This window comes from Podarcis pityusensis, assembly GCF_964106645.2.
Source record: "Podarcis pityusensis genome assembly, chromosome: 13".
Lineage (NCBI taxonomy): Eukaryota > Metazoa > Chordata > Lepidosauria > Squamata > Lacertidae > Podarcis > Podarcis pityusensis.
In genome coordinates this window covers 52,643,344-52,785,299 of record NC_138038.1, presented here as the reverse complement: position 1 = coordinate 52,785,299, position 141,956 = coordinate 52,643,344, and the positions used below count along the sequence as shown (strand labels likewise).

General features: G+C 50.2%; 3 protein-coding genes across 7 annotated transcripts in view; all 3 read right to left on the bottom strand.

The window, feature by feature from the left end:
* TMEM102 (transmembrane protein 102) overlaps positions 1–20,743 on the bottom strand; it is a 171,013-nt gene extending 150,270 nt beyond the window's left edge. The window contains exons 1-4 of one of the 4 annotated variants that reach the window (XM_080979847.1): positions 20,658–20,693; positions 19,737–19,827; positions 18,569–18,768; positions 12,527–16,372 (exon numbers count right to left, since the gene is read on the bottom strand). In XM_080979847.1, the coding sequence (XP_080835973.1) occupies positions 15,354–16,372; positions 18,569–18,768; positions 19,737–19,801 (1,284 nt within the window). In that variant the 5' untranslated portion in view covers positions 19,802–19,827; positions 20,658–20,693 and the 3' untranslated portion in view covers positions 12,527–15,353. The other 3 variants (XM_080979850.1, XM_080979848.1, XM_080979849.1) reach the window with 3 other exon arrangements.
* Positions 20,744–22,625: 1,882 nt separating this feature from the next.
* Positions 22,626–29,372, bottom strand: LOC308462300 (uncharacterized protein). Its single transcript, XM_080979928.1, has 3 exons — positions 29,117–29,372; positions 26,985–27,042; positions 22,626–23,585 (listed from the first exon to the last, which is right to left on the bottom strand). The coding sequence occupies exons 1-3, from the start codon at positions 29,240–29,242 to the stop codon at positions 22,741–22,743; spliced, it is 1,029 nt and encodes a 342-aa protein (XP_080836054.1). The 5' UTR covers positions 29,243–29,372; the 3' UTR covers positions 22,626–22,740.
* A 27,840-nt stretch (positions 29,373–57,212) lies between these two features.
* Positions 57,213–131,814, bottom strand: NLGN2 (neuroligin 2). Of its 2 annotated transcripts, XM_080979721.1 has the most exons (7): positions 131,703–131,814; positions 104,293–105,082; positions 93,596–93,652; positions 81,873–82,022; positions 72,784–72,969; positions 65,292–66,081; positions 57,213–64,262 (listed from the first exon to the last, which is right to left on the bottom strand). In XM_080979721.1, the coding sequence occupies exons 2-7, from the start codon at positions 104,756–104,758 to the stop codon at positions 63,443–63,445; spliced, it is 2,469 nt and encodes an 822-aa protein (XP_080835847.1). In that variant the 5' UTR covers positions 104,759–105,082; positions 131,703–131,814; the 3' UTR covers positions 57,213–63,442. The 2 variants fall into 2 exon arrangements, with proteins under 2 accessions (XP_080835847.1, XP_080835848.1); XM_080979722.1 differs by lacking the exon at positions 93,596–93,652.
* Between the last annotated feature and the right edge of the window lie 10,142 nt (positions 131,815–141,956).

Genomic DNA, 141,956 nt, shown 5'->3' with positions numbered 1-141,956 from the left:
GCAAGGTGATGTCTCTGTTTTTTAAGATGCTGTCTAGGTTTGCCATCACCTTTCTCCCAAGAAGCAGGCATCTTTTAATTTCATGGCTGCTGTCACCATCTGCAGTGATCATGGAGCCCAAGAAAGTAAAATGTCTCACTGCCTCCATTTCTTCCCCTTCTGTTTGCCAGGAGGTGATGGGCCCAGTGGCCATGATCTTAGTTTTTTTGATGTTGAGCTTCAGACCATATTTTGCGCTCTCCTCTTTCACCCTCATTAAAAGGTTCTTTAATTTCTGTCTCTCTGCTATTATTCATGACAAACTCTTCTTAGTTCAGACTGCCACGTTCCCAGCGCCTGGAGAAAGGATGCTCGGTTTGAGCACCAGCGCCTCTGAGCATGCGCAGAGTGCTTTTTCTCTGGGTGTGTGCGCGAAGGATTTTTTTGGTTGACGCCGTTTTCTAATGTGCACGAGAGGGGTGTTACGGCGATGGAGAAAAGTTCAAAGGCAAGAAGTGAAACTATAGGTTAGGAATGCAGAATGAGTACAGTTGCACAGGGGTCAAGAAGCAAAAGAATATCTGCGTTATAATAATAATAATAATTTTTATTTATACCCCGCCCTCCCCAGCCAAGGCTGGGCTCAGGGCGGCTAACAAGCAATAATAAAAACAAGTTGAATGAATACAACTAAAAAACAAGATTAAAATATTGAAACATTAAAATATTAAATAATATTATTATCTGGTTATCAAGGCGCCACTGAAATTCGAAATGCCTATGTCCTCCTCTGATTCCGCCTGGTCATCGGAAGAACCTTCCAATGTCAAGAATTTGGTGGCTTGCTCTTCGTCTCTCTCCTCTCCCCTCCTCGTTCCTTTTCCTTTTGTGCCGTGACCTTTTCAGACCGTCAGCCGAATCCTTTAATCTGCCGACCTGGAGATTCAAACCTCCTCTCTGCTACCTGGAGGTTTGGTCACCCAACCTGGAGACTTCAGATCTGACAACGCTAGAAGGCCCAAAGCCGAGCAGAGAACCCAGGAGTCCGAGTCCTTTCCAGAAGCGGAAGCGATTGAAGAGGCACTTAAAGCGGGAGAAGACGGCTCTCCGGAGAGCTGTAATTAATGGGTGCGCCTATCAAATTTTCATAAGTGTTTCTGTTCGCTGACAGCTCCCTGTCCGGTGGCCAAAGGCTATTGGCTCAGCCCCAGCCAAGACAGGGACCTGAAGGCGGCTACTGCCCCCTGATGGCCAAAGTGGGAACTGCGTGTATTGGGTGGGGCAGGACTTCTGGCTCTGGCGGACACCCGAACCCCGAACCCTGATGTGCAGAGCGGGTTGTAGACTGAACCCCGCTAAATGGAGCAGTTTCCATAGGTTCGGAGCCAGCTGACGACTGCAGCCGTTCTCAACGTAAGAACATAAGGCGAACCCTGCCAGATCAAGTCCTGTATCCTGTTCCCATGGGGTCCACATGCCCCATAGAACCTAAGAATCCAGATAGACTGCTCTTGGACCTGGAGGTTCCACAAGGAGACTGGAAGACCCTGCTCCTGGATCAGGCCAGGGGCCCATCTAGGCCAGCTTCCTCTTCTAGTGGCCAGGCAGCTGCCCCAAAGGAAACCGGCAATCAGGATTCGAACTCAAGATCCCTCTCCCTTCCTGTTGTTTCGAGCAACTGGGATTCAGAAGCATCGCTGTCTGGAGGTGGTTGGAGGATGGATGGCAGCTAACAGATTGAGGTTGAATCCTGACAAGACAGAAGTGTTGTTTTGGGGGGACAGGGGCGGGCAGGTGTGGGGGACTCCCTGGTCCTGAATGGGGCAACTGTGCCCCTGAAGGACCAGGTGCGCAGCCTGGGAGTCATTCTGGACTCACCACTGTCCATGGAGGTGGAGGTCAGCTCTGTGTCCAGGGCGGCTGTCTGCCAGCTCCATCTGCTGTGCAGGATGAGACCCTCCCTGCCCGCAGACTGTCTGGCCAGAGTGGCGCATGCTCTGGTTATCTCCCGCTTGGACTACTGCAATGTGCTCTATGTGGGGCTACCTTTGAAGGTGACCCGGAAACTACAACTAATCCAGAATGCAGCAGACAGACTGGTGACTGGGAGCGGCCGCCGAGACCACATAACACCAGTCTTGAAAGACCTACATTGGATCCCAGTACGTTTCCAAGCACAATTCAAAGTGTTGGTGCTGACCTTGAAATCCCTAAACAGCCTCGGTCCTGTATATCTGAAGGAGCGTCTCCACCCCCATCATTCTGCCCGGACACTGAGGTCCAGCTCCGAGGGCCTTCTGACGGTTCCTTCTCTGCGAGAAGCCAAGTTACAGGGAAGCAGGCAGAGGGCCTTCTCGGTGGTGGCACGGTGCTCAGAAACATCCTGGGAGCCAATGAAGGTCTTTCCAGACCGGTGTTATGTGGTCTTGGTGGCCACTCCCAGTCCCCAGTCTGGCTGCCGCATACTGGATTAATTGCAGTTACCAGGTCACCTTCAAAGGTAGCCCCATGTAGAGCGCATTGCAGTAGTCCAAGCGAGAGATAACCAGAGCATGCGCCACTCTGGCCAGACAGTCCGCGGGCAGGGAGGGTCTTATCCTGCGTACCAGCCTCTCTTCACCCCCTCTTTGGCCTGAAATCCTACATTTGCAGAGGCCTCCGAGTCTCAGATGCTGGGGGAGCCAGTGGAGAACCCTGCTTGTGAGCTGTCCACCGTCAGAAACAGTATACTGGGTTTCACTGTCCTTTACTGCGATCCATCGGGTCTGTGTTCCAGACCGAGTGGTTTATAAACACCCCCTGCAAGAAAAAAACCCTCACACCATTTCCTCTCCACCCACCCACCTAGCCAGAGCCAATTTCATGATCGATAGGTGGGGAGGGGTCCTTATTTCCCTCCCGCACTTATCCCGAAACACCCCCTTCCACGCCAGAGGCCTTTCCAGAGGTTCCCGGGACCTGTTATGCAAAGAGCTCCGTGCGAGGCAATGAAATCCATTAGCAGAATAATGGACCACATTCAACGTTTACGTTCCTGCTATAAAACCCTCATTTTCTCTCTCCCTCTCCCGCTCTCCGATAATAAATAATAAAGATTTCTTAAAAAAAAAAAAAAAAAAAAAAGCTTTTCGCAGCTCTGGCCTCTTCCAAGGCAATTTGCTAATTGCCTAGACAGAACTCCCTGGCTTGGCTCAGCAATATCTCAGCCTGCCAGGGGGGTCAGGGCCTGTGGGGAGAGCTATAATTTAGGGAAAAAACTGCACCCACCAGACAAGGAATCCCCAAATGTGGTGGGTTCAGGGGTCCTGTTGCAAGCAACTTGCATTTCTGCAGGGCCCTGGTCTCATGAAACAGAGCGTTCCACCAGGCCGGGGCCAGTGTTGAGAAGGCCCTGGCTCTGGTTGAAGCTAATCCAACTTCCTTAGGGCCTGGGACCTCTAGGGTGTTGCTATTTATGGACCTTAAGGTCCTCTGCGGGGCAGACCAGGAGAGGTGGTCCCGTAGGTACGAGGGTCCTAGGCCGTGAAGGGCTTTAAAGGTCAAAACCAGCACCTTAAATCTGACCCCGTACTCCACCGGGAGCCAGTGCAGCTGGAAAAGCACTGGGTGAATATGCTCCCATGGCAGAGACCCCGTGAGGAGCCTCGCTGCAGCATTCTGCACCCGCTGGAGTTTCTGGGACAGCTTCAAGGGCAGCCCCGCGTGGAGCGAATTACAGTAGTCAAGCCTAGAGGTGACCGTCGCATGGATCACTGTGGCCAGGTCGGGGCAGGAAAGGTAAGGGACCAACTGCTTGATGCGGCGAAGGTGGAAAAATGTTGCCTTGGCTGTTGCTGTAACCTGCGCCTCCATGGAAAGGGAGGCGTCAAGGATTACACCCAAACTCCTAATGGAAGGCAATGGCACTAATTGGGCCCCCGCAAGAGAAGGGAGTTGGTCCCTCATCCCCATGCCATCCCGACCCAGCCAGAGGACCTCTGGATTTAGTTTCAATCGGCTCCCACGAAACCATCCAGCCACAGCTTCCAAGCATCTGGTCCGTGTGTCCGGGGCCGAGTCGGTGTGGCCATCCATCAGCAGATAGAGCTGAGTGTCACCAGCATATTGGCGACAGCCCAGCTTAGAAACGAACATGAAAATAGCGTGCAAAATTCATTATATGTGCGGGGTGGGCAAAGGTTGCATTGGTGAAACTGTGTATTTTCAGCAAAATTGCGTGCAGGAAAACTGCGTATATTCAGGAGAAACCGCACGCTTAAATTCGGACGATTTTCACGGTGACTCTTTAAAAACACAACCTGTGTAAGAAAACAAGAAGGACCTGCTGGATCAGAGTTTCTAGTTCAGCAACTTGTTCTCACAGTGGCCAACCAGATGTCCATTATGGGAAACCAGCGAACAGGATTCGAACACAGGATTCGAGCCCTCTGCTCTCCTTCAGCTTCTAGCAACTGGTATTCAGAAGCATTGCTTCCTCCAGCTGTGGTGGCGGAGCGTGGCCGTCCTGGCTAGAAGCCATCGATGATAATAATAATAATAATAATAATAATAATAATAATAAAATTTATTTATACCCTGCCCTCCCCAGCCAGAGCCGGGCTCAGGGCGGCTAACACCAATAAAATAAAATCACAGTAAAAACATAATAGGGGGGAAAGGGGGGGGGGACACAATTGAAAATACAGGTTAAAATGCAATTTAAAATGCAGCCTCATTTTAAAGTAGCTGATAAATCAAGACCATAAGGGGAGGGAAACATAAGGGTCAGACTGAGTCCAAGCCAAAGGCCAGGCGGAACAGCTCTGTCTTGCAGGCCCTGCGGAAAGATGTCAAGTCCCGCAGGGCCCTAGTCTCTTGGGACAGAGCGTTCCACCAAGTCGGGGCCAGTACTGAAAAGGCCCTGTCCCTAGTTGAGACCAATCTAACCACCTTGTGACTTGGGACCTCCAAAATGTTGTCATTTGTGGACCTCTCCGCGGGGCATACCAGGAGAGGCGGTCCTGTAGGTACGAGGGTCCTAGGCCACATAGGGTTTTAAAGGTCAAAACCAGCACCTTCAACCTGACCCTGTACTCCACCGGGAGCCAGTGCAGTTGGTAAAGCACTGGATGAATGTGATCCCACGGCAAGGACCCCGTAAGAAGCCTCGCCGCGGCATTCTGCACCCACTGGAGTTTCTGGGTCAGCTTCACCTCCTTGAATTTGCCCAACCCTCTTGCAAAGCCATCCAAGTGAGTGGCCATTGCTGCCTCCTGTGGCAGGGAGTTCCGCCGTTGAACCCTGTGCCGCACAGCAGAGAAATTCCTTTTCTGGCTTCCGAGCCTTCCGGCGTCCGGTTCCTTTGCGTATCCCCACGTTCTGTTGTTACGGGAGATGGAGGAACGCTTCTTCAATGCCAGGCGCGATTTCGTCAACCCGGATCGTGTCGCCTCTTCTTCCTCCCCTTTCCTCCAAATTAAAAAAAGTACCTCCCTTTGGAACGTCTGGGTGGCTGTTTCCTGAACTTGGAGGAGCCTGGGAAAAGGAAAAATCAGATTTTCACATCTCTAGGTGTGTGTGTTAGCGGAAGGCCAGGTTTGGGAATCGCTTTTCCCAGCCTGCCCTTCATTAATTCCGATTCCCAGCTCTAATATTTATTTTCTGCAGCGGTTGCTGAATCAGGGACTTGCGAAACGCGGGAAAGAGATGCAATAAATTTCAAGCGGCCGGTGTCTTTGATCTTGTGGCTTCCCTCTCTCTCCCCCGCCCCCTTATGATGCAGCTAATTTTTGGGGGGGAGGAGGGCAGGTGGAGGTTAACCTCTCCGCGTTTCTCTATTAAGCTGCTTCCCCCTGCTGGCGATGATGTTGAAGCGAGGCCTAATATTCATTATTCCAGGGCAGGCCCCCGAATAAATCCCTTGTTATTCTAGACCATGTCCGAATTTGCTCAGAATTTAAGCTTATCTGATCATCCTTCTGCCGCCTCGATTGATTTGGGGGGTTGGGGTGGGGAGGAAGACGCTCTTCCGTCATGCTAAAACTCAGGCATCACCCGTCGCACTTGACAGACAGGGCGGTCAAAAGGAAGCTCTTAATCACGCCGCTAATTGGCTTATTAATTAATTAGAGAGCTGCGTGGCCGGTCACCGGCTTAAGTAGCGTTGGCAAATGAGATTAGGCGAATTATTGGAAGGGGAAATTCTCTGCAAGCGCCAATCGCGCCATCGTGCAGTTTAAAAGCGAGCAACTTGCTCCCAAGAATCCTGGGAATTATAGCTTGCCCCCCCCCCGCACCGAGCTAGAATTCCCGGCGCCCTAACAAAACTACGGGTCCCAGGATGCTTTGCGGCAAGCCGTGTGCCTTTGAATTGATTGGTGTTTTAGCTTTGAAGCAAAGGCGCCTATGGATCTTAAACTAGGATATACAACAGAAAATGTTATTTGGAATTATTGGACTCTTACATTTATGTAGGAAAGGACTGCACTGCACTGCAGGGGGTTGGAGACAGGAATAAGGATAATGCTTATCTGAAACACGTGTTTTTTACAGTGTCCTAGGCTTACTAAGTTTTGGGAGAAAGTATTGGATTGTATAAACATGGCTGTGCAGAAAAAAAGTTAAATTTTTCAAAGGAAAATATTCTTTTGAATTACGTGCCTTCTATACAGAATTTGACAATTGGACACTGTAAATGGATTTTTCATGCTGAAAGACTGATATCGATGCACTGGAAGGATACACCTGTTAGTCAATGGATATATGACAAGACTTGCGATTTGTGAATGGATTGCTTACAGACACAGACTTTGTATGGACAAGTAGAACAATATTTGGAACATATTTATAAAAAGCATAGGAGTTTATAAATAAACCATGAAGGTATTTAGATAATAACAGTTGTGTACCTAGATACTAGGCAAGCATGCGTGGAATTGTAGAGTGCATATATAGTGATGTAATATACAGTGGTACCTTGGTTCTCAAACTTAATCCGTTCCAAAACCAAAGCGTTCCAAAACCAAGGCACGCTTTTCCATAGAAAGTAATGCAAAATGGATTAATCCGCTCTAGACATTTAAAAACCCTTTAAACAGCAATTTAACATGAATTTTACTATCTAATGAGGCCATTGATCCGTAAAACCCAGCCAGATGGGAGGGGTATAAATAATAGGTTGTTGCTGTTGTTCCCTGTAGCTTTGCTTCTCACAGGGAGGGAACCGCCAGAAGGCCCTCAGTGCTGGACCTCAATGTCCGGGCAGAACGATGGGGGTGGAGACGCTCCTTCAGGTCTACTGGGCCTTTGAGGCCGTTTAGGGCTTTAAAGGTCAGCACCAACACTTGTGAATTGCGCTCAGAAACGTACTGGGAGCCAATGCAGATCTCTCAGGACCGGTGTTCTGTGGTCCTGGCGGCCACTCCCAGTTACCAGTCTAGCTGCCACATTCTGGATTAGTTGTAGTTTCCGGGTCACCTTCAAAGGTACCCCCACGTAGAGCGCATGGCAGTAGTCCATGCAGGAGATAACCAGAGCATGCGCCACTCTGGTGAGACAGTCCACAGGCAGGGAGGGTCTCATCCTGCGTACCAGGTGGAGCTGATAAACAGCTGCCCTGGGCACAGAACTAACCTGCGCCTCCATGGACAGCGGTGAGTCCAAAATGACTCCCAGGCTGCGCACCTGGTCCTTCAGGGACACAGTTGCCCCATTCAGGACCAGGGAGTCCCCCATACCCTCCCGCCCCCTGTCCCCCCAAAACAGTACTTCTGTTTTGTCAGGATTCAACCTCAAATACAAAAACAACACTGGATACCAGTCGCCCGAAGCCACAGGATTCCCATGGGGGTGTGTGTGTGTGGAATCCGGTTGGCCCCCGTGAAAACAGAATGCAGGACTCTTTGGCCTGATCCGGCCGGCTATGTTCTTAAATCCTAGCGAGAAACAAACAGCCAAAGCTATCGGCACATGCAAATCTTGTGTCCTCTTTTTCCTGGCTTAATAAGGACTCCCTTTGCCTCTGCCACCATCTGTCTGGACCCAGTCAATTTCATAAGCAGCTCCGTTAAGCCGCAACGGGTTGTTGTGTTTTAATTTCCCACTTTTCCCTCTTCCGAAAGCCAGGACATCTCGGCTCGCCCGGATTTCGAGCGGCCTCCCGGGGTCAAAACTCTCTCTTTTTTCGGGAAGGGTGCCAGAAAGGGGGCTTTAAAGATTAGCGCTGACATGAGGGATTTGAGAGTCGCCCGGAAGACGGAGGCAAGGCCAGAAGGGCGAGCAAGGCAGGGCCTACAACTCCCCCTCTCTCTCACCCACGTTTTGCAGCTGGGGAGAGTGGACAGAGGCAAGACTTTGCAGGAGGGGGAATTTCCGCCTGCAGCAGATTCTCCCCTGGGGAGGGACAAACTGCGCCCTGAAATAAATAAATTAAGGTCTTATGTATATAATACATATAATACGCCGGAGTGGTACCTATTTATCTACTTGCACATTGACGTGCTCTTGAACTGCTAGGTTGGCAGGAGCAGGGACCGAGCAACGGGAGCTCACCCCGTCATTGCGGGGATTCGAACCACCAACCTTCCGATCGTCCTAGGCTCTGTGGTTTAATCCACAGCGCCACCCACATCCCATTATGTGTATAATAAAGATTCATAAATGTACCAGGCAAAAACACGTACATAGATATATAGGCCACATGTCTGAAGCTGCACAGGAGAGCAGCCATGGAGCCATTTTGACTCCCAGGCTGACCAGGTGTTTCCTCTGCAAGGTCAAAGTGGAAAAGCCTCCCCCTTGTCTTTTCCTTCACAAATCCTGTCTTGAGGGTATGTCTGTGTTTGAATAGGGTGTGAGCCTGTGACATGGCCCAGGAACTAAGTATTTATCACTACAAAGGAATGGCCAGGCTCCCCAGGGTATCCAATCAAGTAAGCATTAACAGGTAACCTGCCAGACAGGAGGTAAACAACGCACTCAGATTTCTGCTGTAGACCACCCCTTCTGTGATGTAGGTATGATGTTTCTGGGGGTGGTCTTGATCTACAGGGTGGCAATTTCAAAAGTCTTTATAAGGCCTTGTGCGCCATTGTTCGAGGTCCTCCTCCTTTCCTGCGTGTGAGGGGAGCAGCCTGTTGCAACTGATCAATAAAGATCAGGCTTACGAGCTGCTTTGCTTCTCAATATTCTCTGGTTGGCCTCCGCTATTTTCTCCGACCGATGGAGAACCTGCAAAGGACTCTATGAGGGCTCTTGTGTTCCCCATAGGGAAACAAGGACAGATTTTTGTTTATAACAGCCTGCAAACAGATCCTTGCTTGACCTCTGGGTGCCCCGTAGGGAATCATTTTTCGAGGTGGATGCACAGGGATGAGATTAAAGCCCTGAGATTTTTGCTCCAACCTGCTTTCTTTGATAGGGAAAGAGACCCTGTTTGCATGATTTCTCCATTTGCATATGCAAATAGGGCTTTGCTCTTTCCTGCCCACCCCCCTTCCCATTTTGGAAAGGAAGGACTTTCTGACAGAGGATTGCATTTTCATAATTCAGGCAGGCTCCCGGCAGCTTCCAAAACTCCCAGCTTTGCACCTGCCTCATCGTAAGCCTCTGAAGGCTTAGAAAGTTTCATTCTGGTTCCGCCAGACGGGCTAGATTTGAAATGAGCAGCTCAAGAGCCAAACCATCTTCTTCGGCGATCCCTCGTAGCCGAGTAAGATTGTCTTCCATAAACGCGGTTTTAACAGTGAGTCCGTAAGTGACTGGGGAGGCCAATTCTGGACCCACACGTCCTTCCACAGTGGGGACATTGGTTTCCGGGCGGGAGTCCATCACCGTGTGGATTTGCCAAGCGTGCCTTCCTCTTAGCCTATTTCTCCCTTGCGTCCTGAGTTCGAGTGTCTTCAAAGCCCTCAACGCCTTTGGTAAAGGCTGTTCTCCAACTGGAGCGCCCACAGGCCAGTGTTTCCCAATTGCCGGCATTTAAAGCTATGGTTTTCCCAGTACAGTGGTACCTCAGGTTACATACGCTTCAGGTTACATACGCTTCAGGTTACACACTCCGCTAACCCAGAAATAGTACCTCGGGTTAAGAACTTTGCTTCAGGATAAGAACAGAAATCGTGCTCCGGCGGTGTGGCAGCAGCGGGAGGCCCCATTAGCTAAAGTGGTGCTTCAGGTTAAGAACAGTTTCAGGTTAAGAACAGACCTCCGGAACAAATTAAATACTTAACCTGAGGTATCACTGTAGTGATGTATGGAAGTGAGAGCTGGACCATAAAGAAGGCTGATCGCCGAAGAATGGATGCTTTTGAATTCTGGTGCTGGAGGAGACTTGAGAGTCCCATGGACTGCAAGAAGATCAAACCTCTCCATTCTGAAGGAAATCAGCCCTGAGTGCTCACTGGAAGGACAGATCCTGAAGCTGAGGCTCCAAGACTTTGGCCATCTCATGAGAAGAGAAGACTCCCTGGAAAAGACCCTGATGTTGGGAAAGATGGAGGGCGCAAGGAGAAGGGGACGATGGAGGACGAGATGGTGGGACAGTGTTCTGGAAGCGACCAGCATGAGTCTGACCAAACTGCGGGAGGCAGTGGAAGACAGAAGTGCCTGGCGTGCTCTGGTCCAGGGGGTCACGAAGAGGTGGACACGACTAAACGACTAAACAACAACAACAACATGTTTTTACTGTAATTTTACTGGTGTTAACTTCCCTGAGCCGGGGTATAAATAAAAATTATTATTATTATTATTATTAGGCAGCTCTTATCTCCTCTCCACCACTGCCCTCCTTGCAAGAATAATTTGATATTTCACAAGGATGATTGGAAAAAATGGGTTTATAAAAGCAATCATCTGGCGCCCTCTGCAGGCAAGCCTAGAAAACACACCAGCAAACCCTGATTGGATGCTAAGGGCAGCCTTCTGCAACATGGACCTGGGCGCTGGACTACAAGTCCCATGAGCGCCTGCCAGCATGCCAGGACATTTGGACAATCTGCCCTAGGGGGTTGCAGTGTGTGCACGCAGCCGTTTTCAGTTACCTGGAGACAAAAATGTGGAGGGGGTCATTCCACGCCAAATCAGCTGATTTTAATACTGGACCGTGCTCTCACAACTCAGATTTTCTTTTTTTAAAAAAATTATATGCAGATACTTATGAGATAACCTCAAATTAATTTTTTAAGATTTTTTGGTCCAAAATCGGGTGCAGGAGAATTTTTTTAAAATTCTGATTTTCGGGCAATTTAGGCTAACTCCAATTTCTGCGTCAGTTTAGGGGGGAAAGCCCTGTTTCACTTATTTTTCAACCATTTGGGCTTATTTGGGTATCAAAATAAAGCTAATTGTGGTCTCTTTCAAAATAAGGTATGCAAATGGTATTAAGTGCCGCAGAAAAGCGTCATCAACCATTCAAAGCGATTTTTTGTCATTTTATTTCCGGTAGGTTCGATAAGCCATAATGCACAAACCACAACTATCACATGTATCATAGATTTTTATTTGTAGAATGGGCTAACCGTGTACTTGTTATGTTTTAAAAATAAGGAGGGTGTTTTTGGTGGTTATAAAATAAATTGATTTTGAAGTAATTTTTTTTTTTTACAAATTTTTATTATTATTATTTGTACAGGTTTAAGGTCCCACTGAGCCTGAAATAATTCACACATTCGTGAGAATAGTTAAAATTGTACCTTCTTATGTTACAATGTCATCTGATATATTCTAAAAAGTTTTATTGATTATTTAATTTAAAAAAACAAAGCACACGGCGCCAGGTGATTTGGCGTGGAATGACCCGGAGGAGAGAGAGGAGAGGGTTTTTTTGGCTCAGGGCGGCCAACTTTCCAGCTAGCATCTGTCACTATACTTGCAAAGCGCAGTGGGATCCGCACAGGTTAGCCCAGCAATCACGCCCTTTTCCTCATCCAGAGAAAACATTAGCTGCTCATATCTCCCCATTGGACTGCTGCCGAAAGCACAGGAGCAGTCACAGCCATGGTCAGTTGGCAACCCCTCTTTTGTAAATCAAGGATTCGGTAGGGAGAAGAGCAGAAAGTTCAAACCCCTCTGTGTATATTGAAGACTTGGCTGTCCAAAAATAAAAATTAAAAAAGGATCTCAACCTGGAGTCCTCCAGCTGTTTGGGTCTGAAGGAATGGGTTTCCCAAACCCCAAAATCTGACTGTGCAGTCAGTCTGAAACGGGCCCCCAAATCCCCATTTTTCCTTCTCCAAGGGTGCATTAGCTAAAAACCATTAACTTGAGCTCTTGAGCAAATGTATAACAGGAACCCAGCTGTATAAACAAAGCTCTCTCCTTTATCAGTCCGTGACGCCTAATGAATGGCCTTGTCAGTTCCAAAGTGGAGCAGGGATGGCACATCTGGGTCTTATCTTACATCCTGACCACACTGACGCACAGACCTTGTCAGCCCCCCGGGAACGGTGCCAGGAATGCTCTTAGAGTTGTGACCTTCTTACCCCAAGATAAGGAATACAGGAACAGGAACACCCCTTTATGGTCAAGAGTACCGGAACAGGAACATCTGTTTATGGTCATGGATGTCAACTTACGTGTATAAGCTGACGTGGCTGGATTCCTGGGGAGGGGGCAAGGGGACCAGAAAGGGTATATAATCTGTGTGTAACCGCTCTTTAAGTGCTCTTGCTGTGAACTGACCACGCAAGTGCCTTCTGCTATCCGGAGAGCAGAATAAACTCTTTCTCTGAACCAAACCTCGGTGTCATTTGACTTCCTTCCTCCCATCCGGGAGCAACGCTCACCCAACCAATCGGTAAAGTCTAATAAGGCTACAGGTCTACAACTCCCATCTGGCTGGGTGGAGATGGTGGGAATTGTAGTGCCAAACAGGTTGGCGGAAGCTAATATAGCCATTTCTACCCGACACAGATCAGCCTCTTTTGCCCTGCTCGAATGGCAACGTTAGTCGTCCTTTATTGCATATTATTCACCTCGTGTACAAAGATCGCCGCTGAATATAAGACACAATTTCTCCCAAGGCCTACGAAGTGGATTCAACTTTTTACGAAAAATCTCATTATCCTCCTTCGATATCGATTTTAGATCCACGATTTCAAGATGTCGGCGCCAAATCTGACCGAAAAGTTTGGCCTACAAATACCCGTGTTTGGCATATCCGTTAAACAGGGTTGTTCAGTTGTTTTACTCAAGAGTAGATTCTCTGGAGTTAGTAAACATAGCTAATAAATTGACCACCTGCAAACGACCCTTCTCCAAAAATGCAATTTCCGCAAGGATAGCGACGTGATTCCTGAGCTCCTAACTCGCACTCGCCTTGACCAGCATGCCCAACGGTCAGCGATTATGAGAGTTATAGGGCAGCCTTGGCCAGACGGGTGCAAATCAATCTGTTTTGGACTACGGTTCCCATAAGCCACCAGACCAGCCTCCTGTGCCTGCGGAGGCTGATGGGAATTGTAGTCCAAAGCAGATCAATTTGCACCAGGCTGGCCAGGGCTGCCCTATAACTCTCATAGTCCCTGACCGCTGGACATGCTGGTCAAGGCGGGTGCAAGCCCATGCACCACGTCGCTATCCCTGCGGCAATCACATTTTGGACTACGGTTCCCATAAGCCACCAGCCCCATCCTCCTGCGCCAGCGGAGGCTGATGGGAATTGTAGTCCAAAGCACACCCAGAGGTCGCCAGGCTGTGGGGCAGGGAGGCTGTTTGATGGAAATCCTCGACGGTTTGGGTCTCTGACCCAAGGCTTTACCCAACCCCAAAGAAACGGGAGTTGATTTGTTAATTTTTTTAGTGCTTAGGCAGAGGTTGGGGGCGTCAACAGTCGAATGGCAGCGCCCCCCTCCATCCCATATAAGAAATCCATCTAAAAATCTGTCTAAAATTTTTTTAGACAGCCCCACTGAGTCGCCCTGTGGCCTCTCTCTTTGGCAAGACGCTACACCGGTAGAACAGCAGCCTGAAGTTGCATACCCAAAAGCAAGAGGAGCGCCCCAGGTGCACCGCATCACTTTTTGACATCGGTTTAAGGCACAATTGAAGGTTGTGGGGTGCAAAGTCCCGTCTCCCCGATCCTATGGCTCTGCCCCATTAGATTTGCGTCCCCCTTTCCTGCCCCCCATTGCAATGGTTTGCACCCTTCCTCTTAATCTGTGGGACCTTTAGCACACCAGGCATACGGCTCCCGTCATCCCCGGCCACTGGGCGTGCTTGCCAGGGCTGGGAGGGTGTGGGAGTTGTAGTTCAGGACCCCACAGATGTGGGGAAAGGGTGGGCAGGAGAGGTTGCAATAATTCAGTTGCCCAGTTTCGTATAGGGCCCCGTCTGTGCCGTTGTCTTCCAAGCTCTCTTATACCACCTTAACCGTCCTGGCTCCGACCACCTCCAAGAAGAATCCTGGGAGTTGTAGTTTGTTAAGGGGGCCAAGAGTTGTAAGAGACCCCTGTATTCCCGTCACAGAGTTATAAGTCCCGGAGTTCCCCGGAAGAGGTATTGATTGTTAAACATCCGAGAGGAATTAGAGAGGAATCTTCAGACAACACTCAGCAAATTTAGCATACTATAGTTCCCGGGATTGTTCGGCGGGGGAGCCATGGCTGTTTAAAGAGGTATGATCCTGTATTAAAGGTATGGTGCAATGAGGCCATGGAAAGAGAATTCAGGAACCTCTCCTTGGCCACATTGAAACTGCCGTGGTTTTGGGAATTCTGGGAGCTGAAGTTTGTTATGGACAATGCTTTTTTCTGGGGGTAAGCATACCCCTAAACATTTTGTGAATATAATGGGAGAAGAAACTATTTTTTAAGAAAAAAATAGTTTCTTCTCCAGCACGGTGAACCGCCAGTTCCATTGCTGTCCTCTGATGGCAGCCTTTTGTCCATTTACTGTATTTATTTCCCCCGATTTGAACGATAAAATGGTGGTTTTCTGGAGTCAAAAGGAGGGGACCCCTAAACATTTTTTTTAAAGAAAAAAGCACTGGTTACGGGTTTTCAAGAGTTACTTGGAGACCCCTGTATTCCCACCCCGGAGCTACGATTCCCAAAGAAGGGAGACGGTTTGTTGAACCCCTCTGGCATTTGTAGCTCTATGAGGGGAATGGGGGTCCCCTCTGAACCCTCAACACCGTTAATAGCGGACAGCTCCCAGAATCCTTTGGGGCAGCGGTTCACAGCCTGTGGGTCCCCTGTGGACTACAACTCCCATCATCCCTGAGCTCTGGCCTTGCTAGCTAGGGATGATGGGAGTTGTAGTCCAACAACCTCTGGGGACCACAGGTTGAGAAAGGCTGCTTTGGGGGGAAGCCATGATTGCTTCACCAATGGCCGAAGGCGGCCATCGTTGGCACCATTTTTCTACCTGAAGCCAAAGTGCCCGTTCCGTGGAAGGGGTCACGGCGCCGCGGGGGACGCAACCTGCTCCCTGAAGGCCTTGGCCAACCGTTTGGCTTCCTTGGCGCCCTCCACAGCTCGCCGGAGGAACCGACATGGGTCGGCCCTCACCCAGGCGACCTCCCGGGCCAGGCCTTCAAGGGCCGGCCGAGCGAGCCCTTCCAGAAGGTTCCACTGCAGCAGGAAGTAGCTGGGGAGGCGCCGGTGCGCCAAGCCGGCGGAGAGGTCGTCCAAGAGGCCCAGCAAGGCGTGCGCCGCGTTCTCGTCCCGGCCGAGGTAGCTGGACGGCAGCCGCTCGCACGACCACAACGCCAAGGTGAAGAGGTGGTAGGGCCCCAGGCCTCCGCGCAGGTCGCAACCCAGCATGGCCATGGCGGCCCGGAGGGCGCGGAGAAGGGGCGGGGACAGGATCCGGCGGAGGTGCAGCTCGCTGGCCGAAAAGGCCAGGCGCCAGGCGCCGCAGGACACGGATGGTATGAGGTAAAAGCTGCCGGCCGCTTCTTCGTCCGTCATTTTGCCGTCCCAGAAATGGGCTTGCGCCAACCACGACTGGGCAACTTCCGGCCAGCCCTTGAAGGCCACAACCGGGAGGATGTCGTAGAGGACGCGGCGAAGCCCGACGCGGACAATCAGGGAGGTGACAGAGCCGCGCCGCACGACACGGACGTCCTCGTCGGCAGGGAAGGAGCACGAGAGCCACTCACAAACCAGCTCGGCCGACAGGTGGGCCTCGTCGCCCGAGCAACAGTCCGCCCAGCGGGTCAGTGTCTCGGGGCCGAAGGGTTGGAGGCTGATCTGCGCGTGGCCCGGGGGGCTCTGCTTCATGTCCAAGGTGACGGGGACCCCGGCGGCGCTCAGGACGGGCACCAGGAGGGTGAAGTCGGCGTCGTAGTCGCCCCCGGCGGAAAGAGGGCACAGGGTGCCAGGATCGACGTGGACGGTGCCCCGCTGGGCTCCGCCGGACAGGATCAAGTAGCGGTTGATGGGAGGAAGCTTCCCCTCGGATTTCTGGACCTGACCTGGCGGGAGGGAAAAAAAATAGGAGACTTGAGACCCCTGTTTGACTCCCTAATTTTGGGGGGCTGGTTTGACCAGCCCTCCCTTAGCAAATGGTTCTTCCTCTGCCTGGAAAGACCCCCCACAGATACAATATGATAATCTTTATTGTCATTGTCCCGTACAGAACAACGAACTTGAAAAATCTACAGTGGTGCCTCGCAAGACGAAATTAATTCGTTCCGCGAGTTTTGTCGTCTTGCGATTTTTTTTCGTCTTGCGAAGCACGGTGTCGGGAAAGTTTTGGAAAAGCTTCAAAAATCACCAAAGTCTTCAAAAACCTCAAAAAAGGCTACCACACCGCGTGCTATGAGTTGCTCCTCGAAGTCAAGTCGCAACTGTATTAACGGTGTTAAGAAAAAGGAAACAAACTTGCAAGACGTTTCCGTCTTGTGAAGCAAGCCCATAGGGAAAATCGTCTTGCGAAGCAGCTCAAAAAACAAAAAACCCTTTCGTTTTGCGAGTTGTCCGTCTTGCGAGGCATTCGTCTTGCGAGGTACCACTGTATATCAGACATTCAAAAACCAACAAGCCTGCTATCCCAGCCTGGTTAGCCCCCTAAAAACTCTGATACCCCATTTTTAAATACAATATACTCCCACAGAGACTACCTTACACTGCATTTAAAACCAATCACATTCGATAGAAACTGTTTCTCAGGCGGCTAGTCCTAAGTCTTTATAACCCTGGACCTTCTTCCAGAAGGCAGAAGCTGAAAGAGATCATTTCCAGGGTGCGCACTATCCTGCGCTATCTCTGCAGCTTTCTTATGGCACTGCCTGGAAGCGTAGATTTGATCCAAGGTGGGAAGAGTGCACCCAGTTATTCTCTCCGCAGTCTTTACAACCCTGGACAGCATTGTTTTTCCCCTGGCCGTGCAGCTCCCATACCACACACAGACCATAAGTTAATACATTCTCAAGAGTGAAATGGTAAAATGCCATCAACAGGTCCTTTGAGAGATTATTTTTCCGGAGGATTCTCAGAAAATATAAGCTCTGCTGTGCTCTCTTCATCAGGTCTTTGCTGTTTTCTCCCCAGGTTGGGTCATCTCTCAACTCCATTCCCAGAAATTGAAACAAAGAGGTTCTGTCCAAGATGGTTCTGGTCAGCTGTTGCTGTTGGCCTCCATCTGTCTTGAGAGACAATGGAGTGTGCCTCTGGGGGTGAAGTCAAACTGCTGGGGCACAAGTCTAGACAGTGGGGGGGGGCGGTCCAGGGCTGCCCAAATGACATGAACCCCCTCTCGGTCTCACTGATATGGTCCAAAGGAAAGCAGAACAAAATGTTTGGCACGAGTTGCCGGAAGGAGATGTACAAGGCCTCATCCAACCATCCCAGGGACTCCACTCTACTACCAGCTCCATCTGGTACGCAGGATGAAACCCTCCCTGCCCACAGACTGTCTGGCCAAAGTGGAGCATGCTCTGGTTATCTCCTGCTTGGACTACTGCCATGCGCTCTACGTGGGGCTACCTTTGAAGGTGACCCGGAAACTACAATTAATCCAGAATGCGGCAGCTAGACTGGGGACTGGAATACCATATAACACCAGTCCTGAAAGACCTACATTGGCTCCCAGGACGTTTCTGAGCACAATTCAAAGTGTTGGTGCTGACCTTGAAAGCCCTAAACGGCCTCAAAGGCCCTGTAGACCTGAAGGAGCATCTCCACCCCCATCGTCCAGCCTGGACACTGAGGTCCAGCGCCAAGGGCCTTCTGGCGGTTCCCTCATTGCGAGAAGTGAGGTTGCAGGGAAATAGGCAGAGGGCCTTCTCAGTTGTGACGCCCACCCTGTGGAACACCCTCCCTTCAGATGTGAAGGAAATAAGCAGCTATCCTCTCTTTAAAAGACATCTGAAGGCAGCCCTGTTCAGGGAAGTTTTTAATATTTAATGCTGTACTGTTTTTAACACTTGATTGGGAGCCGCCCAGAGTGGCTGGGGAAACTCAGCCAGATGGGCGGGGTATAAATAATAAATTATTATTATTATTATTATTATTATTATTATTATTATTATTAGTGTAGGGTTTACACAAGGCAGTAGAAGTTTAGGATCAGATTTTTCCTACACGGGCTCCCTTCCCAGGCTGACCGTCTCCCTCTGTCCCCCTCTCCCAAAACACCTTCCCCCCCTTTCCAGGGTCGAGCCACTCACCCAGCAGGGAGAAAACCTTATCCTTTGCACGGTGCAGTTCCGGGGCGTCCCGGACGCCTGGGTCCCTGGCCTCATATTCTTGGATGAGCTGGTTGATCTCTTCGATGCGTGCCCCGGAACGGAAATCCAGGTCTGTGAGAGGCTTGGCAGGGGCTGGCTTGGGGTTGGGGGGGTCCCCGAAAAGGGATGCCATCCCCCCGCTTTCCAGCAGGACGAACAGAGAGAGGGAGAGAGAAAGAAAAGAGGGGGGATGATCTCCTCACGACCTTCATTGGAAGAGAAAAATGACTTGATAAGGAGGTAGGATCCTGCTACTGCAGCCAGTGCTCCCATTGAGACTGGCGGGGGGGGGGAGGCGGAAAGACCCCCAGCTCATTCTAGGTATATTTAAAGCATGCACACGCTGCAAAAAGTGGGCAGTGCTGTGTAGTGGTTAGAGCGTTGGACTAGGACCTGGGGGAGAGACCCGGGTTCCAATCCCTACTCACTGGGAGACTCACTGGGAGACTCACTGTGGTGGCTGTTTCTGACCAATATTAAGAAATAAATTCACGGCTGGCAAAATCCCAACATTTGACTTTGATTGGCACAGACTAGTTTTTTTTTTTTAATGTTTAAAATTTTATTTTTTACCAACAACCAAACACAAACATTGAAACCTCCCCCAGGCGGCTGATATATTGGGTAAAGGTAAAGGGACCCCTGACCATTAGGTCCAGATGTGACCGACTCTGGGGTTGCGGCGCTCATCTCGCTTTATTGGCCGTGGGAGCTGGCGTACAGCTTCCGGGTCATGTGGCCAGCATGACTAAGCCGCTTCTGGCGAACCAGAGCAGTGCACGGAAACGCCGTTTACCTTCCTGTCGGAGTGGTACCTATTTATCTACTTGCACTTTGATGTGCTTTCGAACTGCTAGGTTGGCAGGAGCAGGGACTGAGTAACGGGAGCTCACCCCGTTGCGGGGATTCGAACCACTGACCTTCTGATCGGCAAGTTCTAGGCTCTGTGGTTTAACCCACAGCGCCACCCGCGTCGATACATTGGGTATACATAATAAAAAATAACATATTCAAATAACCATATGTACAATTTTATATACGTTAACACTCCTCCCTCCACAAGATTTAACTTTTAACATTTTAATTGCCCCAAATTGTTCAAACCTACCCAAATAATTCCAATATCTTCTCAAATCGATCCTCCTCTTTCTCACTGACCTTAAACCCTTTCATTCTGTGGATCTTCACAGCTAGATATTCTAAAAATATAATATTATTCAGTTTTTTCCTCCGCTGGTTCACCCCTAGCTCCTCTGCATTTTTCCAATTACTCGCTATAAACTGTTTGGCTGCATCAATTTTACCCACTTACATTCCTCTTTTGTTTTTAACTCGGATTAGAAGAACCATTAATTTAGATATTCCCACCTTCCTGCCCACAATTCCCAATTTTTCTATACCTGATTGGTACCGACTAGTAGACCTCTTTGTTATTTTCTGGCTCGACTTCAAACTGAACCTCTTCCTCCCTGTTCCGACATCGCGCAAAACGTTTTTGATTACTTTGCCAAGAGAGAACCCCGGGAGCTGCGCTTTATCCAGGCTGCTCGGAACTGTAGCCGGGGTAAAACTACAATTCGCAGCACTTGGTTAAACTACAATTCCCACGGATCGTTTTGGGCGGTGATGGAGGAGAGGGGAAATGTACTTTTCCGCGTCTGGTGAGACGCAGGTGTAGGAGGAGGAGGGTGCTGGCGGGCGGTGCCACCCCTGGGCTGCTTGCCAGCAAAAAGACAGGCAGGTAGGTGGGTAAGTAGGTAGGTGGGTGGGTGGGAGCTAGCCGAGGGCCGGCTCAGGTGGGTGCGCTCGCCCTCGGGGGCCAGACTCCGCTGGAAATATCTCGGATCTGGACGCGCAATGGCGGGGAATAGCTCTGCCGGCGCACCTGGGCGCGCGATGGAGACCATCGCCCAGGTAAAATGCAGGTGCAACGACCCCTGCTCCTTCCTCCTCCCTCTCTCCTCCTTCCTCCTTCCTCCTTTTCTTTCCCTCTCCTCCCCTTCCCTCCCTCTCCCCCTCCGGCTGCTACCTGCTCCGCCGAGGAAATCCAGGAAGCCCCATCCCGCTCACCTGCAACTTACCTGTCCAAGCGGAGGGCGCGCCCACAGTCAGGGAATCTCAGCTCCTAAGCACCCTGGGAAATGTAGTTTCTCCCCACTGACTCCCGCTTCCAGGCGTGTCCCAAAGCATGCTGGGAAACGTAGTCTTTCCTCCCCACCTTTTTCTTTTTAAAGCGCTCTCAAAAGGTCCTCCAAAGCACCTTGGCTAGTTTTGTCCCAAACGAGACCTTTTCCTAGGGGAGAAGCGAAGTCTTGGCTCTATTTTCTACATCCAGGGCTAATTCAGTGCAGTCCTAACAGCCCTGGGACGTCTATTTTTTCTCTCTTGGTCCCTCCAGCTGCAGTTGTAGTTTTTAATGTGGGTTTCCAAAATGCCTGCCTTGTGACTCCCGCCCGCTTGGCCCTTGGGTCCTTTCCAACTCTGCAATTCTGTGATTCTATGGAAGCAAATACCTGCATCCCCAGGTGAGGTTACTTGGCTGCCTGAAAACTGCCTTGTAGCTACAGCAGTACTACAGTAGTACCTTGGTTTTCGAACATAATCTGTTCCAGAAGACCGTTTGCGTTCTGATACGTTCAGAAACCAAGGAGCAAAGGGTGGTCTGCAAATTTAATAGAGAAAATTGAGAAAAATAACATATACACTCAGCGGAAACTGTTCGACTTCCGAGGCACGTTCAAAACTGGAAGTATTTGCTTCCGGGTATACAGCGTTTGAAAACTGAAATGTTCGTCAACGAAGACTTTCGAAAACCAATGTACCACTGTACTTTAAACCTTTCCCCACTCAAACCCCACATACAGTGGTACCTCGGGTTAAGTACTTAATTCATTCTGGAGGTCCGTACTTAACCTGAAACTGTTCTTAACCTGAAGCACCACTTTAGCTAATGGGGCCAACTGCTGCTGCCGCACCGCCGGAGCACGATTTCTGTTCTCATCCTGAAGCAAAGTTCTTAACCTGAAGCACTATTTCTGGGTTAGCGGAGTCTGTAACCTGAAGTGTATGTAACCCGAGGTACCACTGTACTGAGATATATACCCTCTCCCATGTTAAAGGAATTTTAAGGTCTCAAAAATTGAACAAATGTAGATCATTGCACAAGGAAAACACACATACATAAATATATTGTAATAAAAAATTAAAGGTCATATATATATATATATATGGACCACATGTCTGGAGCAGCACAGGAAGACCGCCCTGAAACCATTTTGACTCCCAAACTGACCAAATCTTTTCTCTGCAAGGAGGGAGGGGGTGAGGGAACCTTCCCATCGTCTCAGGAATTGGAAAATCGCCATCTCAAAGGAATGGCCAGACCACCAGGAAAGGCAATCACATAGGGCATTATCAGATAACCTGGCAGACAGGAGATAAACAATGCACTCAGATTTCTGTTGTAGACCGCCTTTTCTGTGATGTAAATATGATGTTTGTGGGGGGTGGTCTTGGGTTACACCCCTTCTGTGATGTATGTATGATGTATGGAGGGGTGGTCTTGAGCTCCAGGGAGGGAATTTAAAATGTCTATATAAGGGTGGACACACCTGGGTTCTGGGTCCTCCTCCTTTCCTGCTTGTGAGGGGAGCACCCTGTTGCAACAGCTTTAATAAAGATCAATCTTACTAGCCGCTTTGATTCTCAATATTCTCTGGTTGGCCTCTGTTATTTTCTCCTACTGATAGGGAACCCACTTAAGGACTCTGTACGGGCTCTTGAATACCCCATAAGGGAAGAAGGGCAGGTTTTGTTTACAACACTGTACTCCTTAGGCCTGGCACCCCGGCCAGATCCTGCTTCTTCAAATTAAGAGCTAATTTCATGTGATTCATTGCTGGCTTGCTCCTGTCGAGGCACCAAACCTAAACGCAAACCAATCCTAAATGCAAGCCAGAATTGCTGCGCAACACACAATGCTTTCGCAGAATGGACGTGCAGTCGATGGTTTTGCTTTTTATTTCCTTTCCCAACCCAAAGGTGACTCAGGCCGGGGCGGCCAGGTCCTCGTCCTCCTCTCTTGCGGGTTCCCATTTCAGATGGGGTCCCTGCTACTGTTTCACCGGGCGGTACACCCAGTCCGAGACGGCGGCTGGCTCAGGCCAGGAATACCGCGGTTTGGCGCTGGGGGTCTCCGGCGGCGCCGTCCCTGGCAAAGGGCCGCCGCCGATGCTGTGGAACCGGGGCGCTGCCGGTGGCGACAGCGGACTGTTCAGCAGCTGCTCCGGTTCGGCGCGCGATTTCCGCCGGGAGGATTCCCGAGGCTCGTACTCGACCGGCTGCTCTTCCGGCGTGGTCACGATGGTCCCTCGCCGCCGGTAGCTTCTCTCAGGGCTGCCCGACCGGCTCGCCGGCGGCGTTTGGGGGTGCACCGGATAGATGTAGACTTTGGTAGGCCTGCGGCCCGCCGTCCCGGGGTATTCGGCCTCCGGCGCGGAGCGGTACTGGTTATCGTTCGATGGCAACCTCGAGAAGTAATCGGGGTTTACCGCCATGCTGTTCCGGTGATCGTTGCTGCTGCCCGAGGCCAGCATGGGGTCGGAGGAGCCGCAGGCGACGTCCCGGCAGCGGGTGACAGGGGAGGGCGCTGAGGATGTGCGCGGGCGCTGCCGGGGGTCGCAGTCACAGGTGCAGCACCGCAGAGCGTGGCACGGCAGGTAATCAGGGCAGGGGCGCCGGCCAAGACGCTGGTGCTCTCTGCAGGGAAAAGGTTCGTTCTGCAAGTTCATGGTGACCTTCAGCGGCTCCAGGGTGCAGTGGAGGCAGCGCCGGTGCGGCGAACAGCTTTCGCGCCGGCGCCGGCGAGGGAGGTTCTGGTCGGACCACTGCGCTGCCAGCCGCCTGGATTGGGTTCTCCTCGTCTTGGGGGTGGCGCACATCTTTGACGTCTCGGGTTCTGGGAAGAGAAAGCAAAGGGCCGCAGCGGCAAAGATTGAACTCTCTTAAAATGTTGCATTTGAATAATGGCAAACAACTGTCCTGCTGTGTCAATGGGCTTGTTTATCATATACTATGGGTAGGCAAACTAAGGCCCGGGGGCCGGATCCGGCCCAATCGCCTTCTAAATCCGGCTTGCGGACGGTCCGGGAACCAGCAAGTTTTTACATGAGTGGAATGTGTGCTTTTTATCTAAAATGCATCTCTGGGTTATTTGTGGGGCATAGGAATTCGTTCATATTTTCCCCCCAAAATATAGTCCGGCCCCCCACAAGGTCTGAGGGACAGTGGACCGGCCCACGGCTGAAAAAGTTTGCTGACCCCTGTCCTATACAGTGGATCCTTGCTTCTCAAACAGCTTAGTTGACGAAACAAATCGGCTCCCGAACGGCGAAACCCGGAATGTCTTTCGGAAGCCGGACGTTCGATGCGGCTGTCAGCTATTGTTTCCGAGGCGCCTGCGCCAATCAAAGGCCGCGCCTTGGTTTTCGAACATTTCGGAAGTCAAACGGACTTAAGTTCGAGAACCAAGGTTCCGCTGTATTTGAATCCGGGGTGTTTTGACTCTCCTTCACTGGAGGTTTTTGAGCAGAGGGTAGCCAATTGCCTGTCAGGGATTCTTTAGCTGTGATTCGTGTGTTAAAGGGGGCTGGACTGGATTAAAGCGGGTTGGTCTGGATGACCCCGTGGGTCCCTTCCAATTCTGCAAACCTTTGGGTCTATGACCTCACAAGCTGGACTGTCGCTCATTGCAGGTTTTTAAACAGAGGTGGGGTGCCCATCTCATGGGCTCTCAAATTTCAGCAGCAACCGTGCAACACTATAATTTTGCACCACCTGCCCCTCGAATCTCCGATCTACATCACGGTTGTGGCGCCCCCTGCAGGTTGGTGCTCAGTACAGCCAAAGTTTGTGGCTCTTAAACCGCCTCTGGCTATCTTCCTAGCGATTCTTCACCTGTGATCCCTGCACTTCAGGGGGTTGGACTAGATGACCGCTTGGGAACCCATTCCAACTCTTAAGATTCTACGAATGTAGTAATGTATTTCCATTGCTGTACTTTATGATCAGTTTCATTCCTGATGTTTCGCTGTTGTTGTTTTTTTCTGAACCGGCCTTGGCCTTCCTTCTTAAAACTTTATTTGGCTTCAGTAAGATTTATGTACTGCTTGGTTGTGAAGAACGGGCAAACCTCGAAGCGTTTTACGAAAACACAGAGCAAACTGTTAACATTACTGGTTAGAAAACGGATATCCGAAAGACGGTTAGAATCAACGGTAGCTAAAATAAATAAATCGAGGACTTGTAGCCTCTCAATGTCTGCGTAGACCGGCCTGATCAAAAATGTTTTGCAGCTAAAAGGAGTACAGCGATGGTTCCTGACTAAGGTCAAGTGGCGGGGAGTTCCAAAGTGTACTTAAAGATCAATTTCTGACAAGTGCAGAAACTCTTCAGTAATATTACGGCTAGCGACGATAATCTTTCAAAACGGCAACGGAAAGGACGATTGGGTTCCAATGCAGCAAACGAAAGGTTTGCGGAAAGAAAGTATAGGGTTCCTCAGGGTTTAATCTTATCCCCATTGCTATTCAACATCTACATGCCTGGGATAAGGCTCAGTCAGTAGAACAAGGAACTCTAAAAATCAGGGTTGTGGGTTTGAGTCCCAGTCAGGGCATGTGGGATACTCTCACAGGGGAGACTCACCTGATGCCTTCATTATACACCTTTAGGCACCAGGCAAAAACTTTCCTCTCGGACTGGCTGGCATTCCAGGCCCTTTTAAATGTGTTTTTTTTGGGGGGAATTATTAGTTTGTTTCTGTTTGTATTTTTATTATTTCGTGGTTTTGATACTGCAGTTTTGTGTTGTGAACCGCCCTGAGATTGACGGGTGAAATTTGGTGTACAAATTTAATGTTATAAGAATTCTAAGGTCTCAAATACAAATTGAATGTTCACAAATGTACAAGGCATACACATACATAAGTATATAAACCATGTGTCTGAGATAGTAAAGGTAAAGGGACCTTTGGGTCCAGTCGTGGCCGACTCTGGGGTTGCGGCGCTCATCTTGCTTTATGGGCTGAGGGAGCCGGCGTCCAGCTTCCAGGTCATGTGGCCAGCATGACTAAGCCGCTTCTGGCGAACCAGAGCAGCGCACGGAAACGCCGTTTACCTTCCCGCCGGAGCGGTACCTATTTATCTACTTGCACTGGTGTGCTTTCGAACTGCTATGTTGGCGGGAGCAGGGACTGAGCAACGGGAGCTCACCCCGTCACGGGGATTCGAACCGCCGACCTTCTGATTGGCAAGCCCTAGGCTCTGTGGTTTATACCACAGCGCCACCTGGAGAACAATCCTGAAGCCATTTTGACTCTCCCAATGATCTCAAATATTCCTCTGCAGTAAGGGAGGAAAATGGGGAAAGCCTTCCCGTTGTCTTTTCGTTTGCAAATCCTGTCTTAAGGGTACATTTGTGTAGGAATAGGGTGAGCCTGTGACCTGGACTGAGGAACTAAAGTATTAACCATCACAAAAGAATGGCCAGGCTGCCCAGGTAAAGCAATCAGTGACCATTATCAGGTATCCTGGCAGACAGGATTTCCGCTGCAGACTGCTTCCTTCTGTGATGTATGCATGATGTTTGGGGCTACAGGGTGGGAAATTTCAAGAGTCTATATAAGGGCTTGTGCACCATTGTTCTGGGTCCCTCCTGCCTCCTGCGTGGGGTGAGTGGGGACCCTGTTGCAACAGTTTAATAAAGATCAGGCTTACTAGCCGCTTTGCTTCTCAATATTCTCTGGTTGGCCTCTGTTATTTCCTCCTACCGATAGGGAACCCACTTAAGGACTCTATACGGGCTCTTGGAGACCCCATAAGGGAAAAGGAGCAGAGTTTTTTTTTTCTTATAACAAGACTAAGTTTGTTTGTTTTTTGTTTTTTTTACCAAAGACTAGGTTTTTTCTTAATAAGACTAGGGGTTTTTTTACCAAAAAATTAGGTTTAAAATTGGGGCTCGTCTTAAACATGGGTAGTGCTGAGGGGGTGTTTTCTTAATTTGGAGTCCCCCAAAATAGTGTGCGTCGTATATATGGGGGGCATCTTATACACATCAAAACACGGTAAATTATAATTTGAATTTGCTGGTGACTCTATCCCATGGGTAGGCAAACTAAGGCCCGGGGGCCGGATCCGGTCCAATCACCTTCTAAATCTGGCCCACAGACAGTCCGGGAATCAGTGTGTTTTTACATGAGTAGAATGTGTCCTTTAATTTAAAATGCATCTTAGCAGATTTTTTTTCTTACAACATTCATAAATGAGAATAAAACGTCCCCATAAAGGCATAAACTCACCCTTTGCGCAGATCGTTCCAATCAGTGTCCCAAGCAGGCAGCAGAAATAATAGCAGGCCTGGAGGGAGAAGAGGAAGGTGGAGGATTATAGGGGGCCACGTCAGACGGCTGGTGGCCCCTGGGACTCAGCTGAGGCCTCTGGCCTGGCCTGGCAGCTGCCATATCCTGAATCCAGCCGCCGGGTCCATGCAACCCCGTACTGCCAATTCTGACTGGCAGAGGCTGCTCAAGGCTGTTTCCCAGCAGCAGCAGCCTGTTCTTTTCAAACACTGCCAGGGGTTGGAGCATCTAACCAGGACACGATCAGACCAAAAGGGATGCCTTCTAGTCCAGCGTCCTGGTCTCAAAGTGGCCTGGGGAGGAAACCCGAAAGCAGGATTCGAACACAACTCTCCCTCCTCCAGTGTTCAGAAGCATTGTGCCTCCAACCGTGGGGGCCACAGCCAATATTATTTTATGAATGTTTTGTTATGTTACGGGGAAATTGGAAGGGGGTGAGAGCAGGGGCGTACGAAGGGGTGTGTGGTTGGGGCGGTCCGACCCGGGTGCCATCCCAGAGTGGGGTGACAAAATCCCCCCTGGGTGGATCGCGCCGCCCCAATGCGCCGGGTTCAGGAGCAGCTAGCTCTGCCACTGGAAGCAAAGACAACAAGACTACAAATGGAGCGATTCACTGATCAATGCATATATGTATTGGCTCAATGGGAAAACTCTAGAAAGCCATAAGAAATCACTCGTCGTGAAAGAAGAATGGCAGATGAAATTAATGGACTGTGCAGAATTGGACAAAATGACAGGAAGGATTTGAAACCTGCGGGACCAGAGATTTACAGAAGATTGGCAGAAGTATACAAACTATTTGAGAAGCAATTGTAACCAACACATTATGCTAGTAGGACGACAAGAAGTTTTGTAAGGAGAAATATACGAAACGTGACAAACTCGATAAAGAATAGAGATATTGCTTATGAGTTTTAAATGTAATAGGGGAAGTAAGAAATGCGAACATTCTTTTGGAAGCCAAATGTCCGACGGGGCTTCCGATTGGCTGCAGGAGCTGCTTCCTGCAGCCAATCAGAAGATGCGATTTGGTTTCCGAACATTTCGGAAGCCGGACGGACTTCTGGAGCGGATTCTGCTCGACTTCCGAGGTACGACTGTACAACCTTTTAGAAGGCAGCCCTGTAAGTTTTTAAATTTTTTATGATGCTTTGATATATGTAGGAAGCCGCCCAGATGGCTGTCAGATGGCTGGGATAATAATAATAATACAGTGGTACCTCTGGTTGTGAACGGGATCCGTTCCGGAGGCCCGTTCACAACATGAGCAGAACGCAACCCACATCTGTGCGTGCGCAGGTTGCGATTCGCCGCTTCTGCTCATGACGTCATTTTGAGCGTCTGCACATGCGTAAGTGGCAAAACCTGGAAGTAACCCTTTCTGAAAACACTAAACCTGAAGCAAACGTAACATGAGGTATGACTGTAATAATAATAATAATAATAATAATAATAATAATGGAATAAAAGATAAAGGGTCCCCTGACCATTAGGTCCAGTCATGGACGACTCTGGGGTTGCGGCGCTCATCTCGCTTTATTGGCTGAGGGAGCCGGCGTCCAGCTTCCGGGTCATGTGGCCAGCATGACGAAGCTGCTTCTGGCGAACCAGAGCAGCGCACAGAAACGCCGTTTACCTGCCGGAGTGGTACCTATTTATCTACTTGCACTTTGAGGTGCTTTCGAACTGCTAGGTGGGCAGGAGCAGGGACCGAGCAACGGGAGCTCACCCCGTCGCGGGAATTCGAACCGCCGACCTTCTGATCGGCAAGTCCCAGGCTCTGTGGTTTAACCCACAGCGCCACCTGCGTCCCTTTCCGTAATGGAATAGGGCGTCCCTATTTTCATCAGAGAAATGCGGGAGGGTATGGAACAGGATGCTGGCCTCGACGGGCCTCATCCTGCAGGTACTTCCGATTTGTAGGGAAGAGTGCTAACTCTCAGGGGGCAGAGCATCCCGGTGCCACTGGAATTGTGGCTCCACAAAGACCTCCAGTCCAATTGCCCGCCAGCGCTTCAGGGGCCTGATCCAGGCCCTCCCTCCCCGCAAATGCATGCCAACGGCCCTCTCACCGCTGCGGCCAGCTTCAGCGCCAGATGGACCAGGACGATCAAAGCGACCAGGATGGCGATGGTTTCGTGGAGCTCCAGGCAGCATCCCTCGGGGGACGGGTGGCAGTGGAAGCTGGACTCCCCCATGGGAGAGGCGACTGGGCCAGCAGCTGGCTGGCTGAGCCCCACATCCCCACCGGCCTCCACGCCCAGGGGCACAGGGCAGGGCAGCTGTCCAGCTGGCAGGAGCTAATGGCTGGCCGGGGAGGCTGAGGGGAAAGGGGATTTGTGATGCAGTTGCCCTGGCAGCCGGGAGGGGGATTGTGACGCGGCGGGGGGGGGGGGCCAAGAGGCAAATGGGCCTCTGTGGGGAGGTGGTCCCTCTATAGGGGTCATGATAGGGGTCATGGAGGGCGGCCCTGGAGGAGGGATGCAAGTGCGATAGGAATTTTGAGGTCTCAGATATATATTAAATGTTCATCAATGTACCAGCCAAGCACGTACATAGATCAGCACAGGACGACCGACCTGGAACCGTTTTGATTCCCAAACTGAGCAAATGTTTTCTCTGCAAGGTCAAAGGAAAATGGAAAAGCCTGCCCGTTGTCTTTTCCTTCACAAAACCTGTCTTAAGGGCACATTTAAGATATGAATAGGGTGTGAGCCTGTGACCTGACCCAGGAACTGCAGTATTTTCGCTCTATAAAATGCACCAGAGCATAAGACGTTTTTGGAGGAGGAAAACAAGAAAAAAATTATTTTGAATCCCAGAAGCCAGAACAGCAAAAGGGATTGCTGCGCAGCGAAAGCAGCGATCCCTCTTGCTGTTCTGGCTCCTGGGATAGCTGCGCAAAATACGGCAAAAAATACAGTAAGTATTTATCATTACAAAAGACTGGCCCTCTTTGAAAAAAGTTTGGACACTGTTAAGTTGTGGGTGAACATCTCAGACGACACAGCGATTCTTCAAACAGCTCTTGTTTATTCACAGGCCAGAACAGAACTGAACTGAAGCGTTCAGCCACCCTGCTTATATAGAGCTCCAGTACCACGCAACTGCAACAACTTTCTGTAACTATCCAATCACGGAATGTCACTTTCAATCCTTTATTTGCATATGTGGACCTGAGTGAAAACTATCTACAGTATCCCCCTGCTGGCCTAGGGTGAGAACTTCAGTACATAACAGACACCACTGCCTTATGGGGTACCATACAGAGTCCTTAAGTAGGTTCTCTAACAGTAGGAGGAAATAACAGAGGACAACCAGAGAATATTGTGAAGCAAATCAGCTAGTGTTATAAGAATTTTAAGGTCTTAGAAGTGGCTTTGTCATGGCCTAAGGGAGCCGGCGTACAGCTTCCGGGTCACGTGGCCAGCAGGACTAAGCTGCTTCTGGGGAACCAGAGCAGCGCACGGAAACGCCGTTTACCTTCCCGCCGGAGCGGTACCTATTTATCTACTTGCACTTTGAGGTGCTTTCGAACTGCTAGGTTGGCAGAAGCAGGGATTGAGCAACGGGAGCTCACCCCGTCACGGGGATTCGAACCACCGACCTTCTGATGGGCAAGCCCTAGGCTCTGTGGCTATTGTGGCTTTCGGACTCAGATGGTGGGAATTCTCGTGCTGGCCCGAAATACACCACCTTTACCACCAGATGGCACCAGCAAGCTATGGAATAACCCTTATCTGTGTCTGGGCTTCTTCCTGCTTTTTAACCCATGAGATTTTTGCCTGTTTCACAGAACACAAACTGGCCACCCGATCGGATGCCTCCAGCACATCCTGCTCTACCCACTAGGCGTCACTTCTATTCCTGCTGGGCCGGAAGTCATTCCTCCTTTCCCTCCCTCTGGCTCTGCTCCTTCCCATGAGGACCTGGGTTCGAATGTGGGTTGAATCTGGGCTCAGGCACGGTTTTGGGACTCAATGAGCCTCGACGGATGATGACTTCTCTCAAGAACGGGACAGTGGGAGTGCCACTCCTGTGTCTTGATTTCTTGGCAGCTTCTGCTGATTCCTGAATAATATTAGCAACAATAATTTGTATAGTAGGGACGCGGGTGGCACTGTGGGTTTAACCACAGAGCCTAGGACTTGCTGATCAGAAGGTCGGCAGTTTGAATCCCCGAGACGGGGTGAGCTCCTGTTGCTCGGTCCCTGCTCCTGCCAACCTAGCAGTTCGAAAGCACGTCAAAGTGCAAGTAGATAAATAGGTACCACTCTGGCGGGAAGGTAAACGGCGTTTCCGTGCACTGCTCTGATTCGCCAGAAGCGGCTCAGTCATGCTGGCCACATGACCCGGAAGCTGTACGCTGGCTCCCTCGGCCAGTAAAGCAAGATGAGCGCCACAACCCCACAGTCGGCCACGACTGGACCTAATGGTCAGGGGCCCCTTTACCTTTAATTTGTATAGTGCCCTTCATCTATTGATCTCAGGGCGGTTTGCAACATAAAAACACAAAATGCATAATAAAAACAAGAACAAACAATTAAACCCTTTCCCACAAACACATTTTAAAGGGTATTGGATGTTAATCAGCCAAAGGCCTGGTTGAATGTTTTCACCTGGTGCCTAAAGATATGTAATGAAGCTGCCAGATTCCCTGGGGAGAATACCCCACAAACAGGGAGCCACTGCAGAAAAGGCCCCGTTCTTGCATTACCACCCTCCAGACCAGGCATGGGCAAACTCAGCCTGGTCCAGATGTTTTGGGCCTACAACTCCCATGATCCCTAGCTAGCAGGACCAGTGCTCAGGGATGATGGGAACTGCAGTCCCAAAACATCTGGAGGCCACCAAATTCTGTGCCTCCAAACCGTCTTCAGAGGCAGCCCTACGTATAACACATTGCAGGGGGTTTGGACTAGATGACTCTCCAATGCTACAATTCTTTTTTTTATATATTCAGAATAGCAAATTGAATCCAGAGCATCACAGCCTTCAAATATTTCAAGACCCAATCTAGTTTTCGTAGCCTCGACTGGCACGGCCACCTCGAGCCTGCTCAAACTTCTGGCCCTTGTATGGCTTATTGTGGCTGTGTCGATTTCCAGGCGCCTTGCCAAAATGCCTGTAAACTTTGTGAGCCTTCCTGGGTCCAGAAAGCAGCACGGTTCCTTCACCCTTGGGGGCAGCCATTGTTATAAGAATTTTAAGGTCTTAGATATGTAATAAATGTTCATATATGTAATAAACGTTCATAAATGTACCAAGCAAACATGTACATAAATATATAAACCACATGTCTGAAACCCCCACAGAAAAAATGTCCTGAAGAAATTGACCTCAATTATTTCTCTGCAAGTGGGAAACCTCCCCATTGTCTCTTTCCTCACAAAACCTGTCTTAAGGGCACATTTAAGATATGAATAGGGTGTGAGCCTGTGACCTGGCTCAGGAACTAAGTACCGTATTTTTTGCACCATAACATCATTACAAAAGACTGGCCAGGCTCCCCAGGAAATCCAATCAAGTGACCATTAAACAGGTAACCTGCCAGACAGGAGCTAAACAACGCACTCAGATTTCTGTTGTAGACCGCCTTTTCTGTGATGTAGGTATGATGTATCTGGGGGTGGTCTTGAACTCCAGGGCAGGGAATTTAAAATGTCTATATAAAAGCTTGCACACCTTTGTTCTGGGTTCCTCCTCCCTCCTGCGTGTGGTGAGTGAGGACCCCATTGCAAAAGTTCAAGAAAGATCAGGCCTACGAGCTTCTTTGCTTCTCAGTATTCTCTGGTTGGCCTCTGTTCTTTTCTCCGACAGATGGAGAACCTGCAAAGGACTCTAGAAGGGCTCTTGTGTCCCCCATAAGGGAATAAGGGCAGATTTCCGTTTATTACACCGTGGCCAACTGGTCAAAAGTCATGATCTGGTCACCAGCTTTTAGGTACGGGCTCCTGGGGTCACTCTCAGGGCACAAATCTTCAGTTTGGGGATTTCCTGGATGCGAACATCATCGGTCACTGTACCCACCACGACAGCAGTTTTGTTCTCCTGGCCATAGCTGTCAACTTACAGATTTGAAAATAAGGGACCAGCAGCCTTGAAAATAAGGGATCAGCAGCCAAAATAAGGGCTTTTAGTCAACCAGCAGCCAAACGAAGCCTCAAGCGGTGGTTCCCACAGCGCAGCAACCCGGCAAAGGGGACGCAGCAAGGGAAACCACCGTCCCCTCTCCGCTGGGAAGCGCTGAGCAAAGGCGAGTCCCCAGGCAACGCGGCCTGGGGATTTGATCGGCACAAGGCATGCAAGCTCCACCCCCCAGTCGTTCTCAGACTCCTTATTGGGTGAGCAACGCAGCCAAGCAACACAGTTGGAGCCTCCCTCCTCCCTGGCCGGCAGGGAGGGAGGGAGAGGAGCTGCTTCCTTTGAAACCTGGGAAATTTAAGGGACATCATCAGTAAGGGACAGCAGCGGGACACGGCGCTGGGATAAGGGAGTTTCCCACCAAATAAGGGACGGTTGACAGCTATGCTCCTGGCGTAGGACCTTCATCTTACAGATCACGAGGGAAACGGACAGCAGAGACCTGTTGGTGTGGCTCATAAAGAGCCGTTTGAGAATCACCTTGTTGAATTTTGCATTGGTCCATCGAGCAAGAAATCTGTAGAGCTTGACCAGGAGGCGAAGGTAGATATCCTGACTCTTTGGGAATGTAAAAAGGAAAAAACTTCTGGGAGATGATATATAATGAGATGAAAAAGATGTTAAAATATACATTAAAAAAAACAACCAGAAGCATTTTTACTTGGTATTATAAGTGAGGATATTAATAGACAGGATGTTAAATTGTTTTTATACGCAACAACAGCGGCAAGAGTATTGTTGGCCCAGAAATGGAAGCAAGAAGACGAAAGAAGAATTGCAGACAAAAATAATGGACTACACAGAATCGGACAAAATGACAGGAAGGATTCGAAACCTGCGGGACCAGAGATTCACAGAAGATTGGAAGAAATATACGAACTGTTTGAAGAGCAACTGTAATCAACAAATTACGCTAGTAGGACTACAAGAAGTTTTGCAAGGAGAAATATATGAAATATTGCAAAGACGAGAGACATTAGTTATAATATTTAAATGTAATAGTGAAAGTAAGAAATGTAAATTAAGTGATAAGGTTCGAAAATTTTCAGATGCGATTGATGGAAGTTAAAAAAAATGTATAAGATATAAAAGTATGTTTAATAATTGTTGAAAATGTTATGTTAAAAAACTAATAAAAATATATATTTTTTAAAAATAGCCTGACTCTTAGGCTCTTTGCATCAAACCTTCCGGTCCCATGGCAGCGTCAGCGGCGCCTGGGAAAAAAGAGCCCAACTCTACAATTCTGTGATTATGTGAAAATCTCTCTCTCTCTCTCTCACACACACACACACAAACTGAAGCACGGTAACGTAAGCAGGTACTCGCTTGGCGTCAATAAGGATCAGGCAGACGCAGCAATGGAGAATAAGAAGGTGAAGTTTATTGCCAGGCAATAAGGACCCAGTTTGGAATCTCTTCCAAAAGGAACTGGGACCCCGAATGACAGAAATCCAGAGGTCTTTATACCTGAGCGGATCACAGCAAATCACAGATCATGAGACAACCATGAGGCAGTCACGATATCGCCAGCGAGAATTAGCCAATTAGCGAGCTTCTTGCCATGCTTCCAGCTCCTGGTCAAGCACAGAGTTCTAGTTCTGCTTTGTTACCGGAAAAATCCGAGGGCTCCCTTGGACAAAAACAAAGACACCAACCAGGATAACTTGGAGCAAAACAGCAGCCTGTAGGCTTGGCCTTTATTGAACTGTTGCAACAGGGTGTTCCCCTCACTTGCAAGAGAGAGGAGGGACCCAGAAAGATGGTGTGCAAGACCTTATAAAAACTTTTGAAATTCCCATCCTCTAGGTCAAGCCCACCCCCAGAAACATCATGCATACATTACAGAAAGGAGGGGTTGAGGGAGGAGTTGTGGTGGTAACCTGAGTGTCCTGTCACCTGGCTGGTTCCTCCTTTCCCCCTGCCCATGAGTCACTTCCAGGAGACAAAGGGGAGTTGGCAGTTTCCTGCCCCCAGAGGGAAGATCTGATCATTGTCCTTTGTTTCAGTCCATGCTGAATCCACTCCCATATGCAAGTTCTTTGTGATCTTGATGGTCTTCTGTCTAGGACCATCAGGGTTGGCATAGCAACTGGGCAGGGCTCCTGTGGATGTGCTGGGATGGTGAAGGGATTATGGCTGACCAGAACCAAGCCACCCTCCTTTGATAGTCCTTGTCATATGGAGTAAAAAAAAAAAATGGAACAGTGCAAATCCGATGTATGGTTGATTTTCTATGAATTTATAACAGAAGTGTGGCATATGTAGTGTGTGAGTGTGAGTGTGTGAAGTTTGTACAAACTGAATTATTGGGGTGGGGGGTTCCTGCTACACTGTCTAACCTCTCCCCTAGTTATGACAGGACAGGGAGTATTGGAGATTTTGTGGTTTGCTCTTCCTGTTCTGTGGATTAATTTAGCCTGTATCTGAGGGGATTTTGTACCAGTATCTCTGATTCACGTCTTCCCCTTGTCCAGGGTACACGGATGTTTGTAGGGGAAAGGTCGGCTCCTAATTTTGCTGTTTCAAGCAGTATGCACATAGCTAAGGCACAGCTTCCCTTTGATTCAAAATGGATTATAAAAATACTGTAAGCCCTGATTATGTGTGAGCATATATGAATATATTGATTACTGATAACTGATTATATGAATAGCGTAGGGGTAGCCCGTCTTCCTTGCCTCAAAACAACTGACAAATATAGCAGACCCCCCCCCCCCGCTTTTTCCCACAGCAAACAATAAAATGCGTCTCATGACTCACATGGCAGCGGGAGAGAATTCGCGTGAACGGGCAGGCGGACAAGTGAGCACATGCCGGGATCAGCCGCCACACCTTCAAGAACCCAAAATTTGCACCAGACCCAGAATGAGAAATAAACAAGAAATATCCTCAGTAGAGCAAGCCTGAGAACAAAAAACACTGTTGGAGTGGGGTGGATTTGCAGAGTGTAATCTAAAGCGATTCTAGGCTGAAATCTAATATCTTGATTGAGGGAAGTCATAGTCCTTCTCTATCTTGCCCTGGTCAGACCACACCTTAGTAAAGATCAAACTTACTAGCTGCTTTGCTTCTCAATATTCCCTGGTTGGCCTCTGTTATTTTCTACTACTGATAGGGAACCCACTTAAGGACTCTGTACGGGCTCTGGAATACCCCATAAGGGAAGGGGAGCAGTTTTTCTTATAACATTTCTTTAGCTGCTTTGTTGAACTAGGTGAGTTTTGGGTTCAGTTCTATCCTCAAAGATTTAGGCTCCAACCCTTAACCCTGGATACCAGGGACTCTGGGACGAAACCCCAGCAAAATCAACAGGACTTGCTTCTGAGTAGCTGTGTTAGCCTTGCACTGTGAAAGCGGGCGAGGGTTGGCGAGGAAGATTGGGGCGGCAGTGTGTGTGTGTGTTTAACCGCAATAATTCTCCCCATCCTTTCTTGTCAAAGCAGGAGATCTGTTCCTCAACAGCACACATAGGCAGACAGGAACGAGGAGGTGAAATGAGAAGGGATCCGCCACGTGCCTGTTTTTCTCTCCCCTCCTTCGAAAGTGCTTCTGTCCGCAGAAGATCTCAGCCGAGCCGCTTAGTGGGCCGGGCAAGTGAAAGCCAGGGACCAGAAGACCAGGTCTTGCAGCCACCCTACCTTGGAAGATTCAGGGAAGGCCAAATGAAGCCCTTTTTCATGCATTGCGGACTGCGGAACTCCCTGCCACAGGAGGGAGTGATGGCAGCCACCAAGCTGGGTGGCTTTAAAAGAGGGCAGGACAAATTCATGGAGGGCTATCGATGGCTACTAGCCAGCATTGCTGTGCTTTGCCTCCGCCGCCAGAAGCAGAGACGCTTCTGAATGCCAGTTGCTGGAAACCGCAGAGCGGTCTTGTGTTCGAATCCTGAACGGTTGGCCTCTGTCAGGACAGGAGGCTGGGCTGGATGAATCCCGTTGGGAGATGGGGAGAAAAACTTATTTAAGCACTCCATCACTTTCAGAAATCCTGGAGACTTAAGAAGGAAGGAAGGAAGGAAGGAAGGAAGGAAGGAAGGAAGGAAAGAAAGAAAGAAGGAAGGAAAGAAAGAAAGAAGGAAGGAAAGAAGGAAGGAAGGAAGGAAGGAAGGAAGGAAGGAAGGAAGGAAAGAAAGAAAGAAAGAAAGAAAGAAAGAAAGAAAGAAAGAAAGAAGGAAAAGAAAGAGCAGATTCTAGTGCCCCTTGCAGGAATGGGCCCTGGTGCGATTGCTGCTAAATTGCATCGTGGATAATCCTCGTCTGTCCCCCAGCCCCAATAGGAACAGAATCTGACTTTGGGGCAATTCAGAGAAGCTATTCAGAGGGCAATTTATAGGCCACCCGTCGCCGTCGCTTCCCCCAGCTCCGGGATCAGGAAGGCGTTAACAGGCTGAGCCCACGAGAAAGAAGCTTTTAATTAACGTTGCTGTGGGGAAGCCTTGCCGAACGAAAAGGGGCTTACTCTGTGTGCGCAAAGATTAGAAGAGGATCCTGGCCGGCGGGCGGGATTTTAACTCTGCTTCGTCGAGAGCTGCAGGAAAAAAGCAATGCCTCAGCACTTGCGAGACGGAGCGTCCTGGAAGCTGCCAGATCTGTATGTTGCTGAGGTGGAGATATAGCCAGGCAGCGCTCAAATCTCATGCCAGAGAGCAAAAGGGGGGGGGGCAATGTTTTTCTCTATCCACTGAGGCCTGGAGCAGGCAAAATATTATTTTATTTTATTTTATTTTATATTTTATTTTATTATTTTATTTTATTTTATTTTATTTTATTTTATTTTATTTTTTATTATTTATACCCCACCCATCTGGCTGAGTCTTCCCAGCCACTCTGGGCGGCTCCCAATCAAATGTTAAAAACAGTACAGCATTAAATATTAAAAACTTCCCTAAACAGGGCTGCCTTCAGATGTCTTTTAAAGATAGGATAACTACTTACCGTATTTTTTGCTCTATAAGACTCACTTTTTCCCTCCTAAAAAGTAAGGGGAAATGTGTGTGCGTCTTATGGGGCGAATGCAGGCTGCGCAGCTATCCCAGAAGCCAGAACAGCAAGAGGGAGTGATCCCTCTTGCTGTTCTGGCTTCTGAGATTCAGAATATTTTTTTTCTTGTTTTCCTCCTCCAAAAACTAGGTGCGTCTTGTGGTCTGGTGCGTCTTATAGAGCGAAAAATACGGTATTTCCTTCACATCTGAAGGGAGGGTGTTCCACAGGGCGGGTGCCACCACCGAGAAGGCCCTCTGTCTGGTTCCCTGTAACCTCACTTCTCGCAGGGAGGGAACCTCCAGAAGGCCCTTGGAGCTGGACCTCAGTGTCTGGGCTAAATGATGGGGGTGGAGACACTCCTTCAGGTCTACTGGGCCTTTGAGGCCATTTAGGGCTTTCAAAGTCAGCACCAACACTTTGAATTGTGCTCGGAAACGTCCTGGGAGCCAATGCAGATCTCTCAGGACCGGTGTTAGGTGGTCCCAGTGACCAGTCTAGCTGCCACATACTGGATTAATTGTAGTTTCCGGGTCACCTTCAAAGGTAGCCCCACGTAGAGCGCATTGCAGTAGTCCAAGTGGGAGATAACCAGAGCATGCGCCACTCTGGCCAGACAGTCTGTGGACTGGAGGGTCTCATCCTGCGTACCAGATGGAGCTGGTAGACAGCTGCCCTGGACATAGAACTGACCTGCGCCTCCATGGACAGCAGTGAGTCTAGAATGACTCCCAGGCTGCGCACCTGGTCCTTCGGGGGCACAGTTGTCCCATTCAGGACCAGGGAGTCTTCCACACCTGCCCGCCCCCTGTCCCCCCAAAACAGTCCTTCTGTCTTGTCAGGATTCAACCTCAATCTGTTAGCCGCCATCCATCCTTCAACCGCCTCCAGGCACTTTTATTTTATTTTATTTTATTCTTTCTTTCTATTTTATTCAACCCCCCCCACCACAACAACCCTGCGAGGGAGTCCTTCCCACTGTCCAACAGGGCCAAAGTCCGTCCGCCCACCTGCTTGGGTGCTTTATAATTCAGTGAGCTTTGCATTGCAACTTAATAAGCTTCATGGCCTTTCCGGGTTGGTCTATAAGGCCTCACGGTGTCTCATTCAAGGACGGCTTTCCGCCCAAACTCCCCTTTCTCACTCGTGAGCTGGCGGGTGGCTTTCTATTTCCTTTCCTTTTTGCTTTGTCCTGAGAGAGAGAGAGGGTGAGTCAAAATAGGCGCTGCCGGGCCTGTGTGCGAATCTCGCCCTGCACCCTGGTTTGTGACAGGGTGTGATTTGGGGAAGCAGCGCCGCACAGGGTGGGGGTCGGATTTGGGCCGGGGTGGTGGTGACGGTAACATCTGCGCAGCTGGGTGTCAGCAGCATCCGAGATGTGAGAAGCAGATGCTAATTATATCTACACAAACGCACAGACACACCCATCGCACTGTGCATCGCGCTATAGCCTGCAGGCCAGGAGAACTGGGGCGAGCGAAGGAGAATTTGCTTCTCCAATGCGGAGAGGAGGAGGAGGAGGAGGAGGAGGAGGAGGAGGAGGAATGTGGGGGCTGTTTTGCAGTCCTGTGGGTGGTTTGACGTAGGAGAGATCAGTTAGAGGGCAAGCAGGCAGCCTGGGCTTCAAAAAAGGGGTTTCGGAGGCAAACGGGGGTCGCCTAGGGCGAGCGGAAGCAAGAGCCTGGCCTACTCAATCTGAAATATACCTTCTTGAAGAAACCAGAGGCCTTCCTCCTGGGCATAGTCGGCCAATCGGTGTTAAAGAAGGACAGAACTTTCTTTATGTATGCTACAACAGCAGCAAGAATACTTATTGCAAAGTATTGGAAGACACAAGACCTACCCACACTGGAAGAATGGCAGATGAAAATGATGGACTACATGGAATTGGCAGAAATGACTGGCAGAATCCGAGACCAGGGAGAAGAGTCGGTGGAAGAAGATTGGAAGAAATTTAAAGACTATTTACAGAAATATTGCAAAATTAATGAATGTTAGAATGATGTTGGATTGAAGTTAAGTGGTTTCTAGCTGTAATGGTATAAAAGAATATGGAAAAATTGGATTTTTAATAGGTAAAAACTTAATGCTATAATATATTAAGATTAAAGATCAGGATAAAATAAGGAGGGAAAGGAATTGCTGAACTAATAAATTGAACTGGAATACAAAAAAGGGAGGCAGGAGGAGGTCCGGGAAACAAGTAAATGAAAGATAAGTGACGAAAAGATGGAATTGTTTTTAACTGTTGTTTTTTTTTTTGTATTTTTTCTTTTTTCATGTAATATTGTGAAAACTTTAATAAATATATATATATATATATATATAAAAAATGAAATATACTCGGAGTCGAGAGTGGATTTCATGCTCTTTATTCAGCTCATAGTGCTGAGGAGGAATGGAAGTTCCCCCAGAATGTCTGCTTTATATACATTATTTACACAACGGGCCCCACGTGATTGGCTAATTCCGGGATTCACCTGTAGGCCAATCAGGTTGCGGATTCACTTCCACCTGGAGCTGGATTGGGTGGCTCCTGTGGACCAATCAGACTGCTGCATTCAGAATCCTATTGTTCTAGGACCAATCAGACTGCTGCCTTTTGGATCCTATTGTTCTAGGGCCAATCAGACTGCTGCATTCTGGATCCTATTGTTCTATGGCCAATCAGACTGCTGCATTCTGGATCCTATTGTTCTAGGACCAATCAGACTGCTGCCTTTTGGATCCTATTGTTCTATGGCCAATAAGACCGCTGCATTCTGGATCCTATTGTTCTAGGACCAATCAGACTGCTGCATTCTGGATCCTATTCAACTCAGCACATAACACAATCCTTCGCTAAAATAAATTTTTAAAAAACCCCTGGGCACATATGGTAAGGATACAGGTGGCACTGTGGTCTAAACCACTGCCAGTCGGAAGGTCGGCAGTTCGAATCCCCGCAATGGGGTGAGCTCCCGTTGCTCTGTCCCAGCTCCTGCCAACCTAGCAGTTCTAAAGCACACCAGTGCAAGTGGATAAATAGTTACCACCAGTGCAAGTAGATAAATAGTTACCACACCAGGTAAACGGTGTTTCCATGCTCTCTGGTTTCCGTCATGGTGTTCCGTTGCACCAGAAGTGGTTCAGTCCTGCTGGCCACATGACCCGGAAAGCTGTCTGCGGACAAACACCGGCTCCCTTGGCCTGAAAGTGAGATGAGCGCCACAACCCCATAGCTACCTTTTCCCTTTTACAGGGGTTGTGGCCCCAGAGGTGGTCATGGGATTACCTACAGGGGGCGCTAAGAGGCAGTTTTATTGCTGAAAGGCTTTACTGCCCCTCCCTTTCCCGCTTCCTCCCCAGAGCTGAAGAAAGCCGGTTTTGGGGTGCAGGCCCGGTACAAGTGTCTTGTGGCCAAAGTCCCCGCCGAGGAGAAAAGCAAGGAAGGTAATGAGGGGATGAGGCTCCCATTTTGCGATGGACATGATCCGGCCCGCAGGGAGAAGCTGCTGCTGCTGCAAATGAGGCGCAAGTGAGTGGGATGGAAATGCCAGCAAGGCTGAACTCCTGCGCAACGTGTTTTTGCTCCATGCGCAGGCCACACTCTCATCAGGTACACCCTCTTCTCGTACACCTATAACACCTGGAGAGGGGTCCTTTACCTTTACGTAAGTATACACACCGGGATGCGGGTGGCGCTGTGGGTTAAACCACAGAGCCTAGGACTTGCCGATCAGAAGGTCAGTGGTTCGAATCCCTGCGACGGGGTGAGCTCCCGTTGCTCGGTTCCTGCTCCTGCCCATCTAGCAGTTCAAAAGCACATCAAAGTGCAAGTAGATAAATAGGTACCGCTCTGGCAGGAAGGTAAGCGGCGTTTCCGTGCGCTGCTCTGGTTCGCCAGAAGCGGCTTAGTCCTGCTGGCCACATGACCCGGAAGCTGTACGTCGGCTCCCTCGGCCAATAAAGCGAGATGAGCACCACAACCTCAGAGTCGGCCACGACTGGACCTAATGGACCTCCCGGCTTCCGAATGGGCTTGGTTTGGAGCATCTAACCAGGGCGCTGCAGCAGGATCAGGCCAGAAGGGATGCATTCTAGTCCAGCGGCCTGGGGAGGGAACCCGCAAGCAGGATTCGAACACAAGAGCCCTCTACGCTCCTGCAGAGTTTTGGTCCCAAAAAACCCGAGTGTCCTGATTTTGATCAGCAGGATGTTGGAGGGCAGGATGAGCTAGTAAATGCCGTTTCAAGGAATTGTAGAGTCAGAAGGGAACCCAGGGGTCATCTAGTCCAACCCCCTGCAATGCAGGTTCTCAGCCTGAGATTCGCATCCGCTTCTGGGTAGCCTTGGGGCAGGGCCAGAGGGAAAAGTAGGTGGGGCGACTAAGATTGACGTTTGCCCAATGGGGTGGTTTCTACACACGTGCGCGCCCTGGGGTTCACCCCTCTGTCCTCCAAGCCAAGCAAGAGGCACGGTCCGGGTTCAAGAGCACTTTCCAGGCGAGCAGAAACATTCAAGCCGGAGAAGGAACATTTTATCATATGTGGTGGGAGTGTAAAAAAGTAAAGAACTTCTGGGAAATGATATATAATGAGATGAAAAGATGTTGAAATAGACATTCTTAAAAAAACCAGAAGCATTTTTACTTGGTAGTCTAGGTCAGGACATTAATAGGCAAGATGTTAAATTGTTTTTATAGTCAACAACTGCGGCAAGAGTATTGTTAGCCCAGAAATGGAAGCAAGAAGAACTTCCGACGAAAGAAGAATGGCAGACGAAATTAATGATTAGGCAGAATTGGACAAAATGACAGGAAGGATTCGAAACCTGCGGGACCAGAGATTCACAGAAGATTGGAAGAAATATACGAACTGTTTGAAGAGCAACTGTAATCAGCAAATTACGCTAGTAGGACTACAAGAGGTTTTGTAAGGAGAAATATACGAAGTGTTACAAAGTAGAAAAAGATAGAGATATTGGTTATGTGTTTGAAATGTAATAGGGAAGATAAGAAATGCATACTGAGAGATTAGATTGGGAAATTTTCAGACAGGATTGATGGAAGTCAAAAAAATTGAATAAGATGTAAAAGTATGTTTAATTGCTGTTGAAAATGATATGTTTAAAAAAACTAATAAAAAATTACCGTATTTTTTGCACCATAACACTCACTTTTTTCCTCCTAGAAAGTAAGGTGAAATGTCTGTGCGTGTTATGGAGCGAATGCCTACGGATGGCGGGGGGATCTGCTGCAGTCGTGAGCAGAGGATTCATGGTTCCCCTTCCTTCCCTCCTCCGTGGCTCGCTTTGAAACAGCAAAGCGGGAGAAGAGCCGCTGAGTGGGGAGGAGAGAGGGACAGAGAGCCTGCTTGCTTTAAAGCACAGATCCACATGGATCCTCAGGATTTTTGCACTGGGTCACCCCAAATTCACCATCAGATCACATAGCATGTCCATGGCTACAGCTTGCACCAAAAAAATCATGCACCCACTGTTGCCTGGGGCCGCAGTGGTGCAAAAACATGGTTACAAAGCATGGATCCACATGGATCCTCAGGATTTTTGCATTGGGCTACCCCAAACTCACCGTCAGATCACATGTCTGTGGCCACAGAATGAACCACAAAAATCATACATCCACTGTTTCGTTCAGAATATTTTTTTTCTTGTTTTCCTCCTCTAAAAACTATGTGCGTGTTATGGTTGGGTGCGTGTTATAGAGCGAAAAATACGGTATATTAAAAGAAAAAAGAAACATTCAAGCCGGGAGGGAAATGGGGCCTGCGAGGGGAGGGGCCTGGAGAGACTGGGCGGGGCCTGGGGAGCATTCTGAGGGCCAGGCAGGCAGGTCTGAAGGGCCGCATTCTGGCCCTGAGGTTGCCCACAGCGGCTCTGCTGAAAGAGGACCTCTATTTGGAGAGCCTTTGGAGGTCTGCGTTGGGCCCCCAAGCCCCAGCCCCTGAAGACGAGGCCTTTCCATGTGCCCATTTCAAAGACGGGAGCGTAAAGGCACGAGAGATGCAAAGAAGGGTTTTCGAGGCAGCGAAACCAGGCTCCGCAGAAGCCAGATGGCCGGGCGAGCGTCAGGGGATATTCTGTTATCCTTATGTAAACTTCCGCTTGCAAACATCCCCGAGACGGAGGCCTGAGCTGCGAAGAGGTGAAGAAGGAGGGAAATATTGCAAAAGACAAGTGGAAGAAGCGACTGTGTAATAGGAATTTTATGGTCTTAGATATATGGTAATGTTCATAAGTGTACCAACCAAGCTCATACATAGATCAGCACAGGAAGGCCAACCTGGAACCATTTTGATTCCTAACCTGAGCAAATGTTTTCTCTGCAAGGTCAAACTGGGAAAGCCTCCCCATTGTCTTTTCCTTCACAAATCCTGTCTTAAGGGTATGTCTGTGTTTGAATAGGGTGTGAGCCTGTGACCTGGCCCAGGAACTAAGTATTTATCACTACAAAAGAATGGCCAGGCTCCCCAGGCAATCCAATCAAGTAACCTGCCAGACAGGAGATAAACGAGAGGAGAAAAACAACATTCAAATGTTCTGTTTTAGACCACCTTTTCTGTGATGTAGGTGTGATGTATCTGAGGGGCGGTCTTAGGTTACACCCCTTCTGTGATGTATGTATGATGTTTCTGGGGGTGGTCTTGATCTACAGGGTGGGAATTTCAAAAGTCTTTATAAGGCCTTGCACACCATTTTTGGGGTCCCTCCTCTCTCCTGCGTATGAGGGGAGCACCCTGTTGCAACAGATCAATAAAGATCAAGCTTACTAGCTGCTTTGCTTTTCAGTATTCTCTGGTTGGCCTCTGTTATTTTCTCCTACCAATAGGGAACCTAAGTAAGGACTCTATATGGGCTCTTGGATACCCCGTAAGGGAAGGAGGAAGCAAGCCTTTCCTTGTCGACCGGTGTCTGTGTGTATTTGGAAGACCTCTGTGCACTCTGCTCAATTCTCCGAAGCGCAATAAAATTCCGGCTCTGTTAATTTCCTCTGAATAATTCCCAGGCGCCAATTTGCAGCTGCCGCTTGCAGTGAATATGCAGAGCCTCCAGGATCAGAGGCAGTCTACTGGACCAAGCAGCAAGAAGGGGTAGGCTGTGCTCATGGCCTGGGCATCTCTCTAAGCTCGGACCCAGATTTTTCAATTATTATTTTTGTGATAAGGAAAAAGTGATAGATACAGGCGCCATTGCTTCGACACAATGTCATCCAACCTTGCTGCAAACAGAAGGTAAAGGGTAAAGGGACCCCTGACCATTAGGTCCAGTCATGACCAACTCTGGGGTTGCGGCGCTCATCTCGCTTTACAGGCCGAGGGAGCCGGCGTACAGCTTCCGGGTTGTGTGGCCAGCAGGACTAAGCCGCTTCTGGCAAACCAGAGCAGCGCACGGAAACGCCGTTTACCTTCCCGCCGGAGCGATACCTATTTATCTACTTGCACTTTGACGTGCTTTCGAACTGCTAGGTTGGCAGGAGCAGGGACCGAGCAATGGGAGCTCACTCCGTCGCAGGGATACGAACCGCTGACCTTCTGATTGGCAAGCCTTAGGCTCTGTGGTTTAACCCACAGCGCCACCCGCGTCCCGCAAACAGAAGGAGTGTTCAGTAAATAGCTGATAGGTGATCTGGATGGAAATGCGATGAAGTCAAACCCCACCTGGATTTCTGTGCCCGGTTCTGGGCGCCTCAGTTTAAGAAGGGTATCGACAAGCAGGAACATGTGCAGAGGACGGGGATCAAAATCAAGGGTCTGGAAACCAAGCCTTATGAAGATCGGTCGAGGGATCTGGGTATGTTTAACCTGGAAAAGAGGAGGCTGAGAGCCATCTTCAAATATCTCAGTGATGGCCTGGGACTCAGGCTCGGACTTGGAGCCAGAGGAGTCTCAGTCCGCACCGGATCCTTTGCCCCAGGCGGCATCTGAACTAAGTCTGGGGCCTGATCCTGAAGAGTCCCAGTCTGCACAGGTTCCCCTGCAACAAGCACCAGCTGGGCCGAGTCAGGGGCCTGAGCCTGCCCTGGCTCCAGATGCGCGGATTACCGTATTTTTCACTCTATAAGACGCACCAGACCATAGGACGCACCTAGTTTTTAGAGGAGAAAAACAAGGGAAAAAATATTCTGAATCCCAGAAGCCAAAACAGCAAGAGGGATCTGGCTTCTGGGATAGCCTCTTGCTGTTCTGGCTTCTGGGATAGCGGCGCAGCCTGCATTCGCTCCATAAGACGCACACACATTTCCCCTTACTTTATAGGAGGGGGAAAGTGCATCTTATAGAGCGAAAAATACGGTACCTTGTTGCCTTCAGCTGGGCCATCACTTACAGCTGCTCCACTACCGCTTGGGTCAGGGGAGGCTGAGGTGGCCTCTGGGTCTAGTAACCCACCGACGTCTCCCGAGCTGCAGAGACTAAGGTCTGAGAGAAGGAGAGACCTGAGTACTCGCAGGAGGAGTGCTCACCTTCGGGCGAGACAGGGAGGTGAGTCACCGGGGGATCAGGACCGGCCATTACCCTGACAGAGATAAAAGGCTGTCGGACCCCGCCCCAGGTTGCGGGAGCAATGTTGCTGTTTGCCAACATTGCTGTGATCCTGTGCCTGACCTTGCCTAGTTTCCTGCCTCGTGTCCTGCCTTGGCCCTGCCGGACTGACTCCTAGTGGAACCCTTGGATTTGGGACCAGACCTGGACCACGCTACTTGGGTTAACCCCGGGCCTAGCATAATCTCAAGATATATTGTGATAGGAATTTTGAGGTCTTAGGTATATGTTAAATGTTCATCAATGTACCAGCCAAGCACGTACACAGATCAGCACAGGAAGATCGACCTGGAACCATTTTTGATTCCCAAACTGACCAAATGTTTTCTCTGCAAGGTCAAAGTGGAAAAGCCTCCCCATTGTCTTTTCCTTCACAAATCCTGTGTTTGAATAGGGTGTGAGCCTGTGACCTGGCCCAGGAACTAAGTATTTATCATTACAAAAGACTGGCCAGGCTCCCCAGGCAATCCAATCAAGTAACCTGCCAGACAGGAGATAAACAACATTCAAATTTCTGTTTAGACCGCCTTTTCGGTGATGTAGGTGTGATGTATCTGAGGGGTGGTCTTAGGTTACACCCCTTCTGTGATGTATGTATGATGTTTCTGGGGGTGGTCTTGATCTACAGGGTGGCAATTTCAAAAGTCTTTATAAGGCCTTGCGCGCCATATTTCTGGGTCCCTCCTCTCTCCTGCGTATGAGGGGAGCACCCTGTTGCAACAGTTCAATAAAGGTCAAGCTTACTAGCTGCTTTGCTTCTCAATATTCTCTGGCTGGCCTCTGTTATTCTCTCCTACCAATAGGGAACCAACGTAAGGACTCTATATGGGCTCTTGGGTACCCCATAAGGGAAAAGGGCAATTTTTATTTACAACATTGTCACACGAAGGATGAAGCAAGCTTGTTTTCTGCTGGAAGGGAGGACTTGAACCCAGGGCCTCAAGTCACAAGAAAGGAGATTCCAACTGAACATCAGAAAGAACTTTCTGGTGGTATTATTATTATTATTATTTTCAGGTGGCCACCATTGCCATTATGAAAGAACAAGGTGAGTTCGTTTGTGGTGAGTTCTGGCACCTCTTTTTCTGGAAAAATAGCACCGATGTTGATGGGGTTGATTAAAAATTGTACAAGGCCCTATACCCACAGGTCTCAGGGCAGTTCATGGCCCATAAAACCGCAGGACACAAGATGCATTGTTACGGAAATTACGGGGTGGGGCGCATAGTTGTCAACCGTCCCTTATTTGGCGGGAAACTCCCTTATCCCAGCGCTGTGTCCCGCTGCTGTCCCTTATTGATGATGTCCCTTAAATTTCCCGGGTTTCGAAGCAGCTCCTCTCCCTCCCTCCCTGCCTGCCGGCCAGGGAGGAGGGAGGCTCCAACTGTGTTGCTTGGTTGCCCGGCCCGCCCCCCTCCGGCCTCCTCTCACCAGCCTCGGCCCCCGGGAGCCCCTCCCTGCTGGGACTGGCAGGAGCCTCGGGCCCTTCCACCGCCATCCTCCTCGCAGCCGCTGAACTGAGTGTCTCTGCCTGGGGTAGCATCTTCGTAGCTTGGACTTCGTTTTGGCTGAAAAGTGGTTGCTGCTTGTGGTTATTTAATTGCAGTGTTTCATCAGCTTGAGCATGGGACACGGGTGGCGCTGTGGGTTAAACCACAGAGCCTAGGGCTTGCCGATCAGAAGGTTGGCAGTTCGAATCCCCGTGACGGGGTGAGCTCCCGTTGCTCGGTCCCTGCTCCTGCCAACCTAGCAGTTCAAAAGCACGTCAAAGTGCAAGTAGATAAATAGGTACCACTCTGGCAGGAAGGTAAACGGCGTTTCCGTGTGCTGCTCTGGTTCGCCAGAAGCGGCTTAGTCATGCTGGCCACATGACCCGGAAGCTGTACGCTGGCTCCCTCGGCCAGTAAAGCGAGATGAGAGCCGCAACCCCAGAGTCGGCCACGACTGGACCTAATGGTCAGGGGTCCCTTTATCTTTATATATAACACACACACACTTTTGTTCTATAAGTGGCAGAATCCCAAGAACCAGTCTCCCTCCAGTCCCCCAAAAGAAACCTAGCCAAAGGGCCAGCAAAAGATCTTCCTTTGGCTATTGCCATTGCTGCTGAAGTACAGGGTCAGGTTTTAAGGTGCTGGTTTTGACCTTTAAAGCCCTATGTGCCCTAGGACCCACGTACCTACGGGACCTCCTCTCCTGGTATGCCCCACGGAGAGGTCCCCAAATGACAACATTTTGGAGGTCCTGAGCCTCAAGGTGGTTAGATTGGTCTCAACTAGGGACAGGGCCTTTTCAGTACTGGCCCCGACTTGGTGGAACGCTCTGTCCCAAGAGACCAGGGCCCTGCGGGACTTGACATCTTTCTGCAGGGCCTGCAGGACAGAGCTCTTCCGCCTTATGGTTTTGATTTATCAGTTACTTTTAAAATGAGGCTGCTTGCCAGGTAGGTTAGACCGTGGGTAGGCAACCTAAGGCCCGGGGGCCGGATCCGGCCCAATCGCCTTCTCAATCCGGCCCGCGGATGGCCCAGGAATCAGTGTGTTTTTACATGAGCAGAATGTGTCCTTTTATTTCAAATGCATCTCTGGGTTATTTGTGGGGCATCGGAATTCATTTATTATTTTCCCTCAAAATATAGTCTGGCCCCCCACAAGGTCTGAGGGACGGTGGACCGGCCCCCTGCTGAAAAAGTCTGCTGACCCCTGGGTTAGACAGAGAGGTGCTCTACCCCTGAGTGAGGCCTTTTCTCCCAGATGATTTGGGGGGGGGGGTGAGCCTCAGCCCGGACGCCTGGGTCCTTTCCCCAGCCGAGAGGCAGGAGTCGGGCTCAGAGCAAACACCCTGTGCTGAAAGGAAGCGAAGCAGCTTTTAATCTGTCACTGCCAGCGTATAAATTATCCATGCCTGTCACCGGAGAATATAAATGAACAGGGAAGGAGGCGCCTCAGAAACCCCACAAGGCACCTCCGGCTGCCGCAGGTTACGGAGCAGGAATGTTAAACGCCTGGCTGGAGCCGCAGTTCGCCCGGGCTCAGCCCCAAAACCTATTTTTAGCCCAAATCGTCCCATAACGCCCCCCTCCCCACTCGTCGCACATGGTTGCTGACATTTCTTTTTTGCCAGTGGGCTGCGTGGCGAGGGCCTCTGAGCATGCACAGAGTGGCTCTTGCTCAGCACTCACCTGGCCTCATCTATCTATCTATCTATCTATCTATAAAATCTGTACATATATATATTCATTTATATATATATATATCTGCATATATATATATATCTGCATATATATATCTATATCTGCATTTCTATATATAAATATCTGCATATATCTATATCTATCTATCTATCTATATGCATTTGAAGATTTGACGTTTTCATCCCCCCAAAAGTTTTTGATTTTACTTTCTACTGAAACGAGGCTGCATTTTCATGTTGCGTTTTAATCTCGTTTTTAAGTTGTATTTTAATCCATTGTTTTTATAGCTGGTGTTAGCTGCCCTGAGCCCGGTCTTGGCTGGGGAGGGCGGGGTATAAATAAAAATTATTTATTTATTATTATTATTATTTAGAGGGGGAAAGATCTCTGCGATGGGGAGCCTCCACTTCCTTCCTCCAGACCAACATATCACAATTTAGGAAAGTAAGGAGGAAGAACTATTTGTTTGTTTGTTGTGTTTATATCCCACCTTTTCCCCTCCAAGGAGCTCAAAGCGGAGTGTACATGGTTCTTCCATTCTTCCATTCATCCCCACAACATCCCTGTGGGGTAGGTGAGGCTTATAAAGGGGATTTGAGCTCAGACCCGAGACCGGCGCTCTAACCACTGCACCTCACCCCCGGCTCCCACACTACACCCCGAACTTGACTTGAGCCAAGGCCTTCCCTCTCGCCCCTCCAGAACAAACAGAGAGTTCAGTTGGTAGGCTCTTATAATCTCAGGGTCTCGGGTTCGAGACGCGCGTTGGGCATAAAACTGGGCGTTGGGCTAGACCATGGGTAGGCCCGGGGGCCGGATCTGGCCCAATCGCCTTCTCAATCCGGCCCGCGGATGGTCCAGGAATCAGCGTGTTTTTACACGAGTCGAATGTGTCCTTTTATTTAAAATGCATCTCTGGGTTATTTGTGGGGCATAGGAATTCCTTCATTACTGTATTTCCCCCCAAAATATAGTCCGGCCCCCGACAAGGTCTGAGGGATAGCGGACCGGCCCCCTGCTGAAAAAGTCTGCTGACCCCCGGGCTAGACGGCCCCTCCGGCTCCTTAGTGGCGCTAAGGGGAGGAGGACGCAGGGCCCCTGAGCATGTGCAGAGTGCCTTTGAGCAAGGAAGCCCGGCTGAAGGTGCTCCCTGTCTCACGCTGCTTGTTGGATTTTTGGACTCTTGCGGGGGGGGAATATTCTTCGCCGGCCTCTGGAGTCTGACTGCACCCACCCAGGGCGTTGGGTGCTGAACCCCAATATAATAATAATAATAATAATAATAATAATAATAATAATTTTTCATTTATACCCCGCCCACTCTGGGCGGCTTCCAACAAAACACTAAAATACAATAACCCCCCCCCCAAACAAACACTCCCCACCCCCATCCCAGGTCCAGGAACCCTAGCTGTCAACGTTTCCCTATTTTTCAAGGGAAATTCCCTTATTCCAAATAGGATTCCTCGCAAGGAAAGGGACAGCTATGCCCTCCAGTCCGCATCTGCGCCCCCCTCCCACAGTAGAGACCCCCAGTTTTCTCCGTCCATCACCCTCTCATCTGTCTCCCCCCCCCCAAATCCCCTTCCTCCCCTTTGCATCCTTTTGAAAGGGGGGGGCAACCAGTCAGGCGTTGCTATGACATCCCTGCGCCATCACAGCCGCCCCTTCTCCCCCCATCCATCCCCCCCTCTCTCTCTGCGACATAGTTGGGGGGGGGGTTAGAGAGAGAGGGAGAGGAAGGCTATTTTTAGCAGCCCTGAGCGCGGAGCCAGAATGCAAAAGAGGCAGAGGGGGAGCGCCCCCCTCCCCACGTGACGCTGACACGCGTCGCCTCCTCGTCTCCTCCACGCGCATCCCCCTTCCCTTCCCAACCTCGACTGGTCCATGCGTGACTTGGGAAAAGGATCCCCCCCTCCCGGCAAAAAAACAAATGACGGGGGGGGGGTCCTTTTCTGGACTGAACCCCCCCTCCAGAAGTGCCGACCTCTCCGTTGCAGCCCCTTTGGGGTGCCAACTTGAATAAAAGAATTGGGGGGGGGGGAGATAACCTCTTTCTGCATAATCGATGCTTCGCATGCACGTCTTGCTCATCGATTTTTTTTTGGGGGAGGGTGGCAAGCACTGTAGGCAGAGCCAGGGGGTGCAGGAGGGACAGCTGCCCCGCCTAAACCAAGTAAATAAATAGAAATAGTTAACTAATTGCATCACAGATATCTCGGTTCTGCCCCCCCCAATAGATCCTGGCTAAGCCAGGCCCCCTTAAATATTTTATTTGGGGGAGGGGGTCGAAGGGATCTGGGGCCCCTAGGAGTTGGCTCCCCTGGTGCTGCTTAATAATAATATTTTTTATTTATACCCCCCCTCCCCAGCCCAGGCCAGGCTCAGGGCGGCTTAAGGGTTGAGGGTTTTTTTTCCTGGGGGGGGGGGGGAGAAGGATTTATGGGCGCATGGCTGGAGCAAGGGAGGAGCAGAGAGAATATATGTTTTTGAGGTGGGGGTGGGGGTGTGAAATTAACAGGCAGGGGCAAAAGACCAGGAGGGAAGGGGGGGGGGAATGGGCAGGGGTTGTGGACAGGATTTCTGAATCGCAGGGGGTTTCACCAGATGACTTTACGGTTTGGGGGCAGGACGCTTGCTTGGCGTGCAGAAGGACCCAAGTTTAGCTCCCCACCCCCCATGGCATCTCCAGTTGGGCTGGGAGAGATGTCTTCTTCAGCGTTGCTGCTGCCAGTCCGTGTGGACAATATTGGCTAGGTGAACTCAGGAGAAGGCTCCTGTTTATTGGGAATCATGAGGACTCGAACCACGAGGAGCACAGCTCAGCGGCAGAGCAGCTGCTCAGCATGCAGAAGGAAGAAGAAGAATAATAATAATAATAATAATAATAATAATAATAATAATTTATTATTTGTACCCCGCCCATCTGGCTGGGTTTCCCCAGCCACTCTGGGTGGCTTCCATAGAAACCAAAAATACACTAAAATATCACACATTAAAAACTTCCCTGAACAGGGCTGCCTTAAGATGTCTTCTGAATGTCAGGTAGTTGTTCTTCTCTTTGACATCTGGTGGGGGACAGGGAGCAGGCAGGTGTGGGGGACTCCCTGGTCCTGAATGGGGCAACTGTGCCCCTGAAGGACCAGGTGCGCAGCCTGGGAGTCATTTTGGACTCACCGCTGTCCATGGAGGCGCAGGTCAGTTCTGTGTCCAGGGCGGCTGTCTGCCAGCTCCATCTGGTACGCAGGATGAGACCCTACCTGCCCGCGGACTGTCTGGCCAGAGTGGTGCATGCTCTGGTTATCTCCCGCTTGGACTACTGCAATGCGTTCTACGTGGGGCTACCTTGGAAGGTGACCTGGAAACTACAACTAATCCAGAATGCGGCAGCCAGACTGGGGACCGGGAGCAGCCGCCAGGACCACATAACACTGGTCGTGAATGAACTCCATTGGCTCCCAGTACGTTTCCGAGCACAATTCAAAGTGTTGGTGCTGAACTTGAAAGCCATAAACAGCCTCAAGGGCCCAGTAGACCTGAAGGAGCGTCTCCACCCCCATCGTCCAGCCTGGACACTGAGGTCCAGCGCTGAGGGCCTTCTGGCGGTTCCCTGGTTGCGAGAAGTGAGGTTACAGGGAACCAGGCAGAGGGCCTTCTCGGTGGTGGCACCCGCCCTGTGGAACGCCCTCCCTTCAGATGTGAAGGAAATAAACAGCTATCTTCTCTTTAAAAGGCAGCCCTGTTCAGGGAAGTTTTTAGTATTTAATGCTGTACTGTTTTTAACACTCGATTGGGAGCCGCCCAGAGTGGCTGGGGAAACTCAGCCAGATGGGCGGGGTATAAATAATAAATTATTATTATTATTAGACTGGATGACTTTTGTGGATCCCGTGAATTGCAAGGGAGAAAGGGAGGGAGGTGAAGAAGAAGAAGAAGAAGAAGAAGAAGAAGAAGAAGAAGAAGAAGAAGAAGAAGACAGGAGAGAAAGCAGAGGATGGAGGAGGAGAGGCAATTAAGGCGAGATGGATGTAGAGCTTAGAGAGGGGAAATGGCTCTGGATGGAGAGGGAGGAAGGGGGCTGCCCCATAGCGCTGCCAATCAGGCTCCCCCGCCTCCCGCCCTCTTCCAAGCCCTTCTCCTCGCCTGCCCCCTCCAAAATCCTCCACAGTGTCCCCCTCTGGGTTCCCCTGCGACTAAGCCACTGTTCTGCACCGTTTGCAAAAAATATATAGGTCACGTCGCTTTTGTGCAGCTGCAACGGGGGGGGGGGGGGCGAGGCTGCAGGACCCATTGGCTTTGGCCTGCGCAACCCCACTCCCTGCCCCCCAAAATCTCCCTAGAGATATCTTCTTCTTCTTCTTCTTCTCACCCTCCTTCCGCCTCGGCCGGGATGCCCTGCAGAGGTTTTGGGGTCACAGCTCTTCGCTGGAGGTTTCAAAGCAGCGGATCCTTTTAAGCTGCAGTTTCCGTGCCGCGCTAGTTGATCCCTGGGGGATCCCTTCCTAGGCCACGGTTCTGGGATTCCGAACTGGAAAGCCTAATGGGAGAGGAGAGGGGCCTGCGGGCGGCCGGGAGCTGTAGCCCCACATCTGCGGAGGGCACTGGGTTGGGGAAGGTCGCAAGCCCCACGGCGCCCCCTGTTGGGGAGACCGGGCTTGCTCCCTGCCCTCCATTTCCCCCCTGCAGGTTTCCAGAGGGCAGTTCTGGTATGCTTGCCTCAGAATACCCTACCCTCTGGAACTCCCTGCCACTTGATGTACATTTTCCGAAAGATTTTTGCTCAGGCGAGCGGACACAGATGTGCAGAACGTCGGTGTGTATGTTTCAATTCGCTTTTCGTTTCTTGCTGATTTTAGCCTTTTTTGAATGTTCCAAAGAGTTCCAAACAGTAAGCTTAGTGTTTTGCAAACCGCTTTGAGGTTGTTGTTCCTTTCATATAAGGAAAGGAAAAATTGGCCGGTGTGAAAATTTTATGAAATGTGCTGAATTAAATAAACCTGGGGATTCTCAGAGCTTTGGTAATCCGAATAGGGGAGCTGCAGCAGTGGCCCTGTACGGAATCTATGGGGCAGAAAACGTGGGGCAGAAAGAAGGGTTCGCAATCCAGATTCAAGTGAGGCGTGCCCAGGCCCCTAGTGGGCAGTTTCGGCGTCAAGGGAGCGCTGCGCATTTGGGGTGGGGTTGAGGAGCGAGGAAACGGGGCCTGGGAAGGAGCACTGACCTCTCACGTTCCTGCATTTCCTGGGGTTGGACTAGATGGCCTTTGGGGGGTCCCTTCCGGCCGCGATTCTGCGTGCTGCCTCCAAAGTTTGCTCTCAAAGCCGGTTTGGGCAAAGGAAGTTCTATTACTCTCCGTGCTGGGAAGAATCCAATTAAAATGAGCCACGGGGCGTCTTTGAACAGCAGGCTCGGCTGGAGGACGACCTGCAGGCTACGTCGCATAAGGGAGGATTTGAACCCGGCACCTTATGGGGAAGGGCCGTCATAGCTCAGTGGTAGGGCATATGCTTGGAGTGCAGAAAGTCCGATCTCTAGGCAGGGCCTGAAATCCTGGAGGGCTGTTGCTGCCAGTCAGTGTGTGTCTTCCTGATGGACCCCAGTGGTCTAACTCGCTTCCTAACGGGGATCGAACCCAGACATTCTGCATTCCTAGCATGTGTCCTTGTCCCCTGCTTTGGGGCAAGGGCTCCTCTAGATGAGGCACAGCCTCACCCCACCCCAGAAGGCACCGGGGTGGATGAGGCACGGGGCACATCCAGGCCAAAGCTGTCAACTTACAGATTTGAAAATAAGGGACCAGCAGCTTCGAAAATAAGGGATCAGCAGCCAAAATAAGGGATTTTCCAAACACAGGTATGTTCAACTTCTGAGCCCCTCCGAGCCAAAGGTAGAAAGCCCAGCCAGCAGCCAAACGAAGCCTCAAGCGGTGGTTCCCACAGCGCAGCAACCCGGCAAAGGGGATGCAGCAAGGAAAACCACCGTCGCCTCTCCGCTGGGAAGCGCTGAGCAAAGGCAAGTCCCCAGGCAAGGCGGCCGATTTGATCGGCACAAGGCATGCAAGCTCCACCCCCCAGTCGTTCTCAGGCTCCTTATTGGGTGAGCAACGCAGCCAAGCAACACAGTTGGAGCCTCCCTCCTCTCTGGCCGGCAGGGAGGGAGGGAGAGGAGCTGCTTCCTTTGAAACCCGGGAAATTTAAGGGGCATCATCAATAAGGGACAGCAGCGGGACACGGCGCTGGGATAAGGGACTGTCCCGCCAAATAAGGGACGGTTGACAGCTATGATCCAGGCAGCAACCCAACAGGAAGCATCCTGGCTGTGGCTCCTGTATTGCAGGGGGTTGGATTGGATGTCTACATGGGGGCCCTTAGAACACGACGGTTCTGTGATAGGCCAGGTTAGTCTGCCTGGCCCAGCAGCACCTCGACTTGGGCCGATGATGGCGCTCCAGGGCTTCCTGCGGAAAGGGGAGCGGTTCTCTTCTAAGATGTGCTTCCAGATCCTTTTAACTGGAGCGAACAGGGACCAGATCTGGGATCCAGCTAAGTTACGCTGGACACAAGGGAGGCGACAGCGTCTGCTACCTTTGGCCGCTGCCGCACATTGGTAGAGCACATGGCGCAAGGCAGAGCATCCTGGGAAGGGGTAGCCATTTTCTAACCGGCCTTATGCCATTTGGAGCCCTCAAGTTGTTTAGGACTACAGTTCCCATCAGCCCCTGCCAATTCCTTCTGTTTTGGACTCCAACTCCCATCAGCCCCTGCCAATTCCATTTGTTTTGGACTCCAACTCCCATCAGCCCCGCCAATTCCATTTGTTTTGGACTCCAACTCCCATCAGCCCCTGCCAATTCCTTCTGTTTTGGACTCCAACTCCCATCAGCCTCTGCCAATTCCATTTGTTTTGGACTCCAACTCCCATCAGCCCCTGCCAATTCCTTCTGTTTTGGACTCCAACTCCCATCAGCCTCTGCCAATTCCATTTGTTTTGGACTCCAACTCCCATCAGCCCCTGCCAATTCCATTTGTTTTGGACTCCAACTCCCATCAGCCCCTGCCAATTCCTTCTGTTTTGGACTCCAACTCCCATCAGCCCCTGCCAATTCCTTCTGTTTTGGATTCCAACTCCCATCAGCCCCTGCCAGCTCCGGCTCTTTGGGACTACAACTCCCAGCACGATAGGATTTGTAGTCCAAGGCAGTCTGCCAGCCCCAGGTTACAGAAGGCTCTTTCCAAGGGTGAAGCCCCGGGGTCTTGCCCCCACCCCACCCCACCGCAGCCCCCCAAGAGCTCAAGAAGCACACCCAGCAGCTAAATCATTTTTTTTATATATTTACAATATCATTTTCCATTTCTTGCAAGGTTTAAAAATGTGTACAGCATCTCAGCTCGGACCCCTGCCTCCCCCCAAATTGCACCCCAAGTCCCTCTTCTCTCGGAGGCTGGAAGGGGGGGCACACAACCCACCCCAGAGGCATTGCGACCCACCAGCTGTGTCTCGATCGTAACAAACCAACGAAATTAAAAAAAGGAAGAAAAGAGGAAGAAGAAGAAGAGCACCACCTTGGGATTTGTGTTTTTGATTTCAATCGCGCCCTCTTCCATGAGAAATGGTCCTTCTTTTCTGGGGTGGGCGGCAAGAGTCCGCAAGTTCGGGGAGGGGGCCCAGATTTCGGCTGTGGGTGTGTGTGGCCCCCGAGTGCAGGAAAGAATTCGCTTTTTTTCTGCTAAACCCCCAAATCAACCCCTTCCTGGCCCAAAACCTAAAGTTTCATAAAAATAGATTTCTCTCCAGTTTGCAAGTGGGGGAACATGGCGGCGGGAGGGGAGGCCGACCCTCCTCCTTGCGCCGCTTGAGGCGAGGTTCTTGGCAGCCATTTTGGGTCGCGGCGAATGGCGGTGGGAAGGGAGGCGGCCATCTTGAACGGGCCACAAGGACGGGGCGGCGGCCATCTTGAAATGTCGGAAGGGGGCGGCGAGGACGATGGCCGTCGTCATCATAGCAAGAATAAATCCTCTGAGTCGGGTTTGCGCCGGCCTGCGAAGCCGGCGGACGGAGGCCGCGCTTGATTTTTTTTTTAGAAAACGAGGTGGCGGAGGCATCGTTTCCCGGGCGGCCATCTTGAACAGCGGGAAGGAGCCGCCCCCGAGGAGGCCACGTCGGTTGGCTTTCGGAAACAAAGAGGGCCGCCTTGGATTTGGCAAACGGGAAGGAGGACGGCGTCGGAAACAAACGGAGGGGAGGCCCCGCGCGGCAACCTTTCGGCTTCGGAGCTGCCGCCGCAGTTGTCGTCCCTCAGGCGGCCATGTTGGGTCGGCGGAGAACGTCTGGGCTGCCATCTTGGACCTCCAAACAAAATGGCCTGTGCTTTTCTCCGCTGGCGGACGGATCCGGGATATTGCAGTTGGCGCTTTTGGGGTGAAAAGGACAAAGGGGCAAGGTTTTTTTTGGGGGGGGTCGGCATTTGGCAACAGTGTAAGGCGCTGACATCTCTCTTTCCAGAGGTGCATTCGCACCCCACGTTGGAACTTCATTCCGTTCCTTGGCACAGACTTTATTTTTTTTGTGTTCACAGGAGTCCCAGGAAACTCGGTATTTGCAAAAAAAACAAGAGAACAGGCCCCCCTCTTCCCCCCCCTCCCAAACAAACAAACCACCCCGAAAAAAATATGCTCCCCAGCCCCATCCAAGTTTGCTGAGTTTGGCACAGATTTCGCTTTTATTCCCCGCCCTCCCGCCCGCCCCCGTCTATTTAATCATTTTAAATTTTTGTTTTTGTTCATTTATTTTTTTACAAAATAATTGTTTTCCTTTTTTAAAAAAATGGAGATATCTATATATATATTTATTTATATTTATAATAAATTTCTTTTATTCTTTTCTTTTTTTAAAAAAAGGAAACCAACTCGGAACATCGCCAAGTTAAGATGGAGTCTCAGAATGGCTTAAGGACCAAAACCGCCCTCCCCGCGACCGGCCTTCATCCGCTCCCCTTCGTCTTTCCTCTTTCGTTGTCGGAATATTCCGGAAACAATAATGGTCTCCCCACACGCCCCCAACCACGAGAATGAACGCCAGAGGCACGAGAACTGAGGAAGGCAGCAGTGGGGGGGCGGGAGAGAGAAAAGGAGGGGAAAGGAAAAACGAGAGCCAAACACCCACCCAAGAACGATGTGCTTCTGAAAACAAAAATATCACATTTCCCTTTCATGCATTGCAGGGGGTTGGACTGGATGACCTTTGGGGGTCCCTTCCAAGTCTACAATCCTATTCTTCTACGATCCCCCATCTTACTGGAGCCAGCAAGTACAAGGTCACTCTAGAAAGAGCGTACTACGGCCGAGCAGGGGGAGAGGAATCTCCCTGGGGATCCCAGGAGATCACTGGAAGTGCGCGTGGGTGCATAGATGGGTCCATATTGCACGGCGGGGATGGGAGACGGAAGTCGGGAACGAAGGATCGCCGGGTCGGGGGGTGGCGGTGGCACGCCCTTTAGACTTCGCCCCTGCCCACCCCCATCTGAGAAAGAACCCCCGGCCCTCCCTTCCCCTTCAACCTATACGACCCGGCCCCCAAGCAAAGAGAAAAAGGCACACACAGAAAAGGAGCGCCTTCAGAGGAAACAGTAGCTGGCTCATGCAAGCTAGCCAAGCTGCGTATTACGGGGGAGAGAGGCACGCGGGGAAGAAGGCTCAGTTCTGCGGAGGTGGGCATTGATCAGGGGCAAGGTTTGATGGACAGGCGGAGCTTATGCAGGGCAAACGGGGTGGATTTGGGGGGCAGGATCAGGCCAACGGCCCATCCTCGCAGTGGCCAACCGGATGCGAGCAGAAAGCGTTCTCCTGGTTTCTGGAAGCATCCCTGCCTCCTGTGGCAGGGAGTTCCATAGTCTAACTCGGCACTGCACGGAGAAGGGCTTTGAACATTTCGACTCGGTTTTCTGTGCTAGAGCTTCTCTCTTGAAGGGTGCTGTTTCCTGGCCTCACCCTGCTATCCCACCTGCTCCTTGGGTCGGTTGCCAACCCAGACGTAACTACAGAGAAGAAATCCAAAACTTCATTTCGCTCCAGGAGGAGAGAGGTCGGATCCCAGCCGCATCGTGCGCGGAAAACTTAGCCCAAAGAGCTAGGTTGGCCTTCCTGGAAGGAACAAGGGGGAAACAGGTTTGCAAAGGAGGAGGCGCATGTCTAAACCCATTGCAACTGCCTTGTCTCTCGAATGAGGAGCATGCGTCGCAAGGGGTTGGGCTGGATGACTTTGGGGTTCCTTTCCAGCTGTCCAGTTCTGTCAACCGGAGTAGCCGCTATCTGGTAGGAAAAGGCTGCAAGTCACGAACAAAAGCACACTCGGCACTTTTGCCAAACTACGTTCTTTGGAGAGGGAGAAGCGTAACTTTTAAACCTGTTTCACACCAATTTAAATTTGCAGCTCTCAACGGACCAGCTCCTTCCAAGCTGGGGCTTAACATCATTCATTCCTTCACTGGCAACTGCGGCTCTGCTTTTTTTTTTTTTTTAACTTGCTGGATGTTTCACAGAAAAAGGGTCGGCTCAAAGGAAACGGGGAGGGCGAACGGGCTGGCGTTCCCGACGCCAAAAACGTCCTGCGGCTTGTGCGAAACAAAACAAAATGGCACTTGCAGAACAGCAACCCGCAGATCCTGAAATGAGGACCCACCTGGAAGCACCCACTTTGCAGAAGTTTTAGGCAGGGTGCTTCCGGGTGACCTGCGTCTTGCGCCTTGGTGCCAATTTATTTACGGAGGAACTGTCTGCAAGGAAATCGGACGGCATTGCATCAAAGCAGGGACCCATCCTTTAATTTCCCATCGTCCACACATTGTTCACTGGAAACAACTGCTGTCCCAAACTCCCCACCCTGGCTAAAACCAGAGTTTCCCTGTCCTTCAAAAATCCAGAAAGGTCACCTCTTTAAAACCGCTCCTTGCAAGCTTTCTGTGATTTATTTATTTTTAAACGGGCATTTTTGATCTCGAATATCAAGGTGAGGTTGCTTAAAACAGCAAACTGTGTGAAACAGGGAGAATGGACAGGTTAAAAAATCACACCCGAATGTAGGCTGCTCAGGTACGCACCGCCAGGGGCAAATCAATCGCATAAAATTTGGATTTTGTGGGCTTCACCCACACTTTCGTTTGACCCATATTTTGATCATACTGTGTCCCGACCGATCAGATTCGAGGGCTTTCCCGCTGTTCCACGGATGTGTTTTGCGGGGATCTGATCTTGCCCTCTGAACCGGATCTTATCAGATGCGCGGAAAATCCAAAATAGAGGTTTTGCTTAACCGAGGGTCAGTTCCTCTGCGGGTGCGATTGGATCTTCACGAGGCGCGGCTGCAGAATGGCGAGAGAGCCTCTCAGGACCCGGGAGAATTAACCGGTAGGCGATAAAATCAAAGCATAGGTCAAGAGGAAGTGTGGGTGGCCTCCCTCACTTTCTGGCGCATTTTGCACATGACCGTAAACGCACAAGCGAGACCCCAGCGCAAGAGCCCTTTCCCCCTTCTGTGGTTTCCAGCAAGTAAAATCCAGAAGCATCACGGTCTCCGTGAAGGCAGAGCACACAAATTTGCCTCATTCTCTTTTAAAGCCGTGAGAAATGGCCACTGTGGCAAGGAGTTCCAGAGTTTAACTCTGTGCCGCACGACGACGGGCTTTCGCCTGCCCTGAATCCTACGACACCCAGTTTCAGCGGATGCCCGTGAGTTTGTTTTTAGGACATTCTTGGGGGGGGGGGCAGAAATGGGTATGTTGGCACAAGACCTCCCAGCCAATGAGATCCGCGCAAAGTGAATTTTGCACCCATGCATGGCTGAATCCCACCCGAAAAGGAACGAAAGTTCAGAAGTTCGCAAGGAGGGTGTTCAGGAAGAGAGGGGGGGAGCCTCGCCCCACCGCCATAGAAGAGGGGTTGTCGGGGGGGAAATGATCTGGGGGGAGGTCTGGGTTCTCCGAAGCAAAAGGCAAGCGATGCTCCCAAAGAGACTCCCCACGCCCCGCGATCGCCACTCCTTCGTTTCCTTGCTCGGATCTTAAAAAATTAAAAAAAACAAAGCCTGGAACATGCAGTGTACCTTTGCAGGTTTTCTTAACAGCTCCCCCCTCCTCCCCAAATCTTGTAGTCACATCCTTCAGGGGGGAAAGCGGATTTCCAGTTGTTGCATTCAAAATTTCGCCTTGGGAACAAGCTATTTGGCCCATGCTGCCTCCCCACCCCCACCCTGCATTGAATCCCCTCTCTCTGGGTTCCCTTCTAGATGCTCCACATCCCCACACTGTTAAGTCCCCCCCACCCAAAAACAAAAAACAAAAAACCACCTAGTGATTCCGGGCAAAGCTTTAGCTCTTGCACCAAATTGGAGGGAGGTGGGGCAGAAAATTGCCCCCTGGCGGACAAGAAAGGGTCAACTAACCCTTCTGCAAATTGTGCAAGGAAGGCACTGGGATTTTGACAAGTACCCACCCCACGGCGAAGAGGCAGGGCTCGCTCCTCGTTCCAGCAGGGCGACCCTTTTTCGGCAGCTGCGAACCAGCCATCGCTGGGACCACTGCCTTGGGGACGAACCCGCCCCTGCTTCTGCACTCTAGACACACACACCTCCAGGTCTGCTTCCCTTCTCTCTCTCCACCTCCGCCACACAGACTCGAAAAAGGAAAAATAAGGGGTGGTGGTGAAAGAAAGGGGGCAGGATCTCTAGCAAACCTCTCTCAGCCCAGAAGGGAATTTGTCTGGGCTGACCGGCTGCCCCCTTCTCAGCAATCCAGCACTGGGAATTTACGCTGAGCGGACCACAGGGCACCTTCACCACCCAGAAAGATGTTGCGCCAAGGCGAACCGGCTCCTCTCTCTCTTTCTCCCCTCTCTCTGACCTTTGACCCTCCCACCCCTCCTCTCCATCATCTCTCCACTGTCCGTCTGTCCATCCAAGCCGAGCCGACAGCTTTGAGTGGCGTCACCGACCCCCCTGGGGGCAGAGGGACTGCCTTCTTTTGTCAATCACAGCCACGGCGGGGACTCTCTTTCCCTACGAGTCAGACTTCCCTTATCTCCGCCCGGAAGGACAAAGGATGCCTTTGCCGCCCGGACCCAGATGGATGAGGAACGGCAGGCCAATCTTCCTCCCAGGAGCGCCCGCCAGCCGCTGTTCCGCCGCCCGTCCGGAAAACAAGGGTGGGAAGGCGACCCGCTTCTTCGCCTCGTGCCGGAAAGAACCCCCAGCACCCCAAAAGGAAGCGAGATTGCCGGTGCCGCCCTCCTCTGCTGCCATGCCATGCCACGGGTGTCGCCAAAGGGTGTCGGGACCCAAGCAGGGTGGAGAACCGTTGCCAGCCCGTCCGTGCCGTGTGCCGTGGGGACAGATGGGCGGACCTCTGAATCGCCCGACCCCTCCGTCTGCTAGACCCCCCTCCCCCCGCAACGTTGTACAAAAGACCCGTCCACGTGGCAGGAAAGGTGGCCCGCTCTTTGCTCGAGCGGGGCGGGCCGGGGCGGCCGAGGGGCACGGAGGGGAGGGCGACTATACGCGGGTGGTAGAGTGAGGGTGGGGCAAGGTGTTGTTGTGTCCGGTGGGGAAGGTGTTGAAAGGGTGAAGGGCCTGCATGCCCGTGATAGTGCTGGGGATCATGGTGATGGTGTTGGGGGTCATCAGGGGCACGTCGTCGGGGGCGCGCCGCAGCGCCAGGGTGTAGTCGGGGGGGCAGGCGGGGCGCAGGATCTCGTGGGGCCGCAGCGGCTCCAAGTCGTGGGCGTCGTGCTCCGAGTGCTTGATCTGCAGCGACATAATCTCCTCCTCCTGGCCGCCATGTACCAGGTCGTTGGCCGCGTTGCGCTGGGGGCTGAGCCGGCGCCCGCTGCGCAGTTCGTGACGCTTGTCCCGCTTGTAGTACAGGGCGGCGAAGGCCAGGATGTTGAGGAAGAGGAGCGAGGCCCCCACAGCCACCGTGACGCTCAGCTCGGTGGAGTAGTCTCGCGAGTCGCCCGGGAAGGGGACATAGCGCTGGGGGCGGACCACGTCGTCCTCGTCCGGCGGCAGGGTGGGGATGGGCCGGCGCGTGGTGCTGGGCCCCACGCGGGTGGTGGGCCAGCGGGTGACGTAAGGCGGGATGCGGGTGGTGGTGGAGGTGTAGGGTGGCTCGTGGAGGTTGTGAAGGTGCGGGACCAGCTCCAGCCAGAAGGCCACCTTGTTGGCGCGGTAGTTGTCTCGCACCCGGGGCTTCAGGCCGATGTGGAGGTACTGCTTGTCCTTCGTGTTGAACTTGGTCCACACCACCTCCTCAAAGCGGTTGGGCTTCGTGTGGATGAACTTGGTGTCCTGCGGCACCGGCTGGTTGGGGTCCCTGCAGAAAAGGGGAGAGGAGACGGAGATCATCATCACCGTCATCATTTGCGTTACTTAAAATGCTTTTCAAAATTATTTCATTTATAAATTTTAACAAACAAACAAGGCAACAACATTTCAACTTTAGCAATTGATCATTCCACCTACAACTTTCACTCCCTCCCTCCTTGGTTCCCTCAAAATTTCAATTTATGTTGCTTATCATCGTTACTTTATACCATGGTTAGGCAAACTAAGACCAGGGGGCTGGATCTGGCCCAATTGCCTTCTAAATCCGGCCCGCAGACGGTCTAGGAATCAGCGTGCTTTTACATGAGTAGAATGTGTCTTTTTATTTAAAATGCACCTCTGGGTTATTTGTGGGGCGAAGGAATTCGTTCATTCCCCCCAAAAAACAAGGTCCGGCCCCCCACAAGGTCTGAGGGACAGTGGACCGGCCCCCTGCTGAAAAAGTTTGCTGACCCCTGCTCTATGCCTTTACTTTATCTCACAATAAAAACAAAGTTCACTGTGATTTTTGCTGATGGCTGCTCTTGCGATTCGCTGCCCCCTGCAGGAGTCAGGGGACAGCTAAGCTGCCAGAGTCAAGAGGGGCTGCAGGAATTGAGAGAAGCATTGGGTGGCTTTGCGGTTTCCCCAACATTGTGATTTTTGCATAACACACATGTCCTGATTCGCAATATATTGCCAGGTTAAAAATTATGAAACCAATGTCACAATATGCGCTTCAGACAACATTTTGCCTAGCCGCTCAGAGATCTGGATTATGTAAGTAAATGCTACTTTTACATCTTCACAAAACAAGGTGTGTGAGAGATGGTTATTTTTAAGTGGGAGAAAAGGAATAATAGCAGGGGGGAATCCAGTCTGCCTTAAAGCATCTTGGATTATTGTTTCTAGAAGTTAAATCAGCTTCCAAGTTTTAAAGCTGCAAAGGGCGGTACTCTGCTGATCTCCCCAAGGAAGAAAAAGAGCTAAGCAACCTATCTCCTCCTAGTGCATCAATCCATTCGCACAATCGTCTCACCCCGTCTTGGCGAAGTTGGTCCAGTAGGTCATGACGACAGCGCTGAGCATGACGTCGTTCTTGGAGAAGTTGCAGGGGAAAAGGTCGGTGGCGCCGATCATGGGCACCCCGAAGACGTAGGGGATCTCGTCCCCGTGGGCCGCGTCCGCCCACTCGGGGCGAGTGTCCGTCTGGCAGTGGTGGTAGAAGGTGTAGAAGTAGACGGGCGACTGGTACTCGGCGTGAAGTTTGGCGGTGGCCACGGCCGGCGCCACCCACTGGTGGTCGGTGAAGAGGGCCAGGAGGGTCTTGCGGCGCATCTCGCCGTTGTCCCGGTCTGCCCAGTCCGTGTACATGAACTTGATGGTCTCGCGAAGGATGTCCTTGCCCTCCGGATAGCCGTAGAGGTTGTCCACGAAGTTGGAGATGGTGAAGTCGAAGTAGCTGGCCGAGATGCCGTCCTCGCTCTCCATGGAGTCCTCCACGAATTTGAGGCCCTCGCCCTGGTTGACCCCAATGAGGATGTCGTAGTTGAGGAACTCGCCCTGCTGCATCAGGATCTCTGGGTCGTCCGGGACCACGTCCCCGTCCACCACGGGACCAAAAGCGATGTGGTAGCGGGCCGGCTGGATGTCCTGGTCTACCAGCTCCCGGTAGGCCTTGCGCCTCAGGCACTCCACCGTGTCGCTCGTGTCCATGTGGTCGCAGCCCACTTTGGAGGCCAGCATGCGGGTGTACTTGAGGGGCTGGTAGTTGACCGACCAGCTGGAGATGGCTGTGCCACTCTGCGCAATGGCTTTCTGGAACAGACCTGGAAGGAAAAGGACAGTCAGCGGTCAAGAGGAGAAGGGAATGGCTGGAGAAGCCATTGGGACGTAGTATTATTCTTATTATTACAGTGGAACCTCGGTTGTCGAACGTAATCCGTTCTGGAAGACTGTTCGACTTCTGAGACGTTTGACAACCGAGGCGCAAAGTGCGCGCTGCAAAGTCAATGGAGAAATGGACAAACATGCCTCTTTCTCTTTTTTGAGAAGCATTTTGTTGAATTAGGAAGCCTCTCATCACTACCTTACTGGCATCCCACACTACACTTAAATCAGTTTATTGATTGATTGTCCTCCCCCCCCGGCATATTTTATCCCCCCCCCTTTGCTATTAAATTTACAGCAGTTGGGTGTATACCCGCTAGATTACTGCAAGGATTTATCAGAGATTCCTGAAGAGTTTTGTGCTCTTCTCTCTTGGCTTCTGAGTTTGTTGGTTTTTCTTTTATGGAGTGGAGAGCACACTCAAATATATAAATATAATTTCCTGCTTGGATTTTGGCTGACTGAGCGGGATACGCTTTATGGATTGTGAATTTCTATATATTTTTTAAAAACTGGTGGATTCCTGCATAATCTAATTGGGATTATTTTGCTTTGTCCTTCCTTCCTGCTGACTGAAGAGGAAGAGAAGGAAGAAGAGGACAAAAAGTAAAGAGGGAAGGGGGTAGAAGGAAAACTGGAATTGTGAGATATAGACACACACGGTGGTACCTTGAAAGTCAAATGTAATCCGTTCCAAAAGGGCGTTAGACTTCTGAAACATTTTATTTCCAAGGCACGGCTTCTGATTGGCTCTTGGAATCGGAAGAGCCAATCAGAAGCCGCTTGTTTGGCTTCTGAAAAACATTCGAAAACTGGAACACTTACTTCCGGGTTTTCGACGTTCAGGAGCAGAAATGTTCAGCATCAGAGACAATAAAAAACCAAGGTTTGGCTGTGTGTGTGTGTGTGTGTGTGTATTACACACACACACACACACACACACACACGATATAATTTAAGATCAGGCACGTCCAAAGTCTGTTTCGGGGCCTAATCCGGCCCACCGGTCGGTTTAATCCGGCCCTGTTTACTTATCAGGGTAAAATCCGAAAAAAGCTCAACTATGGTTGGCCCTCTAGTCGGCCCTCGCACATGTTCACTTCATCAAACCTGGCCCTCTTTGGAAAAAGCTTGGACACCCCTGATTTAAGACGGATCTTCGAATCCTTTCATGGAATGGAAATGGACTAAATAACAAAACGAAAAGGTATAAAATAGCGCACATCTTGACAAAGCAGAAATTAGACATCATTCGCTTACAGGAGACACATATAAAAAGACAACATAGAAAATTACTAATAAATAAAGGTCTAGGACAAGAGTTTATCTATTCTGATAAAACTAAAAAGAGAGGAGTGATGATGTATGTTAACCCCAAACGAGATCCTAAATTCACCTTTAAAGATGAAGAAGGCAGAATGATGGCTATTGAAGTGAGACTAGGTGGAGGACCAATTACTGTAGTGGGAATTTATGCCCCCAATGAATGGAAAACTGATTTTTAAAAATCTGGAAGAAAAATTGTTTGATCTGTGTGATGCTAAAATAATAATGATGGGTGATTTTAACGCTGTTGTTTCCCTTGACTTAGATAGAACTGTACTGAAAATGGATTCAAAAGAAGGGAAACTTCCAAATGCCTTTTTTTTAAAATATGGTGTCCAATTTTGACTTACCGTATTTTTCTGTGTATAACACAAGGGTTTTTTTTATTTTTAAACTATGCTTAAAATTTGGGCTTGTGTTATACATGGGTAGTGCTGAGGGGCGACGTGCGATTGGTTGCAGCCGCGAGCACGAGATTCTCAGTGGTGATAGGGCGGGAGATTGGTGGCGGTGTGAAGGGCTGTTGGTGATTGGCTGCCGTTGCGTCAACTGGGTGGTTGATTGGCAGCTGCCGGCGGTGATCTGGCAGTCGATTGGTGTCTTCTGCGACGCATGCAATTGTCAGCGTCGGGTGAGCAATCCCCCCCAAAGCTCAACAACTCTTGGCAATCTCCTCCCATTTTCTTAATTTTGAGTCCCCCCAATTTTGAGTCTTATACGTGGGGGTGTGTTATACATGGAAAAATACGGTAATTGGCCTATGGTGACTTAAGCATCAATTAGAACATCAATCTGCTTTTTTATCAAACGCAAACAATTCTTCAAGCAGAATAGACTATTTATAGGCTTCGAAAGAATTAACAACCAGGGTAAAAAGGGTAGAAATTCAACCTAAGACACTATCTGATCACAATGCCATCTTGATGACAATAACAGGTGAGAAATGATCTTCGTTTAGGTGGAGGTTAAACGATGTGGTGTTGCAAAATGAACCAACTGTGAGTAAGGGGCAACACTCTCTACAATAATTTTTTGACCTGATTTAAGTGTAGTGTGGGATGCTAGTAAGGCAGTGATGAGAGGCTTCCTAATTCAACAAAACATATTTTCAGAAAAGAGAAAGGGGAAAAAGAAACAAGAGATATTAGATGCTCAACTGAATATAGAGAAGCAAGCACAATTTTCGGTGTTAGTTAATCAAGAGATTGAGATGAAAATTAAATGAATGAAACAGAAATTTTTTGAATATGCTAATAAACCTGGTAAATGATTAGCATGGCAACTCAAAAAAGAAAGACAATTAATAATATTGTTGACGAGGATAAGCATTTGACTAGCCCAAAAGAGATAAGGAAAGCATTTGAAAAAGAAAAAAAAATATTTATTATACCGTTGTGAGAAGGAGAACTTTAAAAAAATGGATTCTTATTTAAGTGACTGTTGCATACCCCAGAGTATCTAAGGAAAACCAGCAAATTCTGAATACACCCATATCTTTATCGGAACTGCAAATGGCAATAAATCGAATGAAGATGGGAAAAGCACCAGGGCCAGGTGGACTTATTGCAATTTATTATAAAAAGTTTCAGGATCCACTTATAAAACCACTTAAGGACAGCATGAGCAGAATTTTGGTGATGGGGGTAGTCCCAGCCTCATGGAACGATGCATTCATTACTTTGATCCCCAAATAAGACAGCGACTTAACAAAGACCAAAAATTACAGACCTGTTTCATTGTTGAGTGCAAACTATTTGCTACAATCTTGGCTAATAGATTGAAAAGGACATTAACTGACGCAGTCCACAGAGAACAGGCCGGGTTTTATACCAGGCCGACAAAAGAAAGACAATATAAGAAATTGTCAGGGAACTGCCATCAGTACTGGAAAGGGAGAGCGAAAGCCAGAGGGATTCCAGAGAGCGTCCCGGGATCGGGAGGAGCAGCCCATCTTCTGGGGAAGAGAATCAGCGTAGCACCAGGGGAGAAGGGGGGCAGCTGGGGGAAGTGGCGAGGCGGTCTCATGACTCCTTGCCTGGGACCAGCGGGGAGAGTAGGGGTCCTCCTTTGCCCACGCCCTCCCTGCGCAGAAGGCTTCCGCGCAGAGAGGGTAGGCGGAGACTAGGCGTCAAAGAACTTCTTTGCTAGAAGAAGTTTAAGAAACGCCCACTGCCAGCGATTGAGTCAGCCACGGGTGAGTGGCTGTCCGGACAGAAAAGGTTCACTTTGGCAACCCAGCCAGGTGTTTGCACCCAGCCGGGGAGATAGGCACCTGCTTACGCACGAGCAACCCCTAGAACCATTACAGAAATGTAATTAATTTAATAGAGTATCTGGAAGTAATAAATGAAAAATAGGCCGCGCTAAACTTTCTAGATGTGGAGAAAGCTTTTGATAATATTTCATGGTCATTTATGATCAAGGTTTTAGAGAAATAGGTAATTCTTTCGTGGCAGGAATTAAAACAATCTCTACTGATCAATCTGCAAATATATTAATAAATAATATTCTTTCAGATAAGTGCCAGATGCGCAATTGTATTATGAGGCACCTTGTTTGTGTTGGTTAAAAGAATGGATTGTATCGGACAATGCAGACATTTTAGATTTAGAAGGCCACGATTTAAAATTCAGCTGTCATGCACGTCTTTGGCATGGGAAGGCTAAAATCTATGAGAGTTTTTTGAACCACAATCTTAGGAAGTCTCTATATAGAGTCTGGGAGAAATAGAAAAAAACTGCTGTAAAGAAAAACACATTTACGGTTCTCTCCCACTGAAGCAATTGCAATTAAGAGAGTTAATATGGACAGACGATGGGTGACTTACAGGGAACTGGGGGCAGTGGCGTAGCGTGGGTTGTCAGCACCTGGGGCAAGGCAAGTAATTTGCGCCCCCTAATCCGTGGATTTTAGCACTCGAGTGCGAGCGCCCCCCCCCAGATGTTGCGCCCGGTGCGGCCGGCCCCCCCCTGCACCCCCCACGCTACGCCACTGACTGGGGGGCAGGGGACCCAAACTGAAATCAATAGAAAACTTGAGGAGTCAAGTTACGGATTGGTTGCAATATCACCAGATATATGAAATGTTTAAATTAGATGGGAAGAATGGATTTCTGGACCAAAGCTCACAATTTGAAAAGGAATTCTTACAAAATAAGGATAAACTTCTGCCTAAAATGTATTCTTTTTTTATTAGAATGGGAAACAAAAGACGAGCTAGTTAAAGTTTCAATGAGACACTGGGCAATAGATATCGGACACAATGTAGATCTTAACCTCTGGGAGAAGCTTTGGAAAAGCAACCTGAAATTTACTGCAACGAAATTAAAAGACGCCTGCTCCTTGGGAGAAAGGCGATGGCAAACCTAGACAGTATCTTAAAAAACAGAGACATCACCTTGCCAACAAAGGTCCGTATAGTTAAAGCCATGGTTTTCTCAGTAGTGATGTATGGAAGTGAGAGCTGGACCATAAAGAAGGCTGATGGCCGAAGAATGGATGCTTTTGAATTCTGGTGCTGGAGGAGACTCTTGAGAGTCCTATGGACTGCAAGAAGATCTCCATTCTTAAGGAAATCAGCCCTGAGTGCTCACTGGAAGGACAGATCCTGAAGCTGAGCCTCCAAGACTTTGGCCACCTCATGAGAAGACTCCCTGGAAAAGACCCTGATGTTGGGAAAGATGGAGGGCGCAAGGAGAAGGGGACGATGGAGGACGAGATGGTGGGACAGTGTTCTCGAAACTACCAGCTTGAGTTTGACCCAACTGCGGGAGGCAGTGGAAGACAGGAGTGCCTGGCGTGCTCTGGTCCAGGGGGCCACGAAGAGGCGGACACAAATAAAGGACTAAACAACAACATTTATTGAAAGAGAATGATTTGAAAATGATTCATGGATGGTACCTAACTCCGAGTAGGTTGGCTAAGATTTATAAAACAGAATCAGATAAGTGCTGGAGATGCAAAGATGTGGATGGAACATTCTTTCATATATGGTGGAACTGTAAAAGGGTAAAAGCATATTGGGAAATAATTTATAATGAATTGAAAAAAATGTTTAAAAGAGTCCTTTTTGTTGGGAATAACCCAGACAGAAATTCCTAGGTGTCAGAAAAGCTTATTTATGTATGCAACAACTGCAGCCTGCGCTTCGTTAGCCCCAAAATGGACAGGGAGCAAAATGCAGAACTTGCAGATTTGACACATAGAATAAGAGAGCAAGAAGAACATATATTTAAAGAGGGGTGGGAAACATTTATTGAATATATGGAAAATAACTGTATACAGCTGAAAACGCTGGCAGCACTAAGATAAATTCAAGAGAGTAAATACCGTATTTTCCCGTGTATCAGACTAGGATTTTTTAAACCAAAAAATTAGGGTTAAAATTGGGGCCTGTCTTATACACAGATAGTGCTGAGGGGTGTTTTCTTAATTTGGAGTCTCCCAAAATAGGGGGCGTCTTATACACGGAAAAATACGGTAATTTTTGACGGCTGTAAAAGTGGAAAATTGATTTGAATGGTTATAGTGAAATATGCAGGAAAGTATGATACGTAAAATGAACCATGGAAGGAGAAGAAGGGAAGGCATTTGAAATTTTAAAGTTTGTAAAATGTTTATTTTGAAATGTAAAATAAAATAATAATAATAATAATAATAATAATAATAATAGTCAGTCCCCAAAGGCCTGTGGGAATGAAACAGTCTTTGCCCGCTGGCAGAAGGACAACCAGGAGGGAGCCTGTCTGGCTTCTCGAAGGAGGGAGTCCCAAAGTCTGGGAGGAGCCACCACCGATAAGGCCCTGGCTCATGCCCAGCTCAGCCAAAGTTGGCTGAACGGAGACTGGGGCCTAAGTCCCCCCCAAAAGGGGGTGTTCTGTGGGGCGGGACCAGATCACGGGTACTTAGGCCGGATCCTAGGCCTGTTCAGTTTGGCCACACGGGTAAATAACTATTTCAAAGGTTTATTTGAAGGCAGCCCTGTTTAGGGAAGCTTTTAACGTTTGATGCATTACTGCATTTTAATATTGTGTTGGAAGCTGCCCAGAGTGGCTGGGGAAACCCAGCCAGATGGGCAGGGTATAAATTATTATTATTATTATTATTATTATTATTATTATTATTATTTCCCCTCTGCCAGCTTTAGGCAAAACGGCAGCCACTGTGGCCGAATGTGGTTTGGATCGGGTGCAAAACTGTGCTGCCTTAGCTCGCTCTGCTTTGCTTTATGCCAGTTTCTTGTGTGCGGGGTCGTTTTTCCAACCCCCCGAAACCCTGAGAACCCGCCGCCATAACGCCGAACAAGCCGAGCGCTACCTTCCGAGTGGTGGGATAAGATGAGGAGGTTGACGCACGAGGCCCCGGCTCCCGAACCGAAGATGGTGATCCGTTCCGGGTCGCCCCCAAAATGCCCGATGTTCTCATTCAGCCACCGCAGTGCCTGGATCTGGTCTAGGATCCCGTAGTTTCCCTTGGCGGACTGGTCGCCGGTGCTCATGAATCCTGCCGAGGGGAAGAGAAGAAAGGAAAAAGCCGTGTCAGGAGGAGGAAGAAGAGGACAGTACATGTGAAAAGGATCTAGGAGTCTTGGTTGACCACAAACTTGACATGAGCCAACAGTGTGACGCGGCAGCTAAAAAAGCCAATGCAATTCTGGGCTGCATCAATAGGAGTATAGCATCTAGATCAAGGGAAGTAATAGTGCCACTGTATTCTGCTCTGGTCAGACCTCACCTGGAGTACTGTGTCCAGTTCTGGGCACCACAGTTCAAGAAGGACACTGACAAACTGGAACATGTCCAGAGGAGGGCAACCAAAATGGTCAAAGGCCTGGAAACGATGCCTTATGAGGAACGGCTAAGGGAGCTGGGCATGTTTAGCCTGGAGAAGAGGAGGTTAAGGGGTGATATGATAGCCATGTTCAAATATATAAAAGGATGTCACATAGAGGAGGGAGAAAGGTTGTTTTCTGCTGCTCCAGAGAAGCGGACACGGAGCAATGGATCCAAACTACAAGAAAGAAGATTCCACCTAAACATTAGGAAGAACTTCCTGACAGTGAGAGCTGTTCGACAGTGGAATTTGCTGCCAAGGAGTGTGGTGGAGTCTCCTTCTTTGGAGGTCTTTAAGCAGAGGCTTGACAACCATATGTCAGGAGTGCTCTGATGGTGTTTCCTGCTTGGCAGGGGGTTGGACTCGATGGCCCTTGTGGTCTCTTCCAACTCTATGATTCTATGATTCTATGAGGACGAGGGTCTAGGGGGAAAGGCGCAATTTAGTGCAGGCCAATCCACCTGCAGCCGACGGACCGTATTTTTCGCTCTATAGGACGCACTTTCCCCCCTCCAACAATTAAGGGGAAATGTGTGTGCGTCTTATGGAGCGAATGCAGGCTCCTTGGCTTCAGCGATAGCAACGCGAAGCCTCCGGAGCGCAGAGGGAGCGCTCTTTCCGCGCTCTGGAGGCTTTGCGTTGCTTTCGCTGAAGCCTGGAGAGCGAGAGGGGTCGGTGCGCACCGACCCCTCTCACTCTCCAGGCTTCAGGGATAGCCGCCTGAAGCCTTCGGAGCGCAGCACGGGTTCCCGATGCGCTCCGCAGGCTTGGGGTTCCTTTCGCTGAAGCCGGGAGAGCAAGACTCTCCCGGCTTCAGCAGAGAGGGAGAGCTGCGCAGCGCCCCTTCAGCCAAGCGGGAGGAGAAATGGAAGGGGCTCCGTTTCTCCTGCCGCTTGGCTGAAGGGGCGCTGAGCAGAGAGGGGGAGAATATTTTTTCTTGTTCTAAAACAAGGTGCGTCCTGTGGTCCGGTGCGTCCTATAGAGCGGAAAATACGGTAAATTTAGGCTGCGTACGTCTTAAAACACAGCCGGGTCGTTGCTTTTTCTCAATCCGGATCGAGGCTGGTTTGGGAAAAAAGAGGTGTGTGCACAGACACAACACACACATATTTCTTTTGATAATAATAATCATCTCCCCTCCCGCTTCGGATCTTGAAATATGGGTCTCCTCAACAAAATTTAAAATTCGGCTTTGTAATTCGGAATTTATGTGATGTGATTTGATTTGATTTGATTGGCCGGTTAATAAAAATTATTTAAAAATAAAATAAAAATAATCATCTTATAATATTTGTATTATTTATATTCCGCCCGTCCGGCTGAGTTGCCCCGGCCACTCTGGTAACTCTGATTTCCGGGGGAAACCACACACACACACACACACACACACACACCTTTTGATGCCTCAGATCCCTACTTAAAAAAAAAAGAAACAGATTCAAATTCCCTCAACTTTCTAATCATCTGAGTAGGCTTGTCTTTAATAATAATAATAATAATAATAATAATAATAATAATAATAATTGTTAAGTTGTGGGTGAACATATCAGACGACACTGCGATTCTTCAGACAGCTCTTGTTTATTCACAGGCCAGAACAGAACTGAACTAAAGGGTTCAGCCAGCCTGCTTATATAGAGCTCCAGTACAACGCAACAGTAACAACTTTCTGTAACTATCCAATCACTGAACGTCACTTTCGATTCCTTATTTGCATATGCGGACCTGAGTGAAAACTATCTACAGTATCCCCCTGCTGGCCCAGGGTGAGAACTTCAGTACATAACAACAACAACAACAACAACAACAACAACAATAATTTATTACTTTTACCCCACCCATCTGGCTGCAATGCCCATCCACTCTGGGCAACTTCCAACAGAACATAACATGTTTTTATTTTATTTTTTCAAAAATTATTTAATGGTTTTCACAAAATTATAAACAAACAAATAAACAAACAAACATAAATCATAACCTTATAAAAATTACACTTCTTAACATTGTTAAGTGACTTCCTCGCTTCCCCTTGGTTGGATTTCATTGCATATCCTTTTAACGGTTTTCCAAATCAAAGTTCTTATAAACTTAACTTAATCACTTATCATCGTTCTAACTTTTCAATTCAGGATTAAACATATTAATTCAACACTTAACTTATATGAAATCCTAAGCCGATCTAGTACTTGCAAGCTATTTCCAGTTAGTTTAACTTAACGTATTTAACTAAATAGTCATTAAATCTCGTCCATTCTTCCTGATATTCCTCCTCTTTCTGGTCGCGGACTCTTCCGGTCAGGTTGCCTAGCTCCGAAAAATCCATAATCTTCATCTACCATTCTTCTACAGTTGGTAGTTCTTGCGTTTTCCACTTCTTAGCTAGTAAAATTCGAGCAGCAGTTGTGGCATACAAAAATAATTGAACATCTTTCTCGGGCAATTCCAGACCTGTTATTCCAAGAGGAAAGGCCTCTGGTTTCTTTCTAAATGTATATTTCGACATTTTTTTCAATTCATTCTAAATCTTTCCCCAGAAGTCTTTCACCTTGGGGCAGGTCCACCACATGTGGTGAAAAGTTCCTTCATGTTTTTAGCATGTTTTTAGCGGGCTTGATCTCTTGCTCGCTGCCACACTAAGCGATCGGGTTCTTAAAAATGCGGAAAGCGGGAATCACAAGATCCCATAGCAGCGCCAATTCTTTTTTTATATATAGTCATTTCTTTCTTTCTTTTTTTATTAAAGATTTTCTTGTTTTACAGAAGTATGTGTAATGTCTCTCGTATTTTTTCCGTGTAACATTTTTACAAATCAGTTTCATTTGTTGAGACATTGGGGGGGGGGAGATGGGGGGGGTCGGGTGCGATGTTTCTATTTTGCTTAATGTATGTAGGGTTTGGTGTCAGCGTTGCTCCTGCAGGTTCTCTGCTGTTCATTTGTGTTCCTTTGGTGGTGAGAGAGGTTGGGCTTGGCCTAGGGTGTGGTTGTTCATTTGTGATTGGCTGCGGTGGTCTTTGTTTTCATGTGTGAGTGAGGTGGGTGGGTGTTTTGGATCAGGTTAGCCATATTGATTTGTATGCTGTTGGTGGATTCTTGTCATTGTCTTGTTGGGCTGTGTGTGTGATAAAGGGGAGCCATACCGGGGTGAAGGCGTCTTCTTCTATTTGTCCCCGTGTCAGTTTCAGTTTATTGGTTAATTTTTCTAGCAGGGCTGTTTCCCATACTATTTGGTACCATTGGTCCAGGCTTGCTCCTGACTGGTCTCTCCAGTGTCTGGTTATGGTGTTTCTGGCTGCTGAAAGTACAGTGGTGCCTCGAGAGACGAAATTAATTCGTTCCGCGAGTTTTTCCGTCTTGCGGTTTTTTTCGTCTTGCGAAGCACGGTGTCGGAAAAGTTTTGGAAAAGCTTCAAAAATCACCAAAGTCTTCAAAAACCTCAAAAAAGGCTACCACACCGCGTGCTATGAGTTGCTCCTCGAAGTCAAGTCGCAACTGTATTAACGGTTTTAAGAAAAAGGAAACAAACTTGCAAGACGTTTCCGTCTTGTGAAGCAAGCCCATAGGGAAAATCGTCTTGCGAAGCAATTCAAAAAACCAAAAACCCTTTCGTTTTGCGAGTTTTCCGTCTTGCGAGGCATTCGTCTTGCGAGGTACCACTGTAGGTGGGTTATGAGTTCTTTGTGGTGTAAATGGGCACTGTTGTCTTGGAAGATGTTTAGTAGGGCCAATTCTGGGGTGATGTCTGATACTTGCTTAGTTATTTTACATATTTCTCATATGGCTGTTGTCCAGAATAGTTGGATTTTGGGACACTCCCACCACATGTGGAGGTATGTGCCTCTGGAGGTGCACCCTCTCCAGCATTTTGGTGAGGTTCCTGGGCGTATTAGTAGCAGTGCCAATTCTGCCAATCAAAGCAGCTGCGTTTGGCAAAGCGACTTTGCAGGTAAACTGGTCCCAAGTTGTTAAACATCCTCCGGCCCATCCTGGTTCCCCGTCTGGATGTGGAACATATTCCTTCAGGAGGTAATGGACTCCCCTTCCTTGGACGTTTTAAAGCAGAGGTTGGGTGGCCATCTGTTATGGATGCTTTAACTGAGATTCCTGCATCGCAGCGGGGTTGGACTAGATGACCTCTGGGTCCCTTCCAATTCTATGATTTTATGATTCCATGCTTCAAGTCCAACTGGCTTCCCCCTGCCAAAAAACCCCCCAACATCTGGCAGGCACCAGGTTGCAGCAGAGGAGAGGCTGCTCCTGACAATAATAATAATAATAATAATAATAATAATAATAATAATAATAAATTTTATTTATACCCTGCCCTCCCCGGCCAGAGCTGTGCTCAGGGCAGCTAACACCAATAAAATAAAATCACAGTAAAAACATAATAGGGGGAAAAGAGAGGGAGGAAAACAAACCAATTTAAAATACAGGTTAAAATGCAATTTAAAATGCAGCCTCATTTTAAAATAGCTGATAAATCAAAACCATAAGGGGAGGGAAACGTAAGGGTCAGACCGAGTCCAAACCAAAGGCCAGGCAGAACTTGCAGGCCTTGCAGAAAGATGTCAAGTCCCGCAGGGCCCTGGTCTCTTGGGGCAGAGTGTTCCACCACATCGGGGCCAGTACGGAAAAGGCCCTGGCCCTAGTTGAGACCAACCTAACCACCTTGAGGCTCGGGACCACCAAAGTGTTGTCATTTGTGGACCTTAAGGTCCTCCATGGGGCATACCAGGAGAGGCGGTCCCGTAGGTACGAGGGTCCTAGGTCTTAACTTTCTCACGTTCCCGATTCAACACACAACACAAAGGGAAGCTCAGCAAAGCGATCGATCGGAAAAGGCCTTTCTTTCTTTCTTTCTTTCTTTCTTTCTTTCTTTCTTTCTTTCTTTCTTTCTGCCTCTGCTCAGCGCTCCCGTCCACACGGCCACGTCTCCTTTAAAATTAATCATCACTCCATCCCGGGGGCGCCCACTTTTTCTTCTTTTTTTGCTGGAGATAACGAGGCCTCGCCGTTAATTATTAAAAGCTTTTTAATGAAATATTAATTTCGACTGCGCCTGGGTAAATTTCACACCCGCAGGGGAAGCGGAGGCGAGAGGAAGGGGCCGAGACGGGGCTTGAACCGCAGATCGGGCAGGTGAGGCTGAGCCTCAGAAGAGGGGTCCGCGCTCCAGGTCAGAACCTCACCCACCCCCCAGCACCCAGAGGCCAGCGGGAGGCCCACTTCCCACGTTACGCAATGCCTGCGCGTGCATCTTCCCCTTTGCAGAAGGGACATCGTAGCTCCTGGTCCTGGGTTCAAATCCCTCATGGCTTCTCCAGGCAGGTCTGAGCTAGATGGAGCCAGAGTCTGTATGCGCTTCCTATTGTCGGCAACCGTCTGTCTCGAGAGACAATGGACTGCACTTCCGGGGTGAAGCCAAACCGCTACGTCAGCAACCCCAAAGTGACCTCCTTGGGGTGCAAGAATGGGCAGTGTGTGTGGAGGTCCTGGGCTTCCCAGACGACAAGACCCACCTCTCAGCCTCTCAGGTGTGGCCCAAATTAAACCAGAGTAAGATGCTTGGCACCAGTTCAACCACCTTAGGGACTCCATTCCAGATTTGTAGGTCCGTCTAGTTAAAGCTCTGGTTTTCCCAGTCGTGATGTATGGAAGTGAGAGCTGGACCACAAAGAAGGCTGATCGCCAAAGAATGGATGCTTTTGAATTCTGGTGCTGGAGGAGACTCTGGAGAGTCCCATGGACTGCAAGAAGATCAAACCTCTCCATTCTGAAGGAAATCAGCCCTGAGTGCTCACTGGAAGGACAGATCCTGAAGCTGAGGCTCCAAGACTTTGGCAACCTTATGAGAAGAGAAGACTCCCTGGAAAAGACCCTGATGTTGGGAAAGATGGAGGGCGCAAGGAGAAGGGGACGACGGAGGACAAGATGGTGGGACAGTGTTCTTGAAGCTACCAGCATGAGTTTGACCAAACTGCGGGAAGCAGTGGAAGACAGGAGTGCCTGGCGTGCTCTGGTCCAGGGGGTCACGAAGAGGCGGACACGACTAAACGACAAACCAACAACAACAAATAGCGTTTGCTCCTGAGCCTTTTCTTCTCCCGAAAATGTCCCGCAGGGTAGCAGAGTTTGAGGATGAGAGTTTTCCTTCTCCGAGATGGGCGAGCCCCGTCTGCCCCTCACTTCCCTCTACAGCAGCCTTTCTCAACCTGTGGGTCCCCAGATGTTGTTGGACTACAACTCCCATTACCCCTGAGCTGTGGCCTTGCTAGCTAGGGGTGATAGGAGTTGTAGTTCAACAACATCTGGGGACCCATGAGTTGAGAAAGGCTGCTCTACAGCAAATGCAGAAACTGCCTTCATCATCATCATCATCATCATTTTATTATCTACAGTGGTACCTCGGGTTAAGAACTTAATTCGTTCCGGAGGTCCGTTCTTAACCTGAAACTGTTCTTAACCTGAAGCACCACTTTAGCTAATAGGGCCTCCCGCTGCTGCCGCTCCGCTGGAGCACAGTTTCTGTTCTCATCCTGAAGCAAAGTTCTTAACCTGAAGCACTATTTCTGGGTTAGTGGAGTCTGTAACCTGAAGTGTATGTAACCTGAAGCGTATGTAACCCGAGGTACCACTGTATACCCTGCCCATCTGGCTGGGCTTCCCCAGCCACCCTGGGCAGCTTCCAACAAAATATTAAAAACACAATAAAAGATCAAACATTAAAAACGTCCCTAAACAGGGCTGCCTTCAGATGTCTTCTAAAAGTCAGATAGTTGTTTATTTCCTTGACATCTGCTGGGAGGGCGTTCCACAGGGTGGGCGCCACCACCGAAAAGGCCCTCTGCCTGGTTCCCTATAACTTCATTTCTCGCAGGGAGTGAACTGCCAGAAGGCCCTCGGAGCTGGACCTTAGTGTCTGGGCTGGACGATGGGGGTGGAGACGCACCTTCAGGTCCGCTGGGCCTTTGAGGCCGTTTCGGGCTTTCAAGGTCAGCACCGACACTTTGAATCGTGCTCGGAAATGTACTGGGAGCCAATGTGAGTCTTTCAGGACCACTGGACCCACTCCTAGTCTCGTCCGCTACATCTGCCAGAGTCTGTCTTCACATACAGGGAAAGACCCTAACTCACTGAGGGTTTGAGACTTGACGGCTCCCCTCGCCTGGTTCAGCCGGCGAGTCGAAGCCGTTCCCAGGGTGTGGCCCCTGTCGCATGCTTCTAGGAGCCACAAGTGAGAGCTGAGTGCAGGCGTGGGGCCAAAAGGTGGACAAACTACCCCAGAAGGAGCACAATATGTTCCCCCGTCCAGCTTGCTAAGTTCCTATTTATAGCAGCCATTCCTTCAGAGCAAAGAGGACTAGAATCTTGCGTTATTTTAAGGGCAGTAGCGCTGCCTTGCCTGAGGAGGTCCCAGAACCAGTTCCTCAGAATATCACCTGCCGCAAACCCTGGAGGGTCGCTGCTGCCAGCCAGTGTGGACAATATTGAGGTCGACGGACCCCAAAGGTCTGATTCGGCAGCTTCCTATGTCCCTAACGGCTCTCCTGTGCACATAACGTTCATCCGAACGTACAAGCAGAATCACGGAATTGCCAAGTCGGAAGGGACCCGAGGGTCATCCATTCCAACCCCCTGCAATGCAGGACTCTTTAGCCGAACATGGGATTCGAACCCACAGCCCTGGGATCAAGATTCTACCAAATGAGCTGTCACAGCTATTTTAAGTCCAGGGCAAAGGTGCATCACGGCTTGGATATCCATGAGGGTCAATTCGGAGCAGAAATAAATATGTTTTAACAAAACACCTTACTTTACTTTTTGGCATATGAGCAGGGAACAGATTGGCCGCACACAAAACCGTGTACAGAACTGTTCCGAGATCAGAACAGGAGGCCAGATTTTTCTCTCGCCGCGCACAACTTCCAGAATGCAACACCGGTTTTCGTTTCTCCGATTTTTCAAAATACGTCCGTCGCAGGAGAGGCAGAAACCAAGACGCCCAAAGGCTTTCCCACACATCTTCCCACCGCCTCTGCGTCCTGCCTGCTATGTCTGGTGTATTCATTTCATTTGATTTCAGTTAAAAATTATACACTGCTTGGTTGTTAAAAGCAACAAGCTCAAACCAGTTTACAAAAGAAGAAGAGAGAAAACGACAAAATTACCAGCACGGAAATTGCCCACAACAACAACACTTTAAAACTTTAGAAAAGTTATAGACTGAAATCTGCATCACACTGTACACGAGTTGTCGGCCGCAATTTGTTTTTAACTACCCGGGCGTTTCTTAGAAAGCGCTGCATTTTTAGGTGTCTGTTCCTGCCCTCCCCGCCAAACCAGTCTCGATCCGAATTGAGGCAAAACGAATGCTTCAAGCCGGTGGCACGCACGCAACGCGAGAACGGCGGAGGAAAATGAAACCTGCGATTGTGGGATGTTAGGGGAAACGAGAGAGGAAGAGAAAGAGAAAGAGAAAGAGAGAGAGAGAGAGAGAAAGGGAAAGAGAAAGAGAAAGAAGTCAAGATTTTGGGCTCTGTTCCCCCAGCCCACCCCAGCGAAGCCCTCCTACCCAGCACGCCGAGCCGGTAATTCATGGTGACGACTATGACGTTCCCGTAAGCGGCCAGGACACTGCCGTCGAACATGTTCCCGGTCCCCTCCATATAGGATCCGCCGTGGATAAACAGCATCACCGGTTTCTTGCCGCTGTCCCGGATATCTGCGGGGCGAGAAGGGAGAGATGGGTGGCGTGAGGCTGGGACCGTTCCCTCCGCGACGGCCTCTCGCCGTTCCTCTTTGGGAGGAAGGATGGAGAGGTTCCCCCCTAGCACGCGGCAGACACGCCAGCTCCTCTCTGCGCTCTGCTGTTCCACGAATGGCAGGGGGTTGGGATGGATGACCTTTGGGGGACCCACTTCCGACTCTGCCGTTCTGAGAGTCCATGAATACAGAGCAGGAATCAGTAGCTGAGGAGAGCTGGGAGGTGAGAGGGATGGGAACAGGGGGGAACGGGCAGCGTGTGTTCTCGAAACCAGGGACCCCTGAAATTGTTGGGCCTTTGCAAGTCAAGTTGCGTGACGAGTTATGGGTGCTGAGCACCCTGAGGAGACCCCTATTCCCCTCACACAGCTACAGTCCTCCATCCCTTGAAAATAGGAGTGGATTTGTTAAGCCACTTTGGGAACTGTAGCTCAGAGAGGGGGGTCACCTCACGATGCCCATGACCCTTAACCGAACCGCAACTCCCAGGATTCCTTGAGGGAAGCCAATTTTGACACTCCATGTCCCTTCCCAGGGAACTCTGGGAATTGCAGGCCTGCAAGGGGAAGAACTACAACTCCCAGAATTCTCTGGGAAGCCATCACTGTTGACGGCGCTTTAAAGACAGGGTGCGAATGCGGCTTTGGCTGGGAACCCCAGCAGATCAGTAGGGTTACGAGGCGCTATTGCAATGAGATCCAGAATCCTGGCCGGACCCCAGGCCCAAATCCCACAAGCCGATGACCAGGGAACTGGTGGGGCAGGTGTGTTTGGGGTCCGCAGGTGAGCTGGGTCCCAGGCCAGAGATGAATGAAAGGACGATGTTTGAAGCTTAGCCAATGGAGGGATGCTCATTTTTGATTTTTGTGGTGTTTTATGTCCCGGTTTCCGTCCCCCGCAACACCTCAGCCCAACTTTGGCCACTGGGATAAGGTGAAAGGGCTTGGGGGGCTGTGACCCGCTGTGCCCCCGAACCATGCCTCCCTGGGGGGGGGGGGACACGCGACAAAAGGGCAGCCCCTCTCCTCAAGCCCCGGCCTGCGTTTCTAGGTCACATCCATTTCCATGGCAACCTGGAGCCTAATTAATTCGCTGCAAGGGGAGAGCGTTAATTAGACGCACCAAGGTCTTAATTAGCGGTTTCCACTCGGCCCCTCCCCCCACCACCCGCCTTTCCTGAGGGGAACAGATGGGGAAGAGGGTGGGGCCAAAGGAAAGGAGTTCGTGATTCATAGAATCCCCCCCCCCAAAAACCAACAACCACCCCACACACGTGTGTTTGACTTTGGGCAACCTGATCACCCTCGCATTGGGCTGGGTGTTCATCAAAATGCAGATGATACCCAGCTCTACCTCTCTTTCAAACCAGAACCAGTGAAGGCGGTGAAGGTCCTGTGTGAGTGTCTGGAGGCGGTTGGAGGATGGATGGCGGCTAACAGATTGAGGTTGAATCCTGACAAGACAGAAGTACGGGAGGTGGGCAGGTGTGGAGGACTCCCTGGTCCTGAATGGGGCAACTGTGCCCTTGAAGGACCAGATGCGCAGCCTGGGAGTCATTCTGGACTCACCGCTGTCCATGGAGGCGCAGGTCAGTTCTGTGTCCAGGGCAGCTGTTTACCAGCTCCATCTGGTACGCAGCCGAGACCACATAACACCAGTCTTGAAAGACCTACATTGGCTCCCAGTACGTTTCCGAGCACAATTCAAAGTGTTGGTGCTGACCTTGAAAGACCTAAACGGCCTCGGTCCAGTATATCTGAAGGAGCGTCTCCACCCCCATCATTCTACCCGGATACTGAGGTCCAGCTCCGAGGGCGTTCTGGCAGTTCCCTCCCTGCGAGAAGCCAAGGAGCAGGGAACCAGGCAGAGGGCCTTCTTGGTGGTGGTGCCCTCCCTGTGGAACACCCTCCCACCAGATGTCAAAGAGAACAACAACTACCAGACTTTTAGAAGACATCTGAAGGCAGCCCTGTTTAGGGAAGCCGCCCAGAGTGGCTGGGGAAGCCCAGCCAGATGGGAGGGGTATAAATAATAAATTATTATTATTATTATTATTATTATTATTATTATTTGCCCGAAACACACCTCCTATTTCCTCCAAACCCCTCTTTCTCTTACACATATATATCTCAAGACGCCGTGACTCGTGGACTTCCAGCGAAACCGAATGTTGGAAGATTTGGGACCATTTTCTGAGTCTATCTGAACAGATCATGTATTAATTCCAACGGTTTGGGTTCGAGTGCTGTTGCTTTTTGCGCGAGGTGCACAGGATATGGTCTTTGCTGGGCCAGAAACAGGTTACTTTGGAAGGCTCTAAGTTAAAGCAGGGACTGATGCAAAACCTCTTGATTAAAGGTAGCCAAATTCTGTGCAATTGCCATAAAACTTCGGGAACAAGCTGTGCTATCGTCATGTTTAAGGTTAAATAAGTTGGAGTTCTTGTTATTAAATAGACCAAGAAAAAAGCACACCAAGAACTCAGGCCAATGTAGGTTTTAATAGTGGGAGTGGTCCCTACTCGCAAACCAATAGTCAGTTGTAACAAAATCTAATCCATTCAAAAGTATGTATTCTGACAAGGAATACAAACTCAAATAGAGAATTTAAATGTATTTTCATGTAATATTTGTTACTTCCAGCTGATGAAGGTGAATACGTCGAAATAGGGTCCTGTCCTGGTTTCTGATCCATAATTGACTTCTGACGGTGGACTAACATGAACCTACTGGTTTCTTATCATAATGATTAAGGTCTTAAATGATAATTTTAGGTTATATATTAGTGACTTAAGTTTTAATTTCTTTTTTTTTTTTAACTGTTGCTATATCTGTATTGTCCCTGTTATACCTAATTGCAAATTCAAATGTATCCCTATCGTGTTTTATAACTTCCTTGATATTGTATGTGGGCTGGAACTGTGACCGAAATAATAAAACTCGTTCATTCAGGACAGGCAACAGGAAAGTCCTGCGGAACTCCCTGCCACAGGGGGCGGCGGCCATCTTGGGTGGGTGAAGTCGCAGAGGAGTAGAGGGCTGTCGGCGGTGACTAGGGTGACTAGGGCTCTGCTGCCATAGTTGGAGGCCACTGGCCTGATCCTGCTGGGCTCTAGGTATGTTCCTATTTCCTTGTGAGCATACTGCAGCCGCCCTCCTTCGGGGAATGTGTCAGGTAACGCAAGGCATTATTTGGGTCCTTTTGCCCATCAAATTCACTAGCTGGCCTCCGTTCTCTACATGCTTGGTCAGAACATCAGAACATCAGGAAAGCGACAGGCCCAGCGTCACCCAGTGAGCTTCATGGCCATGTGGGGGGTGGAATTTGAACCCTGATCCCCCCCTCCCCACTTCTTAATCTACCTCTCTTTCAAATCAGAACCAGTGAAGGCGGTGAAGGTCCTGTGTGGTGTCTGGAGGCGGTTGGAGGATGGATGGCGGCTAATGGATTGAGGTTGAATCCTGACAAGGCAGAAGTACGGGAGGTGGGCAGGTGTGGAGGACTCCCTGGTCCTGAATGAGATAACTGTGCCCCTGAAGGACCAGGTGCGCAGCCTGGGAGTCATTCTGGACTCACCGCTGTCCATGGAGGCGCAGGTCAGTTCTGTGTCCAGGGCAGCTGTCTACCATCTCCATCTGGTACGCAGGATGAGACCCTCCCTGCCCGCAGACTGTCCGGCCAGAGTGGCGCATCCTCTAGTTATCTCCCACTTGGACTACTGCCATGCGTTCTACATGGGGCTACCGTTGAAGGTGACCCGGGAACTACAATTAATCCAGAATGCGGCAGCCAGACTGGGAACTGGGAGACCATATAACACCAGTCCTGAAAGACCTACATTGGCTCCCAGTACATTTCCGAGCACAATTCAAAGCGTTGGTGCTGACTTTGAAAGCCCTAAACGGCCTCAAAGGCCCAGTAGACCTGAAGGAGCGTCTCCACCCCCATCGTTCAGCCCGGACCCTGAGGTCCAGCTCCGAGGGCCTTCTGGCGGTTCCCTCACTGCGAGAAGCCAAGTTACAGGGAACCAGGCAAAGGGCCTTCTCGGTGGTGGTGCCCTCCCTCCCATCAGATGTCAAGGAAATAAACAACTATCTGACTTTTAGAAGACATCTGAAAGCAGCCCTGTTTAGGGAAGCTTTTAATGTTTGATGCATTATGGTATTTTAATATTTTGTTGGAAGCCGCCCAGATGGCGGGGTATAAATAATAAATTATTATTATTATTATAAAATTATTATTAATCCAGCACTCTAACCGCTACACTGCCCTGCTGTTGGGACTCCAGTTCCCCCCCCCCCACTCCAGTCAATGTTTAGAAATACCAGGATCAGGCCGACGGCCCATTCTGTTCTCACAGCGGCCAACCTGTGGGAAAGCCAGCAAGCAGGATTCGAACGCAAGACCCGCTCTTCCCTCCTGCGGTTTCCGGCAGCTGGAATCCAGGAGCGTCGCTGCCGCTGACCGTGGAGGTCAACGCACAGCCATCCTGGCTTGGAGCCGCAGATATTCCTCTCTTTATCTTCCACAAATTTCTCCGATCCTTTTTTGAAGGTGTATTCCATTTGTGGGACAATTCATCTGGTGGCAGGGAGTTCCGTTGGTTAATTACAGCATGGGACGCTTAATCTCAAGGTCGTGAGTTCGAGCCTCAGGTTGGGTCAAAGATCCCTGCATTTCCCATTCAACTCGATGGTTATTTGTTGTGTGAAAACCACTGGGTGGCCCTTGAGTCATTTCAATACTGTAAACCAGACCCTTCCAGATATTTTGGACTGGAGCTGCCATCAACCCCAGCCAGGGGATGATGGGAGTTGTAGTTCAAAGCACAGCGGGCGGTGCCAACGGGCGCTGCTGTTTGAAAGATCTGGAGGGCACCCGGTTGAGGATTACTGCGGTGAGCCCTCGCCCTGCTGTGGGTGTCAGGAGGAGAAATTCTGGGTGCTCCAGCTGTTTGCCAGATGTTTCGCAGGAGAGGAGGGGGGGCTCCAAAGCGGGGAGATGAATATGTTGCTGACCTTCTTTTTGCTCGGCGTACCCACAAACCAGAACCGCAAAAGGGTCCAGAAAAGGCCACCCCAAATTATCGAGGGGACGGGGAGCAGTTGGGGCATTTGGGAATTTCTGGTTTCAGAGGAAAGGCCCCAATCCGTGAAATTAGACCTTGCACAGAGACTGAGAAAGGGTTTGCCTCCCTCTCTGGCAACACTGGAACTCATGAACGTTGGAAGATTAAAAAAAGAGACCTTTTTCATGCTGTTGTTCAACTATGGAACTCCCTGCCACAGGAAGCCAACCGAGACGGCTTTAAAAGAGGCCTGGACCAATTCACGGAAGAGGAGACGGCTTTGGACAGCCGGACACCTTCATTCGACATCTTTAGGGGCCAGACGGAAATGTTCCTCTCCGAGCCGCCTTGTGTCTTTTTAATATTCCACGGACTTCTAAATGTGGGAGAGGGGGGGCTATTGTTTTAACTATTTATTTGTGCTTTTATACTGTATTTTAATCTTGTGAACTGCCCCGACATCTTCAGATGAAGGGCAGTATATAATAATAATAATAATAATAATAATAATAATAATAATAATAATTGCAACGGCTGTATTCTACCACCAGTAGGAAACAGCAGGTGGAACGAGGCTCAGATCCTGTGTTCGAATCCTGCTTGTAGGCTTTCCCTTGGGGCATTTGACTGGCCGCTGTGAGAAGTCTTCCCCAACAGATATGCCATTTTTTATATATATATATATATATATATATATATATATATATATATATCGGGGTGCAAATTTAATAACTTTGGAACTCCCTGCAACTTGATGTCAGGCTCCACACTTTTTGGGGTGCCTGCTTTGAACATTTTAGTTTAGGCAAGCCTGTTTAAGACACATAGGCCCTTGACACGTGTTTTAATTTGTGTTTTTTTTAGCTTATTGTCCATTATTCCTAAACCCTTTTTTTAAAAGCTGCTTTTACCCATCCTCTTATCGCTTTAAACTTTCCGTAAGCCGCTCTGAGACCTTTTCCTTCTCCTCACCATCGTTTCGCGAGACGAAACGAACAATAGGTAAATAAGCGGGGGGTCAGGCTAGATGACCCCGGCGCCCCCTTCCAACTCTACGATTCTATCATCTCCCTTCAAGGCATTTAAACAGCCCTCCGCTCTGATTTTGGACCCGTTTCACGCTGAATCCTCTGCTGTATCCTCTTGGACTTTGTGGCGTTGTTTTAAACGAACGCCGTGTCAGCTGCCCTAAAAGGGAAAAAATTAATAGCGCAGGGATTTTTGATTTTGAAGACCTTTTTCCTCAGGATATGGCCCCAGATCTCTGGGCCGTCCTTCGCTCTGTCCCCACCTGCCATTCGCTTCAGACATGCGCTGGCTGCCAGATACGGTCCCAGGCGCCCCCAAAATCTTTGGACAAGAAGCCTTATTTTTAGTTGGAATCGCTTTGGGGGGAGATTCTAGCTTGTAATTGCTTTTAGATGCAATTGTTTTTAGAACGTCTCCACCTGTTTTACAAGGCTTTTGCATTTTGCTTTTCAATTGCATCTTCGTTTGTAGCCCTGGGACCCTCAGGGAGGAACGGCCGGCTATAAATTCAATAAATAAAAAGGATAAAGAAAGAAAGATATGTTATTATTATTTTTATTATGTGCCCAGGTTTTCCTCGACCCACGAGACCATGCCCCAGCCTTCACTTTTCTGATTTCCTAATTTCATTTGCTTTTACGCCGCTGTTTCACTGGTTTTAAGTTGCATTTTTCGTTTCAGTTTTCGGTTTTAACCTCTGAAACGTTGTTGCTGTTTTTGTTTGAAATAATAAGCAATTTGGAGCCGTTTCCTTTATAAGGCAAACATATGCAGAAATGGATACTTGAAATAAGCACCTGTCCTGTACTGCCAGAATATGGCAGCATTGGTACGAGAGAAAGAAAGAAAGAAAAACTCTGCATGTGCTCAGGAACACACGCAGGAAGGGTTCAGAAGGGTGCGCCTTGTCTTCAGAACGTGATTTTCTAAATCCATACTCTTCGGCTGAACAACGCAGCTCGCAATCTTAGCTCACTAAAACGGGACTAGCTCACAAAACAGCCGCAGTTCCTGCATTGCACAGGGTTGGTCTGGATGACCCCTGGTGTCCCCACTCTTTATTTCTATGACTAATTCAATAGCTTAGGGTTCTCTCCTCAAATTCTCCTTTTCCCTGTGTTGGAGAGGGGGCCACAGGATGGGACAAGAAAGGAGTTCTTAAGTATACGGTGAACCCCGAATTCTTTCCCTGCCTTAACTCCACCAAACTCTACCAATTTAGTAGAATGGAATCGGTAAAATCCTGAGCAGGCACTGTTTCATGGTTTCCCCATGCAGGGAGTATTTTTCGATAACCAGTGTCTGCCTTGCTCTGCTAGATTTCTACTTGCAGGGAGTCTTTTTTTTTAGATAACCGGCGTCTGCCTTGCTCTGCTAGATTTCTACTTGCAGGGAGTCTCTTTTAGATAACCAGTGTCTGCCTTGCTCTGCTAGATTTCTACTTGCAGGCCATCTTTTTAGATAACCAGTGTCTGCCTTGCTCTGCTAGATTTCTACTTGCAGGGGGTCTTTTTAGATAACCAGTTCCTTCCCTGCTCTGCTAGATTTCTACTTGCAGGGAGTCTTTTTTAATAACCAGTGTCTGCCTTGCTCTGCTAGATTTCTACTTGCAGGGAGTCTTTTTAGATACGCCCCTCCCCCCCATCTAGTAAAGGTAAAGGAACCCCTGACCATTAGGTCCAGTCGTGGCAGACTCTGGGGTTGCGGCGCTCATCTCGCTTTATTGGCCGAGGGAGCTGGCATACAGCTTCTGGGTCATGTGTCCAGCAGGACTAAGCCGCTTCTGGCGAACCAGAGCAGCGCACGGAAACGCCATTTACCTTCCCGCCAGAGTGGTACCTATTTATCTACTTGCACTTTGACGTGCTTTCGAACTGCTAGGTTGGCAGGGATTCAAACCGCCAACCTTCTGATCGGCAAGTCCTAGGCTCTGTGGTTTAACCCACAGCGCCACCCGCGTCCCCTTCACCCACCTTTGGGTCGGCCCAAACACCAGGAGCCTCCTCTTTCCTTTTCCGTTATTGTTCTCTGCACGAACGGCCGTTAACCTCCGGAACTGCCTGCCACAGGAATTCCCGAGAGAGTCAAGAGAGAAGGCCGCGCTTTGAATTGCGGGCGGGCGGAAGAAGAGGGACAACGACAGGGCAGAGAGGCAGGATCCGCGGGCTTGTCCCGAGAGAGTAGCGCCACCCACAGCGCCACCCGCGTCCCTCCCCCATCTAGTAGAAGATTGTAAAAACGTGACCCTTCTCTTTCAGTCTAAAGCAGTGCTGCCCATTCTACACCCCGGATAAACCCTCGTTGATCTATTTGTGTGGCAGCACCTAGCCTCTGGAACTCCCTGCCAGGCGCCTTCGCTGGGCTCTTTTCGGGGCCAGCTAAAAAAAAAAAATTTTGTTCAGACAAGCCTGCACAGATGTGTAGAACATCAACGTACATTTTAATATGTTTTTACTTTATTGCTGATTTTTGTTTGTTTTAAAGAGTCGCTTTTTACTGTTCTTAATGGCAAATTTATTGTTTTCTTCTCCTTGTAAACTTGTTTTTAGGATTTATTTATTTTTTACAATCAAGGGGTGTATAAATTTTAAATAAGTAAAAGGAAACTGTTCCACCGCCTCATTCTGCCACCGTCAGTGAATGTGGCACTGGGTGCGAAACAAGACGTTTCTCTTTGTGCTTTGTCTTCTTTCCTCCGCTTCCGCTTGTATAGTTTTTATAACAATAAAAACCACACGCAAATGGTTCTGCATTCACGAGCCTCAGGTTCTGGGAGATCGGAAGTGTCAATTTCTGCTCTTAAAATAACCACAGTCGTTGTCCCCATTACATCCAAACTGCGGTTTCCTGGAAACACTGTGGTTTGTTAAAACGAACCACAATCAAATTGTTCTGGCTTGTTCTGAAACCACAGTTTAGAGAAACCACAGTTCCGTAGATTTGGACGAAATGGGAAACTGAGGTCAGTTGAAAAGTTGCAGAAAGGTTTGGGATGTTTTTTCATGTAGAGGAAAGACGATTAAGAGGCGACATGATAGAAGTCAAGTACGCATGGCCCAAGGAAAATCATTTCCTCCCTCTCGTGGCAGTAGGGCTAATAATAATAATAATAATAATAATAATAATAATAATTTATTACTCTGGCGGCTTCCAACAAGAGATTAAAAGTACATTAAATGAAGTTGAACATTGGAAGTTTCAGGACAGATAAAAGATAGCCTTTCTTCCTGCAGCGCTGTTAACCTGTGGAACTCTCTGCCACAGGGTGGCCACCAACTTGAATGGCCTTAAAAGAGGACTGGGCAAATTAGGACTAAGGGTATCCAGTAGCTCATTTACGAGCAAACACGGTCTGCATAACTTTGCAAAGAGAGGCTGGAACCACAACCAGTGTGCAAATTTTGCTAACAGCAGAGGATTTCCCACCGTTTCGGCTCATTTTTCTTTTCCTACACGGGATTAAAATACCCGGGGGAGAGTTGCAGTTTGGACTCTTGTTGGTACGAAATAACCCTCCGCGTACACCAGGACCCACGAGTCCAATTTCTCCGCTCCATCTAATAAACCCAAAATAGTCCAGTCCACCAAGTTCCTGCTCCCTCTGCGTAATAATTTGCTGCAGGACCCTTTAAAAAACAACGCAAAACCCCAAACCCTTTCCTGCATTTTCTTTCCTCAAATTAGAACTCTCAGCAGCGCCGTTCTAGTCCTGGCGAAATAAAGGGCTGTGGTTGCAAAAAAAGAAAAGGGGGAGAGTGGGAAGATATTCGAGGCCTGCTTTTCAGCGAGACTTCCCCCTCTCTCCTCCGAAAATTTCACGAAAATTCCCTGCATGGCCACATCAGTGAGAGATATAATTCCGCAGGGACACCCGAAACACAGCCGTCTGATTGTTTTGGGGCAAAAGGCGATGGAAAACAGTAAGGCCACTGCTGAGCGGGGCAAAAAAGGGAAATAATTCTTAACTTATTTTGGTCTTTAAACGGGCGCATCATTGCACCCTAAATCGGTGAAATTATCACATAAAAGTATTTATCGGTTAGCTTTGGGGGTTGGCCCCCTTTGCTCAAGGGGGGCAGAGCACTTTGCATGCAGACGGTTGCGGGTTCAAACCCTGACAGAGTCTCTGTTTTAAAAGGGAACAAGGAAACAGCCAGGGACCCAGAGAGATGCTGCCAGCCAGAACGGGTAACACTGGCTTAGATGGGCAAAAAAGCCACAAGGCGTGTTTTTTTCCCTGCGTTTCTCCCAATTAGGCAACATTTCTTACGAGAAGCTGTGGGCGTATCCTGTTAACCAAACAGTCAAAGCACCTACAATTCCTTCACTCTCTAGTTCCTTTCTTGCCACAATTCCCACACCGCCCGGGTGCAAAGCGGCGGAAGGGGAGCCAGGTCTCGTTGGACTCCAACTCCCATCATCCCCCTGGGCCATTGGGCCACGCTGGCTGGGGCTGATGGGAGTTGTAGTACGTCGACATCTGGTTGAGGAAAGCCGTTCTCGGCTGCTGAGCAAGAAAACAAGGGAGCAAAGCAACTTTTCTGTAAAATGGGCACGAGGGAAATTGGGTCACCACCTGCTTTAATTCCGTCAGTTTGGGAGTGACAAGAAATCTTCCGCTTTCACAACTGGGGACTTTTAAGGGGTGGTGATGGCTTGTTTGAGGGACACCCTGGTTGAGGAAAAAATAACCCAAATATATATATTTTTAAGTTCGTAAAGGCAAGAAAACAATGGGAACCAGAGAACAACACCAGAGTCCCGTCCCACGAAGCCCGTTCCTCTCTCACAATGAATTAAAAGTTGCCAAGTTCAGAAAATACCCCCCGTGGGCTTTTCTCCACCCAAAAAAAAGCCACTTTGTTTTGGAATTTGTGAGCGAGGAGGATTATGGGAAACAGGCCCAAAGCTTGGTTTGCTTTGGTGGGGACACCAGCCCCACACCCCACACCCACAAATACAAGCACACGCCCAAATCCCAAATGAAATTCTTCCCTTTGCAATAAAAATTCTTCTAAATCTCAGTAAATCATCTGGCCCTAAATGGATTGGGGGGGGCAGTATTGTAATTATTATTATTGTTTGTTTCCCTTCCAAAAAAAAGGAGGAGAAAAAAAGAGAGGAAAAGATAAAGAAAGAAGGAAGCGAAAATTGTGATGATTCTGGAAAACAAGAAAGGGGGGGGGTGCTTTCCCAAAAAAAGGAAAAAAGAGGGGGGGAAGGGTTGCTTTTTTTCCAAAAGTTTATATATTATTTGTTCTGGTTTCTTTTCTTTTCTTTTTTAATCAATATATATATATATTTAAAAAGAAGAAGAAGTAAAAAACCAAAAAACCAAAACCAAAAAAAAAAAAGGAAAATATTTTGTTTCTGTTTCTGTTTTGTTTTTGTTTTTTTTAAAAAAGCAAGATTTGTGAAACATGCAGGAAAAATACCTTCGTCTGGAGAGGGATTGTTAGTTGACACCTCCTCACGCTTTTTCGTGAGCGGACCTAAGAGCAAGAAAAAAGAAGAAAAAAGAAAAATGGGACAAGGGGGTAAAAAGAGAGAGAAAGATCAAGAAAAAAAAGAGATCGGTTTTTGCGTTTTGTTTCTCGTCTGCTTCAGCAAAAAGGGAAAAAAGCAATATTTCTTTTCTTTCTTTTAGCAAAATACAAACAATTTTCGTTTTTTAAAGGTTTTTTTTCTCTCCTGGGCTTGTGTGTGTGTGTTGCTGATGTTGCTGGGATATTTTTATTTTTCCTTCCCCCCCCCACCGAAAAAAGCATATATATATATATATATATATATATATATATATATATATATAATAGATTTATATATATGACACAGAATTATAGAGAAACCGGATGCTGTGAAATTAAAAGTTGGTTAGAGACGCACCAGGTTGGGAGGGGTGGGTGGGTGGTGGGTTAGATCCTGAAATGGATAACAGAACCATATGGACTACCTGGGAGGGAGGGATTCTTTGCTTGCAGTTTCTGCATCGGAGCGGATTGGACTAGATGACCGCTGCTGGTCCCTTTCAAGTCTACAACCATCTGCAAGGGACCCTGCAAGATGCGATTTTCCTGCATCGCAGGAGGGTTGCACTAGATGATATTTGGGGCTCCCTTTCCAAATTTCATTACCATTCAACACCCCTGGGACACCGGCCGGGGAGAGGGCAGACAAGCTCACTTACTTAAGGGCCACACCAAATTCCTCTCTTCGCAAGGGACTTGCTGGATCTTTAAATTGGAAACCAGCGTCTTAGGAAACCTGTGTGCCTGCAAAAACTGTCCTGTTTTGTTATCATCCGTGCTTTTTTCCTGAAGAAAATGCTTGGGGGGTTCTCTTGTTTTGACTCGAGAAAAATCACCATTTTGTACTTCAAATCGAGGGACAGAAACACAGCAAATGGACAAAAGTACAGGGGACGCTTGGGTTGCGAACGTGATCCGCGCAGGTTGCGATTCGGCGCTTCTGCGCATGTGCAAAGCGCGATTTAGCGCTTCTGCGCGTGCTCGACCGCCGAAACCTGGAAGTATCCCATTCCGGTACTTCCGGGTTTTGGCAGTCTGTAACCCGAAAAAACGCAACCTGAAGCGTCTGTAACCCGAAGTATGACTCTACAAAGATTCACAAAATGTGGGCTTTGCGTACCTCCAGAAAAAAAGTACTGGTTATTATATTGTGCATTTTTATTTTGCAAAATGCCTTTGTGATCCTCGGATGCTGTCATAAATTGGATCTCAAATGCCTTGGCTCCAGAACAAATCGGCTCCCGAATGATCGAAACCTGGGAGTGAGCGTTCCGGTTTCTGAACGTCCTTTCGGAAGCCGAACATCTGACGGGGCTTCCGATTGGCTGCAGGAGCTGTTTCCTGCAGCCAATTGGAAGCCACGCTTTGGTTCCCAAACGTTTCGGAACCCGAACGGACTCCCGGAACGGATTCCGTTCGAGTTCCCAGGTACGACTGTGAGGAAATTTAATAAACGGATACATCTCCTCGTGTAACCGCTTAGAAATGCTAAAAAATGCTAAGCGCTTTTAAATAAAATGAAATAAATATGCTTTTTTGAGACTTTTTCTCCCAAGGGTGCTGATTCCAAAGTCGAGTCACTAACCCGCTTCCTGGGTCGTGGTTGTCGTTTTTGGTTCTTACGGCCTTTAACCGGTGTGTGACATCATTTCTCAGGGACACAGAGGGTCAGTTCGCCTGGCTGCTAACCGGAAGGTTGGCGGTTCGAGTCCAGCCACGGGTGGCTGTGGGCAGGACTCCTGCATTACAGAGGGTTGGTCTAGATGGCACTTCAGGGTCCCTTTTCCATCTGGACAATTCTATGAGCAAGCAAGCATTCCACAGGTGCAGTCCCCTCCCCAGGCAGAACTGTGCGCGGAAGCTACACCCGTCGGACTCCTGCCTGCGTCCCAAGCATCCTTCCGGAAGACGCGGGAGGAAGGAACCGGGAGGCAAAGAGGATGAGGATGGTGACTAGAGAGGGAAGCGACAGAAAGCAGAGCGAACCGGGAGCTCTTTTTAATTTGGTGTCCTAGAGAAACGGTTTATCTCTCCGAGGCGAAGCCAAGAGCCCAGCGGGCCACGGGAAGGAGGCGTCGAGACGGGATTTGGCAGGCAGATGGGAGAGGGGGTGTGTGTGGCTGCAGCAAAGCCGCAGGACGTTGGAAGGGACCCGTGCGGTCATCCATCTCAACCCCCTGTGGCTGGAGGAGGAGGTGTCGACAGACGGGCAGACGGCGCCGCCTGAAGAGTGCTGAGCTGGAGGAGGAAGGGGCCAAAGGAGATGTCGATGCCCCACAGGGCCCCACTGAGGCCGATCCTGTGCCTTCCGGGAGAAGGGGGTCAGACTCTTAAGCCCGCGGAAGGGAGGAGAGAGGCGTTAGCCTGCATCCCCAAGGAGGAGACACGGAAGGCCAGGGTTTTCCAGCTCCCGAGCAATGCAAGCAGGCCCCTGTGGATCTTTGGAACTCCCTGCTACAGGAATTCCCAAGAGAGTTTGCCAGGAAGGCGGCAGAGTATCTGAGGAGGGGGACTTGCAACCGAAGGGAAATCCTATGCCGAGAGGGGGAGTTTTGGGGGACAGGGGAAGGAGAGGCGAAGGGATTGGCGCCGTGCCCGGCTCAGCTCCGCCGGCCGAAATCTGGGGCAGCGCGACGGCTGGCATCTCCCTTTCCTCCCTGATGTGATGGGGGAACTGGGCATTTGCAGATTAAGACAGAAGGATTTTTCACGGGCTGGCGATTCGCCCCGGGGCACCAGCATCCTCTGCTATATAAAGAGAGCAGCGAAAGGGAGGGCAGAGCGGGAGAGCGGAAAACAGGGAGAGAAGGAGGGAGGGAAGGGGCTAACCACAAGTGCCCCTTCACCCTCCTGACCTGCGCTACTCTCTCGGGACAAGCCCGTGGATCCTGCCTCTCTGCCCTGACATCGCCCCTCTCTTCTTCCACCCGCCCACAATTCAAAGTGCGGCTTTCTCTCTTGACTCTCTCGGGAATTCCTGTGGCAGGCAGTTCCGGAGGTTAACGGCCGTTCGTGCAGAGAACAACAACAGAAAGGGAAAGAGGAGGCTGCTGGTGTTTGGGCCGACCCAAAGGTGGGTGAAGGGGATGCGAGTGGCGCTGTGGGTTAAACCACAGAGCCTAGGACTTGCCGATCAGAAGGTCGGCGGTTTGAATCCCCGTGACGGGGTGAGCTCCCGTTGCTCGGTCCCTGCTCCTGCCAACCTAGCAGTTCGAAAGCACCTCAAAGTGCAAGTAGATAAATAGGTACCGCTCCAGCGGGAAGGTAAGCGGTGTTTCCGTGCGCTGCTCTGGTTCGCCAGAAGCGGCTCAGTCCTGCTGGCCACATGACCTGGAAGCTGTACGCCGACTCCCTCGGCCAGTAAAGCGAGATGAGCGTCGCAACCCCAGAGTCGGTCACGACTGGACCTAATGGTCAGGGGTCCCTTTACCTTTACCTAAAGGTAGGTGAACCCAGCCGCCTTGAGCTACTTATCAAAGGACCCGATCTGATGGAATTTAGCTGTGGTTGCGGGCGTTGGAGTAGATGACCCCTGGGGTCCCTTCCAGCTTCTGTTATTCTATATGAATGCTTCCCACTGGATCAGACCCAAAGTGGGCTACCTCTGCCACGCTCCTGTTGCTTTTAACTATCCTACTCCCTGGGAGTTATAGTTTGGGGTGAGCCCCGGACATTCTGCAGGGCCTATAAGACAGAGTTGTTCCACCTGGCCTTTGGCTTGGAGCCAATTTGATTCCCTCCCCCTCTTTCTTTTTCCTTCTCCTCCTGTGATGAGGCTGCATTTTAATATTTTAATGTTTCAATATTTTAATGTTGTATTTTAACCTTGTTTTTAAGTTGTATTCATTCAATTTGTTTTTATTCTTGCTTGTTAGCCACCCTGAGCCCGGCCTTGGCTGGGGAGGGCGGAGTATAAATAAAAATTATTATTATTATTATTATTATTATTATTATTATTATTATTATCATCTTGTCCGCACCGGCTCACATTTCCCAGGGTGCACTGGGACGGACACAGATATTAAATCGCCCTGAGCCTATAGCAGCCTTTGCCAACCTGGTGCCCTCCAGATTTTGGGGAAATTTTATCTGCCATCGAGTCCATCCAACATGCCAGCGGTCAGGGATAATGGGAGTTGTAGTCTGATGCCTAGAGGGAACGAAAGATTGGGGGAGACTGCGGCGGAGGTGTCCCTGAGATTAAATTTTGCCATAAATGTCGGGTGAGTGGGTGAAGATTATTTTCCACTATTGGGGAGGGGTGGAATTGACCCTCAAAACTGAATTTCAGCATCCATACAGACAAACTTTATCTGCATTCCTTTATTTTTATCTGTAAGCCGCCTTGAGCCCCATCCTGGGGAAATTTTAATTTAAAAATATATAGTTTAAAGAAAATTTGTCCAGAGGGGTTACTCTGAGGAGGTCCAGGCTTCCATGCACATTTCCTACAGCTGCCTGCTATAATAATAATAATAATAATAATATTTCTACCCTGCTCACCTGGCTGGGTTTCCCCAGGCACTCTGGGCAGCTTCCAACAAAATATTAAAAATACAATAAAACAACAGGCATTAAAAACTTCCCTAAATGGGGGGGGGGGGGGGGCGGGTGGGACTTCCCTATCAAACAGGAACATCAAAAGATCCAGGCTGCAGGATCCGGCCAATGGCCCACCTAGGCTGTCTTCGTGCCGAATGTTAAAAGCGCTGCGATACCGTTTTAAACAGTCATGGCTTCCCCCAAAGGATTCTGGGAGCTGCAGTTTGCTAAGGGAGTTGTGATGAGACCCCCCCCCCCGCTATTCCCTTCAGAGAACTGCAATTCCCAGAATTCCCTGGGAAGAGGGATTGGCTGTTAACCCACTCTGGGAATGGTCTCTCCATGAGTGGGGACTGCAGGGTCTCCTCACCGCGCTCGGCAAACTACATCTCCCAGAATCCCTTGGGAGAAGACATGCCTGTTTGACCTCCAACACCGCTTCCCAGGGAACTCTGGGGGTTTTTCCTCTGTGCTCTCAGCACCCTCAACCCAACTACAGTTCCCAGGATTCCTTGGGGGGGAAGCCATGACTTTAAAGCACTCTGCGAACGACATGAACGTGGCCCTTCTAGGCCAGTGTTTCCCAAACGTGGGTCTCCAGCTGGACTACAACTCCCATCGCCCGCAGCTAGCAAGAGCAGCGGTGGGGGATGATGGGAATTGTAGTCGCGGAGACCCACGTTTGGGAAACCGCACTTTGGGGCAGATTCAGTTATGGGGCTTCCAGTTACTGGCTCCTTTTTAAATGAAGATTATCCCAGATCGGGCCTGGCATTAAATCCGCCTGTAACCTGCTCAGATTGTCCAGGAAAAATACCCCAAAACCCAAACCAACCAACCCTCATCTGAGACCCCTTTCTCCTCCTGTGGGCCTCTCTTACCCCCACTCCAGACCCTCCAAGAGTCCTTATTTTCCAGTGTTATCCCCAGCTGTGAAACCTTTGGGACCAAGATGCTTGTGTTTTCTATTCCGGACCCTCCAAGTTTCTCTATTTACCAGGACGCCCCTGATTTATAGAAGCCGTCCCGGTTTTTTGATTTGATCCCAGAATCTCCCGCTTTTCCTTAGGACGTCCCTATTTCCACTGGAGAAATGTTGGAGGGTGTGGAGTTATCTGACCCCCGAGCCGTCCGAAAGCAATCCTGTACAGTGGTACCTCTGGATGCAAACGGGATCCGTTCTGGAGCCCCGTTCGCACCCAGAAGCGAGCGCAACCCGCGCCTGCGCGTCGCAATTCGTCGCTCCCGCCCATGCGCGTGGAGCCATTTTGACCGCCTGTGCATGCGCGAGCGGCGAAACCCGGAAGTAACGCGCTCCGTTACTTCAACCCGAGGTACGACTGTACAGTGGTACCTCGGGTTACGTACGCTTCAGGTTACATACGCTTCAGGTTACAGACTCCGCTAACCCAGAAATATTACCTCGGGTTAAGAACTTTGCTTCAGGATGAGAACAGAAATCGTGCTCCGGCAGCGCGGCGGCAGCAGGAGGCCCCATTAGCTAAAGTGGTGCTTCAAGTTAAGAACAGTTTCAGGTTAACAACGGATCTCCAGAACGAATTACCGTATTTTTCGCTCTATAAAACGCACCAGACCACAAGACGCACCTAGTTTTTGGAGGAGGAAAACAAGAAAAAAAATATTCTGAATCCCAGAAGCCAGGACAGCAAGAGGGATCGCTGCGCAGTGAAAGCAGCAATCCCTCTTGCTGTTCTGGCTTCTGGGATAGCTGCGCAGCCTGCATTCGCTCCATAAGACGCACACACATTTCCCCTTACTTTTTAGGAGGGAAAAAGTGAGTCTTATAGAGCAAAATATACAGTAAGTACTTAACCCGAGGTACCACTGTATAGGGAATGGGTGTTTTTTTTAAATGCTTTTATTATGTTTTTATATCTGTTGGAACTATTGCATCCCCGCTGCCTCGGCCTCCTCCAGGTGAGGACAGGTGAGGGCATCCTTGCGGAGGCTGAACCAGGGAGACGCGAGAGCCTTTGCCGCTCAGGTGAGGGAGATTGGGGGGGCGAGAAGCAGCAGGCAGGGTTCCCAAATGGGACCTGACATTTCTCTGCGACGCCCCAGGCGGCAGCTGGGGGAAAGCGTGTCGCACGGAGGGGAGAAAGAGAGGGAGGGAGAGAGAGAGAAGATGTGAGGCAGGGGGTGGGGGGGCGAGGGGCAGAGTTTGGGGTTGGGGGTGTAGGAACAGCGGCTGCCTCTGCCAGGAGCAGGTGCCCCACACGGGGGGGGGGGGGGAGACGCTCCGATGCTTGTGTGTGTTTTTTTCGCCTAGTGCTCTGGGATTTGCTCACCCCCCCTTCTTTAAATGGAACCCCCCCCTTCCCGGCCGTTGCCAAGGAAACTGGCTTAGCGATGCTGCAAAAAGAGAGAGGGATGGCTTGGTGGGAGATGGAAGGGGTGGCGTTTGGGGGGGGGAAGAAGCAGCAGCTGGTTTCTCCTCCTCCTCCTCCTCTTTCTCGCCATCCCCTGCTTTTTGCGGAGTGTTCTCCCTCCCTTAATAATAATAATAATAATAATAAATTTTATTTATATCCCTCCCCAGCCAAAGCCTGGCTCAGGGCGGCTAACAACAATAAAATAAGACAACATTCTAAAATCATTTCATTAAAATTAATTCAACTCAAATTGTGGCCAGAAACAAATGTTTAAAAGGCTAATAATAATAATAATAATAATAATAATAATTCCAAAATGCATCCTGTTCTCAAAGTGGCAAGATCAATGCCCCCCATAGGAAGCCCACAAGCAGAATGCAAGAATCCTAGAATGGTAGCGCTGGAAGGGACCCTGAGGGTCATCTAGTCCAACCCCCTGCAAAGCAGGATTTTTTTGCCCAACGCAGGACTCGAACCCACAACCCTGCAATCGAGAGCCTTGTGCTCTACCGACCGAGCTGTGCCAGTAGCCCTAAGGCCAGGCCATTCCTTGCCATTCTCCGCCCCGACCGGCAAAGCCCCCCGACCCTGAAGTTAGTGGGGTGGTTGTAGGGCGAGCGTCGCTCGGACAGGACCTGGCGGTGGGGGAAAAATGGCCTTGGGGAGTCCCCAAAGGGCCGCAGCAAAGGATTCTGGGAGCCAGAGCACCCTGGGTTTTTTGGGGAGAGGAGCCCTTGTTCCTGGAGGGATGAAGCTCATCGCTAGACCCGAGGTCGCAGCTTAGTGGCGGGACACCTGCTTGGCATGTAGAAGGCTCCATCCTGGGGGAGCGTCTTCGAGTAGGCCTGGGATCCCCCCCTTCCAGTGCCTGAAAGCAGGGCTGCTGCCGGCCCGTGTAGGCTGCACTGAGCTAAGTAGCTTGCAGAGGTCTGGCTTTAGATAGAAGGCATTTTGCTGTCTTTGTACATTTCGAGCTGCTCAGGGGGAGAGCTGCTTGGAGTGAAGAAGGCTCCGGGTACGATCTCTGGATAGGTAAAGGGCCCTGCCGGGAGCCCTAGCAAGCCGCTGCTGCCAGTCCGTGCTGGGAACGCTCTGCTAGATCGGCCAGTTTGGTCTGAGACTGGGATAGCTCCGTTGGTAGAATAATAATAATAATAATAATAATAATAATAATAATAATAGTTTTATTATTTGCACCATCTGGCAGGATTCTGCGATGCACCTGAGGTTCTTAAATAGGGGCTGGATGGGACTTCCGGGGTGGCGCCATCGGCAATGGCGGACTCCCTCTGATCTGGAGGGACTAGCTCCGCGCGAAACGGGTCTTTTCCGCTACGGCGAAGCGGGGACCCTTTTAAAAATCACAGGCGGATGAAGCCTGTGACCATGGGACTCGGCGGGCACCCTTAGCGCCCCCCCAACCCGCAAAGGAACCCACTAACGGGCTCCGAAGCGAAGAGGGGGAAGTGGCGCGGTGCTGAGAGTGAACTGCTTCTTCCGTGGAGCGAAGCCGCACAGCCGTTGCCGGAGAGCGCTGCCTTTTTCCTGGGACAATTTGGCTTCTAAAATAAGCACCCGTGAGTACTTAAACTTTGAACAATTGGACTTTAAATAAGGACTTGCGAGCAGAAAGGAATTGGACTTAAAAATTTACTTCAATTTGGTACTGAAACGGGAAGGTCTAAACAGGAAGTCAGCCTTCCGTTTCTTTGTAGATGATGGATGAGAACCTGCCAGGCATTCTTTAGCGGAGACTAAATGACTCATGGGGTCCCAACGTCCAATGCTATGATCTGAAGAAGAAAAACTCGGGTTCACAAGCCCCAGTCCGTTTTGGGGAGAGCGAATCCTGCGCTTATTCGACCCTAGCTTGAAAAAACAAAATGAAATCAGGATTTTCATGACTCCCCAAAGGAGAGCAGCTGTGCGTTCAGGGTGAGCCTGAGGGTGAAAGATGCAGGCTCTGCTTCTGAATCCTGGAAACCACAGGAGAGGAGGGTTGCTCTCGAACTCGGGACCCGCTTGCGGGTTTCCCCGCAAGGCGCGTCTGTTTGGCCACAGCGAGAAGACGATGCTGGCCTGGGTGAGCCCTTGGCCTGGCCTTCGGGCTACCGGCACAGCTCGGTCGGGAGAACACGAGGCTCTTGATCGCAGGGTTGTGGGTTCGAGTCCTGCGCTGGGCAAAAAAATCCTGCTTTGCAGGGGGTTGGTCTAGATGACCCTCAGGGTCTCTTCCAACGCTACCATTCTAGGATTCTTATATTCTGCTTGTGGGCTTCCTATGGGGGGCATCGACCTGGCCAGTTCGAGAACAGCATGCATTTTGAAATTATTATTATTATTATTATTATTATTAGCCTATTAAACATTTGTTTCTGGACATTTGGCTCACTGGCATCCTCTTCGGGCTCTGGGAAGGGTCTCCTCGCGAGCCACGAGGATTTCCCCGCTCTCTCCTGCCACTTCTGGGCTGGAATCAAATCATTTATTTATTTTGCGGCGCCTGGTCTGCGCGCACAGATGAGGAGTTGCCCGTAATTGCCACGGTTAACTTTTATAATAATAGCACAGTATACCCTTATCCATTTCCACCTGCTTTTTGTTTTCCCTTCCACATTGTAATCAGTCAATCAATTCCCATCAGACTCATAGAACCAGAGAGTCAGAAGGGGCCCTAGCGGTCATCTAGTCCAACCCGCTGCAATGCAGGGATGTGCCCCCGACCCTGATGGGGGGGAATCGAACCCGCAACCTTGGTGTCACCAGTACTACGCTCTAACCAACCAAGCTCGTTCAACTAAACCAGGCATAGGCAAACTCAGCCCTTCAGCTGTTTTGGGACTACAACTCCCATGATCCCTAGCTAACAGGACCGGTGGTCAGGGATGATGGGAATTTTAGTCCCAAAACATTTGGAGGGCCGAGTTTGCCTATGCCTGAACTAAAAAGGTAAAGGGACCCCTAACCATTAGGTCCAGTCGCGAACAACTCTGGGGTTGTGGCGCTCATCTCACTTCATTGGCCAAGGGAGCCGTTTGTTCACAGTTTTTCTGGGTCATGTGGCCAGCATGACTAAGCCGCTTCTGGTGAACCAGAGCAGCACACGGAATCGCCATTTACCTTCCCGCTGGAGTGGTACCTATTCATCTACTTGCACTTTGACGTGCTTTGGACTGCTAGGTTGCCAGGAGCAGGGACCAAGCAACGGGAGCTCACCCCATCATTGCGGGGATTCGAACCTCCGACCTTCCAATCGGCAAGCCCTAGGCTCGGTGGTTTAGACCATCCCATACGCCTGAACTAAACTGTTCTTTAAAAAATTATAAACTAAAGCATGCTGGTCTCGCTGCTCCGATCCTGCGGAGCTCTTCCGGTCGCAAAAAGCACTCTGCACATGCCCAGAGGCGCTGCTCAAACTGTTTCTGGGAAGCTAGCGATTGGAGGGGTTTCCGGTTAGCAGCGCAGGGGAGGCGGCCAGGGCTAAAGACGAGGATTGGATTCTGGTGGCGATTATTATTATTTCAAAGAAGGGATTGCGGTGTTAAGCGGGGAGTGAGGTTCCCTGACCTACGACGCTGGAGAGGAGAGTGGGGAGAGATGCGAGACAGCTGAGGGGAGGGTTGGGGGGGGCTCGCCCGTGTCCGCTCGCCCGCCCCCCTTTTGCACCCTTACCGTCCTCCATGGGGACGTAGATGTTGAGGTACAGGCAGTCTTCGCTCTGGTTCTGGACGTACCCCGCCACAATCTCCAGGTTTTCAGTGAACCACACCGGGAGCATGATCCCCGGGAGCATGCCGTGGATGTTCTGGGGGCAGACGGGAGCGAAGGCGGTGGCGTTTCGCACCTCGGACCAGGACGCGGGCGCCTCGGGGGGCTGGAAGCGTCTCTCGCCCACAGGCGGCGTGGCGTAGGGGATGCCCAGGTATTGCACCACGGGACCCAGGATTTCGTTGTTGAGGTCCTTCTTGATTCCCCGCAGCTTGCCGTAGTTGGTGGGCACCACCGGGTACTTGTCCTCCGGCTTCTGCCCCGAGAGGGGCAAGGAGCGCAGCGCCAGGCCCAGGAGCCAGAAGAGGACGGCTGAGCCCGTGCGGAGATTCAGCACCCGCAAGACGAGCCTCGAAGGCGGGAGGAACATGGCGGACGCGGCGGTGGGGTGGCGGGCGACGGATTCTGGGAGGGCGGGCCAGGGGAAGGGAGAGAAAGGAGCGTCCTCGCGCGAGGAGCAGGCGAAGAGGAGGGATGAGGAAAGGGGCGCGGGAGGCGAGCCGGGTGTCCGCCGGAGCAGCAGCAGTGGAAGAGGAGATAACCACCAGGAGAGCGGCCCGAGAGGAGAGGATTAGGAAGCCCGGAGGTCTTAGCGAGAATCGCAGGAGGGTTTTCCGGCAGAGGAAAGGCGTCTGTTGCGTTCCATCGTGGCCCGGGAGAGCGGGAAGCGTCCAGCCAGACTTGAGAAACGCACCTAGAGGTCAAGAGATGGGGTGGGGGAATCGAAGGGAAGGGTGAATAAGAGGCAGAAGGAGAGAAACGGAAAGGAAACAAGGCAGGATGGGTGGAGAGAAAGAGAGAAAGAAAGGGGTTTTCAGAAAGAAGCCATCCTCCAATCATTCACCCCTCAAATAGTTTTCTTTGCGTAAAATGGACACACCATAGATTTAAAGCATAGTTCACCCCTTTAAAAAAAAAAAAAAAAAAAGGATTATGGGAACTGTAGTTTTCCTTTGAGGGTGCTGGGAGTTATAGTTCCGGAAGGGGCGAACTACAGTTCCCAGGATTCTTGGAGGGGGGGGATGTGCTTTAAATGTACAGTACACACAGCTCCCATCCCCAAAACACCTTTACCTTCCCCCAAAGTACTGCCCACTCACCTCCAAAATCTTTTTTTTTTTTGCTTGGGAACCGATCTGCATATTGACATTATGTAGATTATGCATGATTACGTGACAATGCGTCATGCGCTTCACACTTCCTGCGAAGAGGGAGTTGAGGACAAACAGGGAAAGGGGCGATTGGGGATTTGTGGAGTGTGTGTGTGTGGGGAGAACAGGCGCACCCTGCCTCACCCCAGGCACCTCCGTTCCCTTAAGGGAAAACAAGTCCATTTGGGATGAAACATCTCCTCTGCCTCCTTGCACAACTATTCTATTAACCACACTTCCATTTTTCGCCTTCCGTCGGGAGTGATGGGCCGCGAAACCAAATGCAACATGAGAACGTAAGGATGAGGCTGGCGGCCCATCTAGGCTGGCGTCCTATTCTCACAGTGGCCAACCAAATGCCCATTCTGGGAAACCCACGAGCAGGATTCGAACACAAGACTCGCTCTCCCGCTCCTGAGGTTCCACACAACTGGGATTCAGAACTATTTATTGCCTCCAACCACAGAGGCAGAACGCAGCAGGCAACACCAGCCCTCTCCTTCTCCACGAACAGGTCCAATCTTCTTTCAAAGCCATCCCAGTGGGCTCCTGTGGCAGGGAGTTCCACCGTCTAACTACATGCTGAAGGACTTCCTATTATCCGTCCCAAATAGCCCGACCCTCGGCTTCTCCGAACGTCCGCTGGTTCCAGCGTTACAAGGGAGGAGAACCAACAGATTCAAGGGATCCGACCAGGAAGAAGTTTTTGACAGCAGGAGCTGTTCGACAGTGGAACAGACTGCCAGAAGAATTGATGGGCTCTTCTTCCTTGGAGATTTATAAGCAAAGGTCGGACGGCCATCTGTCAGGGATGCTGAGATTCCTGCGTAGGGGGAACCTTCTGATTCAAAGACGCGTAGAATCGTAGGGACCCCACGAGTCATCTAGTCCAGCCCCTGGCAATGAAGGAATCTCAGCTAAAATCTCCAGGACACATGGCCATCCAACCTCTGTTTAAAAACCTTGAAGGAAGGACAGACCACTTTGGCCACAGGTAATCCTCATGGGTGGACGCAGGTGGCACTGTGAGTTAAACCACAGAGCCTAGGACTTGCCAATCAGAAGGTCGGCAGTTCAAATCCCCGCGACGAGGTGAGCTCCCGTTGCTCGGTCCCTGCTCCTGCCAACCTAGCAGTTCCAAAGCACGTCAAAGTGCAAGTAGATAAATAGGTACCGCTCCGGCGGGAAGGTAAACGGCGTTTCCGTGCGCTGCTCTGGTTCGCCAGAAGCGGCTTAGTCCTGCTGGCCACATGACCCAGAAGCTGTACGCCGGCTCCCTCGGCCAGTAAAGCGAGATGAGCGCCGCAACCCCAGAGTCGGTCACGACTGGACCTAATGGTCAGGGGTCACTTTACCTTTACCTTTTTAATTCTCATGGACTTTCCTGGACATGCCCTCCTTCAATTCTGATTTCTTCCCAAACCAGGTGTGCTTTTGCGTTACCACACGCAGGTAAGCAGCCATTCTGGGTCAGGGGCACAAACACACCGTCCCTTGAACATCCACCCTGAGCAGATCGGAGCGCGGATCATTTCCCACACCGAAACCAATCCCCGCGGGATTCTGCGCTGCACTGGGAGAAACGGCGTCCTCTCCCCCGCCTCCCCTTTTCCAACCGTACCAATTCTCCCCGGTGGATTCTACCAGGTCTTTAATTAAATAAAACTGGAGTTTTTTGTTTATCATTCACAATGTGGCAATTAGAGGCAGGAACGTGTAATTAGTACCAAATTGCGTCTGGGAGAATCCAAAAGGCCCAGAGAGAAAGGGGGGGGCGGTGCTGGGAGCGCATGCCAGAACCCGACGCCATCAGAACTGCCGACGGACAGACGGACGGACGCTTCGACGCAGGGGAAGTCGAGGCAGCTGCTGTGGCGCAGATGCTGTTGCAGGAATTTGTGTATAGGTTGGGGGGGGTTGCCCCTCTAGCAGATATCCTGCACATGCAGCCCACTACCAAAACCAGCACAATCGCTTTTGTGACTTTTGTGATTTGTCCCCACAAAACACTTCATCACAGTTTCTTTCTATCTATTCAAAGGGCCTCTACTGCACGATACCAAATGTAAGAATTCACTGATCAATGTATCTATGTACTGGTTCACTGGGAAAACTTCAGAAACTCATAAAGACATGTGAGCTCAGCTCCTCAGCAGCCCCTCTGCCTGAGGGATAATCCCTGGCATCCTGATACCTGAGTGCCAGACAGGTAGCCATTCCAGAAAGAACAAACCCAGATGAAGACAAAAGGATGTGATGAACTTGGCTGGGAAACAGGGAAATGTGAATATCTCTTTTGTTCCACTTGATGGGTGTTTGGTGGAGGGCAAGGAGAACCATGGGGCAGGGTCTAGGATGCTCAGATTACTGCCATGAGACCTCCCCTTTCATGATGTAACTGTGATGTAGTTTGGGGGGGGTGTAACATGGGGATTAGCAGCTAATAAAAGTTTGGGTTCTCTTTTGTTCAGGGCATCCATCTTGTTGCACCTGGTGGCAGGTGGGAGTCCTGTGGCGACAGCCTTCAATCAAGACCAAGCCTACTGGCTGCTGTTTTGCTCTGGTATTCCTGGCTGGTGTCCTTGTTTTATGTCCAAGGGAGCCCTCAGATTTCTCCGTTAACAGTTCCCAGCAGGCTGGGACTACAACTCCCATGACCCTCTGGGAGGCTGATGAGAGCATAGTGGGTGTGTGGCACAAGGCGATGTTGAGAATTGCGTTCCTGCGTGTCTGGAGGGTGCCGCCTTGCAGTGCCTCAACGGAGGGGTCAGGGTGGCCAGAGGGAGGAATGGGTGGGCTCCTGGTGGAGGCTTCTTGTGAATGGGACCAGGGCAGAGGGCCACTGCCAGATTTATGTATAAGCTAAACAAGCTATAGCTTAGGGCCCCACTCTCTTGGGGGCCCCCAAAAAATGTAAAGGGAAAAAAAACCTGGATGTACATTTCCAAAATATAAGATAAAAAACAAATAAAATAAAACCTACAGACAGCAACGGACGCGGGTGGCGCTGTGGGTTAAACCACAGAGCCTAGGACTTGCCGTTCAGAAGGTCAGCGGTTCGAATCCCCGCAACGGGGTGAGCTCCCGTTGCTCGGTCCCTGCTCATGCCCACCTAGCAGTTCGAAAGCACCTCAAAGTGCAAGTAGATCAATAGGCACTACTCCGGCGGGAAGGTAAACGGCGTTTCTGTGCGCTGCTCTGGTTTGCCAGAAGCGGCTTAGTCCTGCTGGCCACATGACCCGGAAGCTGTACGCCGGCTCCCTTGGCCAGTAAAGCGAGATGAGTGCCGCAACCCCAGAGTCGGCCACGACTGGACCTAATGGTCAGGGGTCCCCTTTACCCTTTTTACAGACAGCAACAGTGTTTTGTGTTGTGTAGGCTCCTAGGATGTAAGTCGTGGGTCCCGCCTGCTCCCTAAAATATCCTGGGTTTGCTCCTTTCTATATATAGGGTACCTACATTCTGCATGGACTGGTTGCAGGACAACATGGGTGAATGGCTTGAGATACCTATTAGGTCCATAAATGACCATACAGTGGACGCTCGGGTTATGAACGTGATCCGTGTGGGATGCACATTCACAACCCACAGTGTCCGCAACCCGCGCCTGCGCACGTGCGGGTTGCGATTCGACGCTTCTGCGCATGTGCAAAGCACGGTTTAGCGCTTCTGCGCATGCGCGGCTGCCGAAACCCGGAAGTAACCCGTTCCGGTACTTCCAGGTTTCGGCGGTCCACGACCTGATAAACAACCTGAAGTGGCTGTAACCTGAGGTATGACTGTATAGCGTATATTCAACACTAAAAAACCAGCGACAATTTGCTGTTGACAAAGGACAGCTGGACATTTAAAGGGCCCCGTTACCTTCAGTAGCTGAGGGCCTCATCAAACCTAAATCCGGCCCTGGGCAGGTCGAATGGGTGGCGATTCCAATTTTGAGAGACAAAGAGAATTCTACAATTCCACGATCTTTCTATCCAAAGGGGCGAATGTCAAAGAGTGAGTTGTCAGTGTGATGCAGCAGCAAAAACAGCTAACGCTATTCCAGGCTGCATCAGTCTCAATCGAAGGAATAATAATAATAATTTATTATTTGTACCCCGCCCATCTGGCTGGGTTTCCCCAGCCACTCTGGGCGGCTTCCACAAAGACCAAAAATAAACTAAGATATCACACATTGTTCTGCCTTGGCCAGACCACAACTGGAGTCCTGGATCCAGTTCTGGGTGCCACAGTTTAAGAAGGATGTGGGCAAGCAAGAGGGTGTGCAGAGGAGGGTGCCCAAAATGATTTATTTCTTTTATTTACTCAACTTACGCACCGCCCTATACCCGGAGGTCTCAGGTCGGTTCACAACAAGAGCACAACATATAAAATCAAACCAAAAACAATAAACCTATTTAAAAAACCCCAAAAAGAGCCACATTCTAAAAGTGTGTTGGATGTCAAGAAGATCAACCAAAGGCCTGGAGAAAAAGGAACGTTTTTGCCTGGTGCCTAAAGGTGTATAATGAAGGCGCCAGGCAAGCTTTCCTGGGGAGAGCATTCCACAGACAGGGAGCCACTGCAGAAAAGGCCCCGTTCTCGTGTTGCTACCCTCCTGACAACTCGAGGAGGAGGAACACAAAGAAGGGCCTCAGAAGATGATCTCAGGGTCCGGGCAGGTTATTATGGGAAGAGGTGGTCCTTGAGGTACTGCGGTCCTGAGCTGTTTAAGGCTTTATAGGTCAAAACCAGCACTTTGAATTGGACCCGGAAACTACCGGTAATTGGTAGCCAGTGCAGTTGGACCAGGATCGGTGAAATATGCTCAAACCGTCTTGCTCTGGTGAGCAACCTGGCTGCTGAATTCTGCACTAACTGAAGTTTCCAAAGGCAGCCCTATGTAGAACGCATTGCAGTCATCTAACTTTGAGGTTACCAGAGCATAGACAACAGTAGTCAGACTATCCTCCACCAGGGCCAGGGCCTTCTCAGTGATGGCTCCGACCTGGTGGAATGCTCTGTCCCAGGAGACCAGGGCCCTGCAGGATGTAACCTCCTTCCGCCAGGCCTTGAAGACAGAGCTATTCCGCCTGGCTTTTAATTTGAATTCAGCCTGATCTTTTATTTCCCTTCCCTTCCCTCTCCCTCCCGTTTTATGAAGATTACCCGCTCTGAGACCCCACAGCTAATTCTCCCCTGGCCTTTTCACTGGCCAAGTAGGACTAATTCAGCCAGCTAGCCCTGGTGATTATCTAACATTTATTAGATGGATTTCCCCTAAATTGATTTCTGAACTTTGAATTTTATTGTTATTCATGTTTTTAGACTGTGCTTTATGCTGCTTTTACAATTAAGTGTTTTAAATTTGTCGTTAGCCGCCCTGAGCCCAGTTTTTGAACCAGGAAGGGCGGGGTATAAATAAAATATTATTATTATTATTATTATTATTATTATTATTATTATTATCCCTGTCCAGATAGGGGTGTAGCTGGGCCACTGGCCGAAGCTGATGGAAAGCACTGAGTCTGGAAACTGAGCCTGATGAGGAATGGTTGAAGTAACTGGGTATGTTTAGCCTGAGGAGGAGGAGACTAAGAGGAGATAGGTAAAGGTAAAGGTAAAGGGACCCCCGACCATTAGGTCCAGTCGTGACCGGCTCTGGGATTGCGGCGCTCATCTCGCTTTACTGGCCGAGGGAGCCAGCGTACAGCTTCCAGGCCATGTGGCCAGCAGGACTAAGCCGCTTCTGGCGAACCAGAGCAGCGCACGGAAACGCCGTTGACCTTCCCGCCGGAGCGGGACCTATTTATCTACTTGCACTGGTGTGCTTTCGAACTGCTAGGTTGGCAGGAGCAGGGACCGAGCAACAGGGATTCGAACCGCCGACCTTCTGATTGGCAGGCCCTGAGCTCTGTGGTTTAACCTACAGCGCCATCAGTGTCCCATTGTGCATGTATAAAGGTGAAGGGACCCCTGACCATTAGGTCCAGTCGTGGCCAACTCTGGGGTTGCGGCGCTCATCTTGCTTTATTGGCCGAGGGAGCCGGCGTCCAGCTTCCGGGTCATGTGGCCAGTATGACTAAACCGCTTTTGGCGAACCAGAGCAGCGCACGGAAATGCTGTTTACCTTCCTGCTGGAGCGGTATCTATTTATCTACTTGCACTGGCGTGCTTTCAAACTGCTAGGTGGGCAGGAGCAGGGACCGAGCAACGGGAGCTCACCCCGTCATTGCGGGGATTCGAACCGCCGACCTTCCGATCGGCAAGCCCTAGGCTCTGTGGTTTAACCCACAGCGCCAAAATATCTCACCAAATATCTCATGGCTAATATAAGGAAGATGGAGCAAGCTTGCTTTCTCCTGCTCCGTAGGGCAGGATCCGAGTCGATTCAAATGACAAGCAAAGAGATCCCGACAGAACAGGAGGAAGGACTTTCTGACCGTAATGGAGCGTTCTCCCTTGGGTTCTCCTTCGCTAGAGGCTTTTAAACAGAGGTCAGGTGGCCATCTGTCACGGATGCTTTTGCTGGGATTCCTGCATTTTCAGTGGGTTGGACTAGATGACCCCTGGGAAACCTCACCATTCTAGAATTCTACAATTCACTTATTGGTTTTTGCCTCGTCAGCAGCGTGGAAACAAAGGCATCATCGGTGGATTCAAACGATTCCCTCTCCCCGCGAAAAAACAAATCAAGACACTTCATCCCCACCACACAACCAGCATTATTATGAAGAATAATCGGGCAAATTATAATAATATCAACCATTCTGCCTTTCGAAAGCACTATATAAATGCTAATTATTACTGCTAATTATTATTATTTGCCTTTTAGAGCCGCCGACTACCCGACCGCCTCGCCTTTGCCAGAGGCACCTTGGTCCAACCAGCTCCCTTCCCATGAGAAAGCCTCCAGTGCTTGATGAGAGGCAGTGTTGCGTAGTGGTTAGAGCGCTCAACTGGGGCATGGGGCAGACCAGGGGTGAAGTCCCCCTACTTCGATGTGGCCTAGGACTCACGTACCTACGGGACCGCCTCTCCTGATACGCCCCGCGGAGAGGTCCACAAATGACAACACTTTGGAGGTCCCAGGTCACAAGGAGGTTAGATTGGTCTCAACTAGGGACAGGGCCTTTTCAGCACTGGCCCTGACTTGGTGGAACGCTCTGTCCCAAGAGACCAGGGCCCTGCGGGACTTGACATCTTTCCGCAGGGCCTGCAAGACAGAGCTGTTCCGCCTGGCCTTTGGTTTGGACTCAGTCTGACCCTTATGTTTCCCTCCCCTTATGGTCTTGATCTATGGGCTCCTTTTAAAATGAGGCTGCATCTTAAATTGAATTTATCCTGTATTTTAATTTCCCCTCCCTTTTCCTTTTTTCTCTCCCCCTCTCTTTTTCCCCTGTTATGTTTTTACTGTGATTTTACTGCTGTTAGCCGCCCTGAGCCCAGCTCTGGCTGGGGAGGGCGGGGTATAAATAAATTTGTTGTTGTTGTTGTTACTATTACTTGGCTGTGAAGCTGTGCCCACCACTTCCCCTCTCTTAACCTAGTCTACCTCACAGGGTAGCAGAGACATCACCTTGCCAACAAAGGTCCGTATAGTGAAAGCCATGGTTTTCCCAGTAGTGATGTATGGAAGTGAGAGCTGGACCATCAAGAAGGCTGATGACCGAAGAATGGATGCTTTTGAATTCTGGTGCTGGAGGAGACTCTTGAGAGTCCCATGGACTGCAAGAAGATCAAACCTCTCCATTCTGAAGGAAATCAGCCCTGAGTGCTCACTGGAAGGACAGATCCTGAAGCTGAGGCTCCAAGACTTTGGCCACCTCATGAGAAGAGAAGACTCCCTGGAAAAGACCCTGATGTTGGGAAAGATGGAGGGCACAAGGAGAAGGGGACGATGGAGGACGAGATGGTGGGACAGTGTTCTCAAAGCTACCAGCATGAGTTTGACCAAACTGTGGGAGGCAGTGGAAGACAGGAGTGCCTGGCGTGCTCTGGTCCAGGGGGTCACAAAGAGGCAGACACGACTAAACGACTCAACAACAACAACCTCACAGGGCTGTTGGAATGAGGGAGGGGAGAACCCTGCCTGTGCCGCCTTGAGATCCTCAGAGGGAAAAGGTGGGATATAAATGCAACACATATATAATTGTAATAATATTATTTCTTACATGCGTTAGCCAAATCCCAGCCTGATGCCTTCCAGCTGTTTGGGACTCCAGCACCCAGCCAGTGTAATTGTTGGGCTGATGGAAGCTTGGCTGCGCTGACACGGTTGAGATAGAGGCCCGTTTTTATTTTATTTCTTTATTAAATTTCTGTTCTCGCCCTCCCTCCCTCCCAAAGAAGCCCAGGGCAACGCTGTACCTATTTATCTATTTAGGCAAATTCGCATCCCGCTTAAACGTAGCCGTCTCTGGAAAAAACTCAGGGCAATGAAAATAAAAATGAGCTAAAACCAGAATTCAACCAGAAAGCTTGCTGGATTTTATTTTTATTTTTTAAAAAGAATTCACTAAGCGCCGGAGGTTCAGCTGTCTGAACGCTCTCTGCCTCTGTGGATTGAGGCACAAATGTTCCCGAATCCCAGTTGCCGGAAACCACAAGACGGGAGAGCGGGTCTTGTGTTCGAATCCTGAAGGCGGGTTTCCTACGATGGGCACCCGGTTGGCCACTGTGAGAACAGAATGCTGGACTAAGATAAGCCTGATCCATAAGGCTCTGCTAGAGAAGCGTGCCGGTAGCAGTCTTTACCCCCAAATGACGGCGAGATATTAAGCCATCGGTTTTCAGAGAATGGACCCTGCGGGACACCATAGCACTGTTCTGATCTCTGGACACGACCTTTTCAACAGGAGGGGAACCGATGAAGGACAGGGCCACAAACACCCGCCCCACAGAGGCCCACCACAATACGCAAGAACCTCAGAAGCAGGGTTAGAAACTCAGATGTATAATCTAGGTGCCAAATGGCTCCTAAAACCAAGGTTAGTCGCCAAAACGGAATGTCCAGTTGCCATTTTGGGGCAAGGCGGCTGTAAAGTCTTATTTTTTCAAACGATGGACTGGCTGTGATTGATTCTCGCTTCTGGAGTGGCTGGGAAACCCAGCCAGATGGGGTGGTACAAATAATAAATTATTATTATTATTATTGATCCAGGTACTGCCCACATACCATATTTTTCTGCCTATAAGACACCCCCCCCCCCGATTTTTGGGGCGACAACCAATTGCCAGTCTACCCTCGACGCTATCCGTGTATATCTATCCGGCCCCTAATTTTTGACATTCGTTTTTAGGGGTGAAACATCGTCTTATAGACGGGAAAATACGGTATATATCGGCCCGTCCCTACCTCTTTTACTTAAGGGTGAGGACACCTTCTCAGGCCGCGCAGAAAAAGCGTTTTGGTTCCGGAAATTCGTTCCAATTCTGCAGAGAAAATATAGCTGATGGAATTCTACGGGACGGGGGTACGAGTGTGCGGAAACAGTCCAGCTCCAAGGATCCACAAGATGGTGGAGACGTCAGGATGGGCGCCCGGGCATCTTCACCTGGTCACAGGTGGCCGATTTGTTGTTGTTTAGTTGTTTAGTGGTGTCCGCCTCTTCGTGGCCCCCTGGACCAGAGCACGCCAGGCACTCCTGTCTTCCACTGCCTCCCGCAGTTGGGTCAAACTCATGCTGGTCCCTTCGAGATCACTGTCCCACCATCTCGTCCTCCGTCATCCCCTTCTCCTTGGGCCCTCCATCTTTCCCAACATCAGGGTCTTTTCCAGGGAGTCTTCTCTTCTCATGAAGTGGCCAAAGTCTTGGAGCCTCAGCTTCAGGATCTGTCCTTCCAGTGAGCACTCAGGGCTGGTTTCCTTCAGAATGGAGAGGTTTGATCTTCTTGCAGTCCATGGGACTCTCAAGAGTCTCCTCCAGCACCAGAATTCAAAAGCATCCATTCTTCGTCGATCAGCCTTCTTTATGGTCCAGCTCTCACTTCCATCCATCACTACTGGGAAAACCATGGTTTAACTATACGGACCTTTGTTGCCAAGGTGGCCGATAGTCAGGTGCAAAAGGCACCTGGAGCGTGGCTGATTTTGAACGCTGCTCAGAAGAGCGCCATCTAGCATCCTGTTCTCCCCCAGATGCCCATGGTAGGAAACTCGCAATCAGGATTCGAACACAAGACCCGCTCTCCCCTCCTGCGGTTTCCAGGAGGGAATTCAGAGGCATCGCTGCCTCCAGCCGTGGAGGCAGGACAGAGCCATTTTGGCTAGGAGGAGTAATAATAATAATAATAATAATAATAATAATAATAATAATTTATTATTTCTACCCCGCCCATCTGGCTGGGTTTCCCCAGCAACTCTGGGCAGCTTTCAACAGAACATTAAAAGCACATCAAACATTAAAAACTTCCCTGAACAGGCCTGCCTTCAGATGTGTTCTAAAAGTCTGGTGGTTGTTTATTTCCTTGGCATCTGAAGGGAAGGCGTTCCACAGGGCGGGCGCCACCACCGAGAAGGCCCTCTGCCTGGTTCCCTGTAACTTGGCTTCTCACAGGGAGGGAACTGCCAGAAGGCCCTCGGAGCTGGACCTCAGCGTCTGGGCTGAATGATGGGGGTGGAGCCATCAATAGCCCTCTCCCCCTCCATGAATTTGTCCTGCCCTCTTTTAAAGCCATCCAGGTTCGTGGCCATCACTGACTCCTGTGGCAGGGAGTTCCGCAGTTCAAAGTCTTGCCATGGACTGCCTGGATGCCATTGAATGGTAGGAGGCACCAGCCAGGGAACCCCCAAGGGAGGGAGCCCAGGGGGAGACAAACCCTCAAAGTATCCCAATTTTCCAGGGACAGTCCCGGATTGACAGAAACCGTCCCAGTTTCTGAACTGATCCCGGAACCTCCCACTTTTCCTTGTTGTTGTTGTTACTGTGTCGTTTAGTCGTGTCCGCCTCTTCGTGACCCCCTGGACCAGAGCACGCCAGGCACTCCTGTCTACCACTGCCTCCCGCAGTTTAGTCAAACTCATGCTGGTTGCTTCGAGAACACTGTCCCACCATCTCATCCTCCGTCGTCCCCTTCTCCTTGTGCCCTCCATCTTTCCCAACATCAGGGTCTTTTCCAGGGAGTCTTCCCTTCTCATGAGGTGGCCAAAGTCTTGGAGCCTCAGCTTCACGATCTGTTCTTCCAGTGAGCACTCAGGGCTGATTTCCTTCAGAATGGAGAGGTTTGATCTTCTCGCAGTCCATGGGACTCTCAAGAGTCTCCTCCAGCACCAGAATTCAAAAGCATCCATTCTTCGGCGATCAGGACATTCCTATTCTCAGCGGAGAGGGTATGGGGTTATGGGACCCCCGAGCCAAGGAGATCCAGTGAGGGGGATACCAGGTAGCCTGAGATCTGGCTGGTTGACAGGGGATCAAATACTTATTTCACTCGTTATATAATGCACACCAATTTCTGACTTTTGTCTTCTGGGGTTTCTGGGGGTTTTTTCCTGTTGTTATTCTGTCTCTCACAGCTACAGTAAACCTACCATTAAAATTATGGACTGGTCATTTCTTTGTCAGAGGGCAAATGGGCAAATTTAGCAGGGGATCAAATACTCCCCCCCCCTCACTGTAACTATACAACCTTTAGAAGACATCTGAAGACAGCCTTGTATGGGGGAGCTTTTCAACGTTTAACGTTTTATTATGTTTTTATGTATGTTAAACTGCACATTATTAAATAGGAGATCCCTATTTTCTTCTTATTTTTTAGGAAATCGTTTTTATTTGACTATATATATATATATATATATATATATATATATATTACATATACATAAAGAGAGATTTTTCTGAATCTCAAGACTTCATCCCCTCCATGGGTCCTATTGACAACATTTTCAACTCCATATTATTTCATAATCTATATTTTGAATCTATCCAGATTATCCATAGTACTTGTTACATGACAAGTGAGGTTAAAATCCTGCTAATCTTTTCATCTGCTCATAGTGGTCTCCTAAATAAATTAAGAATTTCCCCCATTCTTTTTGTTACGGAAATGACAAGGGGGAAAACACATCTTTATAGTTGTCACAATGTTCCAAATATTATGCCGGAACGTATCCTTTCGACTTGACAGCGCAGGGAAGAAATCTAGCTTTATAAATTCGTAGAAAATCCATACTTGAACCGACTCTCCTCATTCCGAGACCATTTTAACCCTGAAAGAAAGGTGAATTTGGGCTCCACCTCCCTCCGTGAACCAAGAAGCAGGAACAGGGCATCCCGCCATAATTCCCCAAGCGTGAGAGGGCATTCAGAGCCCCCCACCCAGGGAATGACCAGGGGGACGACCATAGACATCCCCAGAGGCAGTTGAGCAAGTCAGGTGTTCTGAAAGCCCATCTCCAGACAGGTCCTGAGGGCAAGGAGATGTCAAGAGTTTGACTGTTCTTTGGGTGATGGGGACTTAAGAGGTGTTGGGAAAGGTGTCTGATAAAGTGACCTAATGTTGAACTTGCGTAACCCTTGTGTAAAGGTAAAGGTAAAGGGACCCCTGACCGTTAAGTCCAGTTGCGGACGACTCTGGGGTTGCAGCGCTCATCTCGCTTTACTGGCCGAAGGAGCAGGCGTTTGTCCGCAGACAGTTTTTCCGGGTCATGTGGCCGGCATGACTAAGCCGCTTCTGGCGAACCAGAGCAGCGCACGGAAACGCTGTTTACCTTCCCGCTGGAGCGGTACCTATTTATCTACTTGCACTTGGACGTGCTTTCAAACTGCTAGGTTGGCAGGAGCAGGGACCGAGCAACGGGAGCTCACCCTGTCGCGGGGATTCGAACCGCCGACCCTCCGATCTGCAAGCCCTAGGCTGTGTGGTTTAGACCATGGGTACTTCCGGGTTTCGGCGGGTCTGTAACCCGAAAAAACGCAATCTGAAGCAGCTGTAACCCGAGGTATGACTAATTTGGAGCAAAAGAGCGGTCAGTAGATCACAATCTTTATTGTTGCACAAAGGTCCCTACAGGAGTAAGAACCCCGAGCAGGGGGTGATCTCCTCTTTTAAAACTTCCCTCTTTCCCCCAGAATACACTTCGAGAGGCATCACTGACACATCATCACTACATCACTAGCATGTCACAAATGGGGAGGGGTATACAAGGGTCTAGGGATGCAGGTGGCACGGTGGGTTAAACCACAGAGCCTAGGACTTGCCAGTCAGAAGGACGGCTGTTCGAATCCCTGTGACGGGGTGAGCTCCTGTTGCTCGGTCCCTGCTCCTGCCAACCTAGCAGTTCAAAAGCACACCAGTGCAAGTAGATAAATAGGTACCGCTCCGGCGGGAAGGTAAACGGCATTTCCGTTCGCTGCTCTGGTTCACCAGAAGCGGCTTAGTCCTGCTGGCCACATGAACCGGAAGCTGTACGCCGGCTCCCTCGGCCAATAAAGCGAGATGAGCGCCGCAACCCCAGAGTCAGTCACGACTGGACTTAATGGTCAGGGGTCCCTTTACCTTTATACAAGGGTCTAAACCAAGGGTCAGCAAACTTTTTCAACAGGGGGGCCGGTCCACTGTCCCTTAAACCTTGTGAGGGGCCAGATTATATTTTGAAAAAAATATATGAATGAATTCCTATGCCCCACAAATAACCCAGAGATGCATTTTAAATAAAAGGACACATTCTACTCATGTAAAAACACACTGATTCCTGGACCGTCCGCAGGCCGGATTGAGAAAGCGATTGGGCTGCATCTGACCTCTGGGCCTTAGTTTGCCTACCCATGGTCTAGGCTCTGTGGTTTAAGTCACAGCGCCACCCGCGTCCCAATGGATTGATAAAGGTAAAGGTAAAGGGATCCCTGACTGTTAGGTCCAGTTGTGGCCGACTCTGGGGTTGCGGCGCTCATCTCGCTTTACTGCCCGAGGGAGCCGGCGTACAGCTTCCGGGTCATGTGGCCAGAAGGACTACGCTGCTTCTGGCAAACCAGAGCAGCGCACGGAAACGCCGTTTACCTTCCCGCCAGAGCGGTACCTATTTATCTACTTGCACTTTGATGTGCTTTTGAACTGCTAGGTTGGCAGGAGCAGGGACCGAGCAATGGGAGCTCACCCCGTCATTGCGGGGATTCGAACCGCCGACCTTCTGATCGGCAAGCCCTAGGCTCAGTGGTTTAGACCACAGCGCCACACAGGTGTAAATGTTGACAGTAGGAGCCATGGAAGGGATAGGGGGAAGTCCAGAGATTCAGAGGTATCTCTTTACATGGAGTTGTGCTTGTATTTGTTATAAATTTGTATATGTAAAACCGAATAAAAATATTTTTTAAAAAATAATAAGACATTCTTGGTCAACCTGCTGCCCTTTGTCCAACCAGGGATGATTCTCATTTATCCAGTCTTAAACTCCACATCCAATTGCATTTATTTTTTTTAAGGCACCATGGTAATTCGCCAACATTCAAGTGCAAATTTCTCCTAACTTGCACACGCGGTCATATGCATATTTTGCCCAATATACACATTTTTGCAAAGGCATTTCTGTAGGTCCTTTTCACCAGTGCATGCAGTCGTGCCCCTGCTTTACGCTAATGTATAGGAATGCAACTTTGGATGAAGGAAACATAAACGCTGCAAAAACTGGACGGCGTCGAATTAGCGAAGGGTGGCCAGGTATCAGTTCCACCTCTCGTTCCCGGAAATCAGAATTGGATCGAGTTTGCCTTTAAATGCAAATGAATTTGAGTTCCCCTCCCGCATTGCAACTCCTGGAGGCTGATGGGAGTTGTAGTCCAAAACATTTTCTTGACCTGTTAAGATTGCATCGGTGGACCACCTTTTTCTCCCAGGAGTTCAATGTGGCATGGAACAACAACCTTGCGAGGTAGGGTAGGCTGAAAGAGGCAGCGACCGGCCCCGCAAGGACACCCAGTAAATTTCATAGCCAAGTGGGAGGAGGGATTTGAACCCGGGTCTCTCCCTCGTCCGACCACACTGAGCCTCTTTCGACAGAAGGATGCTTTCGGGCGTCGTTCACCCACCATTTCCCAACAGAGATCCTTTCATTAGCAATTAACATAAGGGGTCTACTCCATTGCAGCGGGTTCAGAGAAATATAAATAAAATAAATAAAATGCTGGTGAGGGTGTTCTGGGTTCAACGGGATAGTCCGGCTGCCTCAAACTGCAGAGACAGAGCACAGCCATCCTGGCAATAATAATAATAATAATAATAAATTTGTACCCCACCCATCTGGCTGGGTCTCCCCAGCTACTCTGGGCAGCTTCCAACAAATAGACATTAAAATGTCACACATTTAAAACTTCCCTGAACAGGGCTGCCTTCAGATGTCTTCTAAATGTCATGTACAGTAGTACCTCGGGTTACATACGTTTCAGGTTACATACGCTTCAGGTTACAGACTCTGCTGACGCAGAAATAGTACCTCGGGTTAAGAACTTTGCTTCAGGATGAGAACAGAAATCGTGCTCCGGCGGCGCAGTGGCAGCAGGAGGCCCCATTAGCTAAAGTGGTGCTTCAGGTTAAGAAGTTTGAGGTTAAGAACAGATCTCCGGAACGAATTAGGCACTTAACCCAAGGTACCACTGTAGTTGTTTATTTCCTTGACATCTGACGGGAGGGCGTTCCACAGGGCGGGCGCCACCACCAAGAAGGCCCTCTGCCTGGTTCCCTGTAACTTGGCTTCTCGCAGGGAGGGAACTGCCAGAAGGCCCTCGGAGCTGGACCTCAGTGTCTGGGCAGAACGATGGGGGTGGAGACGCTCCTTCAGGTATACTGGGCCGAGGCCGTTTATGGCTTTAAAGGTCAACACCAACACTTTAGCTAGTAGCCCTCGATAGCCCTCTCCTCCTCTGTGAATTTGCCCAGCCCTCTTTCAAAGCCACCTAGGTCAGTGGCAGGGAGTTCCGCAGTTTAACTCTCCGCCGCGTGACGAAGGACTTTCATTTATCTCTCCCCAACTGAGATCCGCCCTGAATCAAGACCCAGGCGAGAGGCTGGACTTCCCATCCCCGCCGACGTCCGGCGCCACTTTTGGACCACAACTCCCATCAGCACCACTCCCTCCCTTGCCAAAACAGATGTGCTGGCTGGGGGGAGAGAGTTGTTGATGGGAGTTGTAGCGCAGAAGATCCAAAAGGCGCCTGGTCAGCCACGGCTGCTTGGACGGAGCGGCCACTATTTACTGGAAAACAGGAGGGCGTGTGATCTGGAGCCAACGTTATTCTAGATCCGTTCTGGCAGGCGGGGAGGAAGAGAGAGAAAGCTGTTCCTGTATATGGGAGAACCCGGGTCCTCTAGGACGGGTCGGTTACCTGGCCTCTGCTCGGACATGCCTTCCGCCCCAAAAATATTTATCTCCCCAGCTCCCGGGCTGGATGGGGAGGGGGATTCACTGTGGCGCCTGACTGTGTCTCGGTGCAGCTGGCAAGGGTGAAGGGAGGAGGGGGCACAGGGCCGGAAACGAGATCCTCAATAGAAAAGGCTGCCCTGGACGGCGGCCAGGACAAGAAAGCCACCATCTCCCGGGCTGGGCAGAGGGCCAGAGGCAAGCGGGTGGGGTAGACACTTGTCTCCCAGGCCCCAAACCAGACTCGGCCTTGTCCCCTTGGCCCGGGGGGCCAACTGGCAGGGAGGGGGCTGATAGGGGCAACTGCCTCCTCTACCCCAACACCCCAATTTTGCCAGCCAACTTTCGGAAAGAGGGAGATCTGACACCCAGGAACCGATTTAGGCCCGGACAACTCGGAGAGCTCTTCATCTCCGGGTTGTGGGTTCGAGCCGCGCGCTGGGAAAAAAGATTCCTGCCGGGGTTAGAAACTCAGATATATCTAACCTAACCACCAAATGGAGCCTTAAAACCTAGGCTGCGGTCACCCCAACAGAATGTCTAGGCACCCTTTATTTTGCAACAGAATCTATTGTTTTACTATATTTTTGGGGGGCTGCTTGGTATTTGACAGAAACAGCCTCAAAGTGGTTTACAACGCAGCAAAACGTCAAATAAAACCATCTGGAATAAAAGTCAAGATTGAAGGAAAATGTTTCTCTAAGTGACATTTTGCTCTCTTCATGTTTATTACCTGCTTAATTTACAGAGCTGCCCCGCCAGTGCGATGTAGTTGTTAGTGTCGGATGAGGACTCTTACAGCCTCCTGGCCTACTTCTCAGGGTCGTTGTGGGAATTAACTGAGGAGGGTGGGTAAGCTCTAACCACCCCCAAACGAGGAACAGACATATTCCTGGCAAAGTCCGGCGAATCTGGACCTAAACTCGCCAGCCCGACAACGCTGATATCCTTTACATTTTAACCGCTGCGCATCTGCGCTCGTTCTGCGTGCCCATTTTACAGTCCTGATCATCACCTTTCTGCCCGTTGTTAACAGCAGCCCTCTCTGTTTTAGACGTGTGAAAAGGAAGCAAAACAGGAGGAGGCCTCTGAGGGCGCTGGCTTGCAGCTTGGCAGAGGCAGAGAGAGGGTGGCCGGGGCACCCAGGCTGAGTGCTGTGGGGGTGCCAAGAAGACAAGCCACCCACTGGGCATCCCACCTGGATCCTGGCGCTTGCCGACAAAGGAAGGAGCAAAAGGGATGCATGCAATTGTCCTGGGAGGGGGCCAGATTCGCAGTTTAAAAGGGGCAGGAGGGAATTCCACTCTGGAAAGTGCGGAAGGGCCAGCAGCACAGCTGATGGCGAACAGGGAAAGCGGGCGAGGAGATAAATATGTAGAGAGCGAGTGTGTCAAATATTCTGCCGAAATCCTGCAGCAGGAGAGGGGAGACGCGAGCGCCGGCCTCCTCCTTTCCCTCCTCCTCTCCTCTCCTCCTCCTCTATGCCTTCCCCATTCCCTCCTTCCTGCGGTCACGGCGAGGAACAATCTTTTTTATTAATAATGGATGTCCCTTTAGGGCAGTTTTGCTGGATCTTTTATTTCCTCTTTCCCCCCCCCCTCCTTTCGGGGATCGGCCGGCCGTAAATCCACGGAAGGAGCCGCTTGCTGCCTGCCTGCCAGCCCCTCCCCCCAAGACCCCCCCCCCATGCTGCAAAGCACACTGCGGGGGGGGGGAGAGGGAGGGACACGCGCGCAAGAGGAGGAAAGGGTTATTATTACGCGTAGGGGAGAGGAACGCGCGCGGAGCGTTTTGCACGGAGGAGGCGCGCACAGCCAGCCGCCCTGCGTTGCTGGAAAGCCAGGCCTGGATCGAGCCCACGTCTCCATCTGGCACCGGGGCACCCCTCTCGCCCCCACGGCCCACCTACGGGTCTCTCCCATCGCTGGTTCCCCGAAGGTGTTGCTAAGGCAGCGATGCTCTAGCCCCGTGGCGGCCGCGCAAGGAGAGGGATGGCGACGCAGAGGAGCGCAAGAAGGGGGGCAGCTCAGGGGAGATCCCTTCCTTCCCTGCACCACCACCCTCCTTTTTTTTTTCCTCCCCCCCCCCCCCACAACCCCACAATCTCCCGGCGTAAAGGCATGGGCCCGTTGCCGTGGCGGCAGTCACTACGGGTATCCGTGGCAACCGGGTTTCCAGAGCCGCCGCCGTTCTCCCCGCTTACTCATCCCTGCCTGAAATCCCTGCGGTGGGCTCGGTGGGACCCCCCCCCCACACCCCCACCACACGGGGGGGGGCTGGATTCGGAGCCGGGGGGGGGGAGGCCTCTTCTGCGCCCCGAAAACCCCGCAAATATTCATCCACCTGTCATGAGATTACAGCTCTCTCTGCGTCTGCCAGGAGAATCAGGTTATCTAAAGAAAACAAGGCATCAGCGAAAATGGGCAAGAGGGCCTCTGAGGAAGCGCAGAGGGCCTTCCTCTCTGGGCAAGCCACCTGGAAGGGCTGCTCTGCCAGAGGGGCTCGCACCCCCAGACCTATTATCTTAGGCGTTAATAAAGGAGATTGCGACTGACCGTTAGGAAGAACTTTCTATAGGGGATGGGTTCCCTCAAAAGGTGGACTCTCCTTGCTTGGGGAAACCCATCTGCCAGGGATTCCTGAGCTGGGATTCCTGCCTCGCAGGGGGTCAGGCTAGATGGCCCTTGGGGGTCCCCCAACATGATGGGTTCGCGGCAAGCCTGCTGTCTTCCCCAAGAATCTGGCATCGTGGGTACCTCAGCCTACCCAGAGACTTCCTTGCCATCTTCTGTCCAAGTCCACGAGAATTTCGGCTAGGTGGGGCCCTGTCTCTCGGACCCAACATGCTCTGCACTGACCCGCCAGAACCCAGGAGTCCGGGCTCCCAATTCCCCCTGCTCGGCCAGGACAGCCCTGCTCAACCTGGTGCCCTCGAGGTGCCCAGTCGCTATTCAAAACAGTAACATCATTAGCAATAGTACTAATATTGTCCGGAAGGATGGCTCTGTTGGAAGAGCATGGCACTCCTAATCTCAGGATTGTGGGTTTGAATCCCATGTTGGGCCAAAGATTCCTGCATTGCAGCGGGTTGGACTAGATGACCCTTACAATTCTACGATTCTATGTACATGTGATAGAATATCCGTAAGTATATTCACAAATTCTTCATACTAACATCAGGAGAGGTCCAGTTTGGGGAAGGCTGGGTTAGACCACGAGCTCCTCCTCAAAAAAAACCCAACCCCAAATATCTCTCTTGGTCCTGGACTCCACAGGCAAATACGCACACACAAATAATAATAATAATAATAATAATAATAATAATAATATTTTATTTATATCCCGCCCTCCCCAGCTGAAGCCGGGCTCAGGGCGGCTAACAACAATCAAATAATCCAACATTCTAAAAACATTTCATTATAAAAATTAATTAAAATCAAATTGATGGCAACCATTAAGCAAAATTCTGTGCAGATTGCCAGAGGAGGGAGTCAGGCTGCGCCCTGACCAAAGGCCTGGTGGAACAGCTCTGTCTTGCAGGCCCTGCGGAAAGATGTCAGGTCCCGCAGGGCCCTAGTCTCTTGTGGCAGAGCGTTCCACCAGATTGGAGCCACAACTGAAAAAGCCCTGGCTCTGGTTGAGGCCAGCCTAACCTCTCTGTGGCCTGGGACCTTCAGGATGTTTTTGTTTGAAGACCGTACGTTCCTCTGTGGGGCATACCAGGAGAGGTGGTCCCGTAGGTACGAGGGTCCTAGGCCGTATAGGGCTTTAAACACCCCTTGCCAGTAATCTCTAGTCTATCCAGCAGAAAGAATGTAGCTTAGAGGTAGAGCAGCTGCTTGGCATGTAGAAGGTTTAACCCCCAGCGGCATCTCTGGGCAAGACTGGGTGAGGCCTGGTGCCTGAAACCTGCACACCAGGCCTTGGCTCACAACCATGAGGCCTAGAATATTAGTGGAAAGGCCACAACTTCATGGCAGGACACCTGTTTGGCTTGCAGAAGGTTCGATCCCAAGTGACATCTCCAGGCAGGGCTGGGAGACAAACGCGCCCAGAATCCCAGAGAGCCACTGCTGCTGCCAGCCCGTGCAAGCGGTATTGAGTTAGACAGCCTGACTCCCATGCTCAGACCTTCAGCCCAAACATGCATTTAGGGAAACACTTCTCGATTCGCTGGCACAGATTTGTCAGGCCGCAGTCCATTTGCGCCCCCAAATCAGCCTGGGTGGATCAGGCCAGGATCCCATCCAATCCAGCCCCTGTCCTCACAGTGGCCAGCCAGGAGCCCATCATAGGAAAGCCGCAAGCAGGACTCGAACCCAAGATCCCATCCTGCAACTGGTATTCAGAAGCATAATCGCTGCCTCCAACTGCGGAAGGAGAGCCAAGCCATGAGGCACAAATGAGGTTTCTCCTCCATACGTCCTTAGTCAAATCCATCACCTCTGCCCCACACGACCCCACAACTGAAGGAGTCCTGGGGAAGAGAAGTAGAAGCAGGGAAGGAGGGAGGGAGGGAGGAAAAGAAGGGAAGGAATATGAAAAAGAGGGAGGGAGGGAAGGAAGGAAGGAAGGAAGGAAGGAAGGAAGGAAGGAAGGAAGGAAAAGAAGGGAAGGAATATGAAATAAGAGGGAAGGAAGGAAGGAAGGAAAAGAAGGGAAAGAATATGAAAAAGAGGGAAGGAAGGAAGGAAGGAAGGAAGGAAGGAAGGAAGGAAGGAAGGAAAAGAAGGGAAGGAATATGAAAAAGAGGGAGGGAGGGAAGGAAGGAAGGAAGGAAAAGAAGGGAAGGAATATGAAATAGGAGGAAGGAAGGAAGGAAGGAAGGAAGGAAGGAAGGAAGGAAAAGAAGGGAAGGAATATGAAAAAGAGCAAAGGAAGGAAGGAAGGAAGGAAAAGAAGGGAAGGAATATGAAATGGGAGGAAGGAAGGAAGGAAGGAAGGAAGGAAGGAAGGAAAGAAGGGAAGGAATATGAAAAAGAGGGAAGGAAGGAAGGAAGGAAGGAAGGAAGGAAGGAAGGAAGGAAAAGAAGGAAAAGAAGGGAAGGAATATGAAATAGGAGGAAGGAAGGAAGGAAGGAAGGAAGGAAGGAAGGAAGGAAGAAGGAAGGAAGGAAAAGAAGGGAAGGAATATGAAAAAGAGCGAAGGAAGGAAGGAAAAGAAGGGAAGGAATATGAAAAAGAGCGAAGGAAGGAAGGAAGGAAGGAAGGAAGGAAGGAAGGAAGGAAGGAAAGAAAAGAAGGGAAGGAATATGAAATAAGAGGGAGGGAGGGCAGGCCTGAGCCTCTGCCCTGGCATTAGGACTCCTCCTCCAAGCCCATCCCACCTTTTCCTCTAAGGAGCTCAAGGCGCCTTCATGGTTCTCCCTGCCCCTCATTTAAACCCCACAACAACCTTGTGAGCCAGGAAGGGTCGAGAGGTCAGCATGGCAGAGCGGGGGCTTTGAACCCTGGTCCCTCCCAGATCCTAGGCAGGCACCTCTAACCACAGACCACACACCTGCCTGCCCACAAACACACACACACACTTAAGGGAAACTCCCTTGGGTCAGACCAACTTGGACTGCTCTGGAAGCAGTTTAGGCAAATTCTTGAAGCTTTCGAAGGCCATGATGGCTTGGCTCTGCCAAGTAGGGAGACTTGCTGTACAATCTTAGAGTCGGAAGGGACCCCAAGGGTCATCTAGCCCAACCCGCTACAATGCAGGAATATTTTTGCCCAACGCAGGGCTCGAACCCACAAACCTAAGGTTGAGAGTCTCATGCTTTATTGTCTGAGCTATCCCATGTCCTGCTTTTGAGGTTTCCCACTGGGGCCTATGGTTGGCCTCTGGGAGAACAGGATGCTGGCTTGGCCAGGCCCCCTTTGACCCAGCTGCCACAAGGCTCTCCTGAAGTTTTCACAGTTAGCCAGCGGAACTCACTGCCACAAGGAAGGAGATTCTGACTCAACATCAGGAAGGACTTCCTGGCGGTGACAGCCGAACGGAAGGCAGTGGTCTCTCCTTCCCTGGAGTTTTTTTAAGCTGCCTGCCAGGGATCCTTCGGCTGCGATTCCTGCATTGCTTGGGGTTGGGCTGGATGACCTTTGGGTGCCCCTCCCAACTGTACAATTCTATGGTTCTAAGGGGTACTGATGGCTGCCAACTTGGAGGGCTTCGAAAGAGGACTGGACAAAGTCAGGGAGGAGGGTGGGGTTATAGATGGAGGGTTTAGACTGCCCCTGAACAAGGAAGCTCAAAAGCCCTTGACAAACCCTCAAGTCATCCAAACCCTCAAGCTCCTCCGGCTACGACTCCCATCAGCCTTAGTCAGCATGGCTGTATGACATGAGAACCGATGGGAGTTGTAGTTCTCAGCAGGTGCACGGGGGCGCCATGTTGGAGAAGTCGACTGGTCCAAGGCGACGGCCATTGGGACAACTTGCTGTGGTCAGTTCCACCAACGGATTGTGTGTCTTCCACAGACGGTCCTGGCTTGGCTCTGTCCTGAGCTGACCGCGGCCCCGTTTTGCAGAGTCGTCCCGTCCGTTTCTAGGCTGAAGGTCTCACATATAGCTGGGAGGGACCCCAGCGGTCATCTAGCCCAACCCGCCGCAATGCAGGACCTTTGCTCAGGCTCGTTGTTAACGAAGGGAGGCGCGATGGGAAATGGCGGGTCAGGATGCTCAGAAACGGTCCTTCTGACAGTGCGGCGTAGTGGTTAGAGTGCCGGGCCTGGGGGAGACCCGGGTTCAAAGCTCAGCCACAAAGCGAGCCGCTGTCTCTCAACCCAACCTACCTGGCGATTAAATGAGTGTGAGAAACCACGCATTGAGCTCCTCAGAGGGAAAAAGGCATGATATAAATGCAACAAATAAGTCAAAGCGTTAGTCATGCCCTGCAGGATCAGGCCCGCCTGGTCCACTTGTGTCAACAGCTCCAACTGCCCTGCTATTTATCCCCACCGACCCAATATTCTAAGGTAGACTGCCCCTGCGGAAGGAGGTTCTCTTTAGCGGTCACGACTAGTATCGAATGAATACGTTTGTCCTCCGCAAATTAACCGAATCCCTGTTATTTCCCCTGCTCCAAAGCGCCCGCTCTGTTGTACTGCTTCCTTCCACCCCCAGATTTGGGGACTGGGGGGCTGGGTTAGCACACAAACGACGCCCCCAACTGGCAAATCAACTCCCCGTTCAGTATTTGTTTTCTCCCCTCTCGTTGCAACGTTGCGAGTGAAACTTCCTCTTGTCCCACTCGGGATCTGAAGCCACTCCAGCTTGTGCATCAAACAAATAACAAACTTAAGAACGGCGGAGCTGGAAGGGGTCCGAGGGGTCATCTAGCCTGACCCCACGCACTGAACTTTAATGTCACCAACCCACATGTCAGTTCTACACAATCACACATACACACACACCAGCCCCGAAGGAGAATCTAGGATGGGGACATGGCGCCTGCGTGGCCACTCACTGGATGTGTTGGACTCCGACTCCCATGATCCACAGACAGCATGGCCAAGGGTCGTGGAGGATGGGAATTGTAGTCCCCAAAACCCATTGCTATCCCAGGACCACAGCTGGGAGAGAAATATCCGGTGGCGTCCTAGAAACACTATCTAATCCAGGCATCCCCAAACTCAGCCCTCCCTCCAGCTGTTTTGGGACTACAATTCCCATCATCCCTGACCCCTGGTCCTGTTAGCTAGGGATGATGGGAGTTGTAGTCCCAAAACAGATGGAGGTGCTTGACTAATCAGAAGACTTGGAAATGTTTCACCATGTGCGTAATAAGGACTAGAAGACTGGGGAAATAAAAACAGTGGGATCTGAGGAACTCCCCAAACCAGCAGCAAAGAGGAATCCCTTTTGATATATGGCTGGTATCCACCCACAAGCAGGAATTTGTTCCTTGAACCCTCGATAGCGAAAAGGGGGGGGAAGGGGGGAGTCCAGCTTTTTCCGGAGGGATCACCAGATTTAGGAAGGCTTCACTGAGGCATAGGCCTTGCTGGGGTTAGCGGGGAAGCGAGTAGATGGAGTGGAGGTGAGTTCGAGAGAAATTTGGCCAGAATCCTCTCTCCAACACAAACCCATTTTCCCTTCCTCTTTTCTTTTTTCAAAGAGTTTTCCCAAGGGGACTCCCTGCCCCGCCCCCTGCCCCCCCAGGCCAAACACCGGCCTCCTTTTGTCATATCAGAGTCATACCTGCTTCAGTGTTGCTTACTCGGGCAGGCAGCAGCGACGTTGACCCTGCACCCTCGCCATCAGATACACACACACACACACACACACACACACACACCACACAACACGCCACAACACTTTTGCTCTGCAACACAGCAGACAGGTAGAAAGAAACAGATCTACAGCAGCAATAGCTGATAATGGACAAAGATGCTACAACCCTGCAAGTCTTCGCTCTAGCTAGTCCCAGGAGAGGGAGGCTTAGCTGAGGCTCAGCGGCCTCCGAAACCACCCCTCTCTCCCCTCCATCCTGCGCCCCAAATCCTGGGCCTGCCCCCCAAATTCCGTGCCCTCCGAACCCCCTCTTTCCCCTGCTCTGATGGATGGTCCTCAATCATTCCCCAAAGGGCAGATGGCTTCTCCTCAACCTGAGCTTCCATACATCCCAGGCCCGGGGATTATTCCTCCACACAACCGTTTTCCTCGCTCCCTCTCTCTCTCCTCACTGCCTTCCTTCTCTCCACATCCTCCTGGCTCTCACAGCAACCACCCCGCCATACCTCTGGGGAGATCTTCTCCAAAGGCTCCCCTCCTCCCCCCCAAAGGAAAAGCACCTCTGACCCACACTGGCAGGGGGTCTGGCCCCCTGCAAGGACTGCTTGGGGGGTCGGTCCAGGGGTCTGTCAGGATTTCGGGTTGCCGCATCCAGCCCTGAAAGGTCTCTCCCCCCCCCCGCAACCGTGTTGGGCCTTGACTGAGCTGCAGGCAGGTGGGTAGGAGAGACCCCCCCCCCTGCCAAACGCTGGTCCAAAACGCTCCCCTGTTGCAGAGCAGGGTTAGATGGGGGGATGGAGCAATGAAGGGGGGGGAAAGGGGTGAATGTGAGAGAGAAAGAGAGCAGGGAATGGGGGAATTGTGGGGGGGGGGGACACGCAGAGAGGGAAATGACAGACCAGGTGTCAGGCGGAACAAGATGGATGGATGGATAAGTAAGCAAAGGGAGACGGGGGCAGCAGCCAGGGCGACAAGCAGAGCAGGAGGAAGGAAGAAAGGAAGGAAGGAATAAAGGAATAAACGCTTTACCGGCCCGGCTCCTCCTTTGCAGAAGGATGAGAGGCAGCGCTAAGACGGAGGATGCAGGGGAATCGCATCTATTTGTTTTCTAAGCCGGCTGCGCTGGGGGGCGACGCCAGCATTTTGCTCTAATTCCTCTGGAAAACGGGGGTGGGGGTGAGGAATGGGAAAGGGGGGCATTTTCCGTGTGGGGGGGGGCCCACTCTGGGGTGGCAAGGAGGTTGGAGGGGGGAGAGGAGAGGCAGGGGGAGCGCGCGTGTGCCGGGGCCTACGTCCCTGAGTGCGTCCATTCAAATTGGGTTGCTGTTGTGAGGGGGGGGGGAGAGATGGGGGGGAGGGAGAGAAGCAGGTGCCAGTGAGGAAGAAGGGATTATAGAAGTGGAGGGGTGACGAATGGAGTCTTCTTCTTTTGGAGGGGGGGGTGATGGAGAGATGGAGCGGGCGAAGCGGGGAAGATGGAGATGCGGGATGAAGATGGAGGTGCTGGCGGGGCCCGCGTGGCTCTGCGCCCCCCACCCCACCCCGTCGTGGGTGGTCTGTCTCTCCCCCCCCCAAAAAAAACCCCCAGCGGGGTCGCGGCTCCTTACCGGCCTCAGCAGCAGGAGGAGCAGGGTTGGGGCCGCCGGCGCCGCCGCCTGCGCGCTTCTCGGGGTGCCGGGGCCGCCGTCGGGGGGTCTCGTCCGTTGCCCAGCGCTGCCCGCATCCTGGAAGGGGGGGTTGGGGGGAGAAGGGAGGGATGGGGAGAGCGGCTGCCTCTCAGCCGAAGGCCATGGGGGGGAGCGCGGGTGGTGGGGTGAAAGTGGGGTGCTGCCGGGGCGCACGGGTGGAGGGGTGGGTTGGGTTGTGGGGTCGTCCGCTGCTGCTGTTGCCTCCGAGGATGGAGAGGCCGGAGCCGGGCGGGATGGGTGGCCGGTGGGAGGTTCCAGAGGGCGCCCCCCCGACGCCGCTGTGCCCGGCGGCGCCCCGGCTTAGGAGGGGAGGTGGCCGGTGCTCGCCCGCCGCCGCCGCCGCTTGGCCGCTGTCGGCGCCCGCCCGCCCGCCCGCCGGCCCCGCTGCCTGGCCCGCTCGCCTCGCCCACCGAGCCCGCATCAGCGGCCGCGTCAGGGAGGCGGGAGCCGAGAGAGAGGGAGAGAGGGAGGGAGGGAGGGAGAGATGGAGAGATGGAGCCCCTCCCTCCCAACTGATGCAGGCGGACCCCGGCCCGGAGGGGGGGGAGAGGGAGGAGCGCGAGGGGGGAGGGGGTGGCGAGGCGGAGGAGATGGGGGGGAGGGGAGATGGGGGGGAGAGGGGAGAAGCCGAGGAAGAAGGAGCAACTGGGGAAGAAGAGAAGGAAAGGAAGAAAGACGGGAGGAGAGGAGGAGGCTGCTGGACAGGGAAGGGAGAGGGGCAAGGAAGAGAAGAAAGGGAAAGGGGTGCAAAGGAGGAGGAAGAAGGGAAGAGAAGAACGGATTGGTGAAGGAGAAAGCAAGAAAAGATGACTCGGAAAAAGCGAGGAAGGGAGTTTTGGGGAGAAGTAAAGGGAGAAAATTTTTGGGTGCGCAAAACAGAGAACTGGGGAGAAGGGGAAAGAAAGCGAAGGGGGTTTGGGGTGGGTGGGAAAGTGTGGGTGCAAAGGAAAGAGGGGGGGAAGACTGGGCAGAGGAAGAAGAGAGGGAGGGAGGCCTGGGAAAGAGGGAGGGAGGGTTGGGGAGAAGAGAGAGAGGATGAAAGAAGGCCAGGAGGAAAGGACGGAGAAGGAAAGGCCCCGTTGAAAGGGTGAGTAGGAGAGAACTAGAAGGAAGGAAGGAAGGAAGGAAGGGAAAGGGGCAGCAAGTAAAGAGAAGGAGCTCTTGAGAAACGGAAGACAGGAAAAGGAGAAGGAGCCCAGCTGGGAATTTAAGACAGAAAGGTGGAGATGGAAGAAAGAAGCAGGGAATGAGAGAGAGAAAGAAGACAAAACAGCAGAGAGAAATCAAAGCTAAGGTGTCTGTTCAGCCTTGAGCGTGCAGCCCAAATAAGCAGTGCTTGGGCTCTGGAGAAACCCCAGTGGCATGGAGTTCCACAGGCCCTGCAAGGGTCTCTCAAGGCAGGGAAATGGAAGAGACATGAACTCCCAGGTGGATGGATGGATAGGATATGGGAGAAGAGGGAGAGTTGCAGAATGGAAGGAAGGGCAGGGGGAAAGGGGCTCGATCAGATCCCAAAGGTGGGGCCCTCCAAGTCTGAATCGGTGTGAACCCGGATTACGGAAGAAATAACAGCGGGAAGGAGGAGAAGGACCTGTGTCCAACCGCCTGGCAGGCGACCAAAAGAGGGAGATAAATAGATGGATATCAGGTGGATGAAGTTAAAGCAGAAAATGCTTTCGCAATATGAAACGAAATAACGAGGGCGATAGCCAAAAGGAATGGAGATAATTGAGGGGGTGTCGATGTCACAACAAAAGGGAGCGTCTGCTCCCAGGGGGGCAGGCAGGTGGGAGAGTGGGGAGCCAGGACTCCTGGGTTCTATCCTGCCCCAGACTCCGCCCCCCACCAGTCCACGAAGAAAGTAAAAAAATGTGATTTGAAGCACGCTGATGGATTGGCTAAGGGCGATCTCTGGGCCCATGAGAATTGCTATCGACAGGATTCAATTGACCAAAAACCCGGCACGAGACGAGCGGAAAGGCAGCGTCATCCTGGCCCTGGCAGATTTGGTTCAAGTTTGCAGCATGGGACGCCGCAAGGCTGGACTGAGTGGGCTTTGCGGCCCACCACCCGGCGAAGCAGAGGAGCCAAATGCCAAGGGGAACGCATTGCTGGCAAACGTGCCTGCTTCGCCTTGGGTGCTCAGGGCCGACCCCAAATAAGCAGTGCTTGGGCTCGGGAGAATTCCCAGTGGCAGGGAGTTCCGCAGCCCCGATGCCCTGCAAAGGTCTCGCCTGGGCTCGGAGGAGGTGTCCGAGACTTCAGACCCCACAATAAAATAAGCTGGGCAGGTGCAAAACTGCGGAACTCCCTCCCACAGGAAACCACCAACTTGGACGGGTGTACGCTGCTATGGCTGCCCAAATGATTTGTGCCCAAAGATGGAAAGAAGAAACCGTTCCAACAAAGGGGGACTGGCAATTAAAATTGACGGAGTAGGCAGAAATGGTGAGACTTACCGGAAGAATAGGAAACCAAGAAGAGAGACTCTTTTAAAAAAAAGAATGGGGAAAATATATTGATTATCTGAATATACATTGTAAATAATCTGAAACACCAGCAGGATTGATATGAACACGTGCAGTAAGAAATAATTAAATGGGAAGATAAGGGGAAATTAGTAAATAGTTTTGAATAGGAGATGCAGTAATAAGAAGATACAAATTAAGTGACCAGGGAAAGGAGGGAAGTGGAGCTAAATGTCAAATGAATTTTGTAAAGGCTTTCCCCCCCTCCTTTAAAATATTTGCAAAATGCGAAAATAAAATTTGCTTGTGAAAAAGAAAGATAAAGGAGTCTGACAAATTCATGGGGGAGACGGCTATTGATTGGTGTCGGCCACGACAGCTGGAAACCGCAGGAGGGGAGAGCTGGCTTGGGTTCGAATCCTGCCCACTGGTTCTCCATAATGGGCACCTGCTGAGCCGCTGTAAGAACAGGATGTTGGGCGAGATGGGCCGTTGGCCTCTTCCAGCAGGGCTCTTCTGAGCTGCTCAGGGTCCAACACAGTGTCTTGTTAAAGCAGCTGCATGGGCTACTGCTCAGCTGCTCCTGAACCAGGTTTGAGCTCCTGGAACCGCCTGAACCAGGGCCAGATTTAGGTTTGATGAGGCCCTGAGCTACTGAAGGCACTGGGGCCCTTTCTATGTCCAGCTGTCCTTTCTCAACAACAAGTTGTCGCTGTTTTTTGTGATGAATATATGCTATATGGTCATTTATGGACCTAATAGGTATCTCAAAGCATTTGCCCATGTTGCCCTGCAACCAGTCCATGCAGAATGTTGTTGTTGTTGAGTCATTTAGTCATGTCCGCCTCTTCGTGACCCCCTGGACCAGAGCACGCCAGGCCCTCCTGTCTTCCACTGCCTCCCGCAGTTTGGTCAAACTCATGCTGGTAGCTTCGAGAACACTGTCCCACCATCTCGTCCTCTGTCGTCCCCTTCTCCTTGCGCCCTCCATCTTTCCCAACATCAGGGTCTTTTCCAGGGAGTCTTCTCTTCTCATGAGGTGGCCAAAGTATTGGAGCCTCAGCTTCAGGATCTGTCCTTCCAGTGAGCACTCAGGGCTGATTTCCTTCAGAATGGAGAGGTTGGATCTTCTTGCAGTCCATGGGACTCTCAAGAGTCTCCTCCAGCACCAGAATTCAAAAGCATCAATTCTTCGGCGATCAGCCTTCTTGATCCAGCTCTCACTTCCATACATCACTACTGGGAAAACCATGGCTTTTACTATACGGACCTTTGTCGGCAAGGTGATGTCTCTGCTTTTTAAGATGCTGTCTAGGTTTGCCATTGCTTTTCTCCCAAGAAGCAGGCGTCTTTTAATTTCGTGACTGCTGTCACCATCTGCAGTGATCATGGAGCCCAAGAAAGTAAAATCTCTCACTGCCTCCATTTCTTCCCCTTCTGTTTGCCAAGAGGTGATGGGCCCAGTGGCCATGATCTTCTTTTTTTGATGTTGAGCTTCAAGACCATATTTTGCGCTCTCCTCTAGGAGCAACCCCGTGATATTTTAGGGAGCAGGCTAGCGGGCGGGGCCCATGACTTACATCCTAGGAGCCTACACAACACAAAACACCGCTGCTCTATGTAGGTTTTATTCTGTTTGTTTTTTTATCTTATATTTTGGAAATGTACATCCAGGTTTTTTCCCCTTTAAATTTTTTTGGGGGGCCCAAGAGAGTCGGGCCCTAAGCTATAGCTTGTTTAGCTTATATGTAAATCCGGCACTGGTCTGAACCCTCCTACCCCAACCTGATCACAGAAATGAGGTTGATCCTTCGCCGGGATGGGAGTTGTAGTTCATAATGTTAAGGAAAAATCTAGGTGTGAGGCTGCTCAGTCACTCAGCTGGTCAGGCAGAGCCTGCGGGTCCCTGCGGAATAAAGGAAGGAGTCCAGCCAACCGGAGCAAATAGCTGTAGACCAAAGTGCATTGTGCAATAGGTTCAAAGAGGAATTTTGAACCCCGAGGATGGGGTGACAATAACTTTTAAAACTTTCCCACCATATCCCAGAATACAGTTCGAAGGGGAGGGGTTAACCTTGGCAAACATGTCCAGACAAGTCCTTGGTACAAGATTAGCATAAACAGACATGGGAGGGCAAGACTCAGGTATAAGATGAGCATAGACAAATACGTCTTACCGTAAGTACCCACCACCCAAAAGTACAATAGAAGTTCCTTTGCATGTCTGGAGCCTGAGGCGAGTCAGGTGATGAGATTTGGCTTCCTTTGGCTAACGATGAGCCCAGCAATTGTCACCTCTGAGAACTTCCTGGAGTCCTTTTGCCAGGGGAAAATAGCTTTGGAATGGGGGCAACTGGGAAAGGAGATGATTTTATATTATTTTTAAAGCTAGGTGACTTCCCTGAGCTGTCAAGTTGGAAGGATATATTCAGGCATAATATTTGTAATATGTAACTTTAAAGATGTGCGCCTCCCTCCCTGATTTCCGTAACAATCAGAAGTTTTCCCCCTCCCACCTGACTAAGTGCCTATTGAATGGATGGGCTCCACGCTATGGGGAAACCCAGCCAGATGGCAGGGTATAAAAATATATATATTATTATTATAAACCTCTAGGCTTTTCGGCCTTGCCCTGCTAGGGCTGATAGGAGTTTGAGATCCAAAGGATCTGGAGGCCACCAGCTCGGGGATGCCTGGTTGAGATTCTCTGCCTTGCCCTCGGCCAAAAGAACTCAGAAATTCCCCAGAGGTTTTCACACGGTGTGGAGGGTGGGAAAAGCTGTCATCAGAAGTGCCGTCAATACGCGAGTGACACCCGGCTCTATCTGTCTGCTCCATCTGAAATCAGGAGTGGCATTTGAAGTGCTAGATCACTCCTCCGAGGCAGTGACAGGCTGGATGCCGGCCAGGAAATGGGAACCAAATCCTGGAGGGGGAAAAAACAGAGGCGCCGTGCGTCCCGATTCCTTGAGTCCGTGAGGTGGGGAGACAGCAGGTTTCAGACACTGTTGCAGACCCTGAGAAGATGGGGCTCATCCCGTATATGGGATATGTACCGTATTTTTCGTCCCATAGGACGCACCAGCCCATAGGATGCACCTAGTTTTTTGGGGGGGAAATAAAGGAAAAAAATTTTTCCTTTATTTCCCCCCCCCAAACCAGGTCGGGGAATCCAAACCAGGTTGGGGAACAGCGGTATGGCGGCGCTGCGCCTCCCCGCTGTCCCCCGAGCTTGTGGGGCTGCCTGATGTCTGCGCGGCGTGCGGGGCGCTCTGCTTCAGGGAGCCCGCGTGCCGGACAGCAGGCTGCTATCCGCAGCCTAGGGAGCCCTGAGGGAACTCCCACGGGCTCCCCAGGCTTGCTGATAGCTTCCTGAAGCCTGGAGAGCGAGAGGGGTCGGTGCGCACCGACCCCTCTCGCTCTCCAAGCTTCAGCAAAAGCCTGTATTCACCCCATAGGACGCACACAGATTTCCCCTTCATTTTTGGAGGGGGAAAAGTGCGTCTTATAGGGCAAAAAATACGGTATATGAATTTTCCCTCGGCTCTTTTTGCTGGCCCGTGTAGGACCAGCATGGAAAGTTGGCCCCGGTGAATATTTGACATTTTCTCCCCTTATGGCTTTGATCTATAGGCTACCACTACAACAAGGCTGCATTTTAAACTATTTTTTTATATATATAATTTTTTATTAGTTTTTTTAACATATCATTTTCAACAGTAATTAAACATGCTTTTACATCTTACGCAGGTGGCGCTGTGGGTTAAACCACAGAGCCTAGGACTTGCCGATCGGAAGGTCGGCGGTTCGAATCCCTGCGACGGGGTGAGCTCCTGTTGCTCGGTCCCTGCTCCTGCCCACCTAGCAGTTTGAAAGCACGTCAAAGTGCAAGTAGATAAATAGGTACCGCTCCAGCGGGAAGGTAAACAGTGTTTCCGTGCGCTGCTCTGGTTCGCCAGAAGCGGCTTAGTCATGCTGGCCACATGACCCGGAAGCTGTACGCCGGCTCCCTCGGCCAGTAAAGTGAGATGAGCACCACAACCCCAGAGTCGGTCACGAATGGACCTAATGGTCAGGGGTCCCTTTACCTTACATCTTATTCAGTTTTTTTGACTTCCATCAATCCTGTCCGAAAATTTTCCAATCTAGTCTCTTAGTATGCATTTCTTATTTTCCCTATTACATTTCAAACTCATAACCAAAATCTCTGTCTTTTCCTACTGTGTAACACATCGTATATTTCTCCTTACAAAGCTTCTTGTAGTCCTACTAGCGTAATTTGTTGATTGCAGTTGCTCTTCAACTGTATGCTAACTTATATTTTAATCAACTGTTTGTGTGTTTGTTGTTTATTGTTTTTTAAAAATATTTTTACTGTATTTATATCCAGTGTAAGCCGCCCTGAGCCTCGTCTTAGCCAGGGAGGGCAGGGTATAAATAAATTATTATTATTATTATTATTATTATTATTATTATTATTATTACTATAGCTTGGGGGTCCTCCTGGATCAGGTGGCCTCAATGGCTAACAAGGTCTATCCCTACTTTTCGGGCCACTGTGTTGTCTATCGCAGTCCCGCTCTCTGTCCCTATTTTCCAGGGGCACCCCTGTTTTAGAGAAGCTGCCCCAGTTTCTGATTTGATCCCGGATTGTCCCGCTTTTCCTTAGGACGTCCGTATTTTCATTGGATAAATGTTGGAGGGTATGGAGTCATTTGGCCTCCTGAGTGGTCCGAAGGCAACCCTGTACAGCGGCCCCTTGGTTCTCAAACTTAATCCGTTCCGAAAGTCTGTTCCAAAACCAAAGCGTTCCAAAACCAAGGTGCGCTTTCCCATAGAAAGCAATGCAAAACGGGTTAATCCATTCCAGGCTTTTGAAGACAACCCCTAAAACAGCCATTTAACATGAATTTTACTATCTAACGAGACGGTTGATCCATAAAATGAAAGCAATAAACAATGTACCGCAGTCACACAATCAATCAGGAGCTGAACTGGGTTCCACACAGTCACAAAAACAACGCAACACAAAAGAGCCGCGAAAGCAAAAAATGCAAAATAAATAGCAAAAATAGACAGGCCTCAGGGTAACACTCAAAACCGAAGCGTGGCACTCAAAACGGAGCATGTTTCGCTTCCGAAAAAAAGTTTGCAAACCGGAACGCTTCCTTCCGGGTTTACAGTGTTTGGGTTCCAAGTTGTTTGAGTACCAGGGTGCTTGAGAACCAAGGGACCACTGTATTTTGGTTAAAGAATGAAATATAGGCGAAAGGAAAATCCGGTCCAGGTTTGGGGAAAGTACTCATTGGCAAGAGAAGCAATTTAAAAATCACAAAATAGACGTGGAAATGCAGGCCGTTAGACCTTTAAAATATCCCTTTCTAAGTTGCTCCCAAAGTTCCCTACTCCCTGTAGCATAGAAAGAGGCTGTGCATTTGGTCAGTTAAAAATGGTTTACTGTACTTACAAATTCTTCAAAGGTCAGATTCATGTGCTTTTGCATACAGCAGCAAGAAAAGGCAGGCAGCTTAGACCTCCTCAAAACGGAAGCACGTTCAGCTTCCGAAAAAGGTTCGCAAAGCAGAACACACACTTCCAGGTTTGCAGTGTTTGGGTTCCAAGTTGTTTGAGTACCAAGGCGTTTGAGAACCAAGGAACCACTGTAAACACCCAGAAGAACTTTCTGACAGCAAGAGCTGTTCAACCACAGAACGGACTCTCTCGGAAAGTGGTGAGCTCTCACCATCTGTCCGGGATGCTTTAGCTGCGATTCCTGCATTGCCAGGGGGTTGGACTGGATGACCTTTGGGGGTCCCTTGCAACTCTACAGTAATGTGATTCTCTGAACCCATCCCAGAACCATCTGTTGAAGGGCGAGTAAGGAATCTTATAAGTACGTCAGGCCTGGGGAACCTTTGTCCCTCCAGGCGTTTCTGAACTACAACTCCCATCAGCCTCTGGCCAGGCTGCCTGGAGATAAGAAGAAGAAGAAGAAGAAGAAGAAGAAGAAGAAGAAGAAGAAGTTAATATTTATACCCCGCCCATCTGGCTGAGTTTCCTCAGCCACTCTGGGTGGCTTCCAACAGAACACTAAAATACAATAACCTATTAAACATTAAAAGCTTCCCTAAACAGGGCTGCCTTCAGATGTCTTCTAAAAGTCAAATAGTTGTTTATTTCCTTGACATCTAGTGGGAGGGCGTTCCACAGGGTGGGCGCCACCACTGAGAAGGCCCTCTGCCTGGTTCCTTGCAACTTCACTTCTCGCAGGGAGGGAACCGCCAGAAGGCCCTCGGCGCTGGACCTCAGTGTCCGGGCAGAACGATGGGAGTGGAGATGCTCCTTCAGGTCTACTGGGCCTTTGAGGCCGTTTAGGATGATGGGAGTTCAACAATGCCCAGAGGACCAAAGCTTCCTCACCACATGAAATATATCATCTTACAGTGGGGCCTGAAGGGGGATGATATGAGAGGGGGGGGGGGAGAAAGAAAGAAAGAAAGAAAGAAAGAAAGAAAGAAAGAAAGAAAGAAAGAAAGATTGGAAAATTTAAAGTGTTTATTTAGAAATTTTGTTAAAGTAATGACTGTTAGAAAAATGGTGGAATGATATTTTATGGATTTAGCAGAAATGCTATAAGAAGTTGGGTGTATATAAGTAATCTACCTTTAATGGGAAATAAGGTTAAAGAATATGTTATTCATAATATGACAGAAAATAGAGAAAGATGGAAAGGATTTGCTGAAACAAGTACTAGAAGCGGGATACAAGAAGGGAGGTGTGAGGAAGTCGAGGAAACAAGGGAATGAAGGGCAGAGTATGGAAAAGGAGGGATGTTTTTAAATTGCTTTTGTCTTGCTTTGTTTATGTGTTTAGTTTAATGGGTTTAGGGTGGGTTTGTATTGTTTATATATTATATTGTTTTTCTTTTTCTTTTTTCTTGTCTTTTTTTTTCTTTTTTCCTTTTTTGTCTTTTCTCTCTTTCTTCTACTTTTTTGTAACTTTTAAAAGCAATAAATATTATTATTTTTTTAAAAAAAGAAAGAAAGAAAGAAAGAAAGAAAGAAAGAAAGAAAGAGAGGTTCTGTAAGAGAAGGGGATGGACAAGTGTCAGAAGAGAGGGGAGGGTGTTTGAAAGTCGAATCTTTATCTTATCTGGTGCTCATGTGTAATACACAAGGCTAGATAGCAGTCATCATGAAGGGCAAGGCCATTTTTATTACCGTATTTTTCGCTCCACAAGACGCACCTGACCATAAGACGCACCTAGTTTTTAGAGGAGGAAAACAAGAAAAAAAATATTCTGAACGAAACAGTGGATGTATGATTTTTGTGGTTCACGCTGTGGCCACAGCCATGTGATTTGACAGTGAGTTTGGGGTAGCCCAATGCAAAACTCCTGAGGATCCATGTGGATCCGTGCTTTGTAACCACGTTTTTGCACCCTTGCAGCCCCAGGAAACAGTAATATGAACATATTAGAAAACGTGTCCTTTCGATTTTGACATCTAGACATTAGACTGAAAAGAGAAGGATGGAGACGGGTTCTCAAACCGGTTCTCCTAACTTGAATTTCCTCGTATAAATCTGTGTCGTTGTTTCAGATTTGGGGTGATATGATTTCTCCCCCCACCCCCAATCATTAAAATATATATTATATTCAGGGCTTTTTTCTGGGGGGGACATGAGGGTACGCCTACCCCTAAAC

Excerpts from the sequence above, each read along its gene's own strand:
- LOC308462300 (XM_080979928.1), bottom strand. The coding sequence starts at position 29,242 with ATGGGGGAGTCCAGCTTCCACTGCCACCCGTCCCCCGAGGGATGCTGC. Across the intron at positions 27,043-29,116 it reads CGCTGAAGCTGGCCGCAGCG|GCCTGCTATTATTTCTGCTG; the intron begins GTGAGAGGGCCG and ends TTCTCCCTCCAG. Across the intron at positions 23,586-26,984 it reads TGGAACGATCTGCGCAAAGG|AACCCGAGACGTCAAAGATG; the intron begins GTGAGTTTATGC and ends TTCTCTTCCCAG.
- NLGN2 (XM_080979721.1), bottom strand. The coding sequence starts at position 104,758 with ATGTTCCTCCCGCCTTCGAGGCTCGTCTTGCGGGTGCTGAATCTCCGC. Across the intron at positions 82,023-93,595 it reads CAATCCCTCTCCAGACGAAG|ATATCCGGGACAGCGGCAAG; the intron begins GTATTTTTCCTG and ends CTCGCCCCGCAG. Across the intron at positions 72,970-81,872 it reads TTACCGGCTCGGCGTGCTGG|GATTCATGAGCACCGGCGAC; the intron begins GTAGGAGGGCTT and ends TCCCCTCGGCAG.